At 39.2% G+C, this 144,179-nt stretch overlaps 7 long non-coding RNA genes across 7 annotated transcripts; 1 reads left to right on the top strand and 6 right to left on the bottom strand.

The window, feature by feature from the left end:
* Positions 1-22,800: 22,800 nt before the first annotated feature.
* On the bottom strand, positions 22,801-26,110 carry LOC121074156. The gene is made up of 3 exons (XR_005822178.1): positions 25,994-26,110; positions 24,891-25,034; positions 22,801-22,876 (listed from the first exon to the last, which is right to left on the bottom strand). It is a non-coding gene; the product is annotated as an uncharacterized LOC121074156 (long non-coding RNA).
* A 5,288-nt stretch (positions 26,111-31,398) lies between these two features.
* On the bottom strand, positions 31,399-34,286 carry LOC121074370. The gene is made up of 3 exons (XR_005822295.1): positions 34,172-34,286; positions 33,910-34,095; positions 31,399-31,496 (listed from the first exon to the last, which is right to left on the bottom strand). It is a non-coding gene; the product is annotated as an uncharacterized LOC121074370 (long non-coding RNA).
* Positions 34,287-37,534: 3,248 nt separating this feature from the next.
* On the top strand, positions 37,535-40,394 carry LOC121073998. The gene is made up of 3 exons (XR_005822047.1): positions 37,535-37,658; positions 37,854-37,998; positions 39,677-40,394. It is a non-coding gene; the product is annotated as an uncharacterized LOC121073998 (long non-coding RNA).
* Positions 39,962-44,350, bottom strand: LOC121073997. The gene is made up of 3 exons (XR_005822046.1): positions 44,195-44,350; positions 42,376-42,602; positions 39,962-40,298 (listed from the first exon to the last, which is right to left on the bottom strand). It is a non-coding gene; the product is annotated as an uncharacterized LOC121073997 (long non-coding RNA).
* Positions 44,351-51,670: 7,320 nt separating this feature from the next.
* Positions 51,671-66,504, bottom strand: LOC121074138. Its single transcript, XR_005822156.1, has 4 exons — positions 66,370-66,504; positions 64,441-64,585; positions 56,473-56,550; positions 51,671-55,090 (listed from the first exon to the last, which is right to left on the bottom strand). It is a non-coding gene; the product is annotated as an uncharacterized LOC121074138 (long non-coding RNA).
* A 9,281-nt stretch (positions 66,505-75,785) lies between these two features.
* LOC121074195 lies at positions 75,786-109,680 on the bottom strand. Its single transcript, XR_005822205.1, has 4 exons — positions 109,535-109,680; positions 109,270-109,357; positions 85,197-85,330; positions 75,786-75,936 (listed from the first exon to the last, which is right to left on the bottom strand). It is a non-coding gene; the product is annotated as an uncharacterized LOC121074195 (long non-coding RNA).
* A 566-nt stretch (positions 109,681-110,246) lies between these two features.
* LOC121073948 lies at positions 110,247-121,645 on the bottom strand. The gene is made up of 4 exons (XR_005822023.1): positions 121,567-121,645; positions 117,939-118,102; positions 111,152-111,302; positions 110,247-110,334 (listed from the first exon to the last, which is right to left on the bottom strand). It is a non-coding gene; the product is annotated as an uncharacterized LOC121073948 (long non-coding RNA).
* Positions 121,646-144,179: the final 22,534 nt, after the last annotated feature.

The following is a 144,179-nucleotide window of genomic DNA, read 5'->3' as shown; positions in this document are numbered from 1 at the left end:
CCTTGAGGGGATGATGATGTCGACACGGATATTATATGCCTATACGAACTGAACTGAGTTTACACCTCCCGCTGTTTGTGTTATGGTTAAAATCTGTCACAAAACTGGCAGTGATTTATTAAATGTTTAATGAAGTAAGACAAAAACTTCAAGAACTACAAACAGAAAAGTAGAGCATCGCATTAAAGTATAATAATATAGGTTACATTTCTGATTTTTTTTTTTCATATTTCTTTTGCTAAAAATGTGAAAAACACAATTAGAAATCAAGAAAGTATCAAAAGATTATGGGGTGTCACAGATCATTCTACCAAAGGTTGTGCTTCTCTGGTTTACTTTTTTCTTTCTAAACAGAGGAATGAAAAAAAAGACGAAAGAGCGGTATGTTCACACACACACACAAAACAAAACAACAAAACCAGCATTACATAGTATTGTCTCAGCCACAGAAAATTTTCTCTGTTTTCAGAAGAGTGATATCAAATACGACTCAGTTATTTCACTGTTACTGAATGGCCCAGTTAGAAGCACATTCTGTTACATGTTACATATTTAAATATTTTATTTTTAATAAGACATCTTTAATTTTATCTATCTAATGAACTTAATTGGAATTGTTATTTTAAAAAATTAATTCCTGAATACAAATCTCAAATTTATTTATTTTTTATCTTTTCCAATAGCTTTCACAAATTATTATTACTCCCGATACAGATTTATGTTTTCTATACTGTAATAAAGGACAATATTTGTTTAAGCCTCCTGTCTGTCAGTGTCTGTGACTATTAAAGCTGCGCAAGCACACTTCTGCAGTTTTTGGGCAGAAGTTATTTACATTTATTTGCATAATAGAGACAGTCTATATTTTTAGGTTTAATTATATCTCATTGTAAAAAGTAATTCCTGTTATTTGACTTGCCTGATTATTTATGTATATGCCGAACCAAAAATTCATTAAACACGGCAGGAGGGGAGTTTAAGATTACAAATCCATGTTTATTCTGTTATTTAACTCAAAGGACATCAGCTATCGATATATCCATACCAACAGGCTACTTCAACTTGCAATTTATGGTGGAATTTGCCAGTGCTGCTGTGCCCTGTGAGCTGCTACAGCCCGGACTCCCTCCTCCAGGCCATCCGTTTGTGCTCAGAGACATTTTCAGAGAAGATGTTTTCTTTCTCCAGAAGGCAAACAAAGCAGCAGAAAGCACCATTCGCCTCTGAGCCGAGCTCCTGGTCTGCTTTCCAGAACTGCTTCTCCTGAGCCGATCAGATCTCACTGCTGCTGCCCTTCAGTGTGCGAACGTAACCCCCATGACCGCCAGCTCGGACAGAACGAACTACACGGCTTGACTAATTTACATTTCTGTTTAACAGAGCTGTGAACATTAATTTATTAAATAAATTAGTTTTTTTTCAAACAGCGCAATTAACCACAACAGCCAGCTGCATTGGCAGACACCCTCTACAACAAATGACTAAACTTGACCTTTTTTGCCTTCCCACTCTATACAGCTTTGCACAATTCCAGTTTTATCTCAGTTTGCAGGGTCTTCTTCCTTATTTATTTATTTCTTTATTTGTCTCTGCTGCTGTTTTGAAAGTCTGTGATTTTTAACTGTTTTTGTTGTTGTTTTCCTTTGGGATATAGGTAAATCAAATTAACTACAGGGGAACAGAGGAACAATAAGCCCAGGAAGTTCCCTTTAAAAAATTATATATATATATAAAAAGACCACCTTAAACAATCCTTTAATTCTTACTCTGCTGCTGCTTTTTGCTGCTTTGCCAGGTGAAGGACTCGGTGGCAGCTTGCCTACAAGTGCTCAGCAGCCTGAGGGCTGGCATAGAGGAGAGCCAGTTCTGAGCTGCTTATCCGGCAAGTTTAGAAGTTGCAAGAGAAGCTTGTAGTTGATCATTTTTGCCCTCACTACTAGATGTCACTGCCTACGGCTAGTGCAGAACTATTTAAGGGTGCCATAACACAGTACGCCAAAAAAAGGCAAATGACATTGGAGATCTCCTTAATCCCTGGCCTTATATAAACCAATCTGCTGGGTTTTGAAACACGTTTATTCTTTCAGCCAGTTTTTAATCAAGTGTGTCTCATATTCCCTGTAATATATAAGCGATCATACAATAACTCATACTTTTTTTTGTTGTTGTTTAAAGAGCAAGACATAAATACTAGCTACATATTTTTTACTATCACTTCTGATTTTGTTCCTGCCAGCTATGTATTGTCAAAGGTTTTTCAGCACATAAAACAAGTCCAGGGCAATTGGCTCCAGGTGACTATATGCTCTTATTTTTCACCCCTAGTGTGTGTGTTTGTGTAATATAAAGTTGCTTGTCTCCCCGTTTTCAGCGGTGTGTTTCTGGGAAGCAAGCTTTATGAAGGCTATGCCCGTCTCTCCAGGACTCTATTTCAGAGCCACAGGAAAGAAGAGTAGCATTTTAGACTTTATTTCTGTATTTTAAATGGATTTTAAAAATATTGATGAATGTTTCCTCTGCTCCCCCTGGCCCCAGCATTTTGTAAAACACATGTGTTTGTTGATGTTAAGGCACGTCACTATGAAAAGGGATTCCCAGACCCCTGAAGCCCTGGCAGGGAGCTGGAGAAGCTGGTGCCAGCTGTGTGTCTTTGAACTATTGGCCAGCCCCATTTTGTAACCTGCGACACTCACAGACTACCAGGAAAATGAAAACTAAATTGTCTTCAGTCTCCTAGAAACTAATACAGTGAGCCTTATGTCCCTCTACCAAAAGAAAAATGTGACACCTGTTTCTATTAAATATGTATGGCCTTAAAGAGCAAAGCTTGGTTCGTGGGCAGGCAGCTCTGTGCAGCTCCAGAGTTGCAAAAACCATAACTAAACTAAAATCTGGTCTTGTGCGAGGGTACTCTGCGTGTACCTCTGCGCTGCAGCACTCCTGAGTGAAAGACAGGCTTTAAATTGGACTGTGTGAGATCTTTGTGGTGGTTTCTTTGCAGACTAAATGGCATGGTGTCTGCACACTATCAGGTGCATGCTGAACACGCTGCAGGTGTCCATGTTTCCTGCTGCTGCCCATAGGAAGCAGAGGCCTGAGGCCCATGCTGTTGGGAGCTCCCTGTCCAGACCCCCAGCTCAGGCCCTGGGACACCTCGTGGTGGGCTCCAAAACAGCACCGGGCTCCTTATGGGATGCATGTTCCTTCTCCACTGATCTATGTGGTATGTAACATAGGCTACAGACACTTTGATAGCATCTGCTTGGACCTATTAATGAGCGCACACACACACACACACACACACACACACACACCCCTTTTATTCTGTACTTCATACTTTTATTTTAAAGGAACATAACATAATATTGGGTATAACGTTATAGTGCATATAACACTGCAGTGCCCTACCGTTTCATCCGTACCCCAGCTCCCAGATCCCTGTGAGGTCTTGATGTGCAGGGTATTCTGCCCCAGCCTGTCTTTGTAACATAACAGCAGGCTGAAGCCAGCAGCATTCAGCCTTCCTCAAAACTGAGTCCCCCAAAAGAGCTCCTGCTTATTGAACTGGATTTCAGAAATCTACAGAATCATCCTTCTCCCCTTGATTTTTGTATAATTACAGACACCACTCTTATGATGCATTAGCAGGTTAATGAGGTAGTAATGAGTAAGATGCCATAGGTTATAACAGACCTAGCTTTGCTTCAGTGCAGTATGAAGCTAAGTGTTAAAATGTGATCATCCCATGCCAGAATGAATACCTGAGTGCACCGTATTAATTATTGCTAAAAGAGCTCGCCTGTGACTCCAGCTTAACAGACAGCCAATTCCCAAACAGCCTGCCTCTGGGCAGTGTCAGGGCACTCAGCTGCCCACAGAAGCTGCTTCAGCGCCCTGGCAGCTCCACCGGCCAGCAGGGGTTTGGGATCCCAGAGCCAGCGCCTCTGAAAGGGATACCAAGTTGGGAAGAGACCCATCCCGTTAATTGCTTCTTCTAAATTAAAAGGTTCAAAGCACTCTTTCGTTCAGGGAAACTGTAAGACATTTACTGCAATGCCTGGTAAAGAGTGTATGATTTGGTTCTGTAAGTGATTTTGGCCTGATTTTGGCTCTGTGTGGTGTTGTGCTGCATCTTTGCGGAGGGCTGCTGAAAAAATCACCTGATGGAGCTGGGAAACTCCCATTCCTGGCAAGACAAAGGGCTTGAATAAGGCACGATGTGGCTTCCCAGCTGCAGATGTACCAAAAAGGCACTAATCCTGCACAGATGCTGTCAGCTGCAGGATTTGCTCAGGAACCTTCTCCTGTTAACTCCTCAACTTTCACTGTACCCTGCATCTTTGTGGAGGCACACGTGTGACTATAAGGAGCACTGACATCTGCACTGGCACCTTCACCTCCTGTACCAGCATCGCCCTCATGACCCCTCACTAGTGACTGTGGAATCAGGGGCTTTGTAGCGCTCCTTACCCGAGCCACCCGTGAAAGGGGGCATCCCTTTTCCCCGTATCGGTGGTGGCAAACTGTTGGCACTGACAGATTTGGACTGGCACAAGAAAATAGGATTTAAAAAATAATTTGGCATCCACCACAAAAAGATTGGCCTGACCTCAAATATTGTTACTGTATATGTGCATGTTATGTTAGTTATACTGTAAGTACAGACACTTACATTCCTATCCTCCTTTCTGCCCCTGCTGGAAAAGCCCACTGAGTCTTCCACAAGCTACAGGAGAACTGGTAAAGAACGGCAATCATCAGTCCCAAAACTATGCAAAAATCATGTTTCCGTGAAGGATCCCTGTGATCGTCCTTCCCCAGCTCTTGGTACCCAGACCAGGCCCCTCTATGCTCATACTGATGCAGGACTGCAGCACAGCCCTGGCATCCAGCACTACGCAGGCACATCCATTCACCCCAAAAAGTGTTTATGGTGATTCCAGCAGTTTCCTTAAAACAGTAATGCAAAGGGTTCCTTATTTTATTTTATTTTATTTTATTTTATTTTATTTTATTTATTTTATTTTTTCCCCCACTAATAGATATTGAAAACAACTTCGGGAACAACCTCAAGTGCTTTCACAGTGCACAGCTGTCTGATTCCAGCCAGCCATAGTTACAATCCTGGTAACAATATCAGAGCCACAGGCAGTGAGAATTGACCAACAATTTCAGTCAATATACATGACATCAATGAAGGCATTACATAGATTTTCTCAGGGAACCAAAAATTCACTATTTGAGGTGTTCTGGTTAATCCTGTGCTTGCCCTTAATTCATGAACTCACAGACATCAGTTTGAAATGGCATGATTTATAATAAACATATTTTACAGTGCCTCAAAAACTTACATATGAAGATGCATGTTTCTGTGAGGAGTGTTTTGTTTATCCCGTAGGCTTTTATCTGGCTAAATCTTCACAATATATTAATTAAATATAAACCTCAAAGCTGATCTTGCAGTGTGCATCAAATGATAAAAGCTGATGTTCAAAAATCCTCTTTTCAATGCACTGCGGTTTCCTACATAGCACAATACACACCAAAAGGGATTTTGTAATTCATCTTCTTAACATTATCTCTAATAAATGTGTTACATTCATTTACCTATAGATTAGTTATTTACACTTATTTGCATTTTTAAATAATTTTTTATAATTTGTACACAAAAATTTTGATGAATCTGAAAAAGTCACTTTTACAGAGACATTATGAAAGCAAAACCAAGTATCTTTTGATCATCATCAATGCTAAAAGCCACAGGCTGTGGGCCTGGTGGGAAGGGGACACCGACAGCAGCGCACGGGAGCAGCGCTGCATGTTGCATTGGCTGCAGGTTAACCACAAAGCTGGGTGTCACAGCAATGCTGGGTGGACCCAGCATTACAAGTGCCACCACAGTGAAGACACCGTGTGTGGGATGTGGTGTGTTATCCTGACTGCGTGCAGGCCAGGAGTGCCCAGGACTTCCTAAAGGCCTGTGATCAGAAGGGGTGAAAGTCCTACCGGCATGGGTGGGTGGGCTCTGGAGGGGCCTCTCTGACCCTGTTGACCATGGAAGGAACCTCAAATACTAGTTTAGACTGCATACGGGTTGTGAGATGAATTCTCCCAGATGTCATGAGCATATGAATGAGTTACAGGGGTGAGAGCTTGTGGAGAGTCAGCTGTTCTGCAGTAATTGCCTGCATCCATGCTCTTGCCCCCAGTAAATGCAAAGTATCTTGCTCCTCAGAGAAAGGTAACCTTGCATATACCGCAGCAAGAACTTGCACACATGCAATTACTGCTGAGGCCCTGTGAAATTATCCCCTAGCTGTCTCACAGTATCTTATTCAGCTGCCCATACCTTTAATCTCAGTGTTTCCTGGCTCCCAGTTTTGCTAATACACTGCCTCTTTTGACTGCCACAGTTCACTGAGGCTGCATACAGGTGTTAGATCCACCTGCATGAACAGCCTGAGGCTTCAATCTTATCAAGTACAGAAAAACCTGATCCCTGTCTGTGCAATCCTCCACTCTAAATTCCTGCTGGCAGTCACCTGGTCTCTTAACTTCCAGTTATAGGTCTGAGCTAAAGCCTGCTGAGGCGATGGGAGCCCTTCCATTGATTTCCAAGAGCTCTGGATCACCGCTCCCTCTCGGCCACATGTGTAGACAAATATCTGAACACCTTTACCGAAGTAGTTCAGATATCAGAGTACTGTTGCATTTATGTACACCTTAAGAAAAAATAATAAAATTAAGAGATTATTTATTCTGTTTCATTACCATTATTAAAAAAACAAACCACCCCTTTCTCTGTGATTGGAAAGGACTCAGAAGGAATCTGTTTACCAATTTCCTACTGGTAACATCACCTCCACAGCAATAACTAAACCACCTTCCCATTCCTCTTGGTGAAGCCATTAATCCTAGAAACATGCTGTTTTTGGCAATACAGAAATCAAAGAGGTAGCACAGCAGAGGAGAGTTGTGTTAAAGAACAAAAATCCACAGGCTGCTTCAAATACCAACAAGGAACCCTGAAATTTTCTATCAATTTCTTTTCATGGCCTTGTGACATTTTCAACTAAAAACTATATTGCTTAACATCAAGGCACTTTGAGAAAGCTTCAGTTGGAAAAGGTAATTTTTGAGTGAGACGGCAGAAAAAGGTAATTTTTCAGAGAGGTTCACTGGAAAAAGGTAATTTCAGAACCAATTGCTGCATTCTTTTGCTGTTATTTTGTCTCTTTTCTAAGTAGCCCTAATGTCATTCATGGGCACACTATGTCAATACATCAGTACTGGCTAAGTCGTTTGTGCAAAGTAAGTTTACAGAAACTGTAGCTTTAGGCTATGTTATTCCAGGACTGTGAAGATCAAACAATGCAATTTCACTTGGAAGTTTCATCAATTTTGCATCAATGTTGATGCCAGAACAGGAGCCCTGCTCACAGAATCATAATTTCATCCTGCTAAAACTTTTGTTTTTGATAGAGAATCTAATTTCATATGATGATAGGTTATGAAGTAATACCATGTATCCATAATATCAGTCTACCAGAGCTGTATTGCTTTGCTGGAAATTGAGGAGAAGGTAGAGAGGAATTTTTAATAGCTGATCTAAACCACATCAATTTATACTGTTTTGGGATATGAAGGGCAGGGAAAAAAAAGTTTTAGAATGCAGGTGTTATTATATGTTATTTGTACAAGTGGAAGAAGAAGAACAACAAAAAACCCAGAGCTTTCATCTGCTTATTTTCTGAAAGCTTTGGAAAGGGAGTAATGTATTTCAGCTTTAATGGTTTGAAACAAAAATCTCTGAAAATTATTAGGGCCCTCATACATGTATCCTTTGATTGTAAATATATAGAGAAACGAAATAACTCTTGCTATGTGAGACATGAAAGTTGAAGTGTGCAAGAAGAAACATTACAAAGCCTCACATTTTCAAGTAAAACAGCAAGAATAACTGTCAGAGTTAATTCCAACCTTTCAGTTATTCCTGCCTAGATGTTGAATATCAGATTTTCATTCATTTCTTATTTGCTAAGTATATAAAAAGCCTATTTGGAGAAGTGTATTCATTTTTTAGCATGTGCATTGGGCACTGAGCTGTGATCCTGCACACGAAATCCAACTTTGGCACCTCTGCGGTAAGATCAGCTGCAGTAGGAGCACACTAACCCACAGCCCAGGAACTGGCCTCATTTTTAAACTACTCACTGTTCCAGGACTACGTATCAGCATCCCGCACAGACACGCACGGGTAACTTCCTGCAGCTTGGTAACCACGTGCAAGTGAGTAAGCAGCCCTGACTGGGATCCAGGTTTTCAGAACTGGGACTAGAGGGATAAATCCACTCAAATGTCTCACACACCATTTAGAAATTTTTGGTTATACACAACCTGCTATTTAGGTTCATATATGCATCTTAACTGTTTCCTGGAAGCACACAAATACAGGCTTTGTTATACCGGGAGCTGTCAAGTTACAGGATTGTAGTGCTTCAAAACCATTTTTTGGAAGTTCAGCCTAGTTAAGGGCCACATTCATGAAAAAGTTATGTAGCATTTATAGATTTCTTTTTTTTTTTTTCCCAGACTACTCAGAAACATGTGGATGAACTTTTCAAAGTAACGTACGCGCTTTTCCAATCCATTGCACTTCTTTTTTTCCCATGAGGATGAGCAGCTACTTTTCTGCCACACACCCAGGAATACACAGGGCAAAAAGGGGGCAAGAGTCATCTCAAAATTTATTCCCTCCTTCAAACACACAAGCAGTTGTACAATAATTAAAACCAAACCTTCTGAAGAGACCAGTCCATAACATAGCTAGCATGGGCCTACTGCATGTTAGGCTTTGGGTACTTAGAGTACCTGAGGACAGTGCAACTCTCTCCTTTTGCTGTTCTATAAAAAGCAGTTAATTTCAAATGTGCCTCACACCATCACATCACCAAAGATAAAATTTATTCCTAAAAGAAATGGAAGAGCTTGGAACTCCACCCAGTGCTTAGGCAGAGGCACACCTCTTTTGTAGGCATGCTGACATGGAGGTGGGATTCGGTTTGTACCTTAACTTTTTTGGGTGGTATTTTCTGTCGTAGGGCTTATTCCTTTCTTCTACCCTTATTCCCATTGTCCTCAAATAGGGTCTTCAAGGGCAGAATTATGACTGCTTGCTTCTTTGAGAGTATTTGTGTGTCAAAATAGGCCACAATCTTCTTTTCTCAAGTGTTGGTTGATTCAGATTATACACCTTTCTGATTTATTCTTAGTTTGAAGAATGACTATGCCTACCAGATCAGAAGAAGAAAAAAAAATCCAAGGTAGAATTAAAAAATGCCTATGTGGAGATTCAAGTGAGATGGTAATTTCACCTTAAAAAAACATGCTCTAAGTTGTGGGCTATGGGGCAGAATATTTGGCCTTAAAAAGTAGGAACTTGTGAAGTTTAGCTGTTAGCACTGAAGAGGATGGCAAGTGGACAGCCTGCCCAAGATCCGTTCCCAACAAATCCCATCAATAACGTGGTTTTCTTAACAGAGCCTAACGTAGAGCAGGAAAAGTTGTCACCAAATGTGGAGAATCCTTATTGCTCCTGCTGCCCACCTAGTCCTCAGCTCAGGCAACACCCCAGCCACAAGCACCAACCTCGGTAACAATTTCCAGAGACGAAATGGGTGTAAGGGTCTCTGTTTCTTGGGATCTGCTGGAGCTAAGGAGGACAAGTCCCCAGTGCTGCACGAGCATGACAGGCCCTTCTGGAGGAAGAGCTGCAGGGCATGCCGCTGCCACTCGCACCTGCATGGGCCGGGTCTGAGCCATGCCTGTGGCTGTGGCCGGTCCCACCATCCCGCACTGCACCCAGCCGCCCAGTTGAGAAACAAGTGCCAGAGAATGATCGATGAGGGAGGGAGGGCAGAAGTCTGCAGCACAGACTTAAGGCATTTTATTCTTGCTCTCTGCTTTCTTTTTATCTCGTCTTTCTCATGTGACTGTCTGGTCTCCCTTTATTCTGCGGTCGTGGTGCTGAATGCTGATGACAATGTGGCATTCATTGTAAGGGCAGTACATTCAGGCTGCGAGCATTTGACCTTTTTTGGAGGGAAAACAGGGTGGCACCATAGCTTTATGGCTGAAAGACAATGATGCTTTACCTCTTGACATTGATTTGGGTACAGAATGTCAATATACATCTAGTCCTAATGTGTGTTTTTGATCAGCACAAAGCAGAAGGTGTCCAAGAGAGCCATAGTATATGTAACTGATGGTTCCTTTGTGTCTTACTGTTGCCTTATTTTTATGAGTTTTTGCTCAGATCCAGTACTAGTTCTAAGCTGCTGATAATTTGACACTACTTAATCTCAGATGTGATGTTATAAATATAATCCAAATATGGGGTGATCCTGGGACCAAAACTTTAGGTATTAAAGCAAATAATGAGAGCATGTACTAGAAGGTTCTCTACCTGACCAGGTCTGGAGCCCCTTCTCTCTTGGGTCGCAGTAGGAGCCCCGGGCTTGCTTGCTCCTCAGTGTTGCATCACACAACAGGTTTCCAGCCATCACAGCATGAAGCCAGGCTCCAGAGACCGCACATGTTCCTAATCAACAGAAACAAGCGAGTAAAAACACAGACCAAGACTTGCAAGAATAGCAGTGCTGGGCCGAAACAAAGGTCTGCCTAGGCCAGTATTTTGTCTTAGACAGTCATTAACAGAAAGCATCCAGAGGAAGCCAATAGTGTCAAAGAAGGCTAATTTTCCAGGAGTGGTGAGTGTTCAGACATGGAGACATTGAAACACGCCGCTCACTTTCAAGATATTAAATATTAAAAGTATGTAATTGTAGGCCTTATCAAGAGGAAAATAAGCATTGCATGTAACTTGAAATTTTATATCATAGTATTATATGCAAGTACCTTTACCATAAATAATGTGTACATATATGTGTATATAAATGTGTATACAAAGGTACACATGCATTTACTTATGTATGAGTATATGTATATTATATATGGAGGTGGGGTGAGAGAGAGAGGTTACAGTGGAAATGCAAACAGACCACCAGCCCAGGGGGTGTGAGATGCTCCCATTAGTTATCTGGAATATGCTGATGGCCTCAGCCAAGTCCTGACAGACATGTCTGCCACGTCACTTCAGTGGCAAGGCTTGTCAAAAATTGAGGGCATGTTTGCATGCAGACAGCAAATAAAGCCAAAGACTGAATGGTTAGGGAAGCATTCTTACCCTGGCTCTTAATATGGGGGCTCTGGTATGTCCCAGGTCCATTGAAGATAAGAACTATCCAACTAGCATCTGTCAAACCAAACACTAATTGCACCGAGACAAATGGAAAAATATAATTTGCAGTTTTTGTCACGTGGCAAAGTACAATATGATGACCTGGCTGAGAAATGCTCTCCTTTGGCTCATGCTTCCCATGGAAAGCACATTCTAATAACATTTATGTTTATAATTATCCTGCAATTTTATTTAGGTTCAATTGAACAGAGGCAAAATATGGCACTTTTCTCACAGATCTGAGCAGCTGATGGGCAAAGGTTAATTTGTCAGTACATGGACACATTAGCTTGTCACATCTGTTATTAATTGCAAACAGATATATTAGTCTAATTAAACATTGCAAAGGACTGACCTAAATTGTTCAATGGTCTGTAGCTATATATATTCTGCTATTAACACACTTCATGTTTCATGTTTAGCTTTTGCATACTGATGAGAAGTAGCACCCTTAATTGTAAAGCTAGTTATGTGTCTTGCAGTCACCACTTACTGCTGGTACAGTTAATGTGCTCCAAATGTAAAAATAAAACACATGTGACACAGCCATGTGAATTTTCTGTCAAATAGCAGCCATTACTCCTCTGTCATCTTCATTGCTCGCGTTCTTAAATGATTATTTTCCTTGGCAGCTGTCTAAGTGTCTTGTCACAATCTAATTTCAAAACTCATTATTAGGACAAACAGTTGTAGCGCATCAATAGCCCATCAGGATTAATTAAACTGGGAATCAGCAGCTGACTTAATCAGATCATTTGCAGTTGATCAGTGTAGAGACTATTATCCAGATATTACTGTAGTCTTTTTTATTATCCATCCACAGCTCATAACAAACTGAGTAATGACTTGATACAAAATATTTACCTTACAAACAGCAGCTTCTTAGCTAGTGACGGGCAGTGCAATTACTGCTTCAAATAATACAGACTCTAAACTCTACATTTCTGACCTGATTCACTTTGCCCCATTGGAGTATCTCAAGCTCCACTGCACACAAATAAGACTCCTTTTGAGGAGGCATATTTTGTTGTAAAGTGCAAGATGTCCAGTGCATTACAACCTTTACCTTTGGTCTCACTTTGCAAAAACATAAACGGTTTCCTGAAATACATGGACAGAAATATTTGTTGCTAACACTTCTATTTCTATTATACTTCCCTGGAAGAAAATATACTTGATATGTGCAGATACAGTTCTTCAGCATTTTATTTGTGACCAATGTAATCTGTTACAGTGATACGCAAGACTTAGGAAATCTGAAAATCACTAGTGGAAAAAAAAAAGAGAAAAATGGCTCAATTAATTTCTATAATAGAATCTTTTTTTTCATACAGGAAAATAGCAAATACGCTTTATAAGGACATATTTTGCCTAAATATTTCCCAGACAAGTACCTAATCTTTAACTTAATATAGCAATATTTTCTTAAGTTCACTTTTGTATAAAGAGACTAAAATCTGACGTGATTTGAAAACTACCTTTAGCTTGTAGAGTGGCTTTTCACAAATACAGCTGGTGCTTCTGGGAACAGTTCCTTATTTATTCTTTTCAGCAAAACCAAATACAAGTGGGAAGTTAGCAAAGGACAGATATATAGGGAAGTTTATTCCTGAAAGAGATGTCAAAGGAGAAGGTTTCTGTACCTGTTTGTTAAGTTGTGTGGACAGACACAGATAGGGGGCCACAGTGGCTAGTGAAAACATCTGAAGAAGTAAGAGAGGAGCAAAGAAAGAAAGAAGAAAATTCAAAGCAAGTCCAAAGCACAGAGGGTAAAAAGCATAAGGATGGGAACTTTCAACTTTATCGTCATGTAAACAGAGTCAGTGCTGATGCCGAGAGTGCAAGTGATATATTTGCTTATCTTGTGAGGCAAGAAACTACTATACATATAATTATTAATAATAAAACGTAACAAAGTGATAGATGATGTGATCTGTGGGATCCCATAGAAAAAGGAATCTAGTCAAAGTGAATTTTATGAGGAAAGTCAGTACCCCAGAAATGGCAGGAGGAAATATCCCTTTTGATACATGTCTACATGAAACCAAGTACAGAGGTAAGAAAGGCTAAATGTCTGTGCACTCTCCATACAAACATTCTTTAACCAAGAAGCAGGATGATCAACAAGCTTGGCTCCTACCTCTGTAGCCCACGCACAGATGATGAGCTATTCAAATTCCTCTCTGCACGTTATTTTTCTTGATCAGTTGCTAGTTTGAGCTGATGCCCCTATAAATTCTCCAGGACTGTAGCCTGGGGGCTCCAAAGACTGACTTGGAGTTTGCTTTGGATTATCCATATTCTGAGGTCAGCTGCACCAGAATAAGATGAAATTGCACAAAGCAAACCCCTATTGTTGTAATAGTCAAGATGGGAGAACAGCTTAATACCAGGTCTCCTGATGGCCGAGATACCCCTGGGTACTGAGGAGAAGGGCAGCAGGAGCTTTCCCCAGAAAACAGCATGATTCAAGCATGTTGTAAAGGCTGCTTTGTCTTTTCTTGGAAATCTTCATTTCTGCACTTTAATCAGCACTTCTGTTGCAGAGCAAAACGCAGGGAGAACTCTGCCCAGGACCCAAACGTCTACTCGGGGCACTACACTAATCCTAATATGTGCCTGGTGGCTTCATTATCTGAGATTACAAAGATGGTTAAGTAAAATGACATACGTTATATTGTTTAGCCAACAGAAAATACCCCTTGGTGTGAGGAGTATAAGGAATGTGTCATTCCTCAGTATGTTAAGACAGAAATAAGAAGCTGGTATTAGAAGAGGAAAAAGCCCAGCTCTGCTGTTTCTTGCCACCATCTCAGCCTCGCTGCCCTAGGCACAGGCAGTGTTTGCTCACACCGGAGGCCTGCCCTGAGACAACACGCATGCAAGTGGTGTACAACACATGCCCTGGGCTCTATAGGTTAGGTGACAGTGAGGTCAACTTTTTACATTACGGATTTGAATAAGGCTTGGTTGCTGACTTGTCCTGCTGCAGTGGAATTAGAGGTGTTCATTATTAGAAGACATATTGCGAAATGCACATCCTCCTTTCAAGTATAGGATGTGCCTCCCCTCCTTGATGGCAATTGCTGGAGGAGCTGAGGAGGCCATGGTGACTAATGCTATGCCCATATGCCCTGGGTTCACCCCATAGCACAATGTTTTTGTAGGCAATCTTTGATAAGCTTCTGACACTGACGAGATGGAAATTAAATTTTACATGCTCTAATGGCATTGTCTGAAGATCACATAGTGGAATTAGAAAAAGGACCCTGTGCAAGGGAACATAGAGTCTGCCTGGGTGCAGCCTGCTAGAGCACGCTGAGCAGTAAAACGCTTTTAAGGTGGAAGTGACCGACTCCTACCCCTATCCAGTCGTGTAGCCAAATGCGTTCTAGACACTGACATATGAGAGAAATATACAAAAAAGAGATACAGCCATATGGTTTACCTTTAATGATTGGCCATGTAAGTAATGTCCATCTGGAAACAGAGAGCCATCAAGTCTGTGCATGATGGATTATGTTATTTTAGAAACAGCCATTTATTTTGGATTATTACTGGGTCTGTGGGTATGCTTCAGGAATCTGGGTTTCTCATACTGCTGCTATGAAGCACAAAGACCTGTGTAGTGCAATTCTTTTTTCATGTATAACTGTGCATAGAAATAGCCTGACTTGATCATGCGATACAGAGAAAACGCTACTGAGTCCTAAAAACATAAGGAAAAGAAAAGTAGACCATCTTACCTAAATTTCTGCATTAAGGCAGGATCTGGTATGCTTAGAAAATTCTTCAAGGATATTTTTCTGTTCCACCAGTGGCTATAGTTAAGACACGTGTTTGTCTTCAGTGAATGGTCTCATCACGGAAAACAGACAGGGACAGCCAGGCCCAAGAGCAGGCCAAAGACACAGCATCTTCCTCCTGAATGCTAAGAAGTTGGGGTTAGATATCACTGCAGATCTGCAAATCAGAAAAAGACCACAGGCTGCAAAGAGAAGAGCCAGCCCACTGCCAAGAGAGAAGAGAATCAGTAGTAAGGACAGCAGAAATGTGAGTGGTTTTGCACCTAAAGGAAACAAAAGCAAATCAAACACCAACCATTCAGAGATCAATCAGGAGAGAAGCTGGATAGCTGTTAAATTGGCTCTCCCCTCTGGGGTTACGGCTTCTGAATCAGACAGGGGACTTGACTGTCAATTATCCAGCAAGGTTTAACACTTGTACCTTCTGCAGGGGACTCCCTGCGCTGGGGGGCTGTGGGGACCCGCGGGGAACATCCCCATCGCTGGTGGGCTGGCTGGGTGGGTGCTTGGTGTGGCTGCTGCCAGGCCATGCTCTTGTGAGTGCTTGCTAAGGCCTCACCCAGATGATGGCACCGCCAAGGGGAAGCACAGCGAGGCGATGCCAAGTCAAATAAATGTTCTGTCTCTCTCGCATGTGGGTAATTGAAGTTAAAGTGTAAAACCTGGTCTGTTACTGACCTTTTTAAATGTCTCCATCCTTTCCTTCCACCACAGCAGGCTGGTGCCCCCTCACTGTGGAAGCCACATTCTTGTGACAGCTTTACAGTGTAGTTATGATCAGGCAAATGACTGGAAATTAAAAAAGAGGCTACTATTTACCTGTAAATGTCCAACTTTTACATACCTCAAATTATTTGTTAATTGCAAGTATTTAAGGAGAGGTGATGGAGGACTTGAATGCTAATTGACCACTGCAAGCCAATACAGCAGAGCTGTGTTTTGACTCATGCACCATCGATACAGGGCTGATATGCCTCTGATTCTGAATATTTATAGCTGTCAATGAACAGTGTGTACAGCTGAAAGAGCAGAGCATGATTTACTGTTAACAGGGTTAGCATATGTTGCTGACACTTAGAAAAAACAAAGGTGAAACTTACAAACTGGACAAATGTGATAAGGAAGGCAGAGACAGGCAGCAATTACGGAAGCAGCAGAAGTCATTCCTACAGAGGGAATTCCCTAATTACATATATGCTTTAAACCCGAATAGCCCTGCCAAAATGCAACTACAGATCTCAGTCACTGAATTGTCCTGACAGAGTTCTGGACTAGGTCACATTTTTAAAGAGGGAGAGAAATATTTCTGTCATCACAGACAAGGGAGTTACATTTGTGAACAGATTAAATCAAACTCCTGAGTGCGAGTCCAAAAACATGCAAGATACAGTCCTTCTTTTATGCCCTCTCAAATGAAACGTGCTAATAACACATTAACAACTGAAGCCTTTTAAGATGAAAAGGACTCTGTATTTGTTCTCTTTATACTTGTTAAATGTTTTATGGTGACGCTTATTTACTGTCAAGAAAATATTTCCAGTGGAGGCAACGTACATAATGATAAAAATAAGCAAGCACTAAAACTCTTTTTTTACTGACCAGAGCACCTTCCAGCACTTCCCCCTGGATTCTTTCACACAAAGAACATATTGTCATTGGGGCCATTATAGGTCTGTGCCGCTTTGCTAGGCTCTGCAGGACTCAAGGGAAACGCTATAGATTGCAGCAAAAAAGTCCATCAGACAGATCGCATCTGACCCCACTGTTTCTAGGAAAGAATGCACCAGAACACTCCGGCTGAATAGACAGATTTTCCAAATGTTTTAAATCAGTTTTGAGACAAAAAGAGAAGATGCTAAGGAATGGATTTGGCCTATAAGCATTAAGTGATGTGATGCCCATTTCTCTAGGAAGCAGACATTAGGGGCTTTCTTGTTGATGGTGGACCTTAAGGAAAAAACCCACAACAATTAAGCGGCAATTGAAGAGAAGCAGGCAAGAAAAGATGGCTATGTATTAGTACAATAGCTCAGAGGCTTTTCATTTTAGGATACAAAGAGGGAGAAGAGAATGCTGTTTTCTTTTTAAAAACCTTTTAAAAATGGTAACTGCATCCTGCTCTTGTAGATGTATTACTTATGACATCCCAGTTTTCATCTGTTCATGATTTTACATTAGAGTTAAATCTCTGCAGCTTGAATCTCACGGCTGAGTTAGCCAGAGCCCATAAAATATTGAAACCTTTAGAGCAGCAGCCAGCCAGGTTGAGAGAAGTTCATGTCCAAAGCTGAGCTTTAGATTCTGAGACATCCCAATTGGAGTGTAGTACAGAAAAAAGCACTGATAAAATTTTCATAAAAATGAGCTAAGGATATTGCTAGCATGCTTCCCAGCATCTATATGAAAACTTAATCTGAGCTAATGGAAAGGATATGAAAGCCTTTCTCAATTCAAACACAGTCAGTGCATAATTCATAAATGATTGTCAGAGAAGTGATTCTGCTCTGAGATTTATTCTCTTTTGGATGGAAGCAACTGGAGGAAAAACTGGGTCTTTTTGACCTTTAATGCCAGCAAATTTTACAGTAGAGCTGTCAATATAACCAAGTAAACTGGTCATTTCTCCAAACAGCAACAAAGTGCCAGGATGCACTCACTGCAGGATAATATTAACACAGCCCTTTAGGTTACTAGCAAACCATTCAAAGCAAATGAACCTAAAACATTTAAGTGAAGATACTTACAGAGAAGAGAATGAAATTTCCATGTTTTCCATGACAGACACAAAAAGGTTCATTATGTTAAGAAGAAAAATCACACAAAAATATGCTTCACTTCCTACCTCTAGTCTTCAGCTGTGATTACCCTTAAAAGCATATTTTCCAATTAAAAACCTATGCAACATGCCAATAGAAAATACATACTGACAGATTTTTTGTTCCTTATATATGCCTCACTTCCAAACAACATAATATGAAGTATGAAAACATTTATCCACAGGTAGTTATTAAATATTTCAGCTCTGAGTGAGGTTGTTGCACAGTCAATGCACACAATCTGTAGTGAGTTAAAAGCCAATCTCACAGAAATAGTTGGAAATCTGAAGAAATTGTAAATGCAATTAAGTACTATAAGGAGAAAAGGCAGCGGCTGGCTGATGCATAGCAAGATTTCTCTTCCCTTTGGTTCTGGAATTGCTATTACCTTTTCTCCAATGGAAAATGCACTTAAAAGAAAATCAAGAATCAGAGACATTTACAAGTTGTGAATCTTAGCATGTTTTGAAGCTGTAAAAATGTATTTCTGATTGGAGGCAAAGGCAGCTCTAAAAATCACCAGCATAATCCCCCCAAAGAAAAACAAAAGCAACAATTCAATAAATCAGTCTGATAGAGATATGAAGTAAATTTCGCCAGGCAAAAAGTACACTCAAGAAAGAAAATGATAACATATGTGGAACACAGCCTGACACAAGGAGGTGATCTATTTCCTTTTAATTCTAAAAGTGATTACATGGTGTATGTGTGTGGGGAATTAATTAATTACAACCGGGGGCTTTAATCACAAAGGTGCCAACGGAGATTGCCAGGAAATAAAGGTTGTATCTCTTTTTTTTTTTTTTCCCCACGAGATAATGGCATCAGAAAGCAAAGAGGCAGAGAGAGCTGCATGAGAAAGTAGATGGAAGTACAAAGCTAAAAGGGGGAAACAGAAAGAGAGCTGCAAGTGATTTAAGACATGTTCTTAGGACGTTTACCCTGAATTCTCACTATGGTTATTGCCATTCCCCGTGTGCAGCATCAGGTAGTACGTAATCATATCCCTCTCACTTTTTCCTCCCATATAGGTCTCCAGATATGCTCATTAATCGACAGGGTTCTAATGCTAGAGAGCAAATAAAAACAAAACCTACTGTAATGGAGAGGTGTTCAGGTTAAGTGTCTGAGCTAATGCCCTTTGCTCAAGCAAAGCTTATATTGGGAGATATTCCAGCAGAGCACTCATCTTGCTCCTATGATAGACTGTATTTATTGCATAGGGAAGGGGAGCAGGAATGCAGAACTGGACCCAAAGTTACTGTGCCTTTTGCAATTGTGTTTTACTTGTTAAGGGAGAAAACTGCCATGCCTGTTGCCAAAGGATTTAGCTGCATTGAGATGTCTTGCATCCAGTCCAAGCAAACACTGAGTTCCTGTCCTCTGGTGACTTCCCTCTGCCTGTTACACAGCTGCATTTCACATTGGCAATAAATTTGTATTTTTAAAAACCCTGTCTTGTCCCTCCCAAAAGAAACTGTACTGAAATGTAAATAGAGAGAATTATGCTGGTATATGAACCTTGCAACTGTTTTCCAGAACACAAAATTACATTTAGAATACTAATAGTTTAGAGTCAGTCATCTTCTTTGTATGCTTTAGCTTACACTTGAAAGCAGAATCAATGATTCACAATGCTGGAGAATACAGAAGATGTTTCTCCTTCTCATATCTGACTGGCGTTATTTATGGCTGCTGGGTAGAACTGTGACTGACTGCAACATTTTCCATGGCCACAACTACGCTAGAGAAGAAAGCCAGAGTAACACTTCCTGAACAGAGTGGTCTGAAGTTACTGCTCTGGTATATGTGTTAGATAACCAGAATACCATCATGGGCAATACTCATCACCATTTTTACCAATGTTCATCGTTTCCCTCTATATAAGGATTTCGTTTTCCTGTAGCAGAATTCTGGTGGAATAGATAAACGTACCATATATATTGCATATAAAAAATATAAAAGGTGGGAATTAAAGTCTCTCCAAAGCTAGATGGGAACTCCAGAATCATAGCTAATCAAATTGATTACCAATAGATTGCAGGTAAATATGTGGTAAGAGGTCAAATATGCAAACAGATTTTTTTTTCTTTTTTTGATGTTTTTCTTTCTAGATGTTTATCTAGAAGAGCCCGAGGTAATCAAGTACAGCAATTATAATGCTGTAGTTCCTTCAATGTTTCGGTCTAAAGCTCTGGTATCAAGTAAACAGCACAGTCACTGATGGTTGCCCTGTCAGATTTTGGGACATGGTGGTCCCCAGCCCAATGCAATGCTAGGTCCTCTGTGCCCTGCGGGGCCGCAGGAGCAAGGCTGGGCCCTCAGCGTGGCAGCAGTGTATGCTCAGGTGCCACTGAACGAATGGAAGCTAAAGAGGGATGGCAGCAGCCATACCCACATACAAACAAGGGAGGTGGTGCATTTGCTATCAGACCACTGCATATCAAAAAAGAACCAGGTCTGCACAAAATCACTAAAATATATAGTTTTTGGGTTGTGCATATACTAAAATATTTTTGTTATTAAGACATTAGACTAACATTGTAATTTTGCCAGAAAATCCTATACCAAATGCTATTTGACTAGATGAATATACATTTCATTATTTCATCAATTTAATAAATAAATGCAACTGTTTAAAAATGCATTTTTTTCTTCAAGAGAGTTTGACTGTGTTCAGCCTCAGCCTGTATTACAAGCTGAGAACTACAAAGCGCAACGGTAGTCAGAGGTCTTTGGAAGGGGAACTGATTTTTTCTCCATACCAGTTTATAGAAACAGACATATTTAAATAACACATATTGGGTAGCACAGAGCTTTTTTAGGCTTCTTGTTCTTGCCTATTGTTATTTAGCCTTCATGCAGCCATAGCCCTGAGAACAATCCGAGTTTGATTTTATAAAAATTGATCTTCACCTCTTTCTTTGACTGCATCATGGAAACAAGGAAGGAAAACATGCCTATTACCGCTGGAGAAGTTAACATACCTAAATGGCACTTTTATAAAGGGGAAGGTTGTAATAAGTCATGTGATTTAGAGTAAAGGCAGCATAGTGTGCAACGGGAGCAATTTTCTGCCCCTCAAACAGCACTTCAGGTGATGTTGTTCATCTTTCTATGACTTGCTGTGTCAAAGCATGCCCAGAGCAAAGGTGTTCAGGGACCCGACAAGCTGTAAGTGTCCGGCTGAAAAACCTGGGAGATATCCCAGGGCTCAAAGAGTTCACTTTTTCAGTTGCTCTGATTTACTTCAGAATGCACCTTTAGGGAATTTATGTCTTCCATTCCTTTAGTTTCCCATTTCTTTTCTTGTCATCTTTAAAAATCCATTAAAGATCACAGAGACAGTTTCTACGAGCTTCCTTTCTGAGGGGTTGTGGAGCTCCATGAAGCGTGCAGTTTGGAGGTGAGCTGTTTTACTCTCTGCACCTTGATGTTGTTAGGATGACATTTTAATTATAGGTGGTGGTTACAGCTTGAGAAAATATGCCGAATCCCACACAGAAACAAACGATTTTCTCTCTCAGGGGCTTAATGACGACTACCTAACCAGTCCTGTTCTGTCTGAACAGGAGAATATTAAAAGGCAAAGACAGAATGTGTGGTTTGGTTTCTCATGGTGCTTGTTCTATAGATTTAAAATTCTAGTAGTCCTACATGTGCCAAAAGCAATCATCAGACTTTTAATGTGTTGCTAAAATGAAAAATAAAGTTAGTTCCCTTAATAATTGTCATACAATTACCTGCAGTATTCCAGCTTGTATTTACATCTTCTCTACAAAACATTTTGTTGGTCGCATATGATCCTTGGTATTCCTCCTGTTTCATAATTTTCTTACTAGTTTCCCTACAGTAGAGTAAGTTTACATTAAAATGCCACACCACCCATGCTATCATTAATTTAGATTTGTCTATCACTGTGTATGCTTGCTGCTTTGCCCTAGGTATTATAATAACTATAGCCTGCTTGTCATTTCCTCCTAACATTGCCTCACCTGTAAAACTGCAGCTGCTCTATTTCAGCTTCCCCAGTTTCTGCCATCACCTTACCTATTACAGTAGAATAAAAGAACATTTCTCAGGTGCATTCATAGATATTTTCATCATATTTCAAATGCATTCAGACAATTGCTGCATATTTGCACTATAAACTAAAACAAATAAAATAATTCCCTGTATTTCTACATGTATGGAATATTTCCTTCCCTGTTTGAATTATGGCCAATCTCTATTTATACAGTGTTGGAAGGCAATACTTCCAGATATATCAACTTCAAATAGCTCCGCATGTAAGTATCATATCACAAAAATACGCATAAATATGTCTGTGTTCATACATCGTGGTTTTGTTTTTGTTTTTGTTTTATAACATGCAGCATTTCCAAAGCACTTGAATTTAATAGGAAATCCACAGCTTAAAATATAAAATTTAAAAAGAAATGACAGGACAGGTAATTTGGATATGGACCAATCTTAGGGTAGCAAAAGCAACATGTCATTAACACGAGACCTTAATTACACACAGTATCTTTGACTGCAGCAATTACTCTAACTGGGCATGAATAGTCAGATCAGCAAGACTGCCAAAGAAATGTCTGTACAAGTGGACCAGCTGTAGGGCACGAGTTCTGCATGTATTGCGGCTGCAGAGCTTTGTCCTCCCGTTATTTCGGGGGAAAAAATAACTGAAACATTTTTGTTGCTAGAAGTCTGCAAGAGCAGGTGCTGTGGTAGGAGTGATTTTACTCACTTAAAAAAAAAACTGCTCCTAATAAACACATGACTCCATAGCAGGGTGCTGAGAGGGGCTCATATCCTGCTCTGGAGCTGAGCAGAGCCCCATCCAGTTAATACAGTCCCTGTTCCTACCAGAGACAATAGCACTTGCTCCACTTGCTCCACTGTAGCACTTGCTATCCAAGCTAGGAGAGGATGCAGAAAGTGAATTTATTAACCTGTGGGGGCGGAAAACAAGCAATAGAAACAATAAAAAGACCATGTGTTAAACTATGTGCATATCTTGATGGTTCCAGATTTAGCCATATGTGCTAAATTAGACCATTAAACATTGCAAAACAAATGGAGTATTGAATAGCTACCACAGCCGTGTAATTTATACTATGTTACACAGCGTAGAATAAGTTTCTCATAGTAAATAGCATCTCATTGGATGACTAGTCTCTAACAGTATTTTCACATAATTAAAGTGGACATGGTTTAGAAAAATGAAAAGGCTAGAATATAAGGCATAGCTGCAAGTAATATTAAATGGCATTATCAATAACGGAAATCCCAGGGTTTGCATATTAATTGTAAGAAGGTGCTAATTTGAGTGTTTTAAGCTTTCATTCACAAGCTTGTTTACATGCTTTGTTCCAGCTGGACCTGTTTGGAGGTTTGTCAAAAACCTAACAAGCAGAAAAAGATTGCGTTTGAAAATACACATACATGTTTAATTAAGCCAGGGCCACCGAACATTCCTCAATATATTTAGCTGTTGAGATTTAAGCACCACCAGAGCATCAGGCATTATCACCTTTTGAAGTACTGCAGAATCTTTAATATTTAAAGCACAAAGCAGACTTTAATATAAAATTCTAGCAGACCACAGAAGATTAAAGATGCATTATAAATGTGACAGTTTGTAAATGGAACACCAGTATTAAAGGGAACCCCCTGATATTTTATAGCGTATTTTCAGGTGTATACTAAATTATAAACACAATTAAATAGCAGTAATTATTCTCTGGGAGGGGAATGGCTATTTAACTATTCCAGAAAATAGTGATTAACTATAATGTAGGGAAGTGGTAGTATGTGTTTTACCACACTGTTCTTGCTGCCAAACTTCACACTGAAGTAGAGTCTTCAGCTAATTTAAAACCACCCTAGGGCCCTACATCCATGGGCACAATGTCTTCTCTTCTCTGAGGCAGGGAGTAGGGAGGGTTGCTCACTTGGTTTCCAAACCTCTTGGCTTTTCCTTAAACTATACAGCTGTTCTCCATTACTGTATATGCCTGCTGCTGTAAAGTGTAAGGGAGGGAGGGGAGCAGGGAGACTGCAGAGGAATTAAACTTGTACATCCTGAAAAATTTTAATCCTGACTTAAGATGGACCAACACCGGCTCTTCACAATCATGCATGGAATTTTGAAAGGCAGGGAGCTAACCTTACTGTACACCAAATTAATTTTGCAGTCATGTGCCTCCAGATCAACAGGACTCATATTTAATAGGTTGCACTAGTCCTCTAATTCAGTAAATAAATCCCATAGGACCATAATTGCCCCATTTCTTTTACTCAGCTTTGTTTTTCCAGAGGGATAAATACCCATGGGGATGACAGCTAGCATTACATGAGAGGAAGAACTCTCAAGAACAAGATTTGGAGCAGACCGTCTTCTTGCTGCCTCTTTTGGGGAGTTGAGACAGGCTTCCTACAAACAGATCTGAGCTCCCCAGGAGAGTGCAGGCTGATAGCAGCTCAGTGCAAGGGGCAGAGCAGGGAGCTGCTTCCTCCGTGGCAGCCAGGACTGTAGCACAGGCCTGCTGGAGGGAGGGCTGCTTGAGGCGTGCATCTCTCAGGACTGAGACTGGGATGACATATTTCTGTCCTTGTCCTTCTGCATTGCCCCTGGATCCACTTCCCTTTAATGGGCTCCCTACTGATGGAGGCTGCCCTTTTTATTTTCATCTGTCACTCCACAGAATTTGCTGGGATTTTGTTTTATAAGATCCTCAGACTAGGATTATTAATACTTAGGAACTTGCATCTTTGAAGAGGAGCTGTCATTTTGAAGGCTATCTGCCTCCAGACACACCCTTGCTGTGCAGCCAGTCCTGAGCATTGTACCTTCTGGGAAGCTCCACGCGTATTGAGACATGGGCTCAGGACTAGTGAGGGGGATGTTTGCAAAAGCCTTGGTTCCTGGATCACATTTCTTGGATCAGAGCATCTCTTACTCACCCTTTTCCAAATGGGGATTCTGCCTTTTCCAGGCCGCAGCGTTAAGGCAAGGAGGGCTCATGCCAATATCGTTTAAATTCTGTTGGCAAAATAAGCAGTTCTGATGGCAGCAACGACACTTATAAGGGGCACAATCTGTAGAATCTGAGGAGAAGAAATCTGAAACAGGATTTTAAAAGCACAGAAATCAAACAATTTAGCATGAGTATTCAGGTCTTTGGTGCTGGGCCATACAACTCTAAGGTCTCAGTGCTTGCACAGCTACAATAGCTCTTGAATCTTCTCCCGAGTGTCAGGCATACCACTGCATTAAAGGCCTTCCTAATATGCATTCCAGTACAAAAGCTTTGCATATTATTTTCACTTTTATTATAAAATATATATATAGCCAATGTTATTCAACAGAGTGCTTTAAAACAGAATTTTCAAATAAAAAACATAAAGAGATCTTAGTTATATTATTCATTGCAGAAATAAAAAATAAATTATACATAGTCTCCTAACAGAGATTAAAATGGATAAATAATGGAAAGATTACAATAACTGTATTTCTCAGGGTCTAGTTTATATTGTTAACCTATGTACTGTACACTAGACGTGATTAGGCACACTGCCCATATTAAATATGCAGTGCATCTGCTATTCATAAAAGCAATACCAAGGCCATGCTTTCCCCGAGACTTTGAAGGAGCTGGATCACGCACATTGCATGTGTTGGCACAGGCACCCCAGAGCATGCCTTGTGTCTACCTGTGATTTTTCGTGTGCAAAAGTGTCAAAGGCATATAGAAAAAGAATTGATGTGCTAGAGAAATGGGGCAGTTGTTAATGTTATGTTTCATTGTTAGTGGTGCAATTTTTGCTTTTACTAAATGACTTCTTTTTCCAATATACCATACACTGTAACAACACCCTCCCTTCGCTGCAGGTCACAGGGCGTTTGGAAACAGGAATAATTCTACCTGATTTCCAAAGATTTTCACTAATTATAAAAGAAAAAAATATTTTATTTGGGACTAAATCCAAGACGTTATAAACTCAGTAAAAATTAAAAAATAATAATAATAATAAAAAAAAATACCACCACAGGGCAAATAGCCTACCGACAACAGCCATCAGCTCTGCAGGCACACTGTCCACCATGGATGCTCAGGGTCCTGGCTTAAGTCTCTTCACTGGCAAGTCTGGGGTCTTTCACTTCAGCCCAGGAACTGCAGCCTGGGGAAAACACACAACAGCATCTTCACTCAAACCTGCTACATTCATTCAAAAGAAAATCTGGCTTCAGCAAATGGGCTAAGGAAATTTGGTTTAGTTGAAAGCACACACAACTTCTCCTTATGTCCACCTTGCCTCCTGATGCCTGCTGTGCTGGGGCTGAGCTGGTGGAGGGCAGCCCTGTGCCCTTAGCCAGGGCAAGCCCCTTGGCTGGACCAGCCAAGAGCAGTCCTCCTCAGCCTCAGACCCTCAAAACATCCCTGTATTCCCAGGGTGACTTTGCCTATCTGAGCAGTCAGCCCTTTTATTTTGGCCCTGCACTACTTCACAAATGGTTTTGATACTGTTGAACAAACCAGCACCGCAGTAGATGTTACTGGGTGTGCTCATGGGGAAAAGGCTTCTCTAGCGAACATTTCAGTCTTTAATGATTGGAATTCTGATATTATTTGTTTGTTAAACCAGTATTTAAGTGGCTAGATAGTGTTTTGTAATCTCCAGTGCCAGGGCCTGAATCTGTTGATATCATAAGTGTCATCATCATTCAGCAGCGTAGCAGCTGTCACCAGGCAGTTCAGAAAGGCTTATTTAATTGATATTTTCCATTTCAAATACAATTTGCAGTCGGCTTGTGGTGAGAAATGCATCTCACCATGCAAATTTTCATGATGCTGAAGCACAAAAAAAGGGTGCTGCATTTCTTTCAAAAAGCTTGAAATGTAGTCTAGAAAGCAGACTATTATATTCTTTATGTGAAAGTTGCATTCATTTAAATAAACTAAATCATACTAAATACCACATTATTTATTTCTGTATGTAAGACAATATATGTGCAAAATGCAGAAAGTAGCATATTATTTTTGGAAATGGGGAAAGAACCCCCTATTTGCTATAGGGTTTAAATTAGTGCAATGCAAGCCTGAGACAGGAATCTAATTCAGGTTAGATGGCTTCAGAATTATCCAAGCCTTTCTAAGGAGATTTTTTTACTAAAATAGCACAAATCTCACAAGAACAACTGACCTCACTCTTTCACCATTGAAGGTAAAGGATTTTAGCAAATACAACTCATAGGACTTTTTCCGTGAAGTTTAGTTAAGGGTTGGCAAAACCATTTGACCATCTGATCTGACATCTGGATAACAGACCACTGCATCTTACCCTGCTGCCCTACCCCAAGCCTAATAATTTGTGTTTGGCTAAGCCGTAACACTTCTTTTCTTTCCTGTAAGAGACCTTTTCTCTGAACTGCACCTTTATGTTTCTAAAGACTATGCCTGCCTGCAGGGGCAAGTGCCATGTTGCAAGACAGAGCTTTGAACAGACACACATAGACACATGCTCATAGCATTCAGCTGTGTAGATGAGACTTTATCTTGGTTTGCTCCTCCTTTTAATCCATAATAAAGAAAAAAGCCTTTCAGATTTTAAAATATGTAGCTAACTTCTATGCTGGAGAAGCCATTACAGCCAGAGTTGAACCATGTCAGTGTTATTTCTCACAAGAACAGCTCACGGAGGTTAGACTTCCAGCTGAGCACAGTCTCCTCAGCCACTCTTATAAAAATCCAGGGTGAAAAGCTGGTGCTGACAAAATGCAAGTTTTGTGACATACAGACTCTTGTGCCACACCAGTTACTGCAGCCTCCAAATGCTACCCCCGCCCTCGCTGCAGCCGAAAATTTTTCCCCAGTGTTCCTGTCATTGCTTTCCCCAAGGCAGAAGTTAAATACAGGAATGGTGTATCTCTCTCTTTTCACTTTTTTCCTTGCCGCTGTCAGCCTGAACTGGACTGGCTCGGGATGCAGTCCTAGCCTGACTCAAACTCACCCAGATAGTGAGCAGCCCACCAAGAGCTTTGGCACAGGACGGGAACGCACTCCCTGGGGAAGTCACTAGGAGCTTGCATCCTTGGGCCTGGCTGTGAACCCACCTTTGCTTTAAACCTTCCTTTTTCAAGAGCAGATTTAAGCTAAGACCTTCGATTCGAAACTCCTTTGTCATCTTTTCACGTGTCTCACCCAGATCTGCTCTGTCCAGCTTTTCCCATCCCTGGTTTAGCAGACAATGTGGTGGCTGAAGTCCTTTTTAATTCAAACATTGCTGAATGTTCTTCTAGAGACACGACAGAGCACTCCCGGCCCCCTCCCCCTCCGTGTATCTTGGGTGAGCACATACTTAGATCCCCCAAGCACAGTGATAATTTCTCCTTACCAGCAGAGCCAGTCATTATTTATTATATCACTCTCTCACTTCTTCAGTCTCTCCTAGTGGGAACATTGCAGTGGCTGCTGGCTAGAAAATTAGCCAAGGGAACTTCTTCTGTTGGTCTCTTTCCTCATTATACTAGTAAAAAAAATTTAACTGTGACATTCTCGCTCTCTCTGTATATATATATCAACACAGGTTGGAAGCACCCTGTAGGGGCTAATAGTGAGTAATTTAACTGTGGCTCTCTCACACATTTTACCCTCATTCTTTCTCCGGAGTAGCAGCCGAAGAACAGTGTGTTCATGTATTGTTGCTCCATATTACAGGCAGAGCTTGCAAGTTTATGTCTAATCTCACTCTTTCCACTAGGTTGTTTTTCTTTCATGTGGATGTGATGTAATTTCTTCCAGTGTCAAGGGGCTGTCATAAATTACAGAGATATTTGGGTAATCCGTAAAGAAAAGTTTGGCTTTTTTCCCCCTTATAAAGTAGCTTTTTAAAAAACAAACAAACAGAACAACAACTAACAAACAAACAAAAAACACAATAAAACCCCAAACAAACAGGGGAACCTCTCACTGGAAGGAAGTTTTGTGTATGCATGTACGCTGTCAGTGATATGCTGCTAAAGACCATTATTTTCATAAGCATCCAGAGAGGTAATTCTCTTAATTTAGGAACAGACCCATCTATAGACTATCTCCTTCTATGGAGATATCACTGAGGACAGAATTGATGTTGTTAGCTGCTCAGACAGGAGCTATATGAAGCACAAAGTAGAGGAACATTTTTCCTGTCACGCTGCACAGCTTAGGCCAGCCACCTGACTGGGTTTCATTTCAAGAAAATTAGTAGAAGGAGGGTCTGTGCTCAGCTGTTCAAAAGAGCTCTTTGCACGATCAGGTCACTATTTTAATGCATTAGAATGTCTGTGTCAAGTGCAGATGTGCTGTTCCAAAGGGAGAACATCCACACTTTGTCTGGTGGATAAAGAAAAAGGACCGAATAATTTTCTGAAATAATGATGTATTTGGGAATGGTCATAACAAATTGTATGACTGTCCATGGAATCCTTTCTAAAAACAAACACAAAGGGGAGATGTAAACGATAACATCACAAATGCTCAAATTTCTTGAAAACTTTGGATTTTTATATTCCTTATCCAAATCCATCACATATAAATACACATCCTGCTATGAATACAGACATAGTATAATTTTGTGACTTATAGTAAAGGTTATGAAAAGACAAATCTTAAATATTTTGTAGAAAGAGCAAAATTTGAGGTTAAAGGTGAAAACGGATAAAAAAAATCATTTTTCTTTTCATCTCAACAAGACTTTCGGCAGTGACACACCACCAGCTACAGCTTTGCAACTCTTCGTCTATACCAGGTGCTTTCTAATTTTTTTATTTCCTAAGTCATTCCACTGCTCTTGATGAGAGCTATTCTATACAGGAAGCAGCCGCTGCACTGGGAGGATGTGGCCAGCGACTCTGTGTGTCCCCAGAAGGCACCAGGGGCACCTCCTCTCCTTCAGTCTTCTCCTTCCCTGTCCCCCATGCTTGTCCTGTGTGTTTAGCTGGCTCGTGTGCTGCAGCGGTGTATAATTGGCTGGGTAACTCCATGTACCAAGCAATGCAGATGTCAGATGCTGGCTCTTGCCCAAAGGGAAGGAGGATGAGGACAGTAAACAAAGACCTCGGTGTCCTCCATTTTGGAGTGCCTGCTGTAAGTTTTACCCTCTTCACTTTGAATTATAGTGGCAGTGCTTTGAGCAACTACAAATGAAGTACTCCAGCAACATCACACTCTTGTTCCACCACCACTCTGATGACCACCAGTGTAATTCAAAGAGAAAGAGTAAAAACTCACCTCTAGGTATAAAAAAAAAGAGAGTTTATTCCCTGCCAGAAGAAACAATATGACCAGAATTATGGCAGTTTCTACCCTGAACTGTAAAACTAATGCTTTCTGTTAGACAGTGAATAAAACTGTCCTTTTTCAGGAAAACCATCTTTCACACTTATAAAACTATCTTTCCACTAGATGCTGAACACACTGGTTTATTATGTCTAGATTTTTTTTTTTTAATCATGGAAAAGGTAACAGAGGAAAAAAAGTAGTGTATATTTGGCTGTTTATGTAGAAGAAGGGAAGGAGAAGAATCTTTGCATTGCTGCTAATTAGCAGTAAGCACACAGATAACACAGTGATCAGTACACACATTTTGAGAGATGAACAAACATTGCACTACATCTGAATATGCAACTGTACCACTTGTGTAGTTCACGTTGCATCCAGACTTTTCCACAGGGCTCCATAGAGGACACACTGAAAACCCCTGATGGTGGGCTTGGGGGAAATGTTGGGGGTATGACTTGTTTACCCTGGAAAGGGCAATGCAGGGGCACTGCTGGCTTTTCAATGTTATTTTGGTGTTTCTTCACCCCCAGACAAATTTACCAGCTGGGCTGACTGAGGAAAAGGAATTTAAGAGCCTTGTCCAAGGTCACCCTAAGGAACAATCAAGTCAAGCCACTTACTCAAGGGCACTGAGTGCTTCAATGGTCCAACCTACCTCCTTCTTGCTTCAGGTCATCTGCACCAACCTCTGCCCCCCTCACCACACAGCCTTCCCCATGCAAGCAGCACAGTGTAAAGTTCACAGCAAAGCCAGTTAAGTGCCCTGCACCATCCATCCATCTACTGCATGAGATAAGAATAGTTCCTTAAACCTTTGTTCATGGCAGATGTTTTCCTGGTCTGATTTTTTTTTCCTAAATGTCAGTGTCTATCCACAAATTCTATCTTGATGTGACTGGATATATGAATAGGTTTACAAGAACACAGCTTGGCAAAGCTGAGCTCAAACCTGAAGCAAATAAAGAATAAGCTGGCACTTTGCAAGATACGATATAGCTTGAAATGAACACTTCCTCATCTCGAAGAGGTCATTTCATTAGGAAAATGCAACAACTCTTGGAAAACACTAGCCCCTTATCAGGCTTGGCAGAGGCTTGATTTCTGCCAGCTCATGTACATAGTCTCAACAATAACAACAATAACAACAATAACTTCATGCTGCTCTCATCCACAAGTATTCTCTTTCCAGGTTGGTCCATGAAATCATCTTCATGGAGGTCTCTTTTCTAACTCCCGTAGCTTTTCTTACCTGAACAAAAAGAGTTTACATTCAGCAGTACTTTATGAGAACTTAAACAACAAACCCACTGTTTCTGAACTGAATGTCTGTGATACACAGAGTGTATATGTGTAGATACATGGAATGTCTACACAATAACAAAACACCACTTTACGGTCCTGCGTGGGCTTGTCTACAGAGGTTTGATCTCCAGGTTGACAAGTTCAAACTATCTGGATCTCCCTCTCTACTCCTCCTTTTCCCTGACTAAGCTTTGGGGTAGGATGTTTACTGTAGGTTAAACAACACAAAATCATTTCCATGCAGGTGAAGCTCTTTGAGTATATGACACTGGCTCTGATGCCACTCGGGTTTAGCTTCATCTTCCACTGAGCTGACCCTGTTCTTCTGCTCAGCTGGGTTTACTTGTCAACATAGCAAGAGCTATACGCACACTGAGGAAAGCTCCCTGGCCCTCATCTGGATCTGTGTATTTGGAAAGTTGTATCCCTGAGCAACCCCCCTCAGTCCTCATCTACTAATTTCAGCTGGGTTAGCTAACACATGATTTGCCCTAGGAAGATGATTGTTATCTACTCCTCTTCTTTCCCAAGAGTTTGGCCACAGAGCTGTCTTTAAAATGTGGACTGTGACACTGGTTATACTCATGTCAGGAGATGAGACGATGTTTTATGAGTAGCAGTGTAATTTATACACTTAAATCCCATATTCAAAAAAAAGCAATGGTACTATTAAATACTGTCATGTCCCTGGATGAAAAGTGAGTTTCAATATTTTCTTTTATAATCCTGTTCTCTAACTCTAATCCTAATCCTATTCCAAGGCACTCTATCTGCTCAGGACAACCTGTCATCTGAAGCCATTTCAAATGTAGTCACAAACAAACATTTGTGTTAATATTAAATATGCAGCACGTCCAAGAGCATGGTTTTGGTATTTTTTTTTTTCAGTTTTGTTTTTATAGAGACCACTATTCTTTTGAAGAGCCAATAGGGCTTTTGTTCTCAGCTCCTTTTAAACAATCTGGATATTAACTTTTTTTTCTACTGGAAACCTCTGAACAGCTTTCAGCAATATTCTTCAGACAGGTGTTTGCATAATACATGTCTTACAAAGACTCTGGGCAGAGAGCTAAGGAGTTTTACCTTGTGCATATTAGCAGCCCAAGTGCTGAAATGCCACAATGGGCCCTACAGATCCTACAGCCAGCTCCCTGGTGCTGAACAGCCCTGCTGTTTTATTGGTAGCATGATCCAGAGAAATGCTGTATGTTGTTCAGAGAAAAAGTTATGTGCTTTGTGGGAGTGAACGTGAGAGGAATGAGAACAGCAAAACAAACTGTCCTAGCTCCAGGTTTCCTTGGTGTGTCTATGGTTGCAGCCCTCCTCCTTTTGCATGTTTCTTCTGGTCCCCAGGAGAACAGTGAGACAGTCATTAGCAATTAGCCCAGAGAGGGAGAGGCTAATTGTACCAATTAGCACTGGAGCACCAGGTGGGGAGACTGAGACCAGTCGAGAGTGGTCCAATAAAATGATTGTCAGGGTCAGTGAGACAGCACCATTTGGGGTGGGGGAGGGGATGGTGAAAGAGGGATGGACCTGCTGATTGCATCTATTTGTGTCTTTTGTTTCTGCTTTGAAACGATCTTTTCAAAATGCTTAAAGAGAAAGGACGGATCAGTCAAATCCATTGCTGGAAGTGTCTGTACAAGGGAAATGGGAAGGGAGAGCATCAGCCTCACCATCAGCCTTCATAGCTCATGTCGTTAAGAGAAGTCTTATTCTCCCTGATCCCCAACAAAGCCTCTGTAGAGGTCCAGGGTAGCTGTGTTGCCACACTTAGCACTGTTCACCCACATTTTAAGTTCTATGAAGTCCTAGTGGGGTCTTTCATAGTACAATACCTTTTCTAGCTCTGTTTTTCCTCCCTGTAGCTCAAGCTTCATACGTGGAAACAAACTCTAAGTCAAGGGCACCTCTATCCCCTTGTGCCCTGGATTAAAACTGCATTACAATGACACATGCTAAAGTGACAGGATAACACACCTGATCACAGTAGATCACATTATAACAAAGCTGTTACACAACACTCATCAACCTCATTTTTGCAATAATCATTTGTCACTCTGGGTTTTAGCATGGTACTTAAATCAGACTCTGGGACATTTTGAAGCAAAGCACATAGCTCCATGTTTCAGTAAGGCAAAGCCTAGCAGAGGTGCTCTTCATGAGCTACTCTTTCACTATTCTGAATCCATGATCTGAATTTTTCCTCCAAAAGCACACTGTAACAGCACGTGCCAGTACTCCAGCAACAGCCCAAAGCAACCATATAGAAATTAAACAATTAAAACAATAAAAGCATGGAGTTGTACAAACTAAAAATACCCGTAATGTCACGGCTTAAACATACAGATACTTACTAAGACTTATTTGGTGGAGCTTGGTACCAGATCTTCTTGCTGAAAGGCAGGACCTGTGGGTCTCTCCCCTTCTCTGCAGCTGGGAACTCAAAGGCAGCCCTCTGTCCTCCTGCAGACCACTGGCTGTCTGGAGCAGGGCTGTGCTGAGGATGTGCCTGATCTCTCCTGCTGAAGCCACTCCACTTTCTAGGGAGGAAGCCAAGATTTGTTTTACCCGATGCCAGGATCATGGACACTGCAGCCAGCTGGTTTGCCCACTTACCTAGAGAGGACCTGTCCCTGTTCCGTGGCCATCGCTGAACTAGTGCTTCCTGGGAATGGCACAAACAGCCCCTGTGGCAGCAAGCAGATGTGAAGGGTGACACAGTCCTATGAATGGGTATCCCCCAAAAGGGAACAACTAGTCTACTCTTATTTTCCAGCATTTCTCCATCAGTGAGAGTCAGCTGTGTTCAGACGCACCATTTGTTGCTTGGGGAGCACCAGAAGGAACTCCAGGGCTTTGGGCTGGCAGGTTGATGAAGGCGTTACAATGGCAAGACACTTGCACCTTGGAGGTTTTGCATGGACTGAGCCTTGTACCCACTCACCCAGACAACACTGATTGTGGACTCAGGAGGTCTGGGCCAGGCCCTGAAGGCTGGGCAATCCATCCTCACAGAAACTGAAACCAGTCACTCAAGCCAAAACCTCAGTTTCTGAGGGTGGTATAAACCTTTTGAAAACAAACAAACAAAATAAAACCCTTGAGGCTCTGAGAAGACCAGCGAACCACTAAGACCTAGTGAGATTGTCCAGGTCCAAATTAGCTGCATTGAACAGTAGGTCAACAGTGCAAAACCTTTCAGCTTTTTGCTACTAGTAGCAGAAGAAAACCAGGGTGCATTTAAACTCCGACACCTTTCCACAGTTTAATAGTAAATGGCCTATACTGAATGGCTGGCAACACATGCTCTTTCCTTGTTTTCCTTCCTTCTTAAATGTTTCTTGGCATGGTGGCAGATAAAGCATAATACAGCTTGGCAATATGGCTTTTACATGGTGAAACAGCTCCTCTGTGCTATGCTAGAATACATATTACTGTGACAAGGGGCTTTATTCTGAATCATCTGCACATACTAAAAGCCAGTGGAAAATTAGAGGGGAGTTTAGTGAAAACTACATAAGATTTTGTCACTGCTGAGCAGAAAATTTTGGATGGAAATCACAGAGTGTGGGGCTTAATCACAGCTCCTTCTGGTTGGTGCACTATGGAAGGCAGCCCTAGCCATTAAAAATTCACTTGGGAAAGGTGGATGGTTATCCAGCATTAAACATGTTGCTGTGGCACTGAATGCTTCAGATCGCTTGGGGAAGTCATCTACTTTTCAACCTGACAGTGCTTGTTGATAAAAACAGTTACAGGGAGCACTTACACAAAGCTGATAGATGAGATAGATGGAGAGGATTTACCCTGTGGCAGGGGAGCTAGGTAGGACTAAAGCTGTGCTGACGTCTAAGCATGGAGATGATCAGGCTAGGCAATTATTTCTTAACATACATGTGAGTGACAGAGAGCAGAAACCCACACAAGCCTGGCTCTGTGCTGCTCTTCTTTGGAGGCAATCTTCCCCAGAGCCACCCTTGCACCTCACAGAAGCCTTTTCACTTGGCAGCTCCCTGAAATTTAAAAGCTGTTTTGCATTTCAAATTTATGAGTTATTTTGTATCTGGGAGCTGCTGTTAAACAAAGGTCTTACTCTGAAGACCTTGGGCTGAAGATAAAATACTAAAGACATTCTTGCTGCTACAAGTTGGTGTTGAGAGATGAAGATGAAGAAAGTCACCAAGAGGAGAACAGAGAAATTTCTGAGCTAGAGGGTTGTTCAGTTTCTCTCGTATTTTACAGCCAGATAATATTGCTTTCTTTGGCCAGCCGAGGAAAGGTCTTATACAATGGCCATCACTCTGATGCTGGATGATTTTTTTTTCTTGAAGGCTGTATCTATCTAATATTAAAATGATGATCCAACCTTGTATTTTCAGATTGTTTAAATTGACTTGGAAAAAATCATGGTCAGGTAATTTTCACTGTCCCACAGAGGCCTCAGACAGTGATTAGACAGGAAGATTTGATGACCAAGAGAATGGGAGTGTCAGACAGCAGGGCTGTATGTAAAAAAAGACTCTACTGGTGTATACCACTCCATCAAATGAGACGACTGGTACCCTCACTGTCTCAGACATCTCAGCCATTAGGAGATCTCACAGGAAGAGAGAAACCATCTCTCTGCTACCCCTAGCCTCAGTGTAACCTATAATCACCGTAGAGCAGAGCTGTAGGAAGCACTCACAGAGGGAGTGTTGAGGAGCAGGTGACCACAACCTTCAGATGTTGCCTACCATTGGCCCCACAGCAATAACCCAAAACACAGGACAACCAGCTAAGCTGGATAACCAGATGTACATACTGGCAAGCAAGGATGAATAAAAGGAATAAATGTTCTTTGCCATTATTGTTACATGAACTCCTGGAGACTCACGGGGAAGGAGAACATTCCAGAATAAATGTAACTGTGACAAAAACAAGGGGCAATGAGGGACCTGTGGTTACCTTGGCAATTCTGTCAGCTGCTTCTTATGACCTCCAAGTGACCAGCGAAGTCCTCATCAGTTGAATTTCAGCCCAGTAGCCTTCATCCACACTCCATGCTATATGGCCGGGCACTGACCATACTCTGAAGATAGGAGACTGACTTTATAAATAGTCTGTCAGCAGGAGAATTATTTCTGAGGCACTTGATTAATAATGTAGGACACCAATGATCTTGGAAAACTTTAACATCAGTGCTATACTTAGCTGAACAGAACAGATGCTGACATCTTTGCTGCTGTTCCTTGGCTGAAGACAGATGTTTGCAAGGCTAGATGGAAAAGGCAACAGTGTATGGCCACACAGGAGTCAGTGGAAAACACGTGCAGCTTCCTCATATGGGGACTCAATCTGTACTCTGGGAAGTCTTTTAGGTTATAATTGCTGCATGATTAAGTATGTGCCAGTGCCATTTCTTAGGAGCTGAGACAAGGAGCAATGTTACTTGTATGGTGATGTCTGAATAGTCCTTGCAAGACAGAGGAAATACAAGCGCATTAGGGAAGAGCAATAAATACCTTCAACTGCTCTACTGGATTGGATTTTTGAAGGGTGCTCCTGTCTCAGATGTTAATGGAGTGGCTTAATTTTCCTTGAAACGGTCATAATAAACTCAGGAAAACGTAATTCATGGATGAGGCATTATATCTGGTGTTAAAAAAAGCCCAGGTATTCTAAAATGAGATTGTTCAGCAGCAGATCAGCTGTGTAAAAATGTGACCTCTCTAATGCTTCCAAGTTCAAAATGATTTGCTGGGTAAGTGTCATTTGAGCAAGTTAAATCTTCACAGTTTACTAAAGGATGTGTTTTGTATTCTGGTCCAAGTATGACTACACCAGAAAATGCTTTCCCTGCATCATCTGAAATACCAAATGTAAGGCAAAATCTTGCTTCAAACTTCCACAAGGAGCCAAATTCTCTCCATCCACAATAATATACAAACTACATAGTAAATCATCCTTCTGAAAACATTTCATCCACTCTATACTTTCTTTCCAATATTCAAAGGCTTCTGTAAGTAAATCTCTCATTTGTTTTAGGGCATAAAAACAGCCTAAGTTACAGACACTTTCACCTTGAGGGCTGCACAGACAAAACTGTTCTGGAGGTGGAGAGGTAAGTCCATGTTCCAGGTGATCCTGGGGCCCTGCTGCTCTCAGAGCTGCCCCATCAGCCAGTCCCACCAATAGAAACTTCAAAGCAAGCTTCTTCTTGCAGACCTGTGCTTGGTGTGTGCTCAGGCATGATCAGACTTTTTATCTGATAGGAAATTTGCTGGGGTCAGTCTTCATCTACCTTTCTTCTTTCCAGCTTTGCTTTTCAGCCAGGCAATTTTTCTGTCTCTACCTGTATAGAGGCTTCCTTCTACAGGCTCTAGAGAAGTCACCAGGAGCTTTCCTTGTTCATGCTGTGGGAACAGAAGCTTTAATCACATTGCCCTTGGTTACACGGACAGGTGAGCTCAGGTTTTTAAGCATTAATGAGATAAAGTTGAGGAGGAGTGGGGCAGCACGAAGCTGAAGGGGAATGGTCATGATTTGCTCAAAATCTTGAGGTGAAGAATGGCATGGAAGCCAGAACCAGTAACTTCATCCATGACTTTTGTCATGAGAAATAATCCTGAACAGAAAACGCATCTGTGTCCCCAGACTCCCGTGGCTCCTACGCTGAAGCCAGTAGGACTGTTAGAGCAAGGAAGGAGGTTAATAAACAGCTCACTCCCTGGACCAGCAGATAGATACAAGGCAGAAACTGGCTGGAGGGAGCCCAGAGCTGCTCCTAGGCTATCGCCACAAGAGAATCACCTTGTCCTGCCACCATGCATTTGAGAGAGGTTTGAAGAGGTTCATTGCTGTAGGATAAACAGTCTTGAAGTAGTGATTAGCTGATAATGAAATTACTGTGGCATTAAACATGCATCATCCAGCCCATGTGCTGGATGCGCTTTCAGAAAAAAGCACCCCACCAGAGCTGCCATCTAAGTGTGAGGTGTAGATGATGTTTGTTATTATGTAGGTATTAATAAATGATTTGGGAAGGAAAATACTTGTAAAATTTAAATCTTCTCATAAGTTAGTAGGGAGAATTAAAAGACAGGGATTTTTCAAAAATAAGGAATTTCTACTCTTAAAACTACTTTTGCATTTTGCAACTCTGAACCAATAATTATCTTCCGTATACACAACATAACACAACTAACAAAATATGGTCCATCAGACTGTATCATCTACAATTATTTATCCATCTTTGTGTAACAATTTCATCATTTGATCAAATAATAACAGATTCCACAATATGTCATTCAAGTATCCCCAGTTTATCTATAATGATTTTCCTCTTGTCAGCTCATTTCTTGAACCTTTGCTGAATCTGGTTTCAATGGTACTATAAACAATCATCATTGCATTGTAAAACTGGAAACTCTCCACTAAAATAGTGTTTTGATCTGGGTTGCCATAGTAATAAGTCTGTGCTCCCCTCTTTGGAGGCCTTGTTATATGAAGTATCTGTGATTTGCTCAGAATGGCCCCAGTTCATCTGTCAAAGTGGGTTTTTCCTTTTTTAAAATAATGATCTAGAAAATCCCACAGTGGCAACAAATATTTTACAACCATAATGAGAAACATTGTATCACTCAAGCTTTGTAAATCTATGCCATTATTGCATTAGAATAAATCACTTTCCTTAGGTATATTACTTAGAAATATGCAATTCTAATTTTAGAGCATGTATTCAATAGGGAGTATTTATTTTTTATGTAAAGAGAATTATTAACTTTGACTTCAAAAATACATCGCATGTCAGATTGTGTTTAGAGGGCCTGCAGCAAAAAGAAAAAACTGAAATTCTTTCTTATTTCTATCAAAATACTGCAAATATCAAGTCAGTTTCAGGTTTAGTTACTCTATTCTATTCTTAAGCGCTGATTTTTATAATGAGATCAGATATTACTGTAGTTTTCACAGCTGCATGCTCAGATAAACGATATTCAGATTATATACTTGTAAAAATTAGAAGTCCTGAAAATCGATCAATGACACTGTAAAAATATATCACTGTACATTATTTTAAATAAAAGTGCTCCAGTCAGTTACAGTAATTTGATACATGAACTATGATTTTTCCTCCTGCAGGAATGAGAGTAAACAAACACTACATCAATGAGCCAGTGACAGACTCCATGGCAAGAAGTGAGGACGGAGATCATATTTTACCTAAGACAAATGGCTAAGTTGGTTACTTTATGTAAGTCACCACCAGCTACAGGATTACTTCATGTAACTCACTGTCAGCTATTGCCTCATAATACCTGACAAGGGAATATTAAAATCATCAGTGGGAGAAAATACAGAAAGAATCCATCTGCATTCAATGAATTTTAATTAAAATGTAATTACCGTACTGTGAGAAATCTGCCAGCCCTGGCCCCCTCCCCACACATGTTACAGCAGTGGACTCTAGTAAACAAGCAGGAAGGTGAGCAGTGGTGCATGTGCATATTTCCTTACATTTTGCCGGTGACTTAGTTCTAAGCAGCGCCAGATCATGGGAAGTCTTCGGAAATAGTTTTATATCATTTTGCCAAGTAGCTCCCCAGAAGACGCTGTGGGGGCAGAGGTGCTACACATCTTCTGTTATAATTGACCTGGGCTTTGAGATTTCTCTGTCATGATGTATCCCAGAATGGTGCATGACGGGAAGAAACTTGTTATTCCTCCAGCAGTGCCAAATGGACAAGATCAAGTAGGCCTGGGACTTGAAAAAAAGGAAGAAATATTGACAGATAAGTAACCACTCCAGTAAATGACAGGCAGGCACAGGAAGCCTGATTTCCTTGGGGTTCAGAGGTAATCTATTAACCTTAAAACATTTCAGTGCAAATTGAATGGATTTTTTTTTTTAAAGGAGAAATAAGATACTTAATTGAAATCATTAGATCTGGCTTGAATTCTTTTTCTCCCTGCAAGTTATTACTGTGGGGAAAAAAAAAAACACCTACAACTAAATGAGCTAGAAATAGACTAAATTTGACCCAAATGTTTATTCATTGTATTATCGAAATCATATCTGTAATGCAGTTCAAGAACATTAAAGGTGTCCTCTGAGAAGCTGTCATTTTTTATGGCATTGTGACTGGCATTGAAACAATTGTTTTGCAGTTCTTTGGATGGCACCTCAACAACAGCCAGAGAAATACTAAAAGAAATCATTGTCAACAAGGTGCGATGGACTAATTAAGAGCAGAATATGCTCCTTGCAACAACCATGTTATTTAGTGAACTGGGTTCCAGCCCAGCCTGCACTGCTGCAGTGCTCTGGTGGGGTTCTCCTGGGTGCTGTGTACAAACACACGTGCTCACACGTCCTACAGCACCTGAGACTCAGGATGAACTGCTAGTTCTCCACATCAGCGTGGTCTAGAACAGAAGGAAAACAAATTCCGGATTCAGGTTCTATTATAGAAGATTTCTGCAATTTCTACTTTGAGATGTTATCACCTTTCCACTGCCGACATCCAGGGGCTTTGTTGCACTGGTCTCCTCTTGGCCAAAAGAAGCACTGGTTCCGTACCTGGAATTCTGTCAGCATTTGGCTGAGACTCCAAATGGCTGAAAAAACATTCCTGCTCTCACCCTTGTGTCCTCCTGATGAAATCTTTTATCCTGCAAGGCTGTCTGGGTCAGCCACATCCAGACATTTATGATTCTATGTGGTCAGTTTTACAAAGATCTTTCCTGACCCACCCTGAGTTTGTCTACTACATCCCCACGCTCCATCAGCTCAGCAAGGACACAGTATTACTCTGAGTGCTCTCAAGCTGTGGGGGGCTAGGTGAGGTAAAGGCTCATGCACCAGTCTTATCACATCTTCTACCTCTTTTTCTGCGCAGCTAAAGTCTCCTAATTGTAACCATGCAGAACATAATGGGAAAAGTGTATCGACTTGTTTAATTTAAAACAGGTTATGTGAACTATCTTTACAATAACTACTTGTTTCAATAATTTATAGCTATGATGCTATACCTGACAAAATCATTCAGATAACTAGAGCAATGTGCACTTTAAGTTTAAAGTCAAGGTCTTCCTTGCTCATTTTAATGACTTCTCTTGTGCACAAGATATTAATATTCCTGTGAGCAAACATGGCACTGACTCATTAATCAATAAGAGCTGGCTCCTCTACATAATAACAATAGCCGTACTGGATAATTAACTTCTGTTCCATTGACTTTAGTTTGTACATAATTTCCAGTGGCTGACACTGGATAATAAAAAGCTTTGCAGCTGACAGGCACCTTTTAAAATCCTTTTTACTAGTTTAGGAAAGTGATCCACACCTATTGTTATAAGTAAAATACAGTGTTGGTGTTGGCGTGTGTCCGTGCCATATTTAAACAGTAGCAACTGACAATAAATAAAAGACCTAATAAATATTGTAAGGCTTCAGCGAGTCCTGCTGTTAAATTGTAGCATACTGAAGGATTTGCATTTTCCTGTCATGTAGTTATAGGCAGGACAGAGATAAAGGTATGTCTGCAATTAAATAAGTATTCTATGTAACTGGCAGACTTCCTCAGTCCAGACTGGGATAAGAAACACAGGTGTATGCACCAGCTTTTTTCTTTCTAAATCTTTTCAATACTAGGGTAAGCACAGCAAAGCTAGCAACATCAGAATCTTTACTTCAGCCCTATGGGACTTGCTGTGGAGTAAGGTGAGATACCATGCGGTCTTTGCTAAGATATATATATATATATATATATATAAAATATATATGGTATGTATCATTATTATTATATGTATATTATTTTTAATTCAGTCATTTCACTTACTCAATTTACAAGATGGCTCTGCAGAAAGCTACAGCGGTATCTTCCAAAGGCTCATAGACGACAGCACAGGGGAGGAACATGGGACAAGGGCAGCAGGCAATTCCTGGTTTCCTGTCTCACACAGAGAGCCACCACAGATCCACGGCTCTTTGCCTGGACCATCACTTCCTTTTCATCTATAATTAGGGATTTTTGTTCACTGGGGATCAGTTCCTTACGCTTTCTTTCTTTAAAAACAAACAAACAAACAAACAAGCAAAAACACAAACAGGGAGCCAATTTGATGTCATTAACAGAGCAGACCAGATAGGGAAAAATAATGCAGAGAAGATTTGAAGTCTTCAAAATCTACTTTTCTTTCAAAATGAAAGTAAATTTTTTTGGAAAAAAAAGTGTCACATCAATTCAAATGCTTTCTTTTGACATTTTATATTTTTAAATTGTCTTGTCAACCAGAATACAGTGCAGCATTAAACAAATCACACACACAAGTATTTTCAAAAGCAAAAATTGAAATTCTCTATTCCACAAATACTAATCTGCCTGAAAAATTGTGAATTTCTACCAGCACCATATTTCTATCTGTCTGACATGGGATTTTGGCTAAGTCAGCCTGGCATTCTGCAGAGTTTCAGATGTGATGGAAATGCATTTTGTGATGGAAAACTTGTTCCCCTGAGTTTTCTGCAGTTAGCTGTAGATATTTGTTCTAGAATAAACTCTGCTTATAATCCACCACAGAATAAGAAAGTTCAGCAAAACATACATACTGCAGTTTTTATCCATGACCCAGTCTATTTTTACGATAGCTTCTTTTGTGATATTGGGTGTTGCAGGGGCCAGAACTTTGGCTATGTAATCAGCGCGGTCCACTGATATTAACTGAGCTACCATGATTTACCCCAGATGAAGGTCATCCCTTAGATCTGATGTTGATAAGCCATCCCCACAAATCCGAACACAAACCATGTGTGAAATGTGTCTGCTTTCAATTTCAAAGACCAAGATCTCTATTATTCATACAAAACACCCCACACAGAGAATGCCTTGATTAAGCCTTAATTCAAGAGCTAAAGCATATGAAATAAAGGAACCTGGCACAATCTGGTAGGGGAAAAAATGCAAGCTACTAAGTGAGTACTTATTTGCATTATACAGTATGTTCTCCAGAAGGAATAAAATATGCTGCAAGAAAATGGCCCATCAGCTTCTATATAGAAGTGAAAACATTCTTGTGTTCAAAATTGTGGAAATGTCAATATTTCAATAGGTAGTTTTATGGTTCATTCAAGCACTGATAAGAAATCATTACACTTTTTAAGGATATTGATGATTACAGAGAGACATTTAATGGAGGGAAAGCCTTTTTTTGCAGTTCGTTAGTTTGTGCATGTCTAACTGACTCTTCAAGACTCTTTTGCATGAGTCACTAAACACAGTTATAACCAACCTATTTTTATATCAATTATAAGCAAAATTTTCCATCTTACAGAAATTTCCTTTCCATGTCTCCCCAATATGTACTGTTAAGTTCCAGATGGAGTTTAATTCAGGAAATATATGAAAAAACAGTAAGTATTAGCAACAAGCTACCAAGGAGTGGATTTATTAGATTAACCATCTCATTTTGAACATGTAGGCCTCGGGACAAAGTGGGTTCACCTCTTTGCCTATATAGACAGATAATGAAGATTGATTGTGGGAGAGTTGTTAGTTCCTGCTTGCTTTGTCTGGGTGTTAGAAGAAAGAAAAAAGCCTAAATACAATATGTGAAAGCTTCACTGACTCCAGTGGCACAAAGCAACATGAAGGTACCCACCGTCCTGCCTCCACACTTTCTGCATTCAGCTGGGCTGTGTGGGCACTCCCCCCTGAAGCTTCTCCACTTAGCAGGCTATGCGACTATATAGAGCACAAAAGGTATTGTGGTACAGCTGAAAGCACATGGATAGCTGTGGATGTTGAAGGCACTGGCTGGAGTCTGCAAAACAATACTATTAAAAATGACCTCCAAGGCTACTGCAAACTTCTGTGGTATACAATCAACTATTAACTCAATGAAATCATTTGTATCAAGAACACTGTGACACTGTCTGAACATGGAATGAAAAATAAAAAGACAGCCTTACATGTACATATGGTCCAGTGCAATGAGTGTTACTTTGGTAATGCTGTTTGCTTCACTGAAGCATACTGGACAATCCTTAGGGCTTGTTATTTCTGCCAGAACTAGACTGGGAAAAAATCACTGACACATATCTCAGTCCAAGATACAAACCAGAACCAAGGCCAATGTCAGACAAATGTTTTGCAGGTTCAAAGTCAAGAATGACACACTATGCAAAGCTTATGTGGTTACAGAAATTTCTCCCCCTGCAAATAATATTTCCCATTTTTATCCACCTCAGTTCTTGCCACTGCCCCAGGGTACTGGAAGCAGAATTACAGGGCTCTGTGGAGAAATCCTATTCTCAAGACATTTCTAGCCTCCATTTTCCTGAACCAATAGACATGGATCATTGGGATAACATGACTCTGATGAGCACTAGAACTTTTAGTTGCTTATTGGCATCCACAGCCTCTGGGGATTTACCCAATACTAGTGTAAATCCAACCTGAAAAGCTGTGCCAGCCCTATCAGCTGGTGTGCACTAACACTTTGCTCCCAATCAGACTTGGAAGGTGGCATTCACCTCCCACAGTGTCAGACCCGCTGCCTGGACAGCAGTGCAGCCACCCGTGTTTGGCAGCTGGCTCTGCTGCCTCAACTGCTTCCAGGTGGACTCAAAAACGTGCAGATCTCCACTGGTGGAACCTGGCTGCTGAGCCCCTTGGGCTTGGTGTCAGCTGGGGAATCAGAAAGGTCCTCTGCAAACAGCAGCAAAGTTACTCAATTGTTCCTCAAATTCCTCCTTAAACACTCTCCTTTGCCCATTTAAAAAAAAAGAAAGAGAGATATTTAATGGGGTGGCATGGTTAAAACTACACGCGGTTCTGATCTGTTTCTCTCTCTCTCGTCCTGTCAAAGCTGAGCATGTTTCTATGCCCTCTCTGTGTTTTGGCAGATAAGTGTAAACTCCGGGGCACGAACAGTCATGCCAAGTGCCAAGCACAAGTTGGTCTCTGACCATAAACTGGACACGAGTGCTACGTTAATACAAAGAGTGAGTGGAAATGTTTGATGAATGAACTGTGGGATCCTTGTCTCCTTCAATGCAATTTCATTGCAGTGACATCCCTGAGTCATCCTGAACCAGGTAAGACGCTGGGCCAATATTTTATGATGGCAATATTTGCATCATGTACATCTGCCCACTGCTGCTAACCCTGTAGCTGCTGCATTCTGACTTTAAAACCAAGAAGCCTGAAGAAGCAAAACTACTTTGCACTGCTATTAAGCCACCTCTGTAATTGCTCAGGTTCAGTGGAGAAGCACTCTGATGCAGCGTGAGTCCCCAGCCCAAGTAAAATACCATTAAAAGAGAAACCTAGATCTTGGTTAATGTGTTACATGGGTTCTCAGGTCATCTCTTTACCCACAAATGGGGAGCATCTCATTTTCATAAGCCAAATTGATGAGTATATGTGCTGTTGGGGATATCAGAGATTGAAGCCAGATTTCTTTACTTCCTGGTTGGCTTTAAAACATACTTGGTTAGTTCTTTTCTCTGACTTACACCCTAGAAGAACATCTCTTTATACCTTGACTAGTGATAATTTTTTTTGAAAATAGCCTCTTTCCTTAGGCCCGCACATTTTTGTCTCCAAAAGTGTTCATGTAAAATCTGTTGTCACCTACCACCAGTTGCAGGAAGGACAAATGCAGTTGTACTTTTACTTTATCTTATCTTTAGCTGCATTAGAACATACTGGTTATTAAGAAAATGTAGTGCCTTCATCAGCGTGTTTAGCACCCAGTTAAAAGCTTAATAAAAGATAATTCTCATCAGGATTAGTGACACTGTGAAATAAGGATCTAGCAACAATAAATGCTGGTTCTTCCCATAGAGGACAACTGTAAGACATTGATCTCTTGATCTGCACATCTTCCATGTCTGCCTTAAAAATGTCCTATTGAGTGTTGTGTGAATTTTTCCTTGAAAGAGCCAACAGCTTCATACCTCCAAAAAGTTCCAGCCTTAAGATATTATTATATCAAGTGTTGTGGGAAATTGAGGCTACCTAAAGCCATCCAAAGGCTTTTTTTTTTTTTTTAATTTTTATTTAATCTGCACATATTCACTGGCAGGGATCCCATGCTGTGGTACGTTGGGTCTGAACGGAAAAAAGCTCTTTTACGGACACTAATCCTGGGAAGCAGCCCAGGTAAGAAGGAGAAGATTATTGCCATATTCTTAATCAGTCAACCCTTGAGGCAAAGTTGTATTCTAGGAACATGGCATTAACATTATATTGTGAAATTTGAAAGAAAGGATTTTCCATGTCATCTCTACCTTCTCTGTCCCAGAATGTTTGTACACATGAAAAATAAGTTAAACATCTACTCACTCTATCACTAATTTTTCCAGTTGCTGGGAGGCTGTTCTGCAGGCTGCAGACATCCTGCAAAGAGGTAACACAACCATGATGTTAGCACAGTGGCAATACAGATGGGATCCTCTGCTTCAAAATGAGGCATTCTGGAGGAGAAGAAAGTGATGTGGACATATATGTATCTCCTATGTCTCCCTGTGGAATGGCTTGGAAGTGACCATTCTCTACAACATAGTGAGCCATTATTTTATTTTTGATACCTTAAAGCATGTACATAGCACAGCTTTAGATAGGATATGCTGAACCTGAGAAGAACAGGCACATTTAAATTTTATTTTGGCTAGTTCAGTTAATCCCTGCAAAACAGAAGGACTGCAGACATTAATTTTTCATCTAGCTAGCTCTTATTGAACATATCATCACTAGTTACTTAAAATTTAATCTATTTTTAATAGAAAAATTGATACTGGAATATGAAACATGAAGTAACACATTATTGTTCTGCAAAAGGCTAGGCTTTTAAAGGTAGTATTGTAATCTGGAAACAGACTGAAAAATGTAAAAAGGTTACATCCAACATTAAAAGTAACCTACATGTTCACAAAAGCCTAGATCTTCTCAAAGCAGTAATAATTCACTGCGTGAAGATACCCTTATTTTGATATTTTCTGTATGTTCAGTATTCATTACAGCAAATTATTGCAGGATTACTGCAACATTTTTTTCTTTGAGGTACCATTCAGTAAAATCTAATTTTTGTGTAATCTGGATATTTTTTTTTATTCTCTTCCTTTGCAAAATCTGCTTTCATCAGCCTTCAGGCCTGACTAATTGCCAGTCACTTCAGTTTCCACATTATTTTCACTTCTTGAATTTTATATAGGTGATACTCAAAAGTCTTTTTTTTTTTTTTTTCCCAGAAGTGAATTGCACATTTTAAAATTCATTACCACCGAAAGTGTGTGTGCATGAAAGCAAGAATGCCTACTTCTCTTTCACACTATAGGGCAAACAGACAGACTTAAAATGCTTCATAATTAGGGATTTTACCATATTGTAACAGAAGACGTATTTGCTTACTTTTACTGCAGAGTCAACTATAAATACGCAAAATTCAAAGTGTGGGTGACCAGGCCACACTTAGCAGAAATAATAAGACTGCAGCCAATTAAAACAGAAAAAGGTTGAGTTCTCATTTTTCCACCCAGTGTGTTTCTGATGTTGACACAACAGCTGTGAACTGCCAAAGTCATCACAGAGAGGTGACTCAGTCTAGCTTTTGCCAAAATGAAGAGCAATTGGCCTAAAAGCCAAATGTTCTTGCCAAAGTTTCCCATGTAGAAGAACTGACAAAATGGTGGCTCAGCATACATGAATCGTTACACCGTGCTGTTATTTCCTTGTAGGAATATCAGTCTTGCGAAGTTGAAGCATAAGTAGACAGTGGGACAAATCACTTTACATCATTAGAATCCTGAAAATTGTGTTTCTTGTCTTTATAACAATTACCTGTTTATCTTTTTGTAAAACAAACACTTGAAATTTGCAATTGAAACTGTACAAATATTGTTTTTACTCTTCTTCCCTTAATATAATCATTATGTGAGAAACATTAAACTAGACATTTGACTTTATTGATCTTTTCATGGACTAACGGTACAGGGAGTCATTTTCTGCCCAGACTAATTAATTGATAGACTAATTCATTGATTAGGTTCTCCATAGCGTAGTTGGTATTGACAAATACTGAATCTTTTTCCGTCAGTTGTATTTGTTTGCACCAGTTACTTTGGCTGTTTCACTTAAGCAATTATGATAGCTCAAAAGCGACAGTCAGATCCTCAGCTGGTATAAATCAGGCTCTCTCTACTGAAGTCAGAAAGTTATGCTATTTAATTCAGTCCAGCTATAGGACTTCAAAGATTTAACAATTATCTTAAAAAAACACCAAAACAATAACAAGGACATCTGAGACCAAAAAAGAATTAAAAACAATTGCATTAGCTTAAACATTTTTGTCATAGCAATGAACAGTAACCATGTTAAAGGCTTATGTACAGATTCATAACTTCTTTTCTAATTTCTGCATTGTCTTAGAATATTATGAGGTGCAAACTAAGGTACTGCACACACAAATAGTTGCTTTAACTGTCCATTCGCAAAGTTACACATAAGTTAGCTGCTCAATAGCCTCACATTTTCCATGCATAGGTTATCTGGAAATCAGACCACGGGAAGAGATGTGCAGTCAAAAATGTATATGGAGAATAGTGTCAGGAAAGAATATGATTGTGCTAAAAGAATGCTTTGTGCCCTTCACACACACATAGAACAGACAGCAATTTGCATCCCAGAATTCAATGACACATAATTAAAATCAATAGAAAATCAGACCCTAAGAATATTATGCTGACAAGCAGATACTACCTTCCAGATATATGGAAGATAGCCCTTCCACTTCATTCTTTATATGTGAAATCTTTATTAGACACTTGTGATTTTTGACATACTCAACCTGCTGCAGAGTTTTAGGAAGATATAGTGATTCATTCAAGGCTTTCTCATGGCTGAAAAAATGTCCTGTATGGATTGTTACTCCATATATTGAGCAGAGCCAACAGAAACATAGGGCTATCAACATACTGACAGTGAAAGAAAGAGAAGCACATGGGAATTTAATAACTTCAGAGTTTTCAAAATAAAGAACATGCAAAAATATGTAAATTGAACTAAGATTTCCCAAGATAGATTTTCCTTGGTGAATTGTTCTTCAGGTAACCCAGGGAGTCACAAGGGTACATTGATCTTATACAAGAAGGAAACTCTGAGCTGGTTTTAAGCTCGTGATGAAGAAATTAGTTTTCTTTCAGAAAGAATCCAAGTTTGTCAAATTTGTCAGTCTTGAAAATGTAAGTTGATTTCAACTTTCCATTAATCTCAAATCTGCTCGTAGAGTATTATGGAAAATTTTGGTCTGTGCGGAAAATTATCTTTGCATTCTAGACTTAATCCCACCTCTGAATAACTGAGAGAGTTCATTAAATACAGGTACTAACAGTTAGTTCCTCCTTTTAAAGACTGCAGTCAGTTCTTCTCATCTTAACATGCAAAAATAGAAAATATACTCTCCAGAGACAAAGAAAGAAGATGAAGTCAAGAGCTTTTAGGACATCTGGAATGGTAGCCCCAGGAATGCAAATCTGTCAAGATTTTGCTGAAGCAGTTTCCTCACACTGCTCTCTAAAACCAATTACTTTCTGTGCTCTACATGCTCATGGAGACTTCCTCTTTGATGCATGGCATAGGGTAAAATAAAGTGCATGGTCTTCATTAAAACGTGTGTTGCTCCCTGGCATGATGAAAAAGAAATTCCCGTGTGTGTCCTGTCAATGACATTTCTATTTGCCCCAGCCCCAAGTAGTTGCCAATGTATAGGCCGTATATTTGTAATGCTTTTGCTGAACATGGGATAGCCAGAGTAACACATCATTCTGCATAAAAACTCCACGGGAAGAGATGTGCAGTCAAAAATGTATATGGAGAATAGTGTCAGGAAAGAATATGATTGTGCTAAAAGAATGCTTTGTGCCCTTCACACACACATAGAACAGACAGCAATTTGCATCCCAGAATTCAATGACACATAATTAAAATCAATAGAAAATCGACATTACAAAACCAAAACATATTAAAGCACAAATTTAATCTCTGTTTCTCATTGTGGCCTTTGTAACGGAGGATTTACCTGGAAGATATTGTACTGCAAATAGGCTCACATATACTGGGTATGTCCTAAGCAGTCATTCTTGATGTAGTCCAATTATCGTTCCTTATATACCAAAGGGGATGATCTACTATGCTGTTGGCTGACCAGCAGTATAGAGCAACATAGCCTGCTCACATGCCAGTTTTAAATAGATGCCTTTAGTTTATCACGGCTGAATTTACTCTTGATTAGTGCCAGCAAATATCAAAACTTCATGCAAAATCAGGCCCTGTGAACACAGTAAACCTCATAACTCTGCAACTTTTCCATTCAAGATGTTCTGTTTTTCACAAAGATGTAGAATATACAAAATCAGATTAAATATATCCTGTTATCATACTTTTCTCCTTTTGATACGTTATTATCATCAGTACTGTATTATTCTCTGCAGTGCAAACAAATTATTTTAAACGTTATTACACAGACTACATCTTTCTTAGCTAAATTCGTATTGTCACATCTCTGGATGTGCTAGCACCAAATCTTTAAAACTGCAAAACATCCAGGAAAAGTCATACTGTTGTTGGTGATTTTTCCTTCTGGAAACAACATCTGCTCAGGACTTCATCTGACACAATTGTACACTGGACAGCTCTTGGTTAGACATGAGACCAAGGACCTTCCATTTATCACCCAGTTTAATCTCACGGCATCAAAGATCTAAAACACACGAGCACACATGAGCCCAATACTGCCTTTAACTTCCCAGTGACTAGGCTCTCCAACTGACTCAGAGGATCTTGACAGACAGATACACTGACCTTGACGTTGTCATTACCAATGGAAGTGAAATCCAGTTCAAACTTCCAGTCATCCAGTTCATTCTTCCAGTCTGACTTTTCATTGCTCTTTCTCCTGGATGCAGTATCCGTCACCTTCTGCTGTGAAGTCTTGTTGAGCTTTAAGCCTTTTCAAACAGTTGGTCCATCCCACCTAGAGAACTACTGAAAATGAAACCTTGACAGACAAATAGTAAAGTCTGACTAATGACAAAAATAGTAAAATAAAAAATATTTTGTAATCATGGTATCACTACTCTCAACTGCGTTTGTGCATTTTGAATTAATGAATGGTTGTCTTTCCTAAATTATGTGGAAAAAAAAGAAAAACAAACCAGAGAGTCATTCATACTAATTACACTGAAATCTTCTCAGCGGGGGGAAACATTCCAGAACAGTCATTTTTTCTGCAAATTGCAGATTTCTATTTCCCACACTAGTCACGATAAGCAGACTATTGTGTATTATTCATGCTATCATTTCTTACTTCTTTTGAAACATCTGCTCTTGCCCCAGGTCAGAAACAAGACATGGCTGATATAGGATGATTGCTTCTATATTTCTAAGGCTTTGGCCACACACTCACCTCTAGGCATGGACAGAAAGAGCAGCCACCTGTGGCACCACACTGGCAAAGCTGTGGTGCCACAGTAAAACTGCTCCTTGCCACTAGCTGACTGCTCTACACCAGACCCTTAGATATACAGGATTGTGCTGGTGTTGCAACCAAAGAAAAGACTTGACTGAGTCGTGTAGGAGATAGATACAGCTGTAGGGCAGAACTCAGCTTTGGTCCTTCTTCACTTTCTTCCCCTTCCAACAAGATGCAGGGCTGGGCTTCAGCCTCATCCCCAGCCCCTCATTCTTGGGGTGACAAGATTCAGGTTTGCCAGCATTGCTGAGGAGCCTTGAGCCAGCGCTGGCTGTCACACACAGGGTCTGCAACCAGCCATTCAGCCGATGACTGTGGAGTGCAAGAGGCTAAGGTGTAAAAAGCCCTACAGAGACATTGGGTGAGTTAGGTTATATCTAGTTATTCTGATATACCTTTGTTCAGGAGCTACACAGAAGAACATTATTTATATTCACAGCAGGAAGTTTTTTTCTTTCCCCAAGGAAATCTTGGGGCCCAGCTTTGTGCTCCACACTTACTTACAGTCATAGCCATTAGATATTTTTTTTCTTTTTCTTTTCTGGATAATGTCAAAGCACCAAATTTTCTTACAAAAACTTTACAAAGGAGGAATAAATTAGATACAGAATTAGATAAAACTTCAACCTTGTTCATCTCAGATTCCTGATTACAAAAATTTTACTATCAGTAGTTTCAGCAGAACTCACAGGTCACCAAAAACACCAAATATTTAAATCAATTAAGTCTCAACATATAATAGTCCTTAGGCTTTCAAAAATATACTTGGAGGTTGCCAGAAAAGCAACATGATTTGAATGTATTATTTACTGTTTTCACCAGGAAAGTTCATTCTGTCTTCAGAGTGACAGTAAGAAACAATTACTGAAAAGGGTAGACAGTTCTCTAATTTAGTTTTCAGTAGCTGATGAATGAAATGGGAAGTGTTGACCACACTAGGTCACAGAAAAGTCATTCTGGTACACTTCTGCTCACCTCTGACAAGAAATACACTAAATAATAATGGTCCTAAACAATGCCTATCCATGCAAAAGCTTGGTTTCTTATTATTGTTGAACACAGCAGAAATCCGCCTGCTCAGTCTGAGCAACTGTTTCACAATCAATAATTAAGTAACTTTAAGGTCCAGATCTATACAAAGATATTGATATTTTCACTGAAAATGAATCAATATGAACAGGGTAAAGCATCTGAGTAAGCCTTTTTAATGGCAGTGTTTTGGCTGTGAGAAGTAAATTAATTGATTAAATGAATGACAAATATTGGACAGCCAAAGAAAGTCTTTTCACACTTTCACAAACCTTTCAAGCACCTCATTTCAATTCTTTTCTTTGTTTCCCATGTCTTTTTTTTTTTTTTTATATATATATATAGAATTTGCTGGTGTTCCTGTGAGTATATAATGCAAGTTATGTCTTTTTTATTTTACATTAATAAGCAGAGTTCAGGTGAAGTGTGTCAAAACAAAAGAGCAAGCTGAGAATTCTGGAAGGAAGGGCATTTCCTGGGGGATAAGATTTGAGGGATCCTGCTGGAAAGGCCAGAGTGAGAGAATGGAGACCTACTAGCAGACTGTAAGTGAACAACATACTGAGAGACAGGAAACTTTAAGAGAAAAATACAGTCATGCCTTTGGTTTGATGGAGAAGAAACAGTTCTGGATAGATCTTTTCCACCATATTCTTAAGACATATATTCCCAAGGAAATCCAATTTAGCTGACCTGGACTCAAGGACAAGACTTTCTAGCAGTTCACATAAAGATGCCTCTACTTACAAAAAACTCCAGTTGCTCCCACAAGACTTTTTGGGCCCAGTGCCCTGGCATGTGTGCACCAATACTCACGCAAAGGCTGTGCTCACATGTGAAACCAGAAGTGCTCCATCTTTTGTGGGTGAATTTGTAGCAGTTCACTGAAGATTTAGCCTTAGAGTTCAGGCCAGGTAAGGGCAGATTCTCCCGCAAGCCCTGGCATCTTCACAGCTCTTTCTAGAAACAACAGCAACCTGCAAGCTTGCTCTGACAATTCACATGACACAGTAAAGCTTCAGCAAACACAGGGCTGGCTCTTGTTCTGCAGGCTGACAGATTGAAGCATTTTGCATCTTCTGGAAGCAGGGCAATGTGTCTGGAGGGCCACTGGTCTGAAAACAAAACAAAACAAAACAAAACAAACAAACAAAAAAACAGCAGTGGGAAAATCACCATGGTCTGCAGCCTGTCAGAGGATGTCTCTGAGGCTGGGTGAATCTTTAATGCCACTAAGAATGGAGAAGCAGGGGGTGCAACAGTGAAGAGGCCAGGAAAGAGAAAAGTGACTCCTTAAATCCACTTGCACTTTTTCCCAGGTTCTGAGCTTAGCAAATTCAGTTCAAAGCAGTATTATTTTAATTGTTACAAACAAGTACAATATAGCCTCACCACAGAGACTGTACTCAGAATGAGCAGGGAATAAACACCAAAATTAGAGCATCTTTCTTCAAGTATATATTTACTGTACGAAGAGAGGGGAGAAATGCAAATAGACAAGTGGGAGAGTAGAAATGCCGATTTTATTTGTACAATCAACTTACCGGTAGAAGAGGCATTGTTATCTTTCCTAATCTCCCCAGCCTTTCTTTTTCCTCTCTTGTCCTCTTATAGTGTTTTCTCTTTTTCATTCAAATTCACAATTTTTTACCTTTAAGCAGTAATTTCTTTTATTGTAAAGAAGCAAGTCAAAGAAGCCAAAGCTTTGCACTGGCCTTTTATGTGTATGTAGCTATCAAGTGGCAGCATTGGTTCCTGGGCCATCACTTTTGTTGATGGTCATAGAATAATTATCTGCTGCTCCATAGCTCCTGTGAGCTGTTGTTGAGACTTCAATTTTCTGAAAATATTTTAGTTTGTTATTATTATTATTATTATTAAATGGATACACATTCTTATCTGTAAAGGTTGAAACTCCACTTTTCCATCTATCTCTGCCCTTTTTGGAATTGTATGTCCCCTGTGGTGTGCAGCTCAGAAGTGTTCACTTCTGTACTGGTGAGAAAGAAAGAAAAAACAAAGGATGAATATGTGACAGAATGGAAAATACTGAACTATAAAAATGACCTCAAAATGGCACTAAGTAGTTGCACGATACAGAAAGACCTCACTCATAAATAAATATTAATCTGCTTTGCATATAAGATTGATAATTAATGCTGGAGAGGGTATACAATCCATTTTTCAGTGTAAAAATGTTTTCCCCTTTCTTTTTTTAATCAACATCCAGCACTTTGAAATTTCATGTCCCATTTTAAGCATTTAAGATGTGACTGGTTTGGTTATTTTTATAAAAATCCTATCTAATATTTATATAACAAAACCTAATGATTCCTGATGTGTTTCAGTTTCAATCATAATCTAGTGTCTTCTATTCATAAAGTGAGCCTTTGTAGTTCAACAACGCTGCACAAAAGCTGTCTAGCAGAGCAGATAGCTATTACTTCTCTAACTCCAAAACAATAAAACAAAAAAACAAACAAACAAAAATCCCCGTATTGCCTCACTGCCTGACACTGACAAAACTTTATTTTCTGAGCACAGACTAAAACTAATTAGCCAACATTTACAGCTCCCCAAACAGGCTGAAATATTATTTCACAGACATCCAAACCTACAAGAACAACAGGCAAGAAAATAAAAATCAAAGCAGAAAGCAGAGAGAAAATCAAGATGAAAAAAGATATGTTGCTTCTTAATCCTGGGCAGGAGAATTTCATCCTGCACAAAGTCTGTTCCCACCCTGAATGCATTGTTGTGCCCTGTGTCCATTGTTTGGGCAGCCAAAACCACAGGGGTAGTTTACTGAGCACTTGCAACAGAATTATGTACCACCAGTGGAAACGACTAGTGACACGTCTTGGTGTCAGCCTATGATCGGTTTGAGCCTTGACAGGCAAAAGGTACAATTCATCCAAGGACGCTGGCTCAGCTGAGGTGGCCACATATGTTGCAAGAAGCCCTTACCATGTTCTGTGTGGCTGCTTGTGTACTGCTCTGGTGGGACATCCCTGGCATTCCTATTGAACCTTATAGATCCCAGCCTGAGTTCAAAGAACTTGAACATCCCATTTCATCTCTGCAGCAGGAAGCAATTGTGCCATCCTAGGAACTTCCAAGTTTTCCTTTCTGTTTGCCCCTGGCACTGCAAAGGCAACTAAAATTCTAGAGGCTGCACAGGAAAACATGTGCTGGAGGGTGCTCCTACATGAGATTTGCTTCTAAGCAGAGTAACATGTAACATGCGATAACAGGTAAAGGGCAGTTTACATCCTTGCAGCATCACAAATTGGCAAGAAGGAGAGGTAAAAACCGTGCTGAGGGCCATGAAAGATACAGTATCACCCTGGATTGTATCTAGACATCCTTGGACTTACTTCCATGGGAGATTTCTGATTATCTCAGTTATGGCCTTCTCAGATATACGCAGATCCTCCTCACAGCCTGTACCCAACCTGTAAGTGAACATAATAAGGATAATGAATTAGGATAACTGAAGGATAAATGAATTATCTGGTCATTTTTGCTGAAGCATTTTTTTTTTTTTTTTTAGTTTTATATTTGTTTGTTTGTTTGTTGTTTTAATTGAAAGTAATAACTTCTTTCGTAAAAGCAGCGAGGCAACCTTTTAGTTGCACTAGCCTCAGGCTCAGAGTCACAATATGTATTTTATCCTTTCTTGTTACTTGAAGGCAAGACTCATTGGTTGGAATGGGACAGAAGAAAGTTAGTAACATTCTATAGACATTTAAATTTCCTTTAATGGTTTTCATTCTAATTCATATATCTAAAAACAGAAGGTAGTGAAGGTAGTACAAGTGGTGGCTTCATGTAAAGGCAGATTTTTTCATTATACAAATAGCATTGAAGCAAGTTGCCCATGAGGTTGTGGAATCTCCAACCTTGGAGGTTTTCAAGACCCAACTGGACAAAGTCCAGAGCAAGCTGGTCTTAATTCAGTGTTGAGGAGAAGAAGGAGGAGGAGGAAGAGGTTGGACCTCTCAGGGTCTCTTTCAACCTGAATGATTGTATTGTATACACACATCAATACCTCAGTAGAACAATCAAGATGATCTAGTAAAAACGCTGTGATATCTCACCTTCAAGCAGTCGACAGTGTTTCCAAACACAGGCTGTTATACAGGACTCCTATGGGAACAGTGTAGATGATTTTTTATTTGTAAGTTTCTACATGTTGAGATGCAATAATATGAATGTGGCTTCTTAAGGACTAATTCCTTAAGCCATTTATTTTTTTGCCTAATGAATCAAGGGTGGCAAATGCATTCCTGCTTTTATTTGTTGAGAAAATAGTACAATATAAGTGAAAAAAAAAATATAATTGCTGCAAAAATCAACAGAATAATACTTCTTTATATATTCCAAAAAACAGCGCTCATAGCATTTTTAAAAAGCTTTTGTTATTAGCCAAATGAAATTCTGTACAGTGATCCCTTAACTCTCCTGTGCCAGGTTATCAGTTATTTCAAGCAAGTGTTAAAATTTCCATCACTGGCAAAGATGAATTATATTTTCTTTGTCAAACTTGCATCAACATGCCCATCAAGCTGGGCTGGAAAAGACTCTTTAACAGTACAGAGTAGGTGCTGCTGTTTGTGATTGTGAATGTACCTGAATCTAAATTTTGCAGCTATAGTGATCTCTATATATATCTGCAAAAAGTTTTTATTTTCAGCCATATTTTTAGAGCAGTTTGTCACATTGCAATCTACTCTAAATAAAATCTCATAATTTAGTCCTGTCTTCTCAATTCTTTTAATCAGGAAGTCCGAATCTCCCAGAGATTCTATTTTTAATTTTATAATCATGAATCACCACATTTTTTTCTGTCTGTTCTTATTTATGTGGCTTCCAAAATACTCAAGCTACTACAAATATATAATAAAGGCATGAATGCACAAGTAGAGTTCATCCTATCTGGGGGAAGTAGGAAGGATTAGTGTGTTAGTCACTCTTCAGATGACTTTGAGCCTCATTCTATGATGAGAACGGAGTTTCCTCCACCATTTGTAAATATGCAGAGAGACAGTGACACAATGTCCTGATACACTAATAATTTCACAAAGTATTCAGGAGAACTACAATGACTGCTCTTCTACAGTTTTATGCATTGTAAACAATGAAGACTCATGCCTGTATAACTTGTAGATATTGCTTCAGATATTGGAAGAGTATTCTAGAAAAAGATCGTTTTGCCTATAAAAAAAAAAGACCAAACTTCAATAACATCCCTTAAAGTGATTGCTGTTGATCGTTGCTGTAAGAATGAACTTACTTTCTGTACTCTGTGATGGGTGTAATAAACACAGTATTAAGATGTCTCATGTATAGACATCAAAATCTGCCCAATTCATTTCTGTCTAACCTAAAGAAATGGACAAGCTAATGCATCACATAAATTTCACTGATGAATGTCAGGACTCTGACACAATACAAACCCACAGAAAGCAATGTAAACAACCTAAATCTTTCTAAAGCCAAACCTGAGGCAAAAATATTATTACTATATCCAAAGATGGAGACAGTATGTGTACTTAATAACATAGAAGAGTCATCCCAAACCAATTTTAGTGGGGAATCAAAACTCCACCCCCCCCCCATCTGTGTGGGGTCCAGTTTTGATCTCCTTTAGAGTCAATGGCCAAACTTTTACTATATTTTAGTGGAGCAGAATTAGTACATAGGTTTCACACCAACCTGTCTGAGACAAAACTTCTGCTAAACCTCACCCCTTGCGAACAGGATTCTGCTTTTCAAGTTTATTAAATCTGTGCCCTGAGCTGGTGGCACAGATTTAAGACTAATACAGTGTTTGATTTCTCTTAACATGACTAGATCCTTGAAGTGTGCATGTGTGTCTGTGTGTCCCTTCTTGTACCCATTTCTATTGCATTTCACATTTCTGTCAATATAGCCTCCAATATTTGAATCCACTGATAGAACAGATGCAGTAATTGGAAACAGTTGTAAAGTATTACTCATCTTGCTAATCAAAATGACTGTCTGCTAAATTAACCATGAAAAAAGCTTTTCCACCATCAGTGAAGTGGAGTGGAAATCATATAGAGTGTAAAGAGTCCACCATGGAAGTAAAATCAACAGATCAAATTTTCCTACTACAATGATTCTATGTGCTAGTGCACGTTTCCAAAATAGTTATAGAAATTTCACTGTGTTTAGAAAAATGAATTCATGTAATGACACAAATGTTCCTACAGGTATTTTGCATAAAATCTACACTTACAGAGAGCGCTGAAGAACTGTTTTCTGCTTTCTCAAGATTCATAATCCAAGGGGAGATAATTGCCCCATATGTTTTTGCTGGCTGTGCATTACATGGTGTGTATATATATGTTTAACTCAGGGTAGTATATATCTATGGCAAATGTGACAAGGTGGCTGTTTCTGAGCTTATGGGAAACATTGAGGAGACTGTTCAGTCTCCCCAAAAAAGAAAGTTTGAGAAAAAAAATCACTCCTAAGTAAAACTCGTGGCTGATAATTTTTGCCTTTCATTAGTCTGTCCCCTAATGAGAAAGCTCCTTTTCTAGCTCATTGTGCTTCAGTTATCCTATTTTCTAAATCATATTCTTTAATTCTTAAAAATGCTATTAGAAAAGATACCATCTCTGGTTATATACTCTTCCTCTATTCCCTTTTGCCACTTAAGCACTTATTGCTGTGGGCCACTCCAGTATGGAACACTCCAGAGGAAACAACTTAGCCCTGAGTTATTTCTCTCACTTCTTTGGGTCGTACCAAATTAGAAAGAAAGCAATCTTCTCCCACAGCTTTCTGGTACCATAAATGATTTGCTAGGACCCTTAGCTCTTCCGTTATTGAAATGTAACTGGAAGTTAAAAGGCATATACATTACAGATGTACTAATTTTATCGAGCATGATGAACTTCCTGCTACCAAGTTTACATATATGCACAGAGGGGAAGAAGAGGAAAGAGTAAATGAGATACGTATCTGATTATAGCACAGGAGCAGAAAGAGCAAATCCACTTCCTCTGAAACACTTTATATTCTCCAGCACTGGATATCCACTATGTGGGATATGCAGTCTGCAGCAAAGGACTTGGCAAGTTCTCTAAGACCAGTTGCCCTTCTGTCCCAGATCTGGATCTGTTTTTCCCTCCCCAGGTCCCTTTTCTCTTTTCCTGGACCCTTCTCTACTGTCACAGTCATCAATCCGCATTCAGTGCTGTGACCTAGTCACACCTAGTGACTAGTCACACCCAAGACACTCCAAGAGAAGCTCCACAGAACTTCAAACCACAGCATCAGTGCCACAGGCAAGAGAGACCATAGCAGGGGAGACAAGGTCACTGCCTAAGGTGACATAATCTATAGGGTACCATAATCCTCTCTATTAAGGAGGTCACTGTAGGACTATGAGAAAGTGAAGTAATTTCTCCTATAATATTCCTTTTCTTGAAGTTGAAAGACAGTATCAGAAGCTGCTTACGAAGTCTTCATCGACTCACTCTGAGATTCATTCTTCTCTTCCTCTACTCTGCCCACTTTGCAGACAGATCATTAATTTTTGAGCAAGGAATGAAAGTGGATAAAGGGGCACCATTTTATCTGGAGCCGCATCCTTATGAAAAAGCATCAGGGATGCCACGTTTAGTGTCTAGAAGACATTAAGGTATATTATCAGCAATGAACAAGGCTCAGATAATTCTACATCTCCACCTTCCCTCAAACTCTTGGTAGCAGCATGCATAATTTGCTCTTACATAAAGACATCTCTACACTACTTGAGGTTGCACCATTTGAGTGTTTCACAGCTACTGAGTTCATCTTCCCACTATTACTACTACTACTAGTTGTAGTATTCACATTTTACAAATAAAGAGTAGGCTAGAAAGACCTTCCTGGATGAGCGAATGGCTGTCCATTACTGTCATCATATGATCCCTCTCAAAGAAATGAAGTGGCACCTTAAATGTGTTAATGCTTTTTGCCCTCACTACCCCAAATAGAGGCTGTTCCAGAGCATTACTGCTCAGATAATTGGACACACTCTTCTCATTCCAAGCCTGCATTTATTCATGGTTTGTCTAAGGCAACAAGGCTTAATGTGACATGCCCCATTTTTGCAGACAGCAATGCAGCAGAGCCAGAGGCCTAAATCTCAGCCTCCCAAGAAGCAGCAGGTTTCAGACCTTTTTAACATTTGCCCTCATGCAGATTTCCCAGAAAACTATGCACAACACTAAAATGTCAGCACACACTCGATCAGTCAGTGTGTAGCAGTGCAGAGTAGAGAATTTATTTTTTCCAATTTCTTTCTGACTACTACTCTCAAAATAGGCACTGTGGCCCTCTTCTTTTCCCTGCCCACTAAGTTATGCACCTTTCACACTGCAGCCTCAAGGCTGAAAAAAAAATTGTAAACTCCATTTTCTGCACCTTACAGCTCATTTCATGGTGATCTCTACACCAGGGTCCTCATTTGGTCCCTATTCCAAATCCAGCAATTACCTCTCTAGCATCTCAGAATTTGGGCTTCTCCTGCTAGAGAACTGCAAGATGCAACATCCACCTTAAAGGATAAGAACGGAATGGACAAGCTTAGATCTTCATGGAGAAGCATGAAATGGTATTCCTGAGAGAGGCTGAAGAGCAGGAATGGAGCTTGCTCCTGAAACAAAAATTGGGAGTGGAAAAAAGAAAGGAACTTCTGGAAGAATATTTCCTTTGGGAAAAAATGAAAGCTGTAACACATTTGGAAGTGCCTTTGTCTCCTTTTACTTATGTTAGGGACTCAAGGCAGACTGCAAGAAACACAGGAACAGTCAGGAATAAGATTATGATGATCCTCGTTTTGGACGAGCTCCCTTACAGGGAAAAGGCCCTGAGAACTTTCCTGAAGGAGGAGTGAACTCTACACGTTGCCAATGTGGTACCTGAAAAGAAAAAGAAAAACAACAACAACAACAACAAAAAACAACACCACAATATGCCTTTCACAGTCGATTAGCAATATTTGTGCTCATTACTAGCAAGACGTGTTTCATGTAAAAGAGCCACTTGGGCAGAAGGGGCACTTGAGGTAATTAAGAATGTATTTACATTTTATAGAGCCATTGATGCCCTTATGTCCAAGGAAACCATATTAAAATTGTGCTCAGGGTATTTTCCCTATCAATAAATATTAAAATGGTTAACCTGTACTTGGTCTGCTAGCTGCCTGTAATGGTTGAGAGCTGTTAGCAAGCAGTAAAAAACAGGCAAAATCCTCCAGTCTATTTCTTTTTTCCAGGTACGTTTCCACTTAGTATGTTATAAATTGTCTCATTTTAATGAATGAAAAATAAAATAAAAATATGGCAATGGTCTCAAATTTGTCACAGTAAGGAATAAAAAGAGCTCTTGATTTAAATGTGCTTTTTAATAAAAAATTAGCTTGGAGTATTCTTTCATTCATTCAGTTCTAGAAAATTTCCCTATCCCAAAGCATTCCCAAGTGCAAAATGGAACCAATGTTATGTGTTCATCTGTTTAAGTTCTGCCAGTGCCTCATCTTATTGTTGTCTCAGTGTTGCTGATAGACACAAACACAGGAACAATAAACAGCAAACTAATCTCATCACAAAATCACCTTAAGAAATGCAGAAAGTAACGGGAATTCATCAACTGAACAGACAGTCTTCCATTGCAACCCTTGTTATTTAGACAAGTGCAGCTAATATACATAATGTAGTCATAAATAATTAAGTAAAATAAATTACAGACCAACAAAGTCCACATTAAACAAGACAGGCCTCTCTGAAAGCCATGCGGGACTTACTACATGAAGATCTGAGTAAAAAATGAAAGAGTATGGCTAGCATGATCTGTCTGTTGCTCTGATTTTTAAAAACACGTCATCATTGTAGAGACTATTTCCTAAGAGAGCTGGACCATGTTGGTGCTGAACAGAGTCATAAAACAATATGAAAATGAAAAATGAGAAATGAGCATGTAAGTTTTGCATCGTGCTTATGTGGTAACTCTTATTGTCATGACTCACAAACTCAACAGAAAGAAGAAACTCCACCTAGAGCTGTAAATTCTGGTCAGCTCAATTATTTCACATGTTGCAGCCCAATTTGAGTTATTCAGAGCAGAGAAAGGCAGATCCCTGATGTATCCTTTCGTATTGCTGGACAGGGTGAAAATAATAAATTGGTCGTTGGGAAACACTGTATGTTTCCCAGATAAGGAATAGTATATTTCATGTTCTTTTCTCATAGCTGCCTCTTGATGGCAGTAAATGGTTTACCACAGCTGTCATACCTCATCAGAGAAGTCCTGCAAGTAAAGCAGAGTCTATTCCCACTCACTCTCATGTCACCCACCACCTTTTCTTCCATGGTGGCAGATGTCCCATGCCCTTCTGGCTTGGAAGCAGCAACAAAAAAATCTACAACCTACCATTTTTTTAAAAAAAGATTAGGAGCCTTTTACTGAAAAACATTAGGCCACATTGAGCTAGCTCTACAACTGGGGCAAGTCAATAGTTTAGAAATTATTTTCTTATCCCCAGATAATTGCACTGGGTCCCAGGAGTGGAAATGTGGCATTTCCAATGCATCAGACTGCCTTTCAGGAGAATCACATCAAGTTTGATGTTGCTGACTGTTTGCTTCTCCTGCAAGCACTTGACATTCTTCAAAAAAAGCCTTTAAATGCTTATGTTTCGAATCCATCTCCCACTTCTATTAAAGAGAAAAGTTAGTAATATCTCCATCTCCCTATCAAGAATGGGATTTGTGATCAATGGAATGGAGGAGCAGGTGACATAGTCCTCTTCATTTTTCTTTAGAAAGATCTGTCTTCCACATCTAGTGGGTTTTTCCTCCCCTCAGACTAGTCTGTTGTAGAGAGTTTGTGGCTTGATCTTCAGAAGTGCAGCTCTTGCTGAAATCAGGACCTCTGAAAATCCAAGCCCAGATACCTCAGTGCTTTGAAAAGGACCTGCATCCAGACAGGTAGGGAATAATGATTAACAAACTACTTTCTAAACATAGGAACTATCACCCAAAAGTGGAGTCACAGCACCTATGTGAACTGCTGCACAGCTTCTGGCCAGCTTATTTCTTGGCTGGTTGGAGAGAAGAGTGCAATTTGCACAGTGAGCGAACATGGTCCTTTCTGAAGACTTTTCAGTCCAAGTAAATGATCTTGCCCCATTAATGATTGTTTGATGGTAATTCAGGACTGCACTGGGCCAGTAGGTGCAGTCCACACTGAAAGGCAATATGGAGCCAATTCGTCCCCCTAGCAAGACAACGAGGAAACATTTCTGAACACACGTTCAGCATTACCCATTTTGAAGGGATGCAGGAGTTTTCTTCATGTATCCACCAGTCTGCTGGTCAGCAACATTGTATGGACGCAGCAGGAACCTGCCTTCCTCCACTGAAAATCCTGGCACTTTCTGAAGTTCCTCAGGTGCTGCTCACTCAGTGTCTACGGATAGAAAGAAATCCTTTCCGTTTTGCACACACATACCATGTTCATGGGAAGTCCTGCACTTGGGGTTACCTGAGGAGTCTTAAGTTTAACTGAAGATTCTCTTTAGAACTCCTAACCCACTGCTAGCAACCAGCATGACTGGGTTAAAGTCCTGCCCAACATCTTACACGTCATGACAGTAGATATGGCAAAAGATTAACAAAAGAACAGTTATCCTAAAGGTTGGAGACTAAGTATTTGTCAAGGGGTACAGATGAAGTGGGGCTGAAAGTACTAAATGGGATTAGATTGGGAAAGGAGGGCTGAGGAGGCCATTTTTAGTACAGGTATATTTATATAAGAGTATTTCTTGGTAGAGTTTCTGAAACTTGTTATTCTAATAATTCATATAATGACATGGGTGAAGAGTCTTACAAAACATGTTTTTGCTAGGTACAGTAAAACTGACAGGCTACCTGCCAGAATGTATTTTTCATTTGTTTTGAGGTTCAAGAAAAGAGCTACCAACCAAAGATTCAAGCCTCAGTTCTGTCAAAAGACATTTATGTTACCCTTAAGCATTTCAATTATATGCTTCAGACAGAACTGTAAATTGTAAGATATACATAGGTAAATCAGATAATATGTGGCAAATAATGCATATAGCAGCGTTAGCTTGCATATCAGAATCTTAAAAAAGCAGATACAATTAAGAGACCAGGCAAAGAAATAAATATCCCATGAACCTTTCAAAAGGCCAACTATATTGTGTTTATTTTAATATTGCTTAACAGTAACACTTAATAAAGAGAACATCATGATTGTGTGAACTAAATTTTCAGTCATAATGAATGCTACAAACTTAACCTCCCAAGTTTAAATAGGCTACAATGCCTTGGGAGAGATGTAAGAGAAATTATTTGATAAAGGTGACAGTTTTTCACACCTGAAAATAATGTTTTTCTTCCAGGCTCTCTTGATCAACAGTCTGTAGCCACACATAAAAGATATAATCTCAAGACCTTATGGTGTATACTTGTCACTACTTGCATAACTTACTAGAGACAGAGGATCACAGAGATTTTGAACATAATTTCCCACGCTACAGGAGATTAAGTAGACTACATTTGAAGAAGGTAAGAAGCAGCCCTTGGCTAACAGAAAGTAAACTTCAACCAATTTCTGTATCACCTATTCAAGAAGTATAGTTTTGTCTGCTACAAAATTTAGGTATAAGTGTCCTGTGTAGAAAAGATATGTTTGATTTAAACAATTAATTACACAAACATAGGAGTGGATTTCTGTCGTGGCTTTTCTGATACAAACTAAAATCATTACATAAATCAGCTGGAGAGTGGCAATTTTGCCTATATAAGATTGATCAGACATTCACAGCTAGATTTTTTTGTGTACCTCATACTCATCAATATAGAAGCAGCTGTGATCTAAAAGCTTTTCTAGGGTAAAAGACAACACTAAAAAGCAGGCTGGAAGAAAACAATCACTGTATCAGAGCTAATCACTGTATCAGAGCTATTCCCCAGATCAGTTTTCAGTGCTACAGTTTTCTTCTTCATCCATCATGCTTTCTCCAATTGCTATTCATTACAGTATTCACCAAATAAGGAAAGTAATACAACAACACTTAAGAGATACACTCTAGATCATAAAAAAGTGTGTTTGCCACTATATACCTTGAGAGAGAATATTAGCAGCTCTATTAAATAAGCTCTCTTGTTACCATGATAAATATGTATTCTGTGACAGATTCAGTGTGAAACCTACTGTATATTACTCACCAACAAACCTAAATCATGCATCATCCATTTGAAAACTGTCAAATTCTTCTAACAGATAGGAAGCATTTTCTCAGTGAATCTGTTGCTTATTATACTCTGCTCATCAGAGGAACTAGTGACATGGCAGGATTTCCTATAATATAAGAAAAAATTTCAGAGTTATAACCAAAACTTACATAAGGAGGGAGGATTTTTGTTGGCTTCAGTCGTCATTAATGAATACATTTAAACTGCAGAAAGTCCACAATGTTAGACACCTTTTAATGACTTAACTGTTTTCTTACTGTATACATGTATTCTTATGTTTTAATGAATTTGTATTTGTATGTTTCTTTAGCCCAGAATCCTTTGCTGGTATTGGTTCACTGGCATTAGCCCTACCTGTCGTGGCATCTGAGGACTTGTTTTGAACAGACAGAGCTAGTTAGAGATTATTTAGTTCCAGTCTTGGAAAAACTCAAAATACTGAAGTGATGGACAGGAAGATTAATCCAGAACAACAAAATTTCTGTTGCGATTAACCAGAACAGTTCTTCTGGAGATGGTTCTAGCACTTTCTTTTGTTTTCATTTCTTTTAATTTCATATTAAAAATCCTGCATTTAAAAAAAAAAAAAAAGAAAAAAAGAAAGAAAAAAAGAAAAAATAGCTCTTGAACACTGGAATTCCTAGTTTTGAGGACATCAGAATACTATTTAAAAATTATTTCCTTTACCCAAGTTGAAAACTCACCCACATTCTTCCTTTTCTGCAGAAGATTTTAATTTTTCTGCCATTTCCCAAAGAAAACGTATGGACAAAAAACTGTCTTCTGTGATTCAGCACAAATCTCAGCATACCATCAAACACTTTTCCAAAGAGGCTGGGTTCCTTAAAGGAACGGAAATTGATTCTCCTACCTGTTCCCCTAATAGCATGGGTGGTATATTTGCCTTAAAATCTCGATCTGTTTCATAAGGTCACTTAAGTGCTTTGATTGCTCGTTCACTGGAGGCACAGAAGGAAAGAACTGCCTGAAGCTGACCTGGAGTATAGGCCCGATAAGCCCGTGGCTTTCCTTTACTGCTGAACACCTGTTCCTGAACAACATGCAGTTCTCTTGGCCATATTGCAACTTGGAATACAAGTAATATCTGGGAGAGTAAATTATGGAGCATTATTTTGCTACCTGCCACACATGTTCTACAATCTAGTCTTTGCTTCCTACAGTCTCCACTGTAGGAGACAATCTACACCCCCTCCAGTAACCAGAGTGGTACAAAACCGACTGTCTTTCTGCCCTAGCAGCAGGGTGGAAGAAGGACTGAAAATGGATGGCACATCTCCAAGTTAGGGATCCCCCTCCTTCCTTTCACTGAATTGTTGGAGCAGCACTGCTCTGTGCAGGGAGGGTCTGTGGACCTTTGCAGAGGTGTATATGAGGGAGAACGTTGAGTTCGGTAGTGCCTCTGTTCCCAGACAGCAGATGAGAGGCAGATGTGTTCTTTCCCCAAATGACTAGCATCAGGAGGAAGATCCTTGGCATGCACAAAGGGAGGGACCTGACTCTTGAGAGACTCCTAGTGAGTTTGTAATGAGAAAATAATGTCAGAGATTACAGTGCTGTGCTTTTAAACTCAGTCTCCAGTACTTCCTCTCCCAGTGCCTGTATGTTTCAGAGCCAGCCACGCTCCTGTCCAATAAATGTTAATAGTCCCTGCCCAAGAAACTCAATGCAAGAGATGCTTCTGATTTATTTGTAGATTTGGATAATCAAGACATCATATTTCCTGCTATAAATGATATAGTTAGTTCTTTTGGTCATTTTTAGATCTTCAAGTGAAAGAAATAATGAGCTTACGAGGAAATTCTATGCCTAGTCCTGAGGGCTTGACTCCAGCAGAGCTCCCACTGTCCTCAATGACTAGAGGGTTGCTGTGCATGCAAGACCTTTGGGATCAGGATCAGTACACTTAAGAACATGCAAATCTGGTACAACATGCCAGCTGATCACAAAAGCCAGACCAGTTCTGTTTTCATCACTAAGGAATAGGAGCTGCCCTATTTTAGTGCTTGTTATACCTGCTATTTTTACATGCCAGTTTCTGGATGTGTCTGAAATATATGATTTTCAAGCAGTGTGAAATACCTCCTTAAAATTCCTTAAGTTGGTGACGCACACCCTCCAGGCACCTTTGAAAATGTTTGGGAGAAATTTGCCTCAATTGAAGTCAGTGAGAGTCTTACTACTGAGTTCAATAGTGCTGTGTCTTGCAGCATTCTACTGAATTCACTCATTCTGAGTTCACTGGTTGGCTGGCTTATTTAAAAAGTGTGGAAGGAAAAATGCTGCCTGAAAATAATTTTTCCACCAAAAAGATGATTATTGACTTCTATTCTAGAGTGTCCAAAAGTGTCACGACTCAGTAAAAGGTATGAGTTCATATATCATTCTTCATATTTATATACACACAACACAACAGAGCACATTTCTAATTCAACCTTTCTCTATTACTCTAAGCATTCTATGTCATTGAAGGAAAAGGATTAACACGATAAAAAAGTCTCTGTATTGGAAGGTACTTGTAATATTCTACCTTAACAGTGCAATTCACTACACCTTATAAAGGTAGCACCACTGTGTCTAGGTTAAGATTACTACTAAACAAAGAACTGTATACATTCTTTATATTTTCTTTTAGCTTCATTGAACATTTCTGAAAGACTCATTTTAATACATCAAAAAATTGTAGTTCTGTATAAATATATTGTTAATGCACCAAATGCACTAATTATAAAATGATTAAACTACAGAATATTTTGTAGGATTGTAGTCAGTCAAGCCCTGAAATGCTGACAATAAGAGAATTAGTGACAGATAACAAAACCAAAAGTCTTTTTGACTCTGTCACACAAGATAATTGGTAAGTGCTATGCTTTCATGGTTGTAGAGGAAATAATATGAGGGGAAAAAAAACCACAACAGGTACAGGGTCAGTAATAGCAACCTCATAGAAATACTGTAACACTGCTGGTATTAATAATTAAATGTACAAGAAATCTCAATAAATATTAAGTTATTTGCTAGAGACATCTATGCCAAATGGCTTTTTGTGTGCGTGCAGATGAACTGATTTATATCACAGAAACAGAGAATCTGTTTTAGTCAATCTTGCTTTTTTTCTCCTCAGAGCTGTAGAATTATAAAGTGCAAATCTGCTTAAGTTGGGCTTTTTTACATTTACAAAGGGCTACACCTGATTTAGCAATACTATTTTTATTTGTAATGACATAGACACATTTATTATACATTCTGTTAATCTTCAGACCTACATTTTGGCAGGATTAGGAATACGTAGACTTTAGGCTGCACATTAAGACTGAAGCACTTCAATACATTTGTTTTTTTTGCAAGCTAAGACTTAGTATTTGAAACAATCGTTTTGTTTCCTGCTCTCTGAACAATGAACTGCAGTAATCCTTCTGATGGTAATCACATTATTTTCTGTTTAAATTATATTGTGTTTGTACATTTATGGTGTCACTTAAAACAAAATCCAGCAGGTTTTCTTTTTAGGTATCTTTTAAGAAGAACAGAAGTGAATATTTTAAGAAAATGACACAAACTGAGTTTTCTAAAAGGTGCATACTTGCCAGTATGTATTTTATAAATATTTAAATGAAAGATGATCAGAAATGTATAAACAATTGTGGTAATGCTTTAGGAAGTGTATCTGTGTTCTACAGCTCAGTAGTAGATTTCCATACTGAAAGGATTAAAGGACTTACAATTGGCAAATACATGAACTGTTTTTCTCCTTTTTCTTATACAGCAAGTTGCATCATCATTTTTGATACATACTAATTAATTATGATATTCACATCTGGAGATGGTATGTAATGGAAATTGACAAAATGATTTCATTAAAATATTAATGCAGAAATTCACAACATTGGAAATGTACAACAATTTCTTTTTGATTATAATAATGAGAAACTTGTTTTTCATTTGCATGAGAATGGCAATTTAGTGTGGCAAGAGAGAGCTCCAACTGCATCCCTGCAGTTTATTGCCTTAGGTTTGCAAACTGCTTTAACAGCCATCAGCCAAGAAATGTACATGTCATCTGCAAATCACAAATCACAGATTTTGACTCGAGTGATTGCACAGGGAGAAGTGCTGAAGGGTTCATAGTGGCCAGAACAAGACTTAAAAGTGATGCGAAATAGGGAGCAAAAAGGGCTGCAATTGCCTTGGAGCCTAAAATAGACTGAGCTTCAATGCCACGGAAAAAATCACCAGCTTCTCCATCATTTCTTTAAAGGTCAGAATTTTTGTAGGTGGATTGGGAGCACAGTGGATTGCAGACGCGTTTAACAGCAGGGTATTTTCCGCTGCCATGACCAGTTAAGGAAGATTTTCAAAAACACATCTGCTGGTAAACAGTTTGGCCCTACTCTGGGTCATCTGCCTTATCTGTGCTCATTGCTGCATGAATTCTTACCTGGATAAAGTCCCAAACCTCACATCAGTCAAAGTTAGGCTTTCAGTACAGTCCATTACATTTTTTAGAGAGGTACCTCCGTGGCTTTCAGTTGGTTTTATGATGTGGGTCTGCTTCTTCACAAATGTATGAAGCACACTGGCAGCAGAGAAACAAAGCCTGCTGCTTCCCACTTCCTGTTCCTGTATTGCCCATCAGAAGGCAGAGCAAAACATGAAAGAATAAATGAAGGGAAAATAGATGACTTAAAGAATAACAAGGACTCTGGGAGAGGACTTCCCAGTGCTGCAAAAGAAGGATAGTTTCTGATGTCATTTCATATAATTTCAGACCACTAATATTATGCAGAAAATGATTTAAGAGGAACTCAAACACAAATTGCCTACAAACTAATCTAGAAGGCAGTAAACCCATTTTCTTTTTCCATCACTTTCACTCTAAAGGTGATTAAATGCCCCAATCTCTTCCTCCACTCTGCTATCATAGAAACTGAAGTTCTATCTGGAACTGGAAAGGTTAAAAAATAATCCTCCTTATTAAATGGGAGAAGCAAAAAGCAATTAAATAGAAAAAGGCCTTTGCAGGTTGGGCTTTCTGATGGGGAGTGTTTCTACACTTTACGCATAACTGTATGTTACTTAAATATCTCTAAGTAATTTAACTTTTCTAAATGTTTATTAGTCCGTGGTGAGCACACTGGATCCTCTTCTGGGATCAAGATATGAATTTATGAGAAGCGTAAAGTATTTAGATAGTTTCAAACACATTTCAGAGCACTTGCAACATCTGGGGAATGATTTCTACTTGGCTATTCTACTGTTTACTTAAGAGAGAAATGCAGGCAGTTTAACCAGCTGAGATTCCTTGTACCTGTAGTAGTTGAACCTGTTTGGCTTATGGTTATTACAATGAGTGTGTTATTTCCTTTGGAGTTCCTTTCCTCCCACCTCAACCTCTGCCACTCAAATTACAGCATACAGAAATTAGCTTCTTAACGTCTGTGAGTGAAAAAGAGAAAATCCCCACTAAAAGCAAGTGCCATGGGAAAAACTGAGAATTCTTCCCAACATATTCTCCTGGGAACCAGGACACTGGGAGAGCCTCAGAAAGCAAAATTAACTTAGGCAGTGAAAAGTGCTCTTCATGAAATATTCTGCTTTGGCTTTGAAAAGACTTGTAGCTGTGGTAGCCTACCCCTATGCAATTGCTACATCTAACTCACATGGGTTGCAATTATGTCTTCCAAAATAGCTCTTACAGTGCATCCGAAAGATTTGTCTGCACATTTATTATTTGAAGGTTTTGCTGTTCACACCTTGGACTTGAATTTGCAGTTTAAAAAGAACAACGCCATATTTTTGTTCAGTTTTTATCTCACCTTGCATTCACCTCCTGTGTCAACTATTTCTACTACAGCCCATCACAAGGTGGCTTATAACACCAGTCAAAGCCAATGGATATTTCAGAGGACTGAACACTAGTTTTTAACACAACTGGAAGTCACTGGAGAAAAAGCAGAAGAAAAGGAGAAGAGAAAAAAAAAAAAGAATCCACATACTGTGGTACTTCAGCAGTTAATGGTAAACCTTATTCCAACAAACTGAAGCCATCATCTCTCTGATATGTACCTGTTTTGTGGCTCACCCAGGCTTTCAAAGCTCTTTGCCAGTTTTAAGAGTCCTGCATTTTAACAGATGCTGCTGCTACATTGAGGAAGAGCTGTGGTTGTACATTATTATATTCCCTCCTTCTGTTTTCATTTACTGAACCTAGAGAGACTTTTTTCCCTTTTTTTCCACTGATCTTTTTCAGTCTTGTTAAGAGAAAAATACAAAGTTATATTGCTTCCATTTTTATGGTACAACTACTTGTGATTATCATAAGCCCATGAGCCAAGGACAACTCTCCCACCCAGATCTTACTAAAGCAAACTTGTTCTGCTTTATCTGGCTACATTCACCTACTCTTCCCCACTGAGCTGTCATGAGTCCTGAGGGGACTCAGGATGTAAATATTGGAAGAAAGGATTAAAGAAAAAGAAATTCAATAGACACATGGTAAGAAATTGAGGGAGGGATTGTTGCATCCCAAGAATCTAATGGATCTGATGAGCTTCTGTGCCACAGAAGGGAGGGAGGGAGGGAGGGAACACCATGGCACCAACTCATAGCTGATGACAGACCATAGGCTGGTCACTGTGAAGATTTAATAAAGCTTTCACACTTCATAGTATTTGCACATGTATTTTCTGACTCAGTCAAATGACTTTCTAATGATAGTGTGAAATCAGTCTCTGCAATCCAACTTTGCCATCACATCTGAAACTTTTCTTTGCTTCTCACTCTCTTTCTCAACCTCTTCCTGGCCCAGCCAGCCAATTCCCCCTCAACATGATCATTTGTTACCACGGGAAGGCAGTCCATTTCATGACGTCTTGTTCCTGGTTTAAACTAGAGAGGGCAACCTATAAGAAGGCCTGCAATTACTAGCAAAATGAATGGATGAAATACCTGTTTGCGGCTCTTTTCTTCTTTCCCTTCCAACAGTTATCTAAGGCAGCTACTGAGACCTAACTACTAAGGATCCATGCAAATATCTGCTGTGCTTGTCTGATCAATGATTCAATAGGCAAAGAGGGGTCTTTTTTTTCCATGCTCATCTTTGATTTCTGCACAGAACTATGCTAAGCTTGTGTTTCTCAGATGAAAGCAAGTGATACAGTTTATGCTAAAATGACAAAACAATTTGAAAGCGAATGTGTATAATGGAGAGAAGAACTTAAGCACAGGGTTGACATTATTACGTTTATTTCTCAGTGAGACCTGTCTTTTCATGACACTAATCAAAAAACTGGGTCACCTCACAATGGTAATTTCCTAGGAATCTTGAAATTCATGAGTCAATTTGATCCCTTTTTAGCTGAACATTCACTAAGCACAGTGAGACTGGTGGAACTCAGCTAGCTCATCAGACTTGTCATCGACTATATGTGAAGAGTTTATATCCTTAATGGGATCAAAGGTTTTATCAGTGATCCTTCGTAAATGTAAACAGGTGAAATATTTTTCTATCAGCATTGATTCCACACCTGACATTTCTTCTGTTGATCAGCTATTGGTTATTGTCCGTTATAAAATCAGACAAGGAAGGTTTATTACTTTCTTAACAACAAAGAGCCATGCCAAGGAACATCCCCCCATGTTTAAATCCATCTTGCAACAACTGAATATTAATAACATCATTTGCCATTGCCAAGGACAGATATAAAATAATGCTAGGCTGGACATTATGAGGAACTTCTCAAAATATTGTGCAGCGTTTTAAAATGCAGATCTCCCATTAAAGTCAAATAGAAGTCAGCCAGCTAAAATCCTAGTCATTCTTCAGAAATGTGGAACTAGAAGGGTCTCCAAAGAAGAATCTGTAAAATTAAAGCATCAGCAGAGAGTGCCATGCACTTAGCCTTTGTTGTCAACACAAAATTATGCTCTTTAGTGTCCTGAGTTAACTCTGAATATTCCCCTGCCGATCCATGAAATTGAGAACATTGTTGGGAATACCACACATTAAACATACTACAGCCATCAGTGAATTAAGGCTCATTATATTCTTTAGCTGTAGAATATGACCCTTGTTTGGCATAAAAAAGAAGTATTTGATGAAAGTGACTTACCTTTGGTATAACGAAGTTATAGCAATGCAGAAAAATAATCCTATTTCAGCAAATTACTTTTATTGGGGAAAAAGCTACAAAAAGAAATAGTTCTAGAAATAAATTATACCATTATAGAATGCAGTTAAATTATATTAAAAGGAAAAAAATGTTTCAAATCCTCGAAAAAAAAGATGAGAAATATTTTCTATTGTCAAACAACATTTCATTCTACCTCAAGTGAAGGGGATTTTAGAAAATTCTGATCCACCAAAGATAAAAAATAAATTGCTCTGAACTGCAAAAATTACCTGCTGCAAGAGTGACCAAGCCTGGAAATATGGCAAACGATATAAAGTTAAAAAGAAGAAAGAACATTTTTACCTAGATAGGATCAGATCAGTTTCTTCAGGTAGAGCATGAGTAACTTCAAGTCAGGTTCATGCAAGTCACTCATAACCGCAAAGGTAGAAGTGAGCCTCTGGGCTTAATGTGCAAGAGCTGATCCCTTGTTCCTAAATCCGCGTCAGTACTGACAGCTGGATCACCAGGAGTATGTCTATCCAGCATGGTACAGGCTGTACAGTGATACTGAAAAAGCACTGACCCAATACTGGTAGGGTACTGGGTGCAGGGTAAGTCTATCAGCTGATGAAGGGGTGCAGCTTTATTAGGTCAGGCAGAGCAAGAGCCATTCAGAGACACTGGACATGAAGCAGGAGTCATTCAGAGCTGCTGATGGTTCTCTGCACAGAAGAACCTCTTGCTGTGCAAAGCTTTAGGGCAGAAATTACCAGTAATCCTTTGTGTTCTAGTTTCCAACTCCTGCAAAAGAACATCACATGCCTAACATACCCAAAATCTGCATTTTGCTCTGCTCCGTTTCTTTTTTCATAAATTAATTTCCAGCAAAATCTTCACCCATGTTAATTTTGAAGTGCCCCAAACCTGCCTGATCTTGGACACTAGATAGACCTCTTGGCAGCTGCTAGCATGGTAGGAATGAGTCAATGAATTGTGGTAAATGTTAGACAACAGAGTGAGATAGAAAGATGTATTGAAATCAGTGAGATGATGTACAGAAGAAAAAAATAAAACATGAAATAAAATGAGACTGAGGTCAACATATTATTAGAGATCAGATTATCATTAATGTTAAGTTTGAATTCAGGTGAAATTAACACTCATCTCACAGAGCCAATGTAAAGAAAGTAGCTCTCCCCCAAATCTCCAGCTGAGATCCTCTGCTGATGGCCTGGCTATGCAAACACTTATCGCATGTAGATGACTAATGCAGATAATATCCCTGACACAGGGAGTGTTTCTCCATTTGATGAATAAACATGGCCTAGTGCAGGAGTAGATCTCAGTACTGCAAGCTCCTCAGAGTAGACTCTGCATTCTTTCCAAGACACTTCGTATCCCAATGGTTCTATACATTAAGAAGAATAAATAAAGTTTCCACATTAACAAGTACTCTTTTTATTCAATGCTTTGAAACTAAAAGTTATAACTCAAAAAGCCTAAATGAACATTGTTTTCCTCAATTCTGCCTTGCAGGAATGGCAGCAATAAGATTGCCTTGCAATGTTTGAACTGCACAACTGTGGCATATGATGACCTGTTTCAGTGAAACTATTCTATCCTTTGTTACAGGATGGCAAATTTTAGTTGCAACTTCAGGCACATTTTCAAAATAGCAGAATTTAATACAGAGTTTCAATGCAGATTCCTTATACTGAGCAGTTATTGGACATAAAAAACAGTCCTGTTTTCTCCCCCTCCCACTAAATAGCCTGACTTCTGAGCTAGTCACACTTCTTTGCTTACTTTCCTTCTGATTCCATGTCTCATGCAACACTGCATGCTCATCTTCAAGAAGGCTGGACACTGCCACCTCCCTTAATCGCTATAGAAGTGAACACTACCTTTACTCCCTTCCCAGAGATATCTTCTGAAGAGGCCTGCTTTTCAGGAAAAAGGTGACCAGCTAGTCACCTGCTCCAGGCTCTGTATATAAAGTATATGTAAGTCAGATCATTAAAATGCTTCAGCCCATTTCTCCATGAGGTCCGTTTGCCTGCCATATTTTAATGGCGTTTCCATATTCTGATTGTAAAAGTCTTAAGGAATAAGGAATTTTTTTATTATGCTCAAAAGTGGCTATGGTTTTAATGAAGTCATTGGTTATATGCACAGCCTAGTTCTGGTGTCTACTTTTCAAGACAGACCTTGGAAAGCTAGACAGGTTGAAGAAGGAAAAGGTAGTTTACAATTACACACTTTTAGATCATCCTGTATTTATGCTGTGATACTTAAGAAATACACCAGGTGCTAGTTATAATCCAGAAAAAAAATATGTATTTGAAATACAGCTCTTTAATTTGATGGGGGAAGGTGTAACAAAATCTAACATCTAGAAAAAGCTAGGTGAATTGTGGTTTGAAAGAAGATGCATATTTTAAACAGTGAAGTATTAGCTTACCCTGGTGTGTTTAGATGTCTTTGTCACTGAGCCTTTTGTTTTGTTTTGTCTTGTCAAAACTGGATCCTTTTTCAAAATCTGTGCTGACAGAGGGGTAGCCCAGCAGAATTAGGACAACATATCCAACTCAGAGTTTGTTTTCTGGGAATCACTTTATTTATGCACTTGTGCTATGCATGGGAAACCAGGTTTTCTGTGTCCACTGCCCATTCAGACTGCAACCGATCTGTGCACAGATTAACTGCAAAGGCTGTATTGCTCGGGAAGAGCCAGATCATGTTGTTACCCTTTGTGACCAGACTGGCTGGACATCACAGTTCTGTCTTACGGTAAAGCAGTCTCTCAGGTACGGGGAGTCATGGCACTACTAGGCACCAAGAAAACTTGTAGATGCTTGTGAGCAAAAGGTCTCAGTACAAGATGAGCATTACACTATCTTTTCACCTCACAGAGGTGTTTGAAAATAAATCAGTGTTTGCAGTTACTCAGACACTAAGTTATTTGGGAATTAGTTTTCCTCATTCAAGTTATTTAATGAGACACAATAAATTAGAGAATCCAAGAAAGACATCCAAAATCCCATCTTGAATGATAAAAGGATTGAAGTTTCATCTGAAGAAGATTATGTTTGACCTTATGACAAATGTGCTCTTACTCATCCTTTTTCCAGCCTTGCCCTTTCCATTACATTATCATTCTTCTCCCTCAAACAAGCACCAGGCTGTCTTTATGTCAGTCAGGAATGATGTAGGACACCCATGTTTATGCAGCTAATGAATACCAAAATCATCCAGCCCTAGCAGCTACATATCTACCATGTTCCACATCAGAAGAGCTAATGGTTTTAGCACCACTACTCTGGGTGACAGTAAACATAACATTTTAAATCTCGTAAACCTTATACGACATAGACAACTCCCAAAGAGCTGTAGGGGTGCTTATGGGGACGTAGTGACACACAACACATGCCAGAGAACTGGAATGCCATGGATGGTGCACTCATATGTACAAGAGGCTAAACTCCTGTAATTTACATTGTCTAGAATGCTGGTGGCTTGAAGGAGAACATGAACAGCACTAAGATATCAAACACCTTGTGCTCCAGGACACCCCCATGACACAACCTCACCAGAACAATTTAACTCCAGATCCAAGACTCAAGTTAAGAACTGCAAGTTTTTTGTACACAGACATCCAGGAACTTGCTAGACAAAAAACCCAGCAAGAAAAAAAAAAAAAAAAAAAGAAACAAGCAAACACAGTCCCAGCTGAATGAGGCAGTGAAATTCTAGTAGTATGCAGGGGCAGGTACTTTGTCCATTATTAAAACATGGACATATGCAAATCTTTCTTATAACTGATAGTGCTTTGAAAGTAGGAGTTGAAAGTCAGCATCATCTCTTGCAATGGCCAACATATGCCTGTGCATATGCAGCTAATGGCAAAGAAGCATTGCAGATTGCTGCCTGACAATGGGACTGAAAGTCTATGAAATTTGCAATGCTCTAGGGAGTTCACAGACAAGCTCTGCTTCATACATGCCCCTGCACTGTCTGAAGAAATGCTAGATCTAAAGCATCAGTTCCCCCAAGTGGTAAAGCTGCACTGGGGCATTGAGAGAAAAGCAATGTAAGGCTGCATGCAATTATTTAGCTCACATACACACTAGAGCTGATTCCAGCACAGAGGAGAAATGAGGGAAAGACTGATATGGGCTGGAGAAGAAGTGTAGAAACTTCATAATATGTAATAATGACACTTGTAACCCTTGACACTGTGAAGGGAGTGGGACAGGAGTTGTATATAGAATACGACAAGTGATTATCGAATCATAGAATATCCTGAGTTGGAAGGGACCCATAAGGATCATCAAGTCCAACTCCTGGCACCCCACAGGTCTACCCAAAAGTTTAGACCATGTGACTAAGTGCACAGTCCAATCTCTTCTTAAATTCAGACAGGCTTGGTGCACTGACTACTTCACTTGCGACCACCCTCTCGGTGAAGAACCTCTTCCTGCTGTCTAGCCTAAACTTCCCCTGCCTCGGCTTAACACCGTTCACTGGTCCTGTCACTGGTGATAACGGAGAATAGGTCACCTGCCTCTCCACTCCCCCTCACGAGGAAGTTGTAGACTACGATGAGGTCCCCCCTCAGCCTCCTCTTCTCCAGGCATAACAGGCCAAGTGACCTCAGCCACTCCTCATGTCTTCCCCTCTAGGCCCTTCACCATCTTCGTCGCCCTCCTCTGGACACTCTCCAACAGTTTAATGTCCTTTTTGTACTGTGGTGCCCAGAACTGCACACAGTACTCGAGGTGAGGCTGCACCAGCGCAGAGTAGAGCGGGACAATCACTTCCCTCGACCGACTAGCAATGCCGTGCTTGCTGCATCCCAGGATATGGTTGGCCCTCCTGGCTGCCAGGGCACACTGCTGGTTCATATTCAACTTGCTGTCAACCACAACCCCCAGACCCCTCTCTGCGGGGCTGCTCTCCAGCGTCTCGTCGCCCAGTCTGTACATATAGCCAGGGTTGCCCCATCCCAGGTGCAGGACCTGGCACTTGCTTTTGTTAAACTTTACGTGGTTGGTGATCACCCAGCTCTCCAATCTGTCCAGATCTCTCTGCAAGGCCTTTCCACCCTCATTATGAGCTGCCCTGCTAAAGCTGCTGCAAATGAAAGAAGGTGCACCTCTCAGTAAGGTGATACTGAAACACCTGTGTTTTCTAGCAGGTATTTATGCCTTGTGTACTAGGTATTTTCTATCTTAAATTCATTTAAATATAAAATTTGTGTCCAAAACACATGCAAGCTTAGGGAAAATGGTAGGGAAAAGAACTTTTGCTACTATAATTTTCTCTCTCTCTCATCTTGGTTTCTCCTATATTTTATTTTGGAAATATCCAGTGAAATCAGGAGATACACATGCATATCAGCAAAAGGTTGCGTCAAAGGCAAAAAAAAAAAAAAAAAACAAAAAGATGAATTGCCTAGATTGCCTAGTTATGTACATTTGAAGACTGCTAGATGAGGGAAAAGGTAAGACAAACGGTGTCCTGATGAAAGGAAAGATAGAGAGCACACATAACATTCAGCAAACTGTGACAGCAATTTCATTAGAGCACTGAAAAAAAAACCCCTAAAAAATCAGTAGACTGTTCAACCTACTCTATCAATTTCTTGTCAGCATCGACCTCAATAAATTCTTGAAACTCCAAATGACTGTTTCTTTTGTGAAGTACAGTCCTCATCTCCTGACCCTTTCTTTAATGCACCTACTTTTGAAGTATATAAAAAAGTACAAAAATGTGCTTTCAAAAAGGCAAAATAAACACAATGCCAAATTGAGCACTGGAGACTTGATTGCTACTGAGCTTACTACAAGTAAAGAATGTGATTTACCAGGAAGTCAATAACTTCTGAAATAAACTCCCAAAGAAAACTAAGGGGGAAAAAAAGGCACCACAAAAACCAAAAGTATATGCAAATAAACATCTTTATATTGCCATAGGATTCCAGTTCAGGTAGACATCTGACTGCAAGCAAAATAGTCTTATCCATAGCTTGCTGCTTTGAAAATCAAGCTGCAAAAATGTTTGCTTTCCATCTTTCTTTCTTGTTTTTTGATTTTTCTTTGATTGAGCTGGACAAAAAATCTTGCCAGACAGGGCTTCTCAATCTCCTCCTCTCCTCCTGCCCCCTTCCCCCACCCCCACCCCCCTTTTTTTGTTTGTACTTTCTCTTTCCCATCTCAGTTGAAACCACAAGGTGTGGATATTTAAAAAATACATAAATAAATAAAAAACATTAACATCTCTTAACTTCAGAACTAAACCCTAGTTAATCCAACCGGTAATTTGATTTGGTTTACGTTTTGAACATAAACCCAAAGTTTATGTGGCATGTTATTTGGCATAACATGAAAACTTTCCATGACTAGCTTACTCCAGAAGACCAAACAAAATGAATGAATCACACAAACAAACACTCATGCCCACAAACTTGGTACTGCTTAAGCAGCTAAGAAGTAACCACAACTCGCTCTTTTGTCACTGGACGCAGTTTTGTCCTCATAATAATACTGACTTTTTTTGTGAATTCATTTGCGTGCTATAGTGATGGAGAATCTCCCCAAATACTATAGAAACACAAAAGTAAGTTATTTTAATTATTTTACCACATTGTCCAACAGGAAACATCTCTGCAAGGAACAGGCAGACATATGACATTTACAGGTGTATGACCCACAGATTTTTCTATGCAGCTCACTTCTAATAACTTAGTCACTGCTATATTATGCAAGATAAAACTCACAGTTTCAGATGGGGTGTACCAGATCTGTGGATTTTGGCTGCCACTTGTGCAACACACAGTATAGATAGGCACACAAGAAGCACTTACTGGTACTTTAAAGGCATAGAGATGTTTAGAAGGCAGCTGTCAGACTTTGCATGTGCATAGCATGTCAGGAAAAACTGGGTTGGTATCAGTCAAATTATCTTGTCCATCAGTCTTTTAGGAAATACACTGAGAAGCCTAAAACAAGATGTTGAAATGTAGTAGGAGTAGATGTAGTGTTATTTCTTCTGTGAAATGAGGGGATGTTTTATGTAGCAAATCTGACAATGAATTTGCAACATGAAAAAATCTTACTACATCTTAGCTACCCTACTTGATCCAAGGTTTTAGAATAACCTGAGAGTGTCAATCAGTAAGAAAACAATATAAGACTTGATAAAAACTCAAAAGTTCTATCATGTGAAGTCAAATGAAAGCAACCAGAAGGATCAACACATCAAGTTACCATTTCTTTCTTCTTCCATCACCTGCTGCAGCTCTTCCTCTAACCTGATTGCTCTAACCTGGTGAGTGAAAAAAAATTATAGTTTACTCTCAGCGCATTTTCAGAAATCGACAAGTCCAGTTGTGTCCATTGCTTCTCCACATGTAGAAACCAACTAAGTAAAATAGCACCAGAAAAATAACTTCCTTCCCTTGGATGTAGTAAGGAGGAGGTAGGAATGAGTATTTAATCCTTTCAGCAGCAAGCAACTTGCTCATGCACCTAACTCCTACTTCTCTACATTGAGCATGTTCCTAACAAAGCCGTTCAGCCAAGATATCCGTGTTTAAAATATATCATCCCTCTGCTCTAAGTTCATCCTTGAAATAAGAATGATCTCCCTTCAATTTCATTGGTAGTAACATTTTAAATCTTTTCCTCCTAGTGCCAGCTGGCATCATTCTTGCAGTGCAGGTACAAATTATGCTTACAGACAACAAGAGACCATAAATATGGAAAACAGAGAATGATTAACAGTTTTGACAGATAAAATTGGAGGACTTCCACACAGGAGATGCTGAAGCTGCTGTAGATATTGATATAACTTGTGACACTTAGAATAATGACAAGTGCAATGTCATTCCAAGACTTTCTGCTATTGTTTAAAAGTTCTCTTTTGCTAGCATGCCAGATAACAGAATAAGATGTTGACCACAAGAAACATATTTCTCAGTAGTTCTACCAAGCTCCTATACCACCAGGAACAATTTCTCCATTTGCCACTTGAAAAAGTCAGTTACAGTTAGCAGACTCATGCCTATAGACGAACAAGGAAGGAATTCACCTAAAAGTGTAGGGAGAGTTTAAGAAGCCCAAGCTGTAAGGACTCCCTCTTGGTACGCATCCATACATAACATACCATCCTTTTATTTCAAGTGTATTTCACTACAAGAGGAAGGAATTACCAACATTTGGGCCACCCCTCATTTCACCAGAAGTCTCCAGAGTTATTTCAAATCACTTTTATTAATATTTCCTGCCACCACATAAACAAATCCCCTGCTTAAAAAGCTAGCTTCATCCTTATCAATATATAAAACATTTTAGTTAAACTGCATTGTTGTGCATTTTCTCTTGGGTTGGAGAAAGTAGAAAACTGTTTGTCATCATATACTGACTATATTGTTCCAAAAAGCATTTTCATATGACAACACAGAAGGACAGTCCTTGTAGTGGTACATCTGTACCTCATCTACCAGCACAAGTGAAACAGTAATAAATACTGAGCAAAGAATGTTCATTTGTTTTCAGACCCACAAATAAAAAATAGCTTTTTTTTTTTTTTTTTTTTTTTTTAAATTACTACAGATCCCTGGACTCGTCACGAGTTTGTTTACAAACTTTCGTGACTGTACTGTCCTTGTACATCTCACACTCTGAACTTTGACTGTGACATGAACAAATGCTCTTGTTGGGTCTAGCACCTACCTATTCACATCAAGTCTCACTTGCAATTACCAGAGCAACTTTCAGAGCAAGGTCGTAAGACAGAAGCTCTCAGGAATCACTTCTGGCAGTAAGCATGAAAGATGTAGGACCTTATTGGTGTGATTTAATGACTAGGATTCAGATATGTTCTCATAGGATATTGGGAGGCTCTATGACCACAGTTTCTTCATGAAGAATACAGCTGAGGATAACAAATTTTTTCAAATAAAATAATTCCAGCACTTTTACAAAACACTTAAACTTTGATTCTTCAGACCAAAGATTATACTCTCGGGCAAGCTTTCATTTATATTTGTTGCCTTTAGAAAAGTAAAGCAAATGGCAATAAAAAGAGCACTGATTCAATTTACCGATTCAGCCAGGAGGCCTCAGTCAATGTGAGTAAAGCCTCAACTAAGTTAATAGAGAAATGTGGCATTTGGATCAGTGACTTATACTACTGTTCTTGAATGGTATGTTTAACTTACAACTTCCCTGTAATCTATAGAATTACCTAAAGTTGTCCATTAGAAAGGTTAATGTTTAGAATTTGAAATAACTATTAAATTCAAAAATCCACAAAAAAAAAATCCTTCATCTTTCATTGGATAATAATTTTAATTAGCAATTAAACCACCATAATGCCACCAGTTATTCCATAAGACTTTGCTTGTATTATTCAGCCTAAACTCATCTTTCAGTCCTTTTGTGCTGGTTAACTGTAATACAGTCTATCATTCCCCATATCTAATTCATTTTTTGACATTGAACTTAACTTTCAAAATAAAGCCTTATGAGGAAGAACTAATATAAGCACAACCTTTTTTTTTCCTTTGAAAATTAACCTATTTGTGTCTATAGAACCTTAAAGGAAACCTGAAGTATAAAGTTTGAGAGAGCAGGTTTCCAAGGTTAAATATATATACTGTTAGTAAAAATAAATAATATACATGCCTACAAGTACATTAACAACAGTGCCCACTTGCCAACATGTGTAAGTTTATATACAAAGAGAAATGCAACCATGCTGTTTCACTTTAGCACAACCTTAGGGTTTAGCTCTAAATCATTTCTGAGGAAAGGCTTCCTGCAGACATTTTACTTAAGTAGTTGTAAGTACAACTGCAAAACACTGTTGACTGGTGGACTCCAGAGACCTGTTCATTACCTGTCATTAAATGTTTTAAAGTTTGCATAATTGATCCAGCCAATAAGTCATCATTGATTTATAGGGGTCTTTGCTGAAGAGTTGCTTGTTAAAAATTCATAACACTGGTATGCGTCTTTACAATCCATTAGGTGTTTACGTACCCACAGTCCTAAGATTGATTGACCTTGCACCGAGATTCTCATGGACTCTGTTTTTTTTTTTTTTTTAAATAAAACAACTTTTTTTTTCTTATTTTTTTACACAGGTCCACAGTATAGAAAAGCAATACTTCAGTCTTCTCCCTTGAAAGCTATACTTTGATTTTTTCCCCTCCATCAAAACTGAAACTTTAGTTGAAATGATGAATAAATAAAGCATACTCCATAAACAGCTTTCCACTATTATTTAAGCTTGTGAGCTGTGCTCTGTTAGTCTCCTTTCCCCACCATCAGATTCAAGTGTATAAATGTTCTAAAAGGCTTTGAATGTTTTATGATGATTTCAGGGAATGATGGAGTAATAGCTGAAGAGCAAAGCTATTAGTTTTAATATTTATATTGAGTGCTCTGAAACATTAATGTGACAGGATGTAAGATCAGAGCAGCGGGACATATTTACTTCACAACCATTGCCACGTGGCAAAAATGTTTATTTTCTGAAGCTCTGAGGCCAAGTTTTTTCACAAGAATTGAAAGTTCAGATTGATGTATATATTAGCTTTTCCTGAACTTTGTATTTATTTTCAGGAATTGAAGATTGGTTACTGCTTCAGATACAACTTACTTTTTCTCTTTAGGTAGGACCCAAGCATAAGGATGCTGGCAGTGTATCACGGTCTCTTTACAGAAGTTTTCCAAAGCTGATATTAATTTAGATATTCATCTCTCCCTGTCTGCTGTCTGATTCTGAAAGAACACCTTAGAGAAAAGGAAAACAGTCATTTGTTAAAAAAGAAATGGGATAGACTTAAGAGCAGAATCATCGTTAAAAGGTCGTTCATATTGTCTTCCCATATTTCATGCGTGAAGTAAACCAACCCTGTAAACGTCCTAACTCATTGTGCTTGGTTCTTCTGTTCAAACTAGTAAGCATATTAAGGTAAGTGATCTTAATTACCAAGGGTCAAACAGTGCTCACCCCACTTGTGTGTTTCTCATGGTTTTCAGTGAACAAATAAAGGAAGCAAGATGAGGTCCCTAGGGATAAATCTTCCTATCAGATTTGCAGAGTGGATCTGATATAAGTGGAACAAATGGTGACTTATTGCTGCTACATTATGAAAATATGATTTCTCCAGATGCTTCCACGCTCTGTGTAGGGGCTCCATAGACTGATACCACCACTAGGAAGGCAGTTCACAGAACTCCATCAGGAGAAACAGTCAGATCTATCGCATGCATTTTAGCCTAATGTAACAAGCAAGTTACATTGAACTATGCCAAGCAGGTTTAGAAGTGCTCGGCAGCCAAAGAAAGCTAACCATGGATCTTAGTTCTCTCTCCAATACTGCATTAGCCTAATTAACTTCTGACTTAGTCATTGGTGACATCCAGTCCCAACCACCTTTTTCCCAACAAGTTGCAGGCAGTCTCTCAAAGACAGGAGAAAAAGAAGAGATGCATAGATCCAACTCTACTTACCCTTTTAACTTTCCTTTTCAGCATAAGAGGAAGTTTAATGTTGTTTCAAACCTGTTACAAGCATGTTATAGTGTTCAGGATAAATGAGCTCCGGTACTGGAAATATGGCCTTCTTTACAAAACAAACAAACAAACAAACAAAAAAAACCACAACAACAACAAAAAAAAACAAGATCAGCAGCAGTGAAATATTTCCTCTAAATAATTTACAACTGATTTGAAATCCAGACACATGAATGGATAGCTTATATGACTTTTTTTTATTGCAAATTAATTTCCTTTTTTTTTTTTTTCTGAAATTCATCTGGGATGATGTTATTTCATTGCTTGGATTTATGAGAGTCATTAATCCTCCGAGTAGTGTCGAATAAGCTAAAGAACTTCACCGTGTAAAACCAAGTCAAAGGGAGACTCTATCTGTAGCCTAGCAGTAGTTCTTTGAAGGACCAGGCTCCTTATTACAGACCATACCCACAACATAAGCAGCTAATAGAAATATTCATGAGAGCATCCTTTGGTGATTCACAAGAGGCAGAACATGCAGCATTTTCTTCTGGAAGTTTATTTCTCTAACCTTCACGTCTAGTGACACATAAATGTCAGTTTATCCTCCACCATTATTTGGAATATTCCACTAACTGAATCAGTCCCTTATGCACTTCTCAGACACCTACAGCTACAGATCATCGTTCTCTGCCTTTCCCATGTCTTCTGTTCTTAACTTGCTTATGCTTGTTGTTTAGGACACTTTTCTAGATATAATTCTTGTTAACAGAATTGTACAGTGCACTACTTAATAGATGAGAATTTTTAAACAAATTTAAGGGGAAAAGTAAACATGCTACCTCCACTTGTGTGTACAGCTACTCTGTAATTTCTTGGTCCTCTCTGTGTCAGTCAGAGATCACTTACTTACAAGCGTTTACCTCTACTTCTCTGCACAGAAACAGCTTTTCAAGAGTACTAGAGGAGACTTTCTATAAGGAAATAAAATTGTTAATGCCATAAATGAGGGTAGCAAACATAGGGAGAACGATTTTCATCACTGAAAATATGGAAGTCACATTCTGACCCATGTCTGGTACAGCTTTTTTGAAAGGTGGAAGAAAAACAGTAAAGTCAAGGTGTTTGCTACCTAATCAGGACTTCTCCTCCCTGCAGAACTCCACTACAGTATGTTGTCCACCAAGGCAGTTCTTCCACTTGTAACAGAGCACATATCGACAATACAGAGTATGCAAGGGTGAAAAAAGCTGCTCAGTAGTGTTGAGACCAAAACAGAGGCCAAGAGAAGGCCAGGCTGTGATGAGATTGACACCCTGTCTTCTTGTGGTGGGAACATGTTTGTCAGGATGAGAGCATGGCACTGCACAGCCTATAGCTACAGAACCCAAAGACTCAGGCTTCTCCTAAAGTAAGACATTTCTGACCAGATGCAACTTACTACTAGTGATCTTTGGCAGGGAGCTTCCACACAAGTGCTGGAATGATAAAATACTGTTTTCTTAGCAGGATGTTCACTGACAACTCCCATGTCAATGACTCCATGACATTGGAGTCATTGTTAAAAATTCTGCTTAAAAGAACTTGCTCTCTCCTCTCCTCTCCTCTCCTCTCCTCTCCTCTCCTCTCCTCTCTCTTCTCTTCCTCACACAGATGAGCTTTACACAGCCCAAATCATAAGTAATCTTTTGTTATTTACTACACAGGTAGCTAGCAATGATGTGCACAACAGAGTACTGGCATATCCCTAATTATCAGGAATGTGACTTGGTATAGTCTGTATGATATACAAATGTGACAAGTTTGCTTTCAGAGTGTAAACTTTTAAAAACCACCATAAAGACCCCCATAAAAATACAACTTTGACTAGAAAAAGATGTAAGCCACATAAAGGCTACATGAGTATTTTTCCTTAGAGATCAGGAGAAATATGACAAGTATGACTGCTATTATAGTTATATAGCATATTCCATTTAGCAGCAATATAGCAGAACTGTGAAAGCATATCCTAAGGTATTTTCACTTCATGCATTTGACATTGATATTAGTTATTGCATTTAAGATACATTGGGCTGTTTATTGCCAACTGTTTCCCCTCACTGAGAATGTTAACCACAGCAGAGGAATATTTGATGTTACAAATTATTTAGCTTGCTACTCTTCATTTTCCTTTTAGTATGCAATTATTAGTTTGGTTTCACTGAGCAAATGAAATTTCAAGGGCATTTCAAGGAAAATAAATAAAGTACAACCCAAAAGGGGCTTTTTTTTTTGTTTGTATTCAGGAACAGAACTGAATCATGCATATGTATGAATCAACAAAATCAGGTTAGCTAAGAAATTGGAAATTGCACTCCACACTAGAGCATTTTTCTTGCTCTAGAGATCTTTGCTATGGATTTGAAGGACTAATAAAAATCAGCAGCATGACTGGAACAGATGTTTTTTATGGACTTGGCTTGTTAATGGTCTTTTTAGCTTCTCCTAAGGACTTAAACCCAGTTCTTCACTTGTCCTGAATATCTGAGATGATGTTAACATTGTCAAAAATGTACACTAACAAGCTGCAGTGAAAAGCTAAGGTCTTGCACATGCTTATGAATAAAAATTCAAAACATTACTGTAAATGTGATGAAATCCCGAAGTGGGTTATATTACAAAACAAAAAAGTAAACTTATTGACTGTATCAAACCCATATGGTATCATACTGCTTGAAGGGAAGACAAGGCTGGGAAAATACTTGCATGCACTGTACTACTTGTATTGTAAAAACAAGGGCTCATTACAACTGTAGAAATTCTCTTTATATTTAAATTATGGTTCACTTCTGTATACAATGAGAACTGAAACAAAATGAGACAGATACTAACCCAGTGTAAAATAACCAGACTCTACTGGCTTCAGTGGCATTGTGTCAATTTATATTTGCCATAGAGGCTTTGTGTTTTCAGTCTAGTTAGTGGATTTCTGCAGGTAGAAGATATGAATAATTGGGAAAATTACAAATCAGAGTCTGTCAGAGATGTTTCACTGGTCAAGTAATACTTAATCTACTGTTTCTGTTATATACATTTTTTTTTTGTAATTTCCTAGGTTATTCCATGAATTCATGCTTGCCAGACACTGTATGAGTTGCTCGTTATACCAGGCTCTGGGAGGCAAGGAATCACACTAGGACTTGCCATTTTATCACAACTTTCAGCTAAGACTGTAGAAGTATGGTACTAAACAATACCATCCAGACATGTGACTGGTGCCTCTAAATCCCACTCACTGGAGAAAGAAACTTGAGAGGTATAAATTACTTCTCAGGCTTAGAAAAGGGGGAGAAAAGGAATTAAATTTCATTTAAGGAGCACTTAGTTAAACGGTACTTGAAAAATTTCACAATTCAGCTTTCTGCTTTTTTTACACAGAAGTACCAAACTGTTATTGAACACTGAGTATCCTAATGTTTTCGCTGTGTCAGTTACAGAGATGCACCTTCACTTCAGCTAAGTGATAGAACCATAGAATATCCTGAGTTGGAAAGGACCCACATGGATCATCAAGTCCAACTCCCGTCTCCACACAGGACCCCCCAAAAATCAGACCCTGTATCTGAGAATGTTGTCCAAATGCTTCTTGAACTCTGGCAGTCTTGATGCCATGACCACTTCTCTTGGGAGCTGTTCCAGTGTCAGACCACCCTCTGGGTGAAGAACCTTTCCCTAACACCCAGCCTGACCCTCCCCTGTCCCAGCTCCATGCTGTTCCCTCGGGTCCTGTCGCTGTACCCAGAGAGCAGAGCTCAGCACCTGCTCCTCCGCTCCGCTTGAGAGGGAGCTGCAGGCCGCCATGAGGCCTCCCCTCAGCCTGATCTGCTCTGGGCTGGACAAACCAAGGGACCTCAGTTGCTCCTCATATGTCTTCCTCTAGACCCTTCACCATCTTTGTTGCCCTTCTTTGGACGCTCTCTAATAGCTTTATATCCTTCCTATATTGTGGCACCCCAAATTGCACATAGTGTTCAAGGTGAGGCCACACCAGTGCAGAGCAGAGCAGGACAATCCCATCCCTCAACTGGCTAGCAGTGCTGTGCTTGAGGTGTTCCAGGGTATGGCTGGCCCTTTTGGCTGCCAGGGCACACTGCTGACTCGTATTTCACTTGCCATCAACCAGAACCTCCTCCTTGATGCTCAGGTTCACATATGTGGGATTTCTTTCTGAGGATGAAGCCTTTCTAAGCCTTTTCTCTCTATATAAAGCATTTCTCTGAGGAAAAAAAAAAAAAAAAAAGAGTTTGTTCCTTGACAAGTTACAAATTCAGGTGTAAAATAAGGACAAAAATGTTCAGTTCCTTCCTGAGATTTTTTGGTGAACACTGTTCATATGCTTCTCTTGGAGGTGTTCTTAAAGTTTGCTATTATCCAAATCTATCTTCAGATGTCTTTGCTTGTTGCCACTGTCATTCTCATATTTCAAATGTTCAGATTTGGTTTGTGAGAGCTTTGGTTTGTAAACAGCTTGAATTTGGAATAGCTGATGAAACACTTCCCAGAAATGGCTACATAAAAATCTGCAAAAATACCTATTACTGCCAAAATGTTCCGATTTGATTCAATAAACTCAAAGTAGCCTCAAATTCAAGCCTGAAATTCTCCCAGATTTATGCAAACACAAGAATTTGAGCCACTCACACCGGGCTATGGATTGTTTCCATACTAAAAGCTTTGCAGAGAGAAAATGCCCTCATTAACATTCTACACATAAAATTAGTCATTAGCCTACTTGCAGGCTCTTTGATACAAATTTTAAACAAAATAACCTGCTGCTTCTATTATCTCCTGAACTGTAACTGCCTAAATCAACAACCTGAATGCTCTGGTATATAACTCATTACAAAAACAAACAAAAAAGCAGAAGAAAAAAACACACAAGATGAGCAATGGAGAAACAGGCGTGACAAATGCACGTATATTTCCTGAGTACCTCTACAAATTCAGATTTTTCAGGCCAGTGAAAACACTTGCAAGAAACAATTGGAGCTGATTTTTTTGCAAATATCGCATACAATGGACAAACACTCAGCGAAGTGAACAATCTACCACCAAAATGCAGAATTTTTTAGGGAAGCTCTCCTGCAACATGCAACCTCCTGCTGCCTTAGGACTCCTGACTCTTGGCTTTTGGGAAAGAGGTGAGCATCCAAAAAGTTCTGATTGTTAAAAGGAAATTATCCCACAGAACAGAACCCCTCTTCAGATTCACATTTTAAAAGCATTTAAATGAATGAGAATATAAAATGTTTCATGGCTAGGGGGTCATAACATGATTTTCTTGGCACAATCTTTTGTATCCCATCACTACCTGTATACTGCTTCACTCTTCTTACAGTATGGTTGTACAGAATAACCTTCTACTTATTTCTGCTCTATCCTGGTTTTCTTCCTGACACTATAATAATTCCAGACAGCTGTTGCAGCTCCTTTCCCTGTTAATGTGTAATGTGGAAAAATAGCCTAGATCTGAGCTGGAATAAGGCCTTGACAAGACTTCATAACAGACAATACTGATATTTTGTCTCATTTAAATAATGATAAAAACTCTGTTTCCTTATAGCTGACCAAGAGAGACCCCATCACATATTCTTCTTTTATAACACTGAAAGTAAGTGTTGGTGAGAACTGCTGATTATCTGATAAGAACACAATTAATTTGTGCCCATACTCATTAATCTTTCTTAATACATGTCAGCCCATTACATTTGATCCATGACCTCTGTCCCCAGTCTTGCATGAAAATCTCTCAGGATCAGAATCACATCATGAATGGGCATGGAACCACCAGCTCCAGCAGTTGACTGAAAAATACTTCAAAGCCATCAGCAATGGCAGCTGCTGTATTTATGTGCACATGCCCGAGTGATAAGTTCACAGCTCCTTTAAGGCAGACTGAAAGACGTTGGCCACTGGATAGCCTCAATCCTATTAGAAATACAGCTGTGTCCCTGTTTAGATCAAATTATTACTCATCTTTACTCTCTTCTGTTTCCACACACACAAGTGTCATTTTGGGTGGTGGGACAATCTATGCAAATACTTTCCACATGACTTTTTAAAACGGTATTTGATGTAGCATTGGTAAACATACAGCAATGCTTTAAAACCAAAGTAATGTGTTTTTCACTGTATGACTATTCTATGCAAATTTTAAAATTGTGAATCTTTGCAAAAGTACCAAAGATTGCATTTCAAAGGGAAATATAAGATATTCTAAAGAGGAAGTTGATATCATAGATATTTGCTGTGAATTTTGTTGTTACAGTTCCTTCCTGTTAATTTGGCATTCAGGCTTATCCCACAATATCTGACCACACTATATCATATTTTCACATAATTCATCAAGAAAATACATAGACTTGTAGAAATAAAAAGGACATACATTTCCTTGTATACGCACAGAAAAAAAAAAGATAAACAGTTCTTTTAGGAATCATCAGAAATTTCAGTTCAAGGGTCAGCTGGCTGTGCTGTGGTTTTGGTAAGCATAGCCTTTTGCAACAAAATGCTCAATCTGCATTTCCACAAAAACAATGTTCTATGCTCTCATTAAGAGGAAATGAACATGTATTATGAAATGACTGAGCAGGAAGATAGAACCTCACTCAATGCATTTCTCTCATCAAGAATAAACGCCCTCACACACTCACAGCCACAGCAATAATATCCACAGCCAGCGGCTTTCATGGGGGTTCTTCTGAGAGCTTTTCTGTGAATCTGGGCTCTGTGCATGGCTTTTGACCTTCTCTTGCCTTTCTTAAACCAAGCGAAAGGGATAGAGAACCTTACAATATAACTGCCAAAGATAGCTCCCAAATGCAAAGCCTGTGCTATTTAAAATACAAGTAACATTTTCAAAAGTTACAGAGCAACTTACATTACATATTGATTTATCTGCAACCCAGTATTTCCTGATCATGCCCTAGCAAGCAAATGCTTGTTTTATTCTTATTAAAGTGTCAAACTGGATCTTAATCTTATTGAATTGATTATACTGCAGCTTTGAATTACTCTGGAAAAAAAAGAAGAAAAAACAACATATTCATTCATTAATCACTCACTCATGCAATGAAGAAGGTGAGATTGCTAGATACTTACTATGCCTGATGAGCTAATTGTGAAGGGACACAGCTCAGCTGCTTGCCACCTGCTCAGAATGGTAACCCTCAAGGGAAAAGAAGGGAAAAATACCCTCATCTCTGCTCTTCCCCAGCAGCGACCTTTTCACATCTTCCAAAGCCATGTGAACTGTGAAGAAGCATACTAAGCAGACTAAGCTGATGCTTTCCCACCTCTCTAGCACAAGGACGATCAGAGCTATGTCTCCCCCCTTCGCTCTCTGTCCACAGACATCAGATTGTGGTCCATCATCTTTAGATGTTTGTTTCTACAGAAAGAATAAAGTATGAGGGAATAGATGTGGTTATCTTTCCAAGTATCACTGCAGGCACTGTGGTAAGATTGCCCACTCCTCCTCTGAGAGTTTTCTCCAGCTTTAAACAGATCCTTACCACAGCACTGCCAGGCTAGGATCATGAGGAAATCCATTTTGTTGTTGTTGTTTTGTTTAGGTTTTTTGTTTTGGTTGATGTTTTGTTGGTTTTGTTTTAAAAAAAAGCGGTACTCACACAAGGATTGTCACAAATGGAACAGATTAAGCAAATTTGGACACAACTGCCAACCTTATTGCCAGATTGTCAGAATATCTGAATCAGGAGAATAATTTAAATGTCAAATCAAGGTACTACAAAAGCAAATTCCTGTGATTTACTGTGTTGTTCAGAGATAACATGACCTAAGGGTAAAGAGAAGAGCTGACTGAAAAGAAGTCTGTTTTTCAGAGGGATGTGGAACTTATTGCAAATTCACCAAAAAATCTGAACGTGCAGTTTTTTTTTTTTTCTCAGGAAAAAGCACAGTGGCACTATGAGAGAGTTCTCCAGGAGGACCTTGGAACTTGCCCAGATATACTTGTTTTTTATAGATATTCACTGTTGTGAGAATTAATACACCAGCTTTTGGGAAATACTCTGAAATCCTTGGGAACAAGAAGGTCTAAATGCCAATTATTGTTATTTTTAAACAAAATATTTTACATGGAACTGCTGACATATAACGCTGTTGGTATTAGTATGGACTATTGTAACACTCTTCATAAAGCTTACACTAAAAGTGTGGAGACTAAAAGACAAACGTATATTTATAGTGATAAGCCCTTTTCAGTGGCTATCATTGTGTTGATATTCACGGCTTCAGGGAGGTTTTGCCTGAATAAGGACTGCAGAATAATGCCCATATTAAGAAAATGATATGAACTGAACTGGAAAGTGAAAGTCCAGGTTAGGAGCTGTCATTCTGAAACTCATTTTCCCAACCATGAAGATGAACTCTTATTACCTGTGAATATGGAATTCAAATACTATTTTCAAGTTTTAAATGTAGGTAACACTTTACATTATGTGTCAGTGTGGTACCAATTACAGCCTAACTCTGATATTATGGATCTGTTGAGAGATAGGACTGAGCCAAGAAGTTTCATAGTAGCCCAAACTACAAGAAAAGTTCAAGAAGATTTCAATTTACTCTTCTTATACAAGCTCATATTTAGTATCTTGAGACACCTGATGCCTTGGATATAAGAACATTGTCTTTTTAGTGTAACAAACAGCTTGCACTTTTTTTTTTTTTTTGTCCTCCTCCGCTTTACGGGTGAAAATGAGCTCCTCATCTAACCACTTGCACACCTTAGTAGCCATTGCAAAATTTCCCTATTACTTATCCCTGATAAGGAAACTACGTGTTCCCTGGTTGCAATGTTCCGCAATGAGTACGGTCTGGACAAGGGGAAATTGAACGTTGCCCTAGTTCCACAACTGAACTGTCTTCTGCTACTTTGTTTGAAACCAGCTCTTTCCCTGGCTGACTTACAGTGCTGTAGCTACAGTGACTGCCATTCATCTATCCTGGCTTTGACCAAGATGGGGCCTAGTTCTCAGGAAGAGTTAAAAATAGATGTGATGATATCAAGGTGCTTTTACAGAAAGCAAGGCTGTGCCTTAATCCCTGAGAGAAAATCTTACAGGATTTAACATAAAATATTGCCATAGGCATCTAACTTGTCTTTAGTGGTAAACCGTGTTGCTAATCTAGAATCTCGATGGTAATAATAGCCACGCTTTTCATTAAAACAAGTGGATTTTCACTGTCTTCTCAATAACAGCAACTGGGAAATATGGATGTTTCCCGTGATCAGTGAGGGCAATAGAGAGATTCTGACGCTGGTACAAGAAGTAGCTGTTCCTTTCTGATTGCTGAAAGCCCTGGACTTTGCCTGTAGAGCAATAGCGTGCCATGTTTGAGATGCTAATTCACTGTGAAGTTGTAACAAACACAGGTCCAAGCTTTTGAACCATACAACTTATACTGTTCTTGAAGAAAGGAAATCAAAAATCTATGTTTAAAGAATAAAATTAAGTCAATTCACCTACAAAATATTTCAGCTAGGTATGCGAACTTGGATTCTGTTTGCTGGACCGTGCTTTTAACTGGAATGCTGAAACCCTCCGTAGAGGAAATGTTACCTATGCAAGTATTAGTTAATTAGGTCCACTAGACTGTGAATCACAGTGAATGGCGCTTGTATACTGATATCTGCCATTAAAACTATATTGGGCTTACACATGTAAAATCCCTCTGTCACTGAAGGAGAAAAAAGTTTTTAGAGTTTCATACATAATGGATCTATAGCAAAATTAGCATTTTATGAAAAAAATTGAAACCCTAGAATGAAATTATAATACAGTTTCTATTTTGTGTGTCCCAGTTTGCCAGTGCATTGTATGTACGATACAACTCACAGGTCATCTCCTGTATGTCAATTACAAAGTCACATCAAAAAATCTTTCATTTATCTGCAGACTCAATTACCCACCCATGACCTGCATCCTCTGTAACATTATGATAGGAAAAGTACCTTCTTGTACTGTGGCAAGAGGTTAATTTTCTGGTTAACTGAAAATTTCTGGGATTATTTTTTTTAACTGTAATAAATACCATGACTTCTCTACCGTGAAGTGTTTTCTTTTCTGTGTATGTTATGTGACATGCTTACACACAAATAAATAAAGTTTTCTCTGCAGATACAAATATAAGTAACTCTTGCCTGTTCTATTCCAATAAACATTCATATGGGAAAATGCTGTAAGCTTAGGTTATTGAGCATACACATTGCAGACTGGGTACAGTACAGTAAGTAAATATACACCTACTCAGGGCATCAAGCAATTTCACCTCCTGGTCATTTACCTCCTTTTCATTCCCAGTGCTTTCCAGGATGACCAAGATACACAGAGATCTCCACCCATTTTAGGCATACTCCACACTAAACCTGGCTGCGTTTAAATCATCCAGAGTGCCAGTGTGAACCTCAGCAGAACAAGGATTGTAGCTTGTTTTTTTTCTTAGAAGAAGCTGAAGATGTTACCTAAGCCAAGCTTTTTCTATGACTTTGCCCATTACAATTAGGAACAGAGCAAGGAATAGCCCTGCTAATTCCCATGGATATCTTCAGGCAAGGCCTGTGCATGGTGGTGTGATAAAAAAGGGCCAGAAATCATTCACATGTGAAGACAAGTGGGAAAATGAACTTAGCAGGCCCACCCACAAATGGTAAGGCACCATCTTCCCCTTCTTTTCAGGATTCTGTATCTCAATCCCACGGCTTTAAAATATGAAGCAAAACCTATTAACATGGGCTTTATGTTTCCAATAGAATAGAAGTTGTAATGCCAGCAGGAAATCAAATTCAGAGTATTGTGTTTCATATTCTGAGACTAAATTTTGCAATAGCCTTTATTTTCCTTCCTCAGTGAGTAAATACACATTTAGAGCAGCTAGGTACTGTTTAAGTCTGCAGCCACACATATTTACAAATCACTTATCACAATTACTTATTAATTTATAAACAAATTCATCCCACTCAACACACTGAGATGGAAAGGCTTACATATTTGTTAATCCATGCTCTTATTCCCTAACTCCTACCACTAGGAATTCTGTTCAATTGTTCTTTTGCAGAAGATATATAAAGAGCTTTTTAAATCCAACCTGTTAAATTGTGCTTCCTTCTGTACTTTTGGTGTTTTGATCCTATATACTTAAATACCAAATATGAGTCATAATTATATTTTTGATTCCTGATGTCATTATTCAGCTTATTTTTAAAATGGAAAAAAAATAATCATGATTCCCCAAAGAATCAAACAAACTAGCAGGGAAGTTGAAGGAGAAAAATAACATCCTCCCTAAGCCTGAGCAACGTGGTTCATATTTCCTTCTTCCAGCTCTCTGCCTATGGGAGCATCTGTCAAGGCTGAGTCAGCAACTTCTCAGAAAACCCTCGTAAACATGTTAGTAGACATTTCATTTTGTCATCTACCTAGGCACACTGGATTAGTATGCAAATAAGACACACAAGAACAGACCACAGCAGCAGTGCTAATGCTCTAAGTGATCTTTCAGTGTAATTAGAATTTGTTTCATCACACTAATTTGACATGGCAAATTAGTGAAGCTAAGATAAGGGGGTTTAGTAGAGCCAGGGTGCTGGTATGTACACAGAAACTTGCCAGTAAGTCTGTTTGCACATGGGAGTTGTGTAACATTGCAGAGAAGTGACAATTAGCAAAAGCTCTAGATAAAAAAAAAAGTTTTTTAATTTTAATCGGATAATTTGATAGGTTATATTTTCTTCTGCTACTGTATTATAATAATGGTCTAAAGATCTTGGTCTCTCTGCTGTTAAGAAATCTTTCAAGACTTAGGATAAGCTACATGGTACAACAATTACACAAGTTTAGTCAAGTCTGGCCCAGTGGTATGTAGCAACATGCTGTGCTGTCACATGGGAATTCAAGGGGCAACTTCATGATTTCTGTCTCACCAAATGTGCAAGCTGAAAGCTATTCCACAGCAACAACAAAACTCCAGGCTGAGGGCAGTGATCAGCTTCTTTTCTGCACCCTCCTGCTCCAGATCATGCAAACTCAGGAGGGTTCCTGAGTCAGAAATTAAAACCAATCTGCTATTGTTGCAGAGTAGTCCTGAAACTCGGAAGATTTCAAGAATGGCTGGAGCAGGCAGTAGTCTAGAAGAGGTCTAAGGAAAGGTATGGCTAAGAGGGTACTCACCCAACTTACAGGGAAATAAAATATTTAACTTCCTGATTAAAATGAAGGCTCAAGACTGTTAGTTTTTGTAAAACATTTATCCCTAACATTAAACAAGTTACCTGACCTTTGATGTAACACACTGTTCATTTGGACCTACTGAGATCATCAAGCAATAGAGTGCATCTGGCTAGAGATGAGATGATAAATCTCTCTCAGCTGAATCACAGCTCCCCCCAACATCCCCAGAGATGCAGCTTCCTTTCGCATCTCACACTCCCCTGAGGGAAAACGGCTGTGTAAGCCAAAGAGGGGCTGCCCTGAAATGCAGTCTACAGATCTGAGAATTCTTATTCTGTTTTCCCTTGTGTTGTATTTGATTTGGAATAATGACTGTGGGTATAGTAATGGCAGTTGTTTATAAAATTTGCATCATATAATGAAATGCTAAGATGGGGCTTTATGACTTGGAATGTTTAAGAATAGTGGAGTGGAGAAAAATAAATAGGCATATTTAATCTGATTATGTTTTTACTGATAGGATAATAAGCTATTCTTTCAGTTATATACTTTGCATTACTTGTATAATTTGACAATGTCCTGAGGAGAATTTAGGTTGTCTTTAAGAAATGCTAAAGCAGACAGTCTTTGAACAATTAGAAGGAAAAACATTATACTCAAAAATAAAGCAAGTCCTAGGCAACGTGGAAATCCTCACTATGCAGCCTGAACAGAAATCAAAAAGGAACAAGCAGAATAGCAAGATAGAAGTGGCCCTTCAAACGAGGAGACATCTGTTGGTATCTTCAAGTTTTGCACTTCCAAAGTGGTAATGTCCAAAGAACTGAAACAGAACAGATGTTAGCTAAAATCCACCAAAGCAATCCCAGAGACTCTGGAAATTGACCTTTTCTTTCCTTTTCTGATCAGGATGTGTTATCTTTGGGAGAAGCATCTGACAAGAACACCAGATCTTTCCAAACCCTGAGTTTTTTTGGGCACAGGCAAAAAGTTGCCTACAAGTACACTCTAGGAAGAACGTAAAGGAACTTCCCTGCAGAAAAAACTCATTTCTCAAACTTGGAATCACCTTTTGGCATGCCTTCTTCCCCCCTTTTTTTCCCTGAACATTGGGTCTCGTGCCCCATAAATCTGAAGGCCAGTGGGGAATTCCCTAGAAACTGTGCTGTAGGATTGCATCCCTGAGGTACAGCCAAGCAAAATAACATTGATACTTCTCAGAGAATCCTTCTTGATTTCAAATGTGAGCTACCTATTATTTTCATAAGGATTTTCCAAGCCTATTTTTAATTTTTCGGCCTCTTCTCATTATAGGAATCACTTCCTAAACAGGGCCAAGAAAAAGATTAGGATTTTGATTCTTTATCCTTGGAGAAGCCTGGCCAAACAGGTACAGCACACATAGTTATGATAAAAATAAGCTAACATCATCTGCTTCTGAAAGCAATCCGATGCTGTTCATATTTCAAAGCTCAAAAAGTTAGTACTAATATCTGTTTTGAACATGTTTAGATGTTTAAAAGAAATTAAATCCAGTATACCTAGAAGCTGTGGGGAGATGATGGAAGAAAATATTCATTCTAATGTGCTGTAAAAATGCCTTTATTTATTTTTTATTTTTTAAAGACAGGGGAAAAGGCCATGCCATAGGGAATATTTCATGGCTAGCGGGAGGGTTAAATAAACAAATGATAATAACACCAATCAGACCTCTTTGCTTAAAGCCTGCAGAGTCAATCTGCTTCTGACTGTGGAGCTACCAACCAGCAAAGGCAAACTAATTAGACACAGTCAAACACTTAGGCAATCACACCTTGTGAATGTAAGCGTCTTCCTGTCATTTGGCAAGTCTCTCAGCTGCCTCTGAGCGTGAGACAACAAATCCCCTGCAAACAAGTTCCTCACTCTCCCTGTTAGTGAGATCTAACAGAGCACAATGGCTGGAGGTGAAAGGTGGCAGTCTAGTCAGGTAATGACATCGTCTTGAACAGCCCACATTAAAATAGTGGCACTTGTTTAGACTAGCCTATTTGCACCTACCTGCAGAGGGCCTTTTTAATGTAATTATTAGCCTCTGCAGCCCTGCTTAGGATTTGAAAATATTATTCATTTTCATCTTGCTTCAACTACCGCTGCTATCTCCTATTCAGTCCCAGTCACCTCACCTCCCCACAAGTAAGTGTAGAAACAGAAGCAGATAAGAAGAGTTGAATTAACAAGAAACAAGTTGGCAGGTGGGCTGTGTGACACAACAACAATAGTAATAATAATAATAAAAAAAAGCAAAAAGATTTGACAATATATTCTAATCACTACCTGACTGTAGCAGAGCTGCAGGCATTGAAATAGCTTTCTAGGGAAAAGAGTAAAGACAGCAGGAGAATGGTCTAAATCCTCTTGTGTGAAACCCAAGGGCAGGAACCAATCCTTATGAGCCTTAGAACAAATATGTAATTACTGGCGTTCAAAATTTTCTTATTTTCTCAGGATTTAACTATTCACAATTGACAAAATATGACATGTAGTACACTCCTAAAAAATGAGATATGTAACCACCACTTATTTTTAGCCCGAGACCCCTAGACACACAACTGAATGTAGAAGACACGAGCCAGTGCAAAACAATTGCATTGCCACTCGCCAAAACGTCTGTCTGGCTTCCTCATGAGAATCCACATTGCACTGAAGAGGTGAAGTGAGTTATTTTACCTCCCTATATTCTCCTGTTCAAATATTCTCCAAGAAAGGTCCAGCAGAAGCTATCTCAGAGTATCTTAGGAACGTAAGTGCAGCATTTGCCGGATGAATGGGGAAGAAAGCGTTTGAAAACCAATCCAGCAGTAGGTGGCCAGCAACAGCCAAAAAAGATGGGGAGGAGAAGAGGGACTGGTCCAAGCAGAAAAGCTGTACCATCCATTTCCCAGAGGAGCACAGACCTGTCCAGCGTAAGTCAACTACTCTGGGGCCATTCTAATAAAACAGAAACTGGATGAAAGATACACAGAGGAAGAAAAAGAAAAATATCTGCTTCCGTTGTCAAGAGAGTAATTTCAACCTCTTTTAAGGAGATGTTAACAACAAATAAATGATTTCATTCTTGCCTTGTCCAGCAACAGTCTTCTCACAGAAAAGACAGCTAATTTACAAGATCAGTGCTTCTCACTGATAAAGAGAAGGTTTTTAAACAGCCCAAGTGGAATGTTTGCTCAGTGGGATGTTTTGCCTTTTGGTGCAGTTAGCTTGGGTTCTGTTATTTATCTTGCAAACAATATCACAAATTGTATCTGTGAAGATAACTTCTCTTTGTGCTGATAAGGCATTGATTTGTTTCTCCCAGCACACAGCAGTTTCACAGGGGACTGTTATGGTGGAGGTTACCATCTTTACCGGTATCGCTGCCCAGCTACCAGTTCTGAAGAAGAACCAAAATATGTCCCAAGCACTGCTGATATCTATTTTGTTTGTTTGTTGTTTTTTTTCCCTCTCCATCTGGCTATGATGGATGAGGGTCCTTTAACTACTCTTGTTCTGTAAACTGATATTATGCATCTGACCTAAAATGACAGCTGGAATCAGGGCCACACTTAGAGAAGATCATGCCCAACACAAAAATATAAGCGAGTTCTGGAGGGTGCCAGCCCTGGGTCAGTCTCAGCTTATTTGTCAACCTGCCAGTTCACTGCTCCTCAGTGTTCTCCTTCCCTGACTAGCAGAAGGCACTGCTTTCAGGGGTAGTAAATGCACCATGTTGAGAGACAAGCAGTTGGCAGGAGTCCTTATGACAGGGGTGGCAAAAGCAAGACAGGTAGCCAGATGGATCTGGTGTGGCCCAAGGCAAGCACTGAAGCAAAGGGGTGAATCAAAATCAAACGGTTACTATACCCTGATGGGAATCTCTGATTACAGTGACACTGTATAGAGAAACTGCATATACTACAAGCTCTTATCTGTGCTCTGGTGCTACTGCAATATCTTGTTGTGTAGTGACATTCTAAGTCATTTTATATTGCTATTATTATTGCTACTCATGTCAGTTTATCTCTGATCAGTCCATCCTCTCTTTTCCACTTGGTCTCACTTTGAGTCTTCAGGGGTTTATTAGTATTCACTGACCCTCCAGGCTCTGTATTAATTTGCTTTTAAATATTTGTACCACTTCCATCAGAAATGAGGACCTATGCAACTATATTAATTGATTAGAAAAGAAACATGTTTTGCAGACAGAAGTATGATCTTTCATTTGACCAGCTGATCTAAGGAAAATGGGCAAGCTCTTCAGCCATCATATCCTTAAATTTAGCTATGATACTCTGAAACACCACAACTACTATTACTGCAATATGCCTATTAAAAAAGAACATTGCAAATGAACTTGTGGAATTCAATTTGAAATGTTTAACAGTAAGAGGGTGAAAATAATTCATTTGGTCTGGATAAATTATTCAGTGCTATTGCACCACTAATACTGTTTTATTTATACTTATTTATACCCACACATACACAAACACACTCACACACTGTTACTTAGCTAAATATTTTAATTGCATAAAATAATAAGTAATGAATGCAGTATATATCAAGTATATGACATGACCTTATTTTTCAAGCAGAGGTGACAGGATATTGAAGCATCAGTCTGTGTGTGAATCTCTGCAATGACAAGCAACACCATGAGAAGCAGCTACCTCACAACACCGAGACAGCCTTTGCTCACACAAGCCTGTCAAAATTAGACTTTAGCTGATCCCTGTACCTGTAACTACCTTCCTCTTGATAGCACATCTTGTTTTACTTGCACCCAGAGGGCCTCACTTGCAGGTTTACCTATCTAGAGGACAGACCAAGGGGCACTTGCCCTTTCAGAAAACCAGTGACAACACATTAAAAGTACAATCATCTGTGAACCTGATGAGACACCATCTATCCCTTTGGCCATGCATTTGAAATGGGGGTACTGGAGGAAGTGAAAGAACCAGGATTTTGCCACAGCCATTCACCCAGTTTCTTCTCATATTTCCCTTCAGCCATCAGACCTGAATGAAGACAGAAGGGAAATTCCTGGAGCAACTACCTCCTGGACCTGGCATCAGTTCTCAGGATGCCCAAACAACAAAATTTGGTCCCTTTCATTTTCTTTCAGCTTGTGTTTTAAAGAAAACCATGTACAATGAAGGGAACATTTCCAAAATAAGGAGCAACCAAGGAAATGGCTCAAAAGAGACCTGAGGCAAATTAAAGCCCAATTTAACTTTTGCACAATAACTTCACTTTATTTAGATGAATCATTTATGTGGTGAAAAACTTCAGCTTACTACACTAGAAAAACTCAATTAATAGCCAAAGCGCTTAGAGGTAGGGGAAGAGAGCACATAGGTAAAACTCCAGTAACTGAGTTAAGAAGCGGATGCAAACGTCTTTTGACACAGAACATTAGAAATATTGAAGAAGAAAAAGGAAGAGTTTTCCTCCCAGTCCATGACAGAAAGAACGTTTGTAGAGGGTGGTCAGTGAATGATAAGCGATAATAAATCCAGCTGTCTCAGGAAGGACTTGTTCCACACTGTGCCGCTGCAGGTGGGCCTGAAACAACAAGCCAAAGGCCTCACGGAAGCCTGGAGTGGAGCAGGGACAGGACCATCAGTGCCCCAGCTGCCCCACTGGCCCTGTGATCACCCTCACTGCCTCCCCAGATAGATCAGAAAGAGGGTTTGCCTGCCTGTTCCTTGGATTATGGAAAGAACATTTTATCTTGGTTTGGAGATGCACCTTCCCTGACTGATCAGTGCTGTTAGCATAAGAACCTTTTGTAACTGGGCTCGCTTCTTAGGGGTTGCTCTGTCTCTGCTCTCTAGGTAGAAGGTACCAACAGTATTCAGAACAGCAACGTAAAAGAAAATCACAGCCTGTCTTTATCACCAAGAAATAAGACGAGAAAAAAACTCCTGCCTTTTTCACATCACCCATTGCTTTTCTTCTGGATTTCTGTGTAACTATACAACTCGCTCTTTTAAATACACAGGAAACTAAGCCAAATTTACCACAGTATCAGACATCACTTTTCCACAGCGAGGAAAAATCTTATCGATCAAGTTGTGGGGCAGGAGCAGTTTGTGAATTACAGCTTTTTCAAAAGGAACAGAGGGAGTAAGCCATTCTGCTCTCCTGCAAATGTAAACTTAGCAGCAGAAATCAAGTCCACAACTAAATTTTTTTGCTGGCTCCCTTGTTTGCTTCTTAATTGCAGAGGAAGGAATATTAGGTTCAAGTTGTAGCCACAGGAAAGGGGAAAGGGAGTAGCTGAGGCTGAATGATAGCTTGATTGCTGTGGTCTCTCAGGTTTTATCACATTTGAATAGGTTTAACCCTTCAAAAGCTGGTCACTTGTCATCCGTGGTAGGAAAACTGCTTTGTTATAAAGAGAAAAAGAAAAATGCACTGGTGCATATGGTACACCATTAATAAGTCTCACACCCCATAATAGGCACATTTGTACACAAATGTGTTTTTTGGGATCTAGCCAAGAGCAGAGCACCCTAGTGAATCATAATGCACAGCTAATGAGTTATTTTTAGTAAATTTGGCACTTGGAGTTAATAAAACCAATTTGTCCCCAAAAAGCTAAATCACTTATCACTTCATTGAAGGTGCTAAGTGGATCTAGAACTTCAGGATGCTGTCAATAAAAATTAAAGAAGCTCATCAAATCTGCCTAGTAATTTGTGCTTCTCTCTACTATTGTTTAGAACAAAGGTAAGATGCTATGACAGGCAAGCAAGAGGTGTTTTTTTTTTTTTTTTTTTACAGGAAGCAGTAGTGCAATTTAACTGTGCTCCAGGGCTGACGCTTGCTGTCTGAGGCAGGTGAGCACAAAGAAAATAAGACTATTATTATTGGGAAACATCCAGTTAAGACAGCTAGACCCAAAGCGCAAAGCTCTGAAAAAACATTGAATTCTTCATAGCCTAAGCATTTGGAGATGTGGAATTTTGGTTCAGCCTGCTACAGACTACTTATAAATTCAGATCTGGAATTAAAGTTCACATCCCTCTGAAACAGAAAGGTATTCAATTCAAATTGAAGTTGAAGGGGGAGGCTGTGAGGTTAATATGAGGTTTTGTTTTGGGAACATCTCTGGTGGCAGAAAAATGTCAAATTATTTTCCATTTAGAGAGTACTTATAGAATGACTTAGGTTGGAAGGGACCTTTAAGATAATCTATTTCCACTCCCCCACCTAACATGGGCAGGGATGCCACCCACTAGATCAGGCTGGCCAACTTCTCCGACTCGGAAAGTCATTGCCACAGACACCAGCTGTATTTCCTGTGGGAAATTCCCCTTAACTCCTTCCTTTCGGGGTAAGTTGTCATTAATGACCCTCCTATGTTGAGCAAAGGAGCTGCATATGGATGTGCAAAAGATATCCACTGAAGTTTCCACTTTAATATCCAATGAAAAATGTATTTGGGTAGGGAACTCTAGTTTTGAGTGTACAGCAATTGTCTGCATTAAACAACCAGTCTAAGTGGAGTGCACTGAATAGGAAATGAGAGTAAAGCAAAAGTTAGAGCTATGCCAAACTACCTGAGTGTAATGTGGATAGCAGTGAACTGTGGCTCATGTCATGTTGTGTTATGTAGCATCAAATCACTGTACAGTGTGACACAGCGTAAGCAACATGAGTGGCGTGAATGTGACACAGCACAGCCTTTTTTCTTCTCCCTTTCTCTCTCTCTCTTTTTTTTTTTTTTTAAAGAGCATTTTACTTTTAATCAGATAGCTGCTGTCAATTCAGATAACAGCTGCCTGACCCAAATTTTCAGCTGACTGAAGTGGACGAATACTGAAGTATGGACTTCCTATTATGAAAAGTTAACATTCCAGACTAGCATCTCTGTGATAAAAATACTCCATTTTCTTCCCCCGACTCATTTCTTCCTCCCCTAACACTAGCTATGTTTTCTTACTGATTCTGAATCAATAATTTCATTTCTATATTACAAATCTTAAAACTATACTGGGAAAAAAGTATACTGGAATTTTACTTACTGATGTTTAATTATTGATGTAGGCTTCTTTAAACATATTTAGCTCTCTGAAACAGCTCTTTAGAACTGTGTTCCATTTCTTATTGCTTACCTATTCTGTTTGTTCTCTGCCTCCCTGATCCCTTTCGATTTTCTGCAGGTTAGCAAGTGCTACATTGTCTGCTTTTGAAATGTGTCTTTAGGCATGCTTTTGTTTGACAAGGAATGCCAAGGCTGAGCTGACAAAATCTGTTTGAAAATCTTTTTCCAGGTATACAAGATCAGTAAGTCTGTTCAATGTATTCTGTGATTAGTATTTTTCTTCAGATATTTATATCAACATTTCAGGTTTAGTGAAAGATGTTTTCTGAGCATACCTGTCAGTGGGAAACCTACTAAAGGTAAGTAACAGTATCATTTATATATTCAAATGTATAAATATATTTATGGTAAATAGTTGATGTCTCTCTCCATATAACTTAAAAGAAAATATACCTTTAACAAGCACTCAGCCACTGTTCTTTTCACAGGTTGAAACAAATATCAGCTTAACGAAAGCTGTCTTTTAGGTATCTTGGCTCTAGCTCTTTACAACCAGGATCACTTTAAACATAATATTTAAATATCTGCACACTTTCCCCTGCAGGGGCAGGGACACTGAGACTGAGGATAATGTTTGTCCTGTAAGGCAAACTCTCAGGTAAAGAAAGCCTTTATATATATTCAGATACAGCATACTCATGAATTCCAAATACATTTTTTTATTATATATATATATTATTTATTTTTAGCACAGAAGATATCTTTTGCCTTTTACCTTCCCAGTCACAACACAGAGATCATGTCATTGACTAAATCGTTTGGTGAAAGCTGTACCCAAAATCTTCCTAAAAGAGGCCAACTAAACAAAGATGGCGCAACTGCAACACAGACTCCTCCTCTACCAACACACCTCCTATTTGCCATGGTGTACCACGGCCTCAGGAAGTAGCCTTCCAGACTGGTGATCACAGAGAATTTTCTGAATCCTTGGAAAAGTAGTACAACAACCCCAAAACCTTCTCCTTTTTTCCTATCCTCCACAAAGCTGCCTTTGCATTTTACTGTCACTCACTATCTCTTGGTTAGGGTTGAAGCCTGACACACTTTTTGTCTTTGCATGGAGGCACCTCAGCACAATGACCCCAATATACTGAGCAATTCACAAGGTGGTGCTGGGATCCCAGGCAGTTCCCTCTGGAAACAAAAGTCTGAACAGAATGTTTGACACTAAATCTCAATGGGCTAGCAAGGGTATGAACTTAAGGCAGGATGAAGACTTAGCTGAGGGACAGAAATTTCAACCTAGAACACAATTTTCCTTTTGATGACCACAACAAATAGTTCTTGGAAAGCAGAAGGCAAATAAGGGATCTGTGAATATCTCCTATGGTGAGATTAAGTCAGCTCTCATCAAAAAACCTGAAGAAATTCTCTGGGTAATTGTATGGGTGTCAAACTCTTAATTCTAAAATAAGCTACAACTTTTTTTTTTTTTTAATGGTTTTTGTGAGGATGTGTGTGATTTTGTAACTTTATCTGACTTCATTTCAATTAATGACAATAACTAAAAAAAATCTCCATGGATATGAGCATGAGTTGTTACACATTCCTTGCTTAAGAAATAACAGGAAACGTCTATTTTTATGTAAAAAAAATAAAAACCATAAATATCCTAACAGTTTTTTATTACAGTAAAAGCACTAATCTAGTGCATTTGGAACTGGAAAAGGACAACAATTGATCTTAACTTTGAAACATGGAAAAGTATTTTGCTTATGATCTTTTGCCATGGAAAACGAAACCAGTCAATTCAAATGTAAAGAAGTTGATCTTGTTTAAAAGGTGCTTGGCACTCTAATTACATGAGAAGTACCTTCCTTTAATAATTTATTAGAAATATGGGGCAATATAAAGACAAAGTCTAAAAATACCCACCATGTAAACTAGTGTTCAACTGCTCTGTTAAAATTAAAAGCTGAAATTCTTTGACTGTCTCATTTTCTAGCAGAACGCACGAAAGAAATATTTTAGTTGGTTCTCACCCTCCAGGCAAAGTAGTATAAAACCTCTGGCCTGATTCCAACCCCATTATCAAAGGACTACTCACCTAATCTAAAAAAGCAGCTCTTCATCAATTTATCATTAACAAGAGCATTACAATATAACGTAGGGAAACGGCTTTCCACCAGGGATTCAGTTAATGGGAGTCTAGAGCCACATAACAAGCATGGCAGAAGATATGCCACAGTAGGTGAAGATAATATACATATATTCGAGGCAAAGAATATGGCAAATAACTTCTCTACTGTTGATGAGCTCTCTGCAATACTTATTTTTTAATATTTAATTTTAAAAGTTTTAATTCTGTCCTTATTCTACAGCAACATGCACGAATGCAAAATAACTAGTTGCTGTTGCTCACTCCCTGTGAAAATGTCTTATACTATTTGGCAGTCAGTGAAAGTGTGGAAACAAAAAGTGGAATGAGCAGAATAAGCTTGTGTCAGATCAGCACTCTGCCTCATAGGGCTGCAAGTTTGTGGGGGACTTTTGCAGGAGCCATGAAGCTAACGATATCATTGAAGCACAGCCTCAATTGAACTAAAACAATATTTTACAGATAGAGAATGTGAACTGGAGCTTGACAAACAGTCTGTAAAACAGTTGCACACATTTCAAAAATAATTTCAAATTAAAAGAGAGAGTCATTGGTATATTTGCAATACACATCTCCTTAGCGTATAGGTTCTCTGGACTATACTACTCTAAGACAAGTAGAATAGAATTTAGGATTTATTCTGTATAAACATTCTATTTTCCACCAGCTGTGATAAAATTCATCCATTACAGGCCATACAAAAATTTCTTGTACCAACTGAAATAAAAGGAGATTAAGAAAAAAAGTCGCAAAATACCTTTGGTGAATGAACTGGTCTGAAGAAATTGTGAACGGTGTAGTGTTTACATCACTTCAACTCAGATCTCGGAGTGAAGTTATATATCCTGAAAAAAATATGAAGTGTTGCTATACATAACAGTTCACCTGATCAGCAAGGCAGGTCACAGCAAACACTTCACCCCACTGCTGTGGTCTACTATGCTGACTCCCCATGGAGAAGAGATGAGTTCAAGGTCACTATCCTGAAATTCAAAGTGCACAGCAGGATTGGCCCTACCTACCTGTAAGACCTCCTTCCCCTTCTCTGACCACAACCTTCCATGACAGCCATGTTCCTCCAAACAACGAATCTGCCTGCAAACAGGAAAGATGCTCCTGAGAGAAGGAGACAACTTTTGGAGGAGCTGGATGTGGACTATGGACCTTCCTCCCTGAGGAGAGAAAAATAAATTCACTTACAATCTTCATGGCAAACCTCATCTTTCTAGCTGAAAGATGAGGTTTCCATCTCTCAATAATTTCTTCAAACAAAGCAAAATTCTATAAAACAATCAAACTTGTTTCTCAACAGGCTAAGAGACAGAAGGAAGTGCTTCATACACAAAATTGTATTCACACACACACTTCTCTTAGTAACAGAAAGCATTTTGATATTACATTGCATGAGGGTATACAAGAGCATACTGAAACTGAATGACATCATTACAGTTGTATTTCAGGAACGGAATTAGATGTAGTATGCTGAATCAAATATGTAATGAAGTACTCACAGATATTGGATGTTCTTGCCATTGGTCTCTATACATTGACAAAAGGAACTGATATCCTGATACATAGCTTGAAAACAAAATCAACTTTCTAAAAATATTTTGTACATCACTGGACTGGGTATAATCACTTTCTTCTGAAGCTGCTGGTGGTCTCTGCTAACAAATTTTGTTTTACAATAACTTCATATAATATGGCAAATCCTTCACTTTGACTATTTCCCTTCAAATGAGGAAGAACCAGACCAGGGTGCAGGTAGTTACCCAACGCCATATCCTGCCAATATTTTCAAAACCTTTTTCCCCATTCTGACCTGAAATAAAGAGGAAAAAATGGGAAAACAAACAAACAAAAAACCCCTCCACTTCAATAGTTTCAAAATATTTCATTTTCACTTCAGTTTTTAAAGATGTGTTTTGTGATTCTATTTATATAGATATTTTATAGATATTTCAAACTGGACAAGTAATTTCTGTCTCACTTAGAACACGTCCAAACAGAATGCCTAAATACCAGGGAACATCTTCCAAGAAGTTATTTATTCGTTCCTATTAACTCTCTAATTTTGAGGAACTGATACCTTCCAGCAAAAAAATCAGTTTGCCAGAGAATTCCCAGACAAACCTAACAAATAGCATTCTTCTTGAAGGTCTCAGGAAAAAGTTCCAAGTGGTTTTCCCTGAGGGATCATTCTGTTAACATTGGACATTAATTTTCTTATGTGGCAATATCAAGTCAAAGCTGTCAGGGGGAAGAGGGCCTGGCCAGAATGAGAAGATAAGCCTAGAACTTCTCTCCCCACACCACCACAGATGCCCCAGGCTGCACTCTGCTCCAGGAAGTTGTGGGGAAACACACAAATTGCAGCACCTTCACAGGAAGAGCCTGATTTCAGAAAATGCAGCATCTGTACCAGTTAGATAATGCGTCTGGCCAGGGAAACTGCAAGAACAGCAGCGAAGGAGGAGAACCAGGCTGAGAAGCTGTAGGAGCAGCGGTAGGAGATGGGGATAAAGGTTACTGAAGGTCAAGTACAGCCGGCACATCGCTGCTGGCATGAAATTGCTGCTGCATTCCAGGAAATCATTCCCTCTCATCTTCCTGAGGCTGTCACATCCTATTTTGCTTACCGGCTCTTCTTCAAGGTGTTCGTCTTATTTGTCTCCTTGGGCTTGCTGTTTATCTCCATTTATTCTCAGCGTAATTTGAAGCTCATTGTTTGAATCCTGTGACTAGTGGGCAAGCAGGGGGAGAGCTAACCTGTGTAATGATCTGGAGAATCTACGTGGGAAGGAAAGAGAGCAAGATTAGTAGAAGTGATTACAGCGGGAGTTGTGATGGGAATATCATTTCACCAGAGCGAGCAGTGGGAGACTGGCTGGCCTGCATCTTGTCATTTTTGCAGAGAAAACTGAAGGAGCTGCACTACTCTGCGAGAGCTGCGTCCAGAAGCTATAAAATTACCTACTGATGAATAAGCTGCAAAGTTGTCTGAAATAAAGTTTAGGAAGCAGTAACATACCTCAAACAATTCCAGCTGTATGGTAATGTTAGATAATTAGCACCAATGGGTAAAAGGCATGAATACTCAAAAGCAAAGCATTAGCATATATTTAGCAGATTACAGTTAAATTTAATATGAGCTACCTGTGTCTGTTGAAACAGTTCTTGCAGCAGGAAACTCGGTCCTCCTTTGGAAAATAAAAAGTATTATCAGTACTTCACATATGGCTTGCTGGGGGCTCTTTTGAAGAAATCGAAGCTTGCTATTCACAAACAAACAGTGAAAAAAAATTATAACCAGCCTGGGCCTACATATTGGCAGCAAGGTGTGGGCAGCAGCAGCTATGGGGATGGCCTCTGTGAGGAGAGGCCAGGGCTGCCCCTGCTAGACACAGCCAGTTCCAGAAGGCTCCAATGGCCTCATTGCAGGGCAGGGCTGAGCCCCTCAGCCACTTGTAGGGTGCCTTTGGGAAGACGTATTTAAGAAAGGGTAGAAAATATTCATCTTAAGCGAGACAGTCATTGCTATATTACATTTCCTTAGCGTATAACTGGTCTGAAGAAATTGTGAACCACGTGGTGTTTACAGTGCTTCAGTTAAGATCTCCAAGTGAAGTTCTATATCCTGAAATATGTATCCTGAAAAGTTATATATCCTGCCCCCGCTGGACACAGCCAGTTCCAGCCGGCTCCAACAGGCCCACCACAGGGTAGGGCTGAGCCCCCCAGCTATGTGTAGGGTGCCCCTGGGAAGGTGTATTTAAGAAAAAGTAGAAAATACTGTGTGGAAAGAAGAGGAGAAACAGAAAGAGCAAGAAAAAAAAGAGGCAACACTGAGGTTGGAGGAGGAAGAGGAGATGCTCCTTGACAGCAGAACAGATACTCGCATTGCGGCCCGGGCAAGGCCCCATGCTGGAGCTGATGGCTACCCCTGAAGGACAGCAGCCCGAGGAGAGCCCATCCTGGAGCGGAGGAAAGGTGTGAGGAGGCAAGGGCAGCAGTGAGGAGCTGTAACAGGCTGAGCACAATCCCACATCCTCGCTGTGCCACTCGGGGTGGGCATAGAGGTTTGGAGTGGAGTGAAGCTGAACCCAGGAAAAGGGTGAGGAAAGGCATTTTAATGTCTGTCCTTCTGTTTTCCACTACCCAAATTAGTAATTAAATATGTATTTTATTTGGCAATAAACTAATTTTCTCCAAGTTAAGTCTGCTAATCAATTATTATTGTGGGCAAAACAATCTCCTTGTCTTCACCACCACCCACATGCTGCCCTTCCTATGTCTGCCTGCATCCTGCCGAAGGGTAGCGACCAAGTGGCTGGGTGGGAGCGTGGCTGCTGGCCAGGTCTAACCCTCCAACCGTATCCTCTCCAGGGAGATCCGAGGACATGGCCACCTCTTTCAGGCACTTTTTGAGTTTTTTTTTTTTTTTTCTGTCCAGAATTCTGCTTTTTAACTTTTTCTCTCACTTGCTCTCCACGCTGTCCTACTCTTAAACAATCTGTTGCATAAGAAGCATGGACAAGCCCCAAAACAGGGACCAGAAGCCAAGACTCTCTTAGTTAAGTAGCGTAGACTCCATCCTGTTCTCTCTCTGGCCCAAGAAAGCCATACTTTATAAAAAAGTCAGCTTCAAGAGGCTGAAAGGATAGCACATGCACCTGAAAGCAGCTAAAATTCAGCTGAAGTCCTGTCTTGGGAAGCAAAAGCTGTGGGTCTGAGCTTATTAAAGCAAACTCCAAAAAGCCTACCTTTAGGCTTCATTTCTAGGATATATTTACGGGCAGAAGCAAATCACTGCCTTTCATACCCACCCATCTATCTGCATTTCAGTATGTGCTGTGTGTGTTTATGAAGCATTCTCTGAGTCCACCTACTGTATTAACTTTACTGAGATTTCATTAGCGATCTTTCTAGCATGAGAGCTGTGTTTTTACATCCCTGTGCAAGCATTTTTATTTCCTCATTTTTTTTGCTTTGGGAAGTTTAAGAAAATGCCTTTAAGTTACTATTGAATTAAGGAGAAGGGAAGTAATCCCTCTACTTGTTCAAGGAAAAAAAAAAAAGAACCTCAAATCACACTTTTTCATCTACACAGTCCTAGAAATAATGCTGCATGTTTATCATTTCAAGCATATTGCAATGCCTGAGTAAAAAACACTTGCATCTTCTGAGAATAAAAATGAGGAGGGATAAGAGGAATAGAAAACGCTACCAGGAAAAAACAGAAAACTAAGTGTAAAGGGAGCTAAGCTACAGCTAAAACTGCAGCTGTAACATTACTTGTGGATAGAATATTTGTACAATTTATGATGTATAATACCTGCAATTAAACTTTAAAAGAAATTGTTAAAATGGAGTAAGTGGTCATTAAAGAAGGAGAAAGATGTTGACTTCTGAGAATATAACTATTGTTATCTTGGAATTCTCTTTTCCTTCGGAAGGTATTACAATTTCTGTCTTAGACAGAGGCAGGGTTGTTTTGTATGCTGACCAATGCTGCTCATGTTGTTACAAGAGTATTTGTGGATATTTTAAAAAGCGATATAAAGAAAAGCATTTTTGAAGAACAAATCTTGTTTCTTTTCACATATCCAGACTCACAATGAGCAGTACTCTTATTCAGACTGCAGAAACTGAGACTAAATTTAATATAAGAGAAAGTCAGTGTTTCTTTGTGACATGGTTAGGATACACCACCAGGAGTTAGGAAATTAAAGAGGTCATGTATCTGACACTTAGGAGTATGTCTGCACCTGCTTAAAACTTATATACTGGTCATAGTGGAATCTTGCAGAAATAATCTAATCAGGATCAGAGGCAACAAGGGAATTTCTGGATAAGTCAAGAGAGAAACACCGTCTCAGAATTCCCTTCTTGCCAAGTTGCTAGGGAGTCATAGGAACAAAGCTGAAGCTCCTATACACACACATTTTCATACAGATTTAGCTATTTATATAAAGCCAAGTGACCCGTTGAGAAAGACTGGCAGGGAGACCCATTCCGGAGGAACTAACAGACTGAATGAAGATTAACACACTAACATGAGACATGGAAGAGCCCCTAGCCTTGACCTGATAGAATAGCTTTTTTTTTTTTAGCCTCTTCATGTTTTTAAGGTTTTGGGACATCTGAAGGCTGAACAGGAAATGAATTTGTCATCCAGCTCTCCACGCTACCCGGATGAATCTGTGAGAACAGAAATTGTAGAAACACCACTAACAAAAGGTGCCTTGGAGGAAAAGAAAGGACTGCAGACAGGGAATATGGTAGGACACAAAGAACAGGATTTTTGCATTCATCTTACAATTTTCAGCCCCCTAAAAACAGGGAAAGACAAGTGAAACAGCATAAAGAATAACAACCTAGTTTTTGCAGGCAGATTTTCTGTGTTGTTTAAAACACTATGAATATAGGATTTGAACAAATACTTTCTTTGATTCATTCCAGTTGCACCTGTTCTTCACAGAGAGGAACCGCAAGAAAAATGAGTATTCATTATTACTGGCATGATTATCAATGTGAGCCAAGAAAATTCAGCCCTTCAGAACTGAATTATGCCCCTTGCTTTTCCTGATCACTGTGCATTACATTGTTACAGTCCGAATTACTGTGAGTAGGACAACATTGGATTCTTCAAAGAGCAGAGAGGCTTGCTTGAAGTTTGTGTATATTGATTTTCCAAATGCTAGTGATAATACATGCCTTTAGTGTTTATACATAACATTTATCCATTTATTATGCCATTTGCCAGTGCTATCCTGGGTTGCATTAGGACAAACATCAGCAGCAGCTTGAGGGAGGTGATCCTTCCTTTCTACTCAGCATTGGTGAGGCAACACCTGGAGCACTGCATCCAGTTCTGGGCTCCCCAGTATAGGAGAGGCATGGAGCTCCTGGAGAGAGTCCAATGAAGGGCCATAAAACAATGAAAAGACTGCAGCATCTCCCCCGTGAGGACATGCTGACAGAGCTGGGACTGTTCAGCCTAGAGAAGAGAAGGCTTCTTATCAAGGAGAAGGGATCTTAGCAATGTCTATAAATACCTCAAGGGAGGGTGCAAAGAGGACAGAGCCAGGCTCTTTCAATGGTTCCCAGTGATAGAACAGAAGGTAATGGGCACAAACTGAAATACAGGAGATTCCCTTTGAATGTAAGGAAACACTTTTTTTTTTTTTTTTTTTTTTTTTTTTTTTTTACTGCAAAGATGACAGAGCACTGGAACAGGATGCCTGGGGAGGTTGTAGAGTCTGCCTCCTTCGAGGGAAAGGGAGTCATAGAATGGTTTGGGTTGAAAGCGACCTTAGAGATCACATAGTTCCACCCTTCTGCTGTGGGCAGGGACACCTTTCACTGCATCAGGTTGCTCAAAGATGCATCCAACCTGGCCTTGAACACTTCCAGGGACGGGGCATTCACAGCTTCTCTGGGTAACCTGTTCCAGTGCCTCACCACCCCTCACAGTAAAGAATTTCTTCCTAATGTCTATTCTAAATCTACCCTCTTTTAGTTTAAAGCCATTACCCCTTGTCTTGTTACTATACTCCCTGACAGAGTCCCTCTCCAGTCTTCTTGTAGGCCACCTTTAGGTATTGGAGGGCTGCTATACGGTCTTCCTGGCATCTTCTCTACACTAAAGAGCCCCAACTCTTCAGCTTCTCAGCTTCTCTTCATTGGAGAGGTGCTCCAGCTCTCTGATCATCCTTGTAGCCCTAAGTCACCTGCTCTATATAGTCCTGCTTGATCAGGGGGCTTAAACCACATGACCTCCAGAGGTCCCTTCCAACCTAAACCAACCATTCTGTAATTATCCTTTCAGTACTAAATTCATTGCTATGAGGGTGGTGAGGCACTGGAAGAGATTGCCCAGGGCAGCTGTGGATGCTGATCTAGTGGGAGGTGTCCCCGGCCATGGGAGGGGGGGTGGAACTAGATGATCTTTAAGGTCTCTTTCAACCCAAACCATTCTATGACCTTATTTTGTTGCCCTTTTTCTTGTATTTTTAACAAATAGAGAAGTATTGGAATCTTTTAAATTTGAATTTTTAACGGTTTGAATGTTATTTTTTTCAAATATTTGCAGTACCTAACATGAACTAAATTTGTCTATCTTTGAAATAACGCTAAAGAGCAACAATAAGCATATACAATTAAAAGTAAAGGCCATAAGGATGATGATTAGGCAAGGTTTGATTTTGTGGTATGACACCAACCCAGAACTGGGAATCAAATACATGCTTCATAGCAGCAAAATTTAAGCGAGCACTGGATAACTTTGCAAAAGAAAAGGTTGCTTCTAAATAAATGATCGTTATGTGAAGAGCGCCCATACGTGAAGCTGTGAGAGAACAGTAAAAAGCTAAAAAGCTAAAACTGGAAAAACTATACCTAGTTTATTCCATATTTAGACAAACCATTTAAGTTTCATTCCCAGCATCTTTTTGGTTATTGTTTGGGTTTGGTTGTGAAAGTTTTGCAGAACCTTAAAAAAAAAAAAATACAGTACCCTCCCTCCATTCTACATTTTATAAAAGAACACAGCCCTTACAGATTCGATAAATTATTCATGGAGAAGACAATATTACTATTAGACCCTGGGGTCTTGGACTCCCCACATGTGAAAGATCTAGCTCTACACAATCAATCCAGCAGGATAACTCTGTTATACTCTACTTAACCCACATTGCCTAACAGGGTTTGAAAATGGATTAGTGGATGAAGAGCTTGTTTTAAAAGACATATTATCTCCCAGAAAAGGAGAGGATAATTCCTATTAGCTGTTTTAAGAAATCAAATGATCCTGGATTGGAGAGAAACTTCTCCTATGTTCTCTTAACCAGCTAGACACTGACGTGTGATGACTAGAGAGACAAGGGAGAAGCTGTGCATCAAAACAGGTAGTCAATCAAAAAAAATCAATACTAAGCGACTGTTCTGGATTGAAAGCAAGGTATCAAAACTGACTTATTCTTGCATATTCTCTAATCATCATCTACGAAGGGGCAAGTAAGACTTCTGGAATGGCTATAACTCTTTACAGCAATTTGCACAATTGATACTGGTATGCAGAGGATATCCTAACACTCTAAATTAGAGAGGAAGGTATAAAGCTGAAAGTGTATCTGGAGACTAAACGTTTCTTTGCTTTCTATTTTTGGTGACTATGGGATGTCCAAAAAATCCCAGTGGAATTTATTATCTATAATGATGGGGGTCTATTTTTATCACAGAAATTTCTGTTCACTATCAAAGCACTATGGTAGGGTCATTTTTGATTTTGCACTTGTCAAGATAACTGTGCCTTTCATACATGCGTGCATTTTATTTGTAATATTTCCTTGCAGTAGAGAAAATGACTGGAAATAGCTCCACAGTAGACTGAGGAGAGAAAAATAAAGGCACAGGGAAGCTTACCTCTACATGGAGACAACATGTAAAGCCCACCAAGCAGATCAGAGATGCTCTCTTCTGGGAGGTCTATGAGGAAACTCTTTAGCATGTTACCAGTCATCTATAGCCTCAACAATGCCAGGGCTGGAGTCAGGAGTGTTCTACAGAAGATAACTTCCAAGTATTCACTTAAAAAGAGAAAAGGAAAAAAAAATCAGATTTTCACATGCTTCCTATTGAGGAATAGTCTAGATCTGTACTATTACAGCTTCTCACCAGATGTTACTGTTAAAAGAATAAAAGAGCACTCACTGAACAGGAGTTTTGATTTTGCAGCTGAGTGTGTATCAAAATCTGATGCCAAGACTTACAATATTCCAGACAGAGAACAGAGACATATTCTGAACTTCCTATGCATCTACTCAAAACAACTCATAGTTTGAATATCAAACCTTCACAGCAAACTGTTCATAGGCAAGCCCTAGGCTGAAATTTGTTCGCAGAAAACATTAGTTAAATTTTAACTAACATATTTCTGGATCCAGTAGAGCAATTTACAGGAGCAATATCTTCCACTAGCATACATGGTCACTCCAGGGTTCTGTGTAAACAGACAGAACTCCAGAAATTTTACATCAGTGTAAACTATTTCTCTTGTTAACAAAATGGCAGCATGACAAATATAATGCAGGAGTACAGTTTGGCCCCCTTTGCTTAGCACATTTTTTCTCTTTTATTCTTCAGTACTTTTTCTCCCAACATGTTTTTTTGTTTTCAGTGCTGCTACCTGACTCTTCCCTTTCAGACAGCCTCTTCCTGACAGTTATCAGGGTTTAACATACTGTACTAGGAGGCTCGTGAATATTGCTCTTTGATTTTTAGTGCTTTATGAATGGCTTGGAATCATTGCTTTAAAAAAAAAAAAAAAAAGAAAAAGGAAAGAAAAATAGTTTCTGAAAACCTTTGTGCTATTGAATTCTGCCTGCAAACTCTCCAGCGCTGAATTGCTTTGCAACAGGACTGTCACTCTGCATGCTAGCTGTAACAAACCTCCCATGAAAAAAGAGCAAGGCATAATGTTGGAAAAATCATAGTATGAACCTTATGTTTGATTAGGATGTGTCTTTTCTTACATTTTTCCTTCTTGATTTTTTTGGCCTTTTGTTGTTTAAGAATATATTTAAATCTGAGGTACGCTGGGTCTCAGATCCTTTATTGCTTCACAACAGATACCCACCTCTTTTTTTTTTCATTACCTGAATAAAAACATGTAATCAAGAATTAAAATGTTGGACCCTGGAATTACAATGAGAGTTCAGCTCAGAAGAAAAATATGATACCTTTCACTGCATTTGGCTACCTGGACAAAAGATAGACCGTCAAAGGTACTTGGAGGAAAGAGAAGAGGAGCAGCTCTAGAATTGGAAGTGGAAAGCCTCAGCAACAGAGCATTTTCAGGAGAAACGTGAAGAAAGTACCCCTACCTCTGTTTCCCTAGGGATGTCTTTGACACAGAAGCTTTCCCTGAGTGAAAGTCAAGGAATTTATAATCTTGTTTAGGGTTTCCAGAGCACGGAGGTGAAATACTTCCCAAGAGGATTAGATTCAGTCTATCACACCATGGCAGAGCACATGCATTAAACTTCTCACCTTCTAGAAGCCTTGGCAATTTATTTGTCTGTGCGAAATTCCAGGCAAGAGTACAGCAGTGCTGTTACTGTGTGCCACCATCACATTCATGCAGCTGGAAATCCAGCCTGAAATCATTGCTGATGAGCCTCAGCAACATCCTGCAGAGTGGAAAGGATCCTGGTGGGTGAGACCAGCTCTTGATGCCACTTCTGCAGGTGACAGAAGTACAGTGCAGCCCCCAGGCAAGCGGCTCTGGCTGACAGCTGATGAAGCATGGGGAGCACTGTGGGCACCCTGCTCATTCCCACAAGGGGCAGTTCCACAGTCCTCAGAGACAGCTGTGTGTATGTTCAGAGGAGCAGAGCACTGTTTGGTCCATGGGGGATGAGCAAATGAGGGTAGTGGTCTTTGTTTTGTTCTTCTCCTGACTCCTGCATGTTCCTGTACGCTTCTTACTAACTGGTTTCAACATGGAAGAAGTGCCCAAGCCCATATATGCGTAGGAACAGGGAAAGTTATCAGACTTCAGTCCACACTGCCTCAATGCCACTGCCCCTCAGCAACAGATACTTTCAGTTTGGTTTCCAACTTGTTCTGCAGCTTGGTGAAACAAATTGTAAAAAGTCATTCTTTGCAATTCACCTGCACCTTCTAAAGTCATGCACATAGCCAACTTCCGTTCCCCTGTCGCCTGGCTCACAAATGGAGAATAAATGAACAAACCATTGCAATCAGACATATAGCATTCTGCATTGCACGGCTGCACAGTGGGCACCCACAGCACAGATCAGTGTAACACTGGTGGTGCTTGTGGAGTGTTGTGCACATAATGGTGTTTTCTCCAAAGCTAACTGGTAAAGATTGGTTAGCACAAGTTACCTGGAAGATACATCAGTACTCTGCTCCTTACTGACTGGTGTGTTAAAAGGCTCCGCAGAGATGTGTTGTTTCGTTAAGAAGCCACTTTGCCCTGTGAAACCAAAGTGCTAGGGTCTCTGATGAATACACGGCTCTTGGCTGTAAGGTCATGATTTCTTTCTTTCTGTGTCCAACTTTTTTTCCCTGTTGTACCAGATCAGTCTGATGGATTTAATAGGATCCATGGGATTTTCATTTTTCCTCAGAGTCTACTACATTTATAGGCAAGAAATACTTTTCCACTTTCCCACCCCACCAACAGTTCTGTAAAACAGCTCCACCTCCTAGGGGTCTACACTAAATTTTTTAATATTATGGAGAATCCTTGATTTGCAAAGGCATGCTTAGAGAAAAGAAAAGGCTGTCTTTGCAACAATGCCCACCCTTCAACTTTGTAAAGTTTTCTTCACAAAGTTTTGTTCCAGAACATTTTGTTTTAGAGGCAATCTCTCAGAAAGCTTAACATTAATTTAAACCTTTTTTCCTTTGTTCTTTAGTGTGCATGGAGAGGCAGGATTGTTAAGCAAGGAAAATAACAAAAGATCCTCTGCAGAAAAGGTCACTTTCTGGCTGGAATTCCAGTTCATACCTATTAAATGGTCACTTTTTAATTTTTTTTTTTAAGTTGTGTGCTTGTTTTAAAACTAGAAACGACAGTCAGTCCCATATTCAGCATTTGTATGTCATGTTTCAGCCTGGAGCATATCTTTATGGTTAAGTTATAAACACTTAAATTAAGAATTTATAATAAAAAATACATGACAACTCCCCAGCAATAACTTTGCAAATACCACCACTATAATGACAAAAATGATTAAATGCTATCATTCTGTTCAAGACATGCCAACAGATTTTGTGTTAACTGCCTGCAACTAGAAGTCTGGCCTTTTTTTAAATAACATATTAATATGAATTCTGCCAATACTATTGCAGCTTCCAAAATATTATTAAAATAAATAAGTTCAGGGGGAGAAAGAGCAACAAAAAGACAGTTTCAGAATTATAAAGCCCCATGTCAATAGAAAGTTCAGTTTTAATATAAACTTCATTGTTCTTAATACAGGTTACTCAGAGCAGGAGAGACAACCAGTTATGTACTAACCTGATTTAACATGGCTGTGTGGAAATACTAAGCATTCAGGATATTATACTCTGTAACACTGAGGAGCACCCTCATGACCTGGGGAAGCAAGATTAAACTAAATGAAATATTTTTTTAGAAAGAAAAAAGAAAGCATGACAGAGGGAAAGCAAGACTTGTACTGGGAATATGTTGTATTTCTTTTCCAGTCTCTTTATTCTTCATTACAAATAAGTTAGCTAATTGTTAAATACCAAAAAAAGACACTAATTAGAGTAGTTGCTTTGACATCTGTGAATACTCTAAGTTAAAACTTAATTAGAAGTTAAAACTATGTTGTTTTATCGATATGTACTTAGCATTTTTAGTCCTTTAAACATTAAATGGAGATTTACTTAGGAAGGAGCATTACAATTAAACATTTAAACACACCGCTGATTTTCTTCTCTAGTTAGTGATATTCATCCTTTCTACTGACACAGTCCTTAGAAAAGAAAGAGCAAAACAAGAAACCTGACAAACACAAGCAAATATTTCCACATTCTTTCTAGAGTAAACGATTGCCTCAGAATTGCTACTCTTCTTATTTCAGTTTTATTCTTTTCATTCATCAGCAAGGGAATTCATATGCTCCAGCCTCCCCCAAAATGATACTCTGCTAATAAACTCTTACTGCCTTCTTCTATCTGTCAAAACCACTGCATAAATTGCTGCCTAGGAATCATCGCCACTCAGACACATGTACTGCTGACCCCCCCCCCGGGAACAGTGAGCAGAACCCCGTGTCAATCAGCAATTATAAGATAATGGTACTAAAAAGCCTGAACCTGGGCTTCAGTTGCTCTGCCAACCCTTCAAGGACTCTTTCACGTGCCTGGGAATTAAGTAATTAACAGATTAATTTATTGTTCAATATAAAGGATTTCCATCTCTCTAGTCAGATTTGACATCATCAAAATTCACCACCTCATCAGAAGTTGCCAATTGCTGGTCTTCATTCCCAAAAGACAAAGAAATCCACAAAAACATTACTTCATAGCACAAGGTTGCTTTCAAAACTGTCACAATCTGAGCATTGTCCTTCAATGCAAAAACACACGTTTTACTTTCCAGAGTACCCTAAATAAAGGGGGACCTAAAGTCACAAGATCTGAAAATGCCAAAGCTGTAATTAAAGCAGGCTGTGGATACACTTATGGTCCTCATCCTGCAAAGTAAAGGATGAATCAGTTTTTAACCCGACGACTAATTTGATCGACTCCCCATGGGGCAAACGCAGCATAACCTAGAACATTTTGCCAACAGAAGCTAGATCATTGCTTTAAAGAAACAATTCTAAGCATTAATGGCAATGAACATTACTACTTCAGTTTACAGTCCAATCTGCAAGAGATTAGTGTTCAAACACAAATTTACGACCTGTGTATTCTAGTTGATACACAGTATTAAGGACTTATTTGCATTACAAATACACATTGTGTTTAAACACAAGCAGGAGAGGTTACGATAGTGAAAGCAACAACTACAATGTTACTGTCATTGTGGTCAAGAGGAAATTGTGTTCAACTACATGGATTAAATCCTGTTGGAGAACACCATTTTAATTCTGTGCTTTAAGTATTTTCTTCCAGTGTAAGGAAATTTGTCTTTTTTGTTGTTGTTGTTTGTTTCCTTTTTTTTTTTTTTTTTTTTTTTACAGAAATTGAAGGACGGAGTCAGCTAGGTTTGTAATGCAGAAAGTTATATAAAAAAAGAAAAAAATCCAGCTAAATTTAAGGAATAAGAGTTTGCTATAGAGATGTGAATCTCCTTCACTAAAGATTTTTAAGAACAAATAGGATAAACATCTGCTGGGGACAAGCCAAGCATTCACATCCCCACCTCAGCTCAGGGTTACTGACCAGCTGTTCTCTCAAGACCCTCCCAACTCAGTTACTTGCAAAGTTTCAATACTTACGATGCTGTTCCCGTGTCCTCGCATTCCAGCCATATCATTCTAATTGGTCACATTGGCAAACACAGTCCTTGACTACAGATCCCATAAATACATCGTTATGGAGCAGGAGAATGAGTGAAAAAAATTATTGTTGGGAATGAGAAGGCTGATCAGCCTGCAGGGATGGAAAGGAAGGTGTACTTACGGAGAAAAAAACATTTGTAGAATCTCCTCAGGAGTCTCTGAAGACTAAACAAGGCTTTCCTGACTTTGACAGAGGAGAACTTTCTTTACATTTCTTGGTAGAGGAGGCAAAAAGGAGCTTAGAAGTAAGATAAAGCTGAAAGGAAAAAATTATTAAAAGAAAATTGAAAACGCAGAACATATCACTAATAAAAATGTGATTGAAAAGCCGTATTGAAGGATGACACAAAGAAAAATCATGATATCAATTCATAATACAGCATGTAAGTATTTTTGATGAACTTTTTTTTAGTCCATAGCTCAAATCCTGACATATATTATTTCAATGATTTCAGATGCTCTTTCCAGGATTTCTGTAAAAAAAAAAAGGAAGCCATTTTCAAATCTTGAAAAAAATTGGCTCCCATATGTAAGTTTAAATTATCCATCACCCTGCAGGAGGATTCAAGCAAATTCAAAGGCCATCTTGATGCATAATCAAGGTGAATTTGTCACTTTTTTTTTTTCAAACCATGCTGCATACTTTCAGAGTTTTATAAAAGATCTGCATACTTAGTTTAGCTTACCAGGAAAAAAAGTTGAATGACAAGGTCAGGCTCTTGCCCTTTCAGTAAATTAGAGAAGATTGCCATAAATTGCATAATATAATGAAACACCAATTTGCATATTTGCTGCTATATTAAAAGGGATCAGTTTTAGCTCGCAAAGCAGAACAAATAAAAACATGCATTTTAATAACTCAAATTACTCCCAGGAAGTGACCCTCAGCAGAAAGCCTGATTATCACTACTTAATTAGAAGCCTTGGAAACCTAAATCCTCCTTTAAATCCTATTCTGTGTACAGTGAAAGATGAAGCCGTGAGTTTTGTCTTAGATTCAATATTTACTCTTTACTAATATGTTTGCAGGGGAGACTTTTCAAGCATTATGAAGACATGCAAAAAATTAATATTCAAAGAAAGAGTGCATAAAACCTGTGTTGGCTTGCAGGTGCAAGGCAATTAACAAGCTGGCATTTGCAGTACTTTTAATTAAATAATTAAAAATTCAAGGCTGACTTTCATTTCCTTAAATGTTTGAACATTTTATCCATCAATAATGAACCACTACTTACTGCTGTGCTACAACAGCTGGTAAATGAATAACTTAGTCCAACACTGTAAAAAAAAAGTGCACAGGAATTTCACATTTTACTTTTTTCTTGCAATTTAAAAATGCAATAGAGTTTGGAACTCTGTATGATATGGAGGCGAATCTTGTGTGTATGCTTCGCAGTAAAAATAAACTGCATTCAGTTGAACCTAGAGCAGGAATTAAAATCAGAAGTTTCAGTGTAAAATATACTTGCATTTAATTTTTAATTTAATTTAAAAATTAAATTCTGTTTGCTTGGGAAGTCAATGGATTTTTCTTAAGAATAAAATGCTCTGCCCTGATCTTTAAAGGTTAAAATTATACTATAAAATGAGATTTTGAGTCATTTCTAACTGGCTGCAAATAATAAATAGTCAGCGAAAGCTGCTGTGACTAAAATTACAAGTTGATATCACTTGAATGATAAATGTGTTGTTCTCAGCAGAAAGATTTTGGTCAGTATGTATTTAAAAGACACTACCATTAATACACTTTAATTAAAACATAAATACTACATTGCTACCTCACTAGGCATTCACTCAGCTGGAACTAACTGTATTTGCTTAATCTACAATTTTAGATGTATTAGCAAAAATAAATGTTGGTGAATGTAAGAGCCTGATTACATATCTTGGGTAAATTGGTGATAATGAGTCAAGAGACTTTGTGTTCATTCACATATATTAGAATAAAAATCATTATGAAATTAAAGCTAAGATTAATCCTGCTAATGACACCACGGAGCATCTGGGAATAAGATAACCCAGATGTCAAATTCGCTGTGATACTGTGCTGCTATTTGATAGAGTAATTCCTTGAAGTGTTCTTCTAAGGCAGATAGCTGGTACCCCACAGTCCCAGCACTTGAAATGCAAATGAGTGACAAGATAGACTAATAATGAGAGCAGATTCTAGCAGTAAGAAAAATGAATAAATTAAAAAAAAAAAAAAACACAACACTGAACCACTGATAAGAACAAGCAGCAGGCAACCCAATGTCCTCAATTAGGGTGGATGACATCTGCAGTGTATTTCTCTCTAATAAAGCCCTCACTCTGTATTCCAAAGCACACGATTCTAACACTGTTAACATTTTAATGTCTTGGGCGTGCATGGTAACATTAATTACAAGATGATTTGGATGACTTCTGAATCTCTTTTATGTCTTTCACTGAGTAAAAATCTGAGTTGCAGCTTTGATATCATAAATAAAATGTAGAGACCTGCCAAGCATTAAAGCTCTCCTCAAGTAACTCAGATCTGCTAAGTTACATTAAACCTTTATAGCTAAGCAAAGAGCATTCTCTATGAATTTAAAGAGGGTCAGTGTCTATACATTTTAATGGCAAAGCTTTACAGATCTCCAGTATTTTTCATTAGACTGCAGCTGTTGTTTTTTTAATTACTAATGGGTTTACTCTAATGTTTTGTTGAGCTCAATTTACCTTCTCTGTACCATTTGTTCAGAAACTTACACCAGGATTTAGTCACTTGCTTCCTTCTTTTCCCAGCTGTGGGTCTTCTCTTCCTGCTGATTGCTCTGTTCCTTGTCTAAAAAATGAGTAATCATTAGCAAAAACACTCCTAAAACAAGACCGAGACTTGTCCACAACTGAAAAAGACTCTACAGTGTAATTGTAGCACAAAATTCAACGCAGATTTGAATGAACCAAGAGCAATCTAGTGTCCCCATGGGCTTTTCTGCTTCTTGCTAAAATGCAGTGGCACTTGATCTTCATGACAGTTGTTAACCACGCTAACCACTCACTGCACTGCCATCATCCCTGCATCAACTGAGGGATGAACTCTGAGTTTAGACAAGCTCTGTATGGTGGAAGGGAAAAAAAATGTACAAGGGGCAACTTTTGTATTGGGAAGACATACAACATCCCTGGTTTGGTACTGCCCTGATTCTCCTGAGTCAGTACAATAAAAAATGAGGATAAATATTTTCCTGAAGTGTTGTAGCCCTCTCCATATCAACATAAATGCAAAGAGCAAGGCATGCAGAACTAAGCTTGTAGTTTCTCAAGTGAATGCAGCAGCCTGAAGCAGACAATGGACATTCACTACTGTTTAGAACAGGACAAGGATGTCTCCTGCCTTATTATATTAACTTGATGCTACCACCAGTGGTGCTAGGAAACAGATTCTTGTTTATGAAGCTCTCTGGGGATGGCTGAGTCGAGACACTCGACTTTCTTGTCTCATAAAACTTCACTCTGCAAGAGGTTATCATACAAAATCCAGCAACAGCCTTATGAGAAACATCTCTGTAGGAAAGACTCATATACATTTGAAAACTACCATTTTAGGAGGGCAAATGAGCAAACATAAATGCTTTGATCTCTTCCTTGACATTTGGACACAAGTAGACCACACTCTTTGTACCAAAGGTGCAAGACCACAAATAAATAACTGCCATGCATCATTTAGAAGAACAAAGCAACAATAATGCATCAATCCACAGTTCAGATTGGTGGTAATGAGATTGACAATGAGAAGCTGCTCAAGCCACTTGATCTCAAGAACCTCCAGCTTAAGAATCTCATATCCATGCCTCTTTCTGATGGCACTTGTGGGACAACACCACTAGTTTGTCTTCTTTTTTTTTTTTTTTTTTGTTTTGTTTGTTTTTGTTTTTGTTTTTGTTTTTTTTTATTCCATAACATACATATTCCTCTCTCTCCCTATGTTTCTCCCCCTCTTCCCCCCTCATATACATGTATCCACACACACCTTTTTCTTCTCTTTTTTTTTTCCCCTCGAAATATATCGATGAGACATTTAGTGGTCCAATTAAATTTTGTACAAGTCTGAGACAAGATAATTGAAGAGAAATTAGGAGGAAAGCAAAGTGACCATGGGATCTATGCTTCCAGCTATATTTTAAGGTGCATTTTAGAGGGTAATTTATACAAACTCTCATTTAATGCAGATGTTCTTTCCTCTTTCAGCCTTCACAGCCTCAAGCGTTAATGAAGCACTGAGAAATTTCAGAGAATATCTTGATGTTAATAATTTTAAACCCTTCCCCTGAGAAGCAAGGGCAATTATTTCTACTGTTGTTTTGTTGCAGTAGATTTTAATGTCCAGGTGGAACCAGATATTCTAGCATAGTTATGCTAGAATTTATGCTAACCAGAAATTGTGGGGGATTCCTGATTCAGAATTTGAAATGTTTTGGTGATATAATAGGAAAATGTGTACTCCTCCAGGTAGTTTCAGCCCGTCATCTGCTCTGTCAGGAAAGCAACTCAGATAGATGACAATATATAAAAGACACAACCACTTCTCCCTGAACAAGGATATCATAACACTCATGTCACTTTTCTATGGAGATCCACAGGACCTGAACCGCAGATAGTATGACAATTTCAGGAGGAAGAGTACAGATGGGCTGTGACTACAATTAGACACTGATGCATGGTGATGCTCAGGAAAATAACCAATTGCCAGCTAGTTATAGTTTTTAAAAGTTTAAAACAATGCATGAGGTAATAAAGACTATGTTGCCATGCTGCAGGTGGGGGCAAGTGTGGTGCTTCTTCAGGACAATTTCATTTTGCAGGGACCCGGCCACTGCTGGCATTTGCACTGCCTCGGCCATAACCAGAGCAACATCTCACCCACTTCTGGCTCCACTTGTTCCAGACTGAAGAACAACAGAAGGAGTTGGAGTGGGAAAAAAGAATAACCTTAAATCAGAACTGTATGGCAGCAGTAAAACTTTTTAGCCTATGTAAGATCATTAATTCAAACAGTAGTTTGAATTAAAGAGCCAGAACGCTAAGAAATTGACTTCTGAAACTGCCCATCAGTGCCGTGCTGTAGCAGGCAGGTTGTTTATTTCATCATGTTGGTGTTCTGCTTCCCTTTTTATACTATTAATATTCATTTGTTTACATCGACCTTATCACAATAGGTCCTATTTGATTTTGCTGGTGATTGAGTTTCAAGTTTCCAGGTTTCGCTACAGATCTATTCACATCCCAAACAACAACTGATTAGATTCTGACTTTTTTAAACAACCAACTGTATTGTTTGGCATGGCTGATCTGGATAAAAAAAACGAGGTGCTGTAATATTTGTAACTGCAAGGAAGGCAGCAGCTTATGATGGAGCTGGACTAGCTCTGGTCTGTTTGGTTCCAAAATTAATGTTGCAATTAATTAGGCACTGGTGATCCCTTCGCTGCTCTACCTGATGAACCATAGGAAGGCATCTCACCACAATATCTTTAAAAATCTAAGTTACGTATGTACATGCATACATATACATACATATATAGATGTATATATGTACACACTGTTACATACCAGTTTCCACTTTGCAAACTAAGTTCAGCTGTATTTCCCTTCTTAAAGCTATTCCAACCACTGAACTCTCAATCTTCTTCTGTGTCTTCAAGACACATTTTCATTTATCCAAGGTTCATTTTCAGGCCTGCTTTATAGCTTATATGGTTGTTCTCCTTTCAGTTCTTCTAGATCAACTGTGTGGTAAAAGGACTTTTAAGCTGGAATAACTCACAGCCTCACCCATTTAGATCACCAAAAAATTTGCACAAGTACCCCCAAAGCTACATTCAACCAGTGAGTTCAGCATGCATACACCTAAAAAACAAACCTGCACAGTCAGCTCTAGCTATTGCAATGTACGTGCAGCTAGAAGCATGGATTGTTGAAAAAATATTTTTCCTTTATTTCAGGTTCATGAGATGAAACCACAAGCTGTAAATCATTTTCATATACTGTGATTTACATACATGTAATGTCTTTGTTGCTGACCTTTGCTAAGAGATATACTGACCTTGCCCCATCTACATCATTTGTCCTATTAATCACCATCTTAATCACCATAGTTTTGAGCAGTAGTGACCACTGTCTAAGTGATTTTAAAAAAAACAAAGCCTGCATCTCTCCTCTGAAAATACTGATTTGTTTGCCTTGTTTTACCAATTAGGAGGTAGCATGATACACCTCCTTACAGAACACGGAGTAAATGATCCCACATCTATAGAAGTCTATAAACAGGGAAGGGTTTTTATTTATAAGAGAAGCTTTATTATAAGGAAAAAAACTGACAAACCACACATAAAATGTGGCTTTTTTAAGTGTAATGTAACCACAGAGCCAAACCACAGACTCTGAGGGGAAAAAAAAACAACTGTGGACGGGTTAATAAAAATACCTCCTTAAAAGGTAACTATCATCTACATACTACCATTTTCACCAGGCAGATTTAGTAAATTGCATGCCAGCAGGTTCCAGGAACAACTATACTGGGAATTTCCAATACAAAAGTTTAAGTCACAGTTACAATGGTCTTGTCTTCCCTTGTGCTTGGACAAAATTGCCATTAATATTAATGGCAGACAGGCATGCATGTAAAGAAGAGAAACCCCTAATTAGTGTCATAGCACATGCAACATTCCTAACAGGGAAACCATTTTGTATGCCCTAATTGCATAAAATTGGCAACAAGTTACCATATACGTTTGTATCAAAGGCTACAGAAGCTCATGAATTCTCCTGTGGTAGGAAGACGTGCCCATACTGCAGAGTTTGGGTGACAAAAGCAGTCTGCATGTGTGTTATCCCTACAACCTCTGCTATCTAGCAAGGGTAGCCCTCCAGGTGTTTGCTGACTACTGCTGCTGCGGCCCTCATCTCTCACAGGAGAAAAAACATAAGCACTTGTATTTTCCACTGAGGCTGAGATATTTTTCAGCATTTTTTTTTTTTTAAATTTAAACAGATCTAACTGCCTGATCAATTTCTGCTGGTATGCAGATATTGCAAAACTGCACTAAAAACACCCTGCAGTCTTACAAAAATACAAGAATTGTACTGGTCATGTTAGAGAGCAGGGTTTTCTCTTTCTCAGTTGAAGCTTTCTTCATATAATGCATTGCTAAAAATGACAAGAAATTCAGTTTGGCTGCAGAAAGACCTTCAACATTCAAGTTATCCCTGCTACATTTTCTACTGAAGACCTCAAAGCACTGAAATTTCTGCAAAAACTCTGACTTAAAAAGGAGTTCTGCAATGTTGGTTGTTTTTTTAAGTAGTTAAATGGAGTAATATAAGCAGCAATCGATAGCATGTTTTTACAGAGAAAACCCCTACTTTCTTATGATAACTACCTTTTCAGAATTTTAAATCTTTAAATGTACATTACTTAAGCATGTATGTTTTCACCTCTTAAAAACAGCTGAGCAGGTAATTCCTCATGTAACTTAGCTGACTTCTCCCTAATGCAACAGACCACATTTTTGCTTCAGAGTGTCAGAAAGAAAAAAATATCCTATTCAACATTTTTTAAGTTTTAAGCTGGAGAAAGGAAATAACTGTGTGAAACATTTTCACCTAAATACTTAATCAGAAGTCAACATAAAAGGAAGACTGGCATCAACCCACTTAACAAGAAATATGACTGGCTCACTTGATATTTTCTTTCAAAAAGAAAAGTCTTTCCTAGAAATTATTTATTTATTTATTTTTCTTTTAAGGAGTAGTCTTCATTCTTCTTGTGCCAAAATCTGGAATTCACCAAAGTGAAGTCTGAGAATGCAAAAGTTCAATCATCCATTAGTTCAGGTACCAACAGCATATCCACTTTATCAATTACAACAAGACAAATCTGCTCATGTTGTATTTGTGGATAGACTGCTTGGCCCTTAATACTCAAATTGGACAAGTTTAATGTTTCCCTGCCCGGTCTACTGTCATACCCATCTGTTAGAGTGGCATGGTGCCCACTCACAAGGTAGGATGCCAGTTTCAACCAGAGCATGGATACTAACTAACGACCAGTTTAGGAGGAAGGCCTATTGGATGTAGCTAATGACACCTTATTTACAGAGATCCTCCTGGTGTCAAGCAATGCCAAATTAAGAACACATGCTACATTACAAGGATCACATCTGTTAACAAATATTGGCACTTTGTCACTGGCATCTGCCTCTTTTGTTAATCTGCTTCAGTCCTGAAAAGGCTGCCTGAGAAGACGAGGTGTACAGGCCTCAATCTACCAGCATAATCACAGATTTACTCACCAAGAAGATCCCACCAACAGGCCAAAGTCTGTTAATGTTACCTTTGTGTACACCTCTTTCCAATGGTCTGTGAAGCCCTGTATAAAGCCTTGAAACGATTACAGATTTATAATATCAATTTAAATAAGCTTTTTCATGTGTTTGAGGGTTTATCGTGCCTATGGTTATCCTGTCAGCAACAAGATGAACATGATTGTAGAAAACAAGAGTGACAAGCAAAAGGAACTGCTGTATATTCTTGATACAGATGAGTTTGTAATCTAAGTAAAAGACTGAATTAAATACCTCAGCCCAAAGGAAAAGCCAAAAATAGAGGGCCAAACATGATGTTTTCAGGACTCCTTTGCTCTTGTATCTTTCAGGGATTTTTTTGCTTGTTTGTTTTAAGCTGAACAATATGGATGTATTCAGGCATGGATAGCATGGGCCAGTACAGAAAGAAAACCGTTCACTTCTAAAGGAACATGATTACAACAATTTCCATTTTAAAATTATTTCTAGCTTCCACCATGATAAAAACAAACTAGAGCATGTTCACCAGTTATAACTACTATTGCAATCCCTGCCAGAGCCTGAGCTCACAGTTCTGATCAAGCAATTTGCCATGAGTCATGCAATGGATAGTACCTCCAGGAGATGCCAATCCTTGCCAGCACAGTCTCAGCAGTGCAGTGTGCGTGGCTGGAGAGGAGGGAGGTAGGCTGGCTCCCACCCAAGCACGTGGGATCAGAAGCACTAGGGGCTCTACCCTTTGGGGAACTGCTGCCACACATCCTGTTTTCCTGATTGGAAGGCAATGGGATCTGCATTCCTAGTAAGTCTCTCATTTACCTGAGGTCCAGGAAAAAGCAAGGGGTGGAACAAGATGCAACAGAGGAATGAAGCTGAGGGGATGCTAGAGCCTCCTATCTTCAAGCTACAGAAGCAACCATACAGGGATCACCAGCATTTGAGGATGGTGAATGGGCATCATGTAGATATAGCTGGAGCAGAACATTTGCAGGAACCTCCTTTCAATTATCTCACCTTGATGAAGTGACTAGGACTTTTCTCTTTGCTTTGTTGATGAGATGTAATTTCTTGGCAGACCATACTGCGGCATGATACATCACTGTGGTGATATAGATTAGAATTGAAAATTCTTGGTTAATCCCAAGAAGTTGTGGTTACCATGGTTGTTACAGACGGTTCCTTCCTCTTCATTTATAGCAGCACATTCTGAGGGGAGACATCACTTCACCAGGTAGAAACATGCAAGTAGGACAGAAGAAGCAGGCATCTTACACCAGATGCAAATCAGGAATGTTCCCCAAACATCTCCAAACTGGCTGTCAGCCCACACGCCTGCAAAGCTTCAAAACAAAACAAAGACACATTAAGAGAGGTATTTAACAACAATTAAAAATGACACATTGGTTGCTTAGTCTCAAAGGCCTAAATAAAGTCTAGCTTGTGACAATCTACTCCAAGAAATAACATATATATGATGGTACAAACATTACTCTTGAACCTGGCTGCTGGATTTATTTTGCTTAAATAGTCTTGAAGCACCATATGACATTTGTGATAATGTCATAGGAGAAAAATGTTTAAGTGCCCCCTGGATTTACCCGGCATGTGAAGGATGTAATTCTAAAGATAACGATAATGATGTTCCATTTATACACCTCCTGTCACCCAAATTAATCCTTGTGTTTTGCTAACTACACAGGAATATCCTTAACCATAAAGCAACAGTCAGTACTAGAGACAACCAGCTTAAAACAGAAAACAATAAAAACTTCACCCATCTGGCAGCCAGAGTCTGAACTGAGAGAGGCACAACATGATTAACCACTGCCCAGCTTCTGAGCTAGGTGTGTCCTGGGCATGTTTGTTGCAGCCTGAGTACACATATCCTCAGGATCCAGCTTTCACCTTGCCTATGCAGCTAGCAATCACAGCAAAGATGTCATTTACAAAGAGTTCACTTAAGTCAACAGTGATTAACCTGGAAAGAAAGTGAAGTCTGTGAAACCACCAGAGCAGACCCCAGCACATGTACAGTACAAACACTGGTCATATTTGCTTCTTTTTCATCAGGGAAATGCACAGGAATAACTGTTAGAAGTGACATACGTGACTGCAGAGTCCAGATTGTGCCACGGTTTTAGACACAAATGAATTGGATGTCTCATCACTCAAATGCTTCCTCTAGATAGAGAAGAGGACATGCACCTCCAGAAGGTATTTCAAAGTCTTAGGTCAGTTAAACTGCCCTTTTTAACAATCTCTCCCTCCCCCACAACTAAGCTGAGGGTGACTTAGTCTCCTCAGATAGATCCTTAATGCTTGGTGGCAGGAGTCACTTTTCATTTGATGCACATAGTTCAGAGAAGCAAAATGGCTTTTCTTGGCTAGTGATGAATCAGAAAATACCTGCTTATCTAAACCTAACTGCCAAATCTCACTTTTTTTTAAGGGTTCGTCTCTAGTCGGTCAGTCCAGACAGCCTGTCTCCTGGGCAGTTGCATTCCTGGCACTCAGGAGGCTGTGTGGAGCTGTTAACAGCCTGCTCAGGATGGCTGGTAGCCCAGGAAGAGCCTTGCAAACCAGTCACCATCAAGGAACCAACACCAGCACAAGAGAAGCTTTTGACTCCAGTACCAAGACTGGACTCCAGAGATGCCAGGCTATACAGGCGTACTGAGGCCCTGTAGCAACAAAGATTTTTGCTGAATAAGGTAGTAATGCTGACAGGACTGCCTGAAAAGTAGTACTAACAGGGGGGAAAGAAAGGTTAAAAAAAAAGAAGGGCTAACAGACGAGTGAACCTAGTCATGTTCTATTCTTTTAAAATAGTATAAGAATTTAAAATATTAATTCATGTACATTTAAAAGGCTAAGGACAGAAGATAGAGGCTTCAGGGCAAGTGTGACTTCCACAAACCTGAAATCATATCTCCATCTAAAAACAATTTGTATTTATTAGTGGAATAAATCTTTAAAATTCTTTCCAAAAGTCTTATCAAGCCGAACAGTGTTCGAGGCTAACATACAGAAATGGAAACTCATGTCAGAGAACGCTTTTAAAAGTGTTAGTAAAGTAATCAGCATGTATTTCCTTCACTTCTCCGGAAAAAGCCTCCTTTTATACATTTTATCAAATGCTGCCCTCTAGTGAGCAGCTGGCTTTGAGATGAACACGGGCAGGTTACATGAGTAATACGGGCTAAACAGAAAACTTAACTGAAATAACCAAAGTACATATCAAATTAAGACAAAGGAGTCAAATGAGGTTTCTGGATCATTAATAGCAATTCCTACATTTTTATATTATTGGTGGTGATGGTTTATCCCTGTTGTTTTATAAAAAGGCTGAAATCAGTGTGTTTAGCCATTACAATACATTCTGTATCCTCCACATCTCTCATGTTTCCGTATTGTAAGCCTCCATTAGACATTTGTAATCATATGCCAAAATTATCATAATATGCCTAAACATTCTTGAGATTCTCCACCACCACAGGTAGCCTGTTCAGAGTTAAATCCTGTATATCAAATTAGGCTGCAGTTCACACAATTCCATGGCATTGGATAGTTAACTGGAAGTATGTAAGGAAAGAAAATAGCAGTGAAAAATGTCTGCCACCATATTTGATTCATATTATTCTTTCTCATTTTCCCAAGAAAGGGATATCTGCCATGCTTCATTTATTTACACAAAATTTAAGCTCTTTTTTTTTAACCATTAATGAAAATAAATGCTGACAAATACAGTCTCAGAAAAAAAATCATGGAAGTTCTCATAAATCACAGGTATAATTAAACAGACCAACACAAACTAAGCCCCTCCAGCTCCCAGAAAAGCATACACTTAATAGATTCCAATTTGTTAACATTTACACAGGCTAAATATTTTAATCGTATTGGTTTTATTTCTCCATCAAGTTGCAATTTCACCCACTAAGGTAGAATCAGTTGCCTTGTAGTTTATGAGTAGCATTTAAGTAGAGGGGTTTGCTTTTCATAGGATAATTTTCCTGTAAGTGCACACCGATAATATGCTCTAACGTGCAGCTTTCCTCCTTTTGTAATTTTGAATACATTGCATATGCTAAACAAGCCCTTTCAGCAATAAAAGAATAACCCACCACTCATTACCATAGTCCAAAAGAGTGTGCACAGCAATGACATAAGGAAACGTTTAAGTCTGTGCTCCCCGTTATTTTCTTGAAAAACAGAACACTTGCATTTAATTAAAGGTATATGAAAGAAAGCACCTAACATTAAAAAGGACATTCACAGTCACTGCTACCTAATAGGTATTCTGCCCATTATAGTGGGTAGGCAGTCACATTGATTAGTTTGGAGCCTACTCCTTCAAACCATATATATACGTTGTTATATATCAATTCATAGGATGGGAGGTTTCAACATTCCATGTGTGGGAAATCTATCTTGACAGCTGCTGGGATTTTTTTTCTTCCATACTACCAATACAGAAGATTTTTACTGAGAAGCAAAATAACACCAAAGAATGGCAATACTTCAGGAGGGCAAGCAAATCTAAGGGCAACCAGTTCTGGGTGGCTACCCTCCCACATCTTTGAGAGGCCTGACTTTTGTAAGACGCTTAGCACCTCTTAGAAACAGTCTTCTTTCAGGTTTCTCAAATGAAACACTATACAACCGAGATGCATGGTGTCAGAGCACATTTTGAAACTGCTGATCTAACTCCTCTTGGTTTTATCTTTATACCTACATCTCAAAAAGCCAGAAGTGGTACAAAAAATCTGTAAGGAAGAGGGAGAAGATGCATTTTTTAAAAAAATGGAGAATTTAAGTTTTGTCTCAGAACATTTTGTGTAGAATGCAAATCCCTACCATGTAAAGTAACCTTCTAGGTGTGTCAAAACCAGGGCTTAATGTCATGCATATAGCTATTGATGGTGCTGTGCAGAAATGCTGCTTTGACAACTGTTATTCATAGCATATGGGCCACACAGCTCAGATATACATGACTCCATTGAGGGGATTTTCTATATATTGTGCAGAAACACAGCTGCATGACTGGAATTAAAGCCAGCAGAAGATAAGGCAGACAAAAGTACTATCAAAATACAGGAAGTTTTAATGATCTATTTTGCGGTTCTGTAGGAGTGCAAATCAAGTGCAGGAATCGTTTTCAGTTTTGACAAAAGATTGCACTTACCTTCATTCCATCCTGCCTTCTATGCAACAAGACAGTTTGCTCACTCTCCAGTGAACAAGTATATGACCAGGATTCAAGGGAAAAGTTGGCTGTTTGGATCATTATCTGTGCTTGGTAAAGACCTAATACTGGCAGGGAGAGCAAGGAAAACACCAATCCATTGCTCCCCAAACACCCAATAAAAGGATTCCATAGACTGTACCGTAGACTTAAACTTAATTATGGCATATGAAGATTAATGACCTCCATAATTTGTGTAATGTGGAAAGCACTGGCATTCTACACACTGAAGCTGAAACAAATCTGAATGAACAGGGCTTTGCTCTTGCAGATATACTCTTATTAATGCTACAGAATGGGATGCAACCAGCCCTGGCTGCATCTTACCCACCTTAGTGGCTTAAGCAACACAATATGCAATGCAACTAATCACTGGTGCCAGTTCTTGTGGTTTTATTCCAAAACATATTAGTTTTAGATATATTCTAGCCTGTGGTTCTCTGTCAACATGTAGGGATTTTCTCTCAACATGTAGGAGACTGAGTCAGTGCCAAAACAAGGGCTGTGCTGGAAATGATTCTGCCCAGTTTGTGAAGTAGCTTGTTAAAATCTGCCTCCAGCGAGCTACAGTCCCCTACCACTGTTCTCTCTGTTACCCAAGCTGTGTGACTTACACTTTACTTCTGCCGTTCCCCCTGCTCGGTCAGGCATGGATCTGCCACCGCCCATGAAACTTATTGTCATTAGTTTGACACCAGCCCCTGGGCAGAACCATGCACCCAACTCCGATATCTACCCTACTCCTAGAGCATGGAGAGCTGCTGAAAGAGATGAAGAGCAAGAACTCTTCATTTTTCTGTTCTTTTCTGCATGCTGTTTCCTATTTGACTAGCACAAAATTGAAAAGGAAAAAAAAACACAAAACAAACAAACAAACAAACAAAAAACAACCACAAACACTTTGTGCTCAGTATCTGTGTATCCTAAATCCTAAAATCCAGACACCTACTGACTCCATAATCTCCCCATCCATAGAAAGCTTGCTGGAGTTGGAGATATTTTTCCTTCTTCAGTGACACCAATTGCAATTGCTCACAAAAACGCTAAATATATTCCAGAGAAAGTTCTTTTAGCCTTCCTATCCCACAATCAAGCATTCAGGTACTTTGCTTGTTTAGAAGCAGCATATCACAATAGAAATGGATGCAGGTTAACTAACCTGGGTTAAATTCACACCAGCAGCAATAAAGTAGATTCATTTTTCTAAACATTCCTTGAGCAGAATGTCAAGTGGAACATTTCCCCATCTGCACAACTTCCATCCTGAGCACTCTGCAGCACTACCCAGATGAGGTTCAGAGAAGAGAACTGTTTCCTTCACTGTGCACCTGAATTGCACAACCCAGACTTTTCAAGTTCCATGTCTACTCTTGACGCCCTAACTAATCTCTTTATCCATATAAACACTGGACATAAAGCTTCCTAATCCAAGTGAATCTGGAAAGAAAGGGGGAGGAAAAAAAGAAGTCAAATCAGACGACTTTACATCAGAGATCTAAAGTACATAAAAAAATTTACTTTTATATACCATTTCCAAGCTTGTTTTGTTTGTAAAAATATCCATTTTGCTATTAGCCAGTCAAAAGCGTTGATCGTTCCTCCTCATATACAGTGGACTTTTAGTAACAGCACATGTAGGCAGGCACTGTGTACAATTCATTGCTGATCTTACCCTTCCACTTCTGCTCAGCTGCCGTCTGTTAACTGCTATTTACAATGGAAATCTATGACATACCTCACAACTCTCAACATTCTGGCAGACATCATACATACTCTGCACAGTTTAGAGTTGAGCTCCTCCCATCAGTTTGAGTCTTATGCTTTTTTTTCATCTTAATTTACACATGTATATGGATTGGTTCGATTCAGATTTGGCTTTAGGTTTCACAGAAGAAATGTACTTGTAAACATGTACGCATGTACATATTTGTAACATATGAAGTCATATAGAATGCTACATAAACTGAAAAGGAATATTCAAATACATAATCATGCAAATAACTCTTTAGAAAATACTGAAATTGAAAAAATCATCAGTGTAAAATAGCTACCAAGCCAAGTAGCTAATCCTACGTCCATTTCAAAGAGTGAAAAAACTACCCCTTGATTTCAGTGGAGGAAACTCTGACATGTAAAAAGTTGCTGCCTGTCAAATACACTGCCCTGTTAATATTTTGCAATTAAAAATATAAAGTAAAATAATATGAAAAGAGCTTATCACTTCCTATTGTTTTCCAAAACCTAAAATGAAAATAGTTTTTTTAGGCCAGTAGCCTCATGTTGACTGTTGTCCCACATTTACCAAAGACAAACACAGATTTGTTTGAAAATTTACTTAAAAAATATTCCCAGGTTAAGACCTTATGTGCCAAGTTTCAACCCAGAGCGAATTTTTATGGCCGAGTTATAAACCCTTGAAAATAGGAAACTAATACTGCAAGGATTTAAAATAATAGAAAATGTTTCACATAATATAAATCTATAAGCAGAGTATTATATTTAAGTCTTAATATCTACATAGTTGGATTATTTTATAACTTGACAATCATACTAAGTAATCTTGCCTCCTTTCCCCTTCCTTTGATTCAGTGTTTCATTCTTATGCATTAACAATGCTCTGGGCCATAAAATACCGTATTAATATTAGTTTGTCACAGTAGACTAAATTTAGAACAACTCATTAATATGGAAGAGTAAAAGGCATTCTGCCAGGAGTGTGAGTGACTCTATAAGCTCTTAAGGCTATAAGTTATGCAGATATGCCACTTGAACTGGAGAGCTAGCAATTCTTTTTGTTACTAATAAGAGATTCTATTAGTTGAAGCTGATTCTATTTCTAATTAAGAAATGTGGAAAAAGGCAATTTTATCATTGGATATATCTCTGATGTGTAACCAGAATATGCCATATACCATCTTTCATCTGCCTTCTGGTCAGATAGGATTAGCGGCACATACACAGAATAAATTTTCCCCTGCAGAATACAGGAAAAAAAACAACAACTCTACTACAGTATTTTCTTTGGTACAATCATAATACGTGCATCCAGAAGAAAGTCCAGCAATCAGAGATATTTCAAACCAAACCTTGTAGTGTTTAGAATTGCCCCAGTGAAAAAAGTTTTCATTTTTTTTAAAAAAAATAGTCTTTCATACATATAATTTCATGCTAGTAATGCCTTCTCAAAGGTTGTCAAATATTAATTTTTTTAAATTTAGTCCCTTGCTAAGCTACAAATATTCATGTTTAACACCAAGTAGCAGTTCAGGGGCTGACAACAGTATGTACCTTCTGAATGATGCATAGAGAGCAGCAGTTAGCACAAAGACAAAGCCACCAGATTGGTCTCAGGGAAACCCAGTGTCTGAATTTTTCATGATTCCTCTAGCACTTAAAGAATAAGAAACTGGCTACTACTGTTGGGAGATCAGCATTGTGAAGGTCAGAGCCCAAAAACATGCAAGTGAATCAGGTTTTGCCTGGGGAAAGTGAAAAGGGATTTAAGCTGCTTAAGAGAATTATAAAGATTTTTTTAATGTATTTTAAACACTATAGTAGCTAAACAATAGCTATAAAAATGAGGAGAGAATCATATCCACCTACTATTCACTGCTTTTAAGTCTCGAAAGACAGAGAAAAGACTTTTCTTTATGTCTGAAGACATATAGTTAAACTTCCAGAGATCATTCTCTTTCTTATGGACTTCCCATTACCCTTTTGCCTTTTAAGAACTGCAACTACTTCAGAAGAAATTGATAAATGGGAAGTGTAAAACAAATTCAATAATTCCTCCCCAATGCTTACAAAAATGTAGCTGTAGTAAAGTGACGTCTTCATTACTCTACAGCACAGTGGCTTGAGTATTTGTTTTCCATTGCAGACAAACTTTACTTGATCTCATAATGATTTCTAGAAAGTATAAATTGATTCCAGGGTGTTAAACAAACAAACAAACAAAAAACAAACAAACAAACAAAACCCACAAAGTGCTTAGAAAAACATTACACTGTTTAAGCAACTGATGGCTTCACCTGTCATCATCTAGTTAAGCTCTTAATGAGTTATTTTCCATTCTTGGTCACATCTGATTTTTTTTTTTTTTTTAATATAAGTCCCTTTGAACAGCTGGGAGTTAGAGCATCCTTTGATCACGGTATTCTGAATTTTCAGTCAAAATGAGGACGTTTTTGTCCTTACTTGGGCTATTTTTACAAGCATATTTCTTCAAGTACGTATGCCTGCAAAGTAATGCCCAAAAACAAGGAAGCTGAACAATTAATGTATACATTTTTACATAAATGTTTATAAATTTAGTAAAGGGAGAAAGCTTTGCCACAAGAAACCTCAGCTCTTTTGAAGGCAGTTTTCTAATGATGACCCTTGGCATGCTAGCCCACATGGGACTCCTCTGAGAAGAGTCTGATGAAAATTAGTCTATTCTCATTTCAAACAGAATTTTGCTGAAGTCCTGATCAGAGCATCAGCATGGAGTCCAGGGAGACAACACATGCTACTTGATTCACTCCGCAGCCTCCCTCTCCTGGTAATTGTTGCAGGAACACATAGTGACAAGACTATAGGATGTGAGGGGGCTGGATGTACTCAGGCTGTTACTCTCTGTTTAAAGATTTAAACCATCAGGGTATGATAAGGCTTTTTGATGTTCATTGAACATGGAGCTTGGGTACAGAAGAAGGGGAAAGGGCTTCACCGGAAGGCAATCATCTTTCAGAGCCACAGTAAGACTGAGAGAGGTGGGAAAATCTCAGTCTCAGCATAGACATGGAACAAAGGGAGATAAAAGGGCTAGGGTGAAGAAGGGGCCAGATCTGGCTGTGAGGCAGAACTTGCACTAAAATATAGTTCGATGCCTTAAAAAGCAGAAAAAACACTTAGTGTTCTTGCTCCATTAACATACAGTTTTTGCTAAGATTTAGCTACTCTGCACATTTTTTACAGTTTATGTTGACACTAGGTTTAGACAATGCCTCCAGCTTATTTTGAATTTATTTAATGAATGTACTTTGTCAGATGAACATCATTTCCTAATTATACAGAAAAATATTAAATGATGAGCTATTTTAAAGAGTGGATACAAGATTTTCTTTCCTAGGGGACGAACCAAAACCATAAGCTGGTGCCATACATTGGTGTATAAAGCGTATGACATGGGGGGGGCGGGGCAGAAATTTTCCTCATCTTAAAGCGCTTTGGGATCTATATCTAGGAGTCTTAGACAAACATGAGGAGTTATTACCGTCACCAGGTAAGGCTGATACGCTACATTTTCACCGCCCAGAACAGAATGACTATTTCCAAGGATAATTAAGGGCCTAATCCTGCACCGTGAATGGCAATGAGCACTTCTGACTCTAATTAGCTTTAAAGGGAGATGAGAGGAATCAGTGGGTGACAGGATCAGGCTCTAAAATGAAAGAGAGATTTGAAGGAGTTGTCTGCACCATTTCCCCCCCCCCCCCCCACACACACACAGAGGAGGAGAAAGACAGTTTGATCTGAGCATCACTTCTATGCTCTGGGAGTTTCACAGCACCTCCACTGTGCAGCACTCTAGTTTTGTAGGTCCAACAGGCATTTGCCAGCATTAGCTGCTCTGAAATAAGAGAGAAAGTAAAGGATTCACACAGAAAGCCGAGTGTTAAGCTGATCAAAGTTGGAGTTAGAGGGATTTATATGCACCTTTCTACCTAAGAAAGGCTCCCTACCTTTTTTTTTTTTTATACTAATCTCAGTGGGCCAAATTTATCCTGATGCAACTCAAAGCGTATCAGAAGAATTACTGCAGAGGTGAAGTAGACCCAGTCTCCCTGTGATGTTATTTATAATCTGTATGTTTTGCTCTATAATAGCATACATAGTTAGAGGGCTGCATTCACTTACAAGGGTGCAAAGTCTATTGACTTCAGCAAAGTTAATTCTGAGTTTGATGAAGGAGATTCACATCAAAGCAGTTACAAGACCTATTCCTAAAAAAATCATTTCTATATATTCTCTGATGCTCTTAACTTGGCATTAAGAGTTATATTAATACTATTATGCTGTGCATTCTCCTTCAAATGTGAAGTCTGACACCCTCTTTTTGGAGCTAAGTGCCTTATACACATCTTGTATGTAGCATCTAGGTCCCGCAGTGCTTACCGTGAACAGTCTGCTTCTGAGAAGGCACTTAGTGTGTGTGTTTGGAATCCAAAGTTGACTTTCAAACCCAAGGTTGGCTTTTTCAGAAATATTTAAGAGCCTTAGGAATATAAATCCTTCTGAAAGGCAATGAGACCTGTCTTCCTAAATCACTTAGGTTTTCTGAACGTTAGACCTGTCTGTGTTACAGTGAGAGCTGTCAGCCTCACAGCTAAGTGTTTGAAAATCCATCTGACTAAACAACACCGCCATGAAATCAACGCAAATAATAGACAGAAGTTGTGTAAACGAAGTCTTTCTGTGATCAGTACACTCAGAAAATTATCAGACCTCTAAAAAGCAATTCCTCTCTATCGAAGACCCTCTCTGGATTTCATAAGAAGAAAGGGATACTCTACTTAACACACAAGATACTCCACAGTTGATCTTCTAACAGCACCATTAAGGCCTATTTTATTGGCCACATTGCTGGCCAACTTCCAGTCAAAAAAAAAAAAAAAAAGGGACTTCCTTTACCACTGTTATCCAGAGAGGCACGTCCAAACACTTCTGTCATCTCCTACAGTGATTTGGTAACAAAATTTTAATTTGTTGTGAGAAAGGAATAAGCTGTGTTCATGATCTTTCATTACTTTGAACAGTGTGAATTGAACAGTAAACCAAAAAGTACCTTGTAGGAAGCTACAGATAAAACCAAAAGGTGCTTCTACGCCATCCAAATCTCCGTAGGAATATTTGATGTCGTGTTTACGTAATAGCAGTTGCAGGAAAAGCAAGTTGAGGAACAGGGGTGTTTGTTTTGTTTTTGTTGTTGTTGCTTAACAGAAAGTGCATTCCTTCTCTTTCATGTCCTTTAGTTGCTGCCACACAACATGTTCGTCTGCAG

The sequence above is a fragment of the Cygnus olor genome, chromosome 8 (genome assembly GCF_009769625.2).
Source record: "Cygnus olor isolate bCygOlo1 chromosome 8, bCygOlo1.pri.v2, whole genome shotgun sequence".
NCBI lineage: Eukaryota > Metazoa > Chordata > Aves > Anseriformes > Anatidae > Cygnus > Cygnus olor.
Note: the sequence above shows the minus strand (reverse complement) of the source record. Positions and strands in the feature narration are given on the sequence as shown.